This window comes from Netta rufina (assembly GCF_964035555.1).
Source record: "Netta rufina genome assembly, chromosome: 9".
Lineage (NCBI taxonomy): Eukaryota > Metazoa > Chordata > Aves > Anseriformes > Anatidae > Netta > Netta rufina.
In genome coordinates this window covers 5,489,019-5,632,848 of record NC_140132.1, presented here as the reverse complement: position 1 = coordinate 5,632,848, position 143,830 = coordinate 5,489,019, and the positions used below count along the sequence as shown (strand labels likewise).

The following is a 143,830-nucleotide window of genomic DNA, read 5'->3' as shown; positions in this document are numbered from 1 at the left end:
AGGAAGAACAGAAAACCTGAGAGGACACGGTACCGGGGACCCTGGAGGGGAGTGAAGACTCCTAGGACAAAAGAAGACTAAACAAGGAAGTCATTAATAGACCTAGACACTGGAAATTTGGCAAAACCCTTTTCCTTCTGTAGTTTTGCCAGATGAAAGATATTGGAATGGGTTTATTTTCCGTAAATAAACCCATTCTTCACCTTCTTCCACCATGGCTTTTGTTCCAAAAAGCCAATGCTTGTCCAGGCGCTGACAGCCCTGAACACGGCGCTTCTGCAAAGCTTGGGTGTCGGAGCCGGAGCAGCCCTGCGGGCATCGCGGACAGCAGGGAGCAGGTTCAGTGGCCCTGAGGAGGCTTCAGATTGAACCTCGCTGCTGACTCTGCTCTTGGCGAGCAGCGCTGCTTCCGCGGCATGGAGCTGGTGTCCTGCTCGTGGAGTGCTCGGCACCGATATGAAACACTGCGAGCCGGGAGAGCTGATCCCTGAAAGCCCTGCAGCTTGAGCCCCTAGTGCCAACCTAAGCCTCACAGGACAGTAAATTGACAGGAGAATTGGGACCCCCAGAGTCAGAAAATCGTGCGTACAGAAGTATATTTAGTGCACACAAGTATGCCTGTACTCTGCTGAAATGCAAATCTGCCTTATTGTCGTCCTAATCCCCATGCATGACACACTAATAAACAGGGTTTTTTAATTCTTACCATCTGTGGCACAGATTGCTTCCCACACTGCGGGCTTGCTTGGTTACAGTTGTGTAGGCATCGGGGAGAGAGCTGCACGCGGCAAGCGGGGTGATCCCTGGGGAGGCTTGGGAAGGCTGCAGCGTCCTCACTCCCCACGTGCACTCGCGTCAGTTGTGCAACGCCCGTGCTCGCATTTCACGTCTGTCACGCAGGGATCGGTACAAAGCCACGCTGCCATCGGAGGGGAGCCGCAGCGCTCCCAGCTGGGTCGCTGTCGGGCATTTTTCCCGATGTGTTGGCACTTTGCACCCCGCAGCCTTGCCGGCTGCCCCCCACCTGCTGAGATGAGTGGCGGAGCTCCCACGGAGAAGCCCGCAGGGTTCCAGAGGCAGGGCTGTGCCGGCAGCTCCCAGAGCTGTCCTCTCGCCTTGTCCTCCCCGTTGCACCTCACCTCTTCTCCCATCCTCCAGCACCCAGAGGTCTAACCCGGCCCTGCTGTCCGGCTCCGCAGTGGAGACGAGCCACACTAAGCTGGCCTCATGCAAAGAGCTTGCTAGTGTTAGCCCGCAGCATTAGCGATGGCTCTAGGATTGCAAAGGAGCCATAGCCAGCTTCACGAGGAGCTGGGAAGGAGCCTGCTGCAGGCACTGAGCTGCCCACCCAGGCGGCTGCCTTGCGGCAACGCGGCCGCACCGAGCGCTGCCGTGTCGGGATGGAGCTCCCCAGCTCCCCGGGGAGCCGAGGCACAGCGCAGTGCCAGAGATCCACCTAGACGAAAATCCTGGTCAGTGAGAGGTGTCCGTGTAACGTCATGGGCAAGGCTGCAAGAAAATGCAACTGCCCAAAGCTGCTTGGCCCCTGCTGTGCACCTGGGGGTAAGGAATCCACTGGGAGGGCTATGCAGGAGCAGCAGGGACCACGCTGGCTTGTACAAATGTCCCTCTGCCCAACAAAAGCTTTGGTATTTCTCAGCTCCTCATGCAAAAAAGCACTGGCATATGCTCTGAAATGCATTGCTCCAATTTGGTTTGGAGCTTCAAAAACCACCAGGCTTACATCAACCATGGAAAAATTTAATTCCACCCACTCCCCTTTCTGAATTTAGAATGATAAAGGAGCAACAGTTATGTCTGGAGTAGGGAAGCAGATATTGCACACATCTTGCTTACAAAATATCTCTGGTTTTCATGAACAAGTTTATTTTCCTCCCCCAACCATTGATGAGCACATGACAACCGTACAGAATAAAAGCTCAACTCCTTAGTTCTGCTCACATTCACTCAACATTTGCTCTAATCAATTATCTTATTTCATGCAATAAGAAAAGAATGAGATTCCTGTTATGCAGCCATAATCAGTTACAGTATGAAGCTGTGTCTGTGGAACATTTCTGATTTTGAAAACTAATCATGTGCTCTGCCATTACATTTCTCTTGTAAAACACTGGGCTTTTACCCAACTTGATACTTTATTTCCCTCCCTCAAAAACATCGGTGGCACAGTCTCATCCTTGATGCCACATCCTTATGCTGCAGAAGCCTGCCTAATTGTGCTGTAAGGAACATATTTACCCATGGAGCCAGACTTGTTTTTTTTTTTTTACTTTATTGAAACTTAAAAGCATAAGCGGATGTTCCCTGCAGAGAAAGACAGAGGAGCAGAGGGTGCTGCATGTGAAAGTGGACATCTGTAGGAGGACAGAAGTCCGGTCTTCACAGGAAAGGCTCAATATTGATCTCTAGGGCAGAGCACGGCATGGTGAGCTCAAATTTGGTGATAACATCAGGGTGTAGGACTCCAAGTTTCCCAACGCTCTGACCTTTGGCAAAGATCTCAGCACAGCGACCAGGGAAGAAAGCAGAGCCTGTAAAGAAAGCGAGAGAAAAATCAATATTTCTCTGGGCCAAGGAAGTCAATAGGCATTTACCATGGAGAACAAAGCGCTCAGTATTAAACAGTTCTCTGTGCTGAGATGCTAAGAATGGGCTCTCGCTTTCTTGCATTAACAGTTGTCATGATTGATAGCGAACAAGGAAACCGTTTGAGTTAAAAATAAAATGTGAAGCCCAAAGCGTGGGCATTTTTCGCACTCCAGTTGTTTTGACTCAGTTACTCCTGCAGAAGGAAGCAGTGCCCATAAGTCAAGTCAGAGGGATACTGAAATGAAGAACTTTTGCAGGCTTTAGGCACTGTTTAATACCTGAATGTTTCCCACCTTACTCTGTTTAAGGAAATAAAGTTTGCTGTCATCTAAGGGGTAAGTAGGCACGTCACGCTTGATTACACGTCACATAATTAGAAACAAACTACATTCCTCATCTGGAGAAGGGCTTTTAAGCAGCTTCACAGACACTGTAAAACTGGGGAACAATGACCTACTCTCCTAACAGCAGCTCCGTTTGCATTTTTTGTCCCTGTTTTATCTGATAGCCCTTCAGAAGAGCGAGCCAAACCAAGCCAGCAAGCTTCTAATCAAGCCACCTTTCACAGCAAGTGTGTCCACCTGGGAGCAGCAACAGCAAAAGCTGGCACTTCTGTGAGGACAAGGAGAGGCTCCACTGCCGTGCACCCAGAGAGCTCTGCCCCCCTTCCAGCTTTGACAAATGTTTTCTTCTAAGTTCTCTGCTAACCAGGTGTGTGGTACCCACACCAACACCTCCTGGTGGGACCGCCCAAGTGTGCAGCTACTGGCACTGCCAGAATTCAGCACAACAGCTGTAGGCAAGTGCCAGCTGCCATTTGCTCAGATTTAGTAAGATTTTTAAATGCCTTTCCCTAGAGGAAAACTGCAGAATGTGTGTTCTGAGGTGGGAAACTCTACGCAGAGGAAAAAAAAATAAATCTCCCTTCTCTTTTTGTGGTTCAGCTCCAGCACGGTTCGGGTACTGCGATGCTCCAGAAGAAATCGCATTACACTAGAAAAAACGGGCTCTGTGGCCTAAGCTGAAACACGAAGCTCGTGTATATATTTTATATATATTATTTTGTTACTTCCTTCAATTATTTTAACCCTGAAAATGAGAAGAGGGCTGGATGTCACGGAAGCCAGGCATGGCGTGGGGCCGCCAGCTAGCAGACAACACGAGGCTGCTGCAGCCCCAGCTTGCTGCTGCCCTGGTAGCAAGCTGCCTCCGCTGTGGCTTCATGGCAGTGGCCTGCAGAGAGAGAAGGCATTGCCAGGGAGCAGCACCAGCCCAGGACGTTTCCATGTGTTTACCAGGAGCTATGTAGAAAGGCCATAAAGGGCCAAATTAACCTCAAACCTCAGGATCGTTTTGATGGCGCTCTGCTCACTGGTGGCCAGGCCCAGAGATGCGATCACTGCCAGCTCCCCGGTGGGAGCAGCTCATGTAAGCTGTGTCTCCTGTAAGGTTTGCAGTTGTAACTTGCAGCTGCAGGAAGGCGAGCAGCAGCTGGGTCTCTTCGATGTCCAACAGGCTGCAAGCGTGAATTAACCTTGCGTGGGTGGGTACTTGGGTTTTGGCTGCCTCGTGAAGTGTGATAGCAGCAGTAAATGATCACAGGAACATGAAGCAAAGGCTGTTTTGAAGCATATTCTGAACCTGTACATTTTAAAGCGTCCCGCTGCAACCTTAGCTGTGAGCACAAACCAACTGCTTCCACTGGACATACAAAAGTGGGATTATTTAAGGCCTGAATCCTACTGACACGTGACTTTAGCCAAACAGACACTTTCTACTGCCAAGCTGCAGTGTTCAGAATGAGTGTTAAAATAAAACTTGACGAAACAAATTTAGAAAAGAAACAAACGCCGCACATACAGATCACTCTGCAGATTGCGGGTGAAAACACAGTCTAAAAATAAAGTACCCTTGTAGTTAGTGGTAAAGGCTTTTCTATTTGAGCATAAAGCTGGTATTGTACCACGGATGTGAGCAGCATACAGTGACATTCTTTTAGAAACTTGTGTGTAAGCTTATACTGGCACAGCAGCAAGAACTAAGCATATGTTAATAATGTTGGCATGGTACCCCCTGCAAAACTATGGGAAAAAAATGAAAAAAACCTTTGACAATACGGTTAATTAAAATACTGAGTCTAATTTGTCTGTTCTTTTGAGCTTGTGTGTAGCCTTGGGAAAGTTGCTTTATCTTCTCGCATATCTCGTCCCAAACATATCATGAGACTTCTCCATTTGGAAGCTTTAGATACTTGAATGGAGTCAAAAATAATACTGCACTGAATCAATCCATTGCAAAGCCAGCCACTGTCCCTGCATCTCTGTAACAATTAGATGTGTTTTTCCTCACTACGCTTCACCTCCAGCACCCAGCGGGCTAGGCAGAGCCACGGGCTTCTCGCAGAGCTCAGACAACGAGCCAACGAAAATGAAGGAACCTGTTAAAAGCTTCAGGACCCCATCTGTCTGCCCAACACTTGGCTCTCGCACCAGAGAAACCTGAGCTGAGGAGTAGGTTTACAGATAGTTTATGGACTCTGGTTAATAATGAAACTATTGCTGGGACAAGGGGCTGCACCATGGCATGCCTGGGAGGAGATCCCTGCCTCCAGCCTGCGTCCAACAGATGGGGGACCTGAAGCTCCCTGAGCCCAGGGATTGTCCCCCAGGTGCTGGATGAGGGAGGTGAGCTCGCAGCTGGGGCTGGGGGGCGGCCCGCGTGTCGCTGCCAGGCCACAACTTGGAGCAGATGTAAAGTTCAGGTTAAAAATATTGATGTTGAAAGGGAAGCACATAAAGATAAAACACAGAAGAAACATTAACAAATGGGAGCAGAAAGAGGGGAGAAAAGGAAACAGGTGTTTTGCAGGGAGGGGTGTGATTGGGGTGAAGGACCACCCAGGCCTAGAAAAGGAGAGCTGAGGTAGGGCAGGGCAGGTCAGCAGCTGCAGCAGGGCCTGGCCAGTCCTTGCCACAGGACAGCGACCCACAGGAGGCATCAAAATGACCATAGAACAGAGGTAAGGATGATTTTTATTGCTTTCTGTGTTTTGTTTTGTTTCTTTTTTTGTAATACCAAGGAAATAGCAGTGGTGTTTCAGGCTCCTAGCAAAGCTTGAGTTCATGTTGTGGCCTGGGCCGTTGTGCCGACTCCTGGAGTAGGGTACAAACCTGAGTGAGAGGCTGTAGGAAAGGCAGGGGCTCACACTGCTCCCACGTGTGGGGAGCCAGCACAAACTGCAGCATTGTGCTGCTTGAGCATGCCACACAGTAAGCTGAGGCCTTGCGCTCTTAAGCCCCGCTAAAGCCTTGATGGCACCAGGAACCCAGAGGGTGCCTCCTGTGAGGGGTCAGCGCAGCGACCTGCAGCTCTGAGCAGGAGCTGAATGCTGGCAGTGCCGTCTGCTGTCCTGTCTGGGTAGGGTTGTTAAGAACCAGACGGCTGTGAAAGGCAGAGGAAGGCCGAGACAGGCTCTGGCCAGCTGCTGAAGCACACCTGAAAGCACGGTCATCGGTGTGTGTGCTGCTGCAGAGCATCCAGTCTGCTCTTGTGGAGCTGCTTGCTTGTGCTACCAAGCATGCTGAGTCAAAATTCACTTAAAATTGCAATTTACTATCCCAACCACGTTAAGGACGAGCTCCTCGCTCTTTGGATACAATCCTTTCTGCTCTGCACACAAATAGTCCTTCACAAACTTCACCTTGGAACCCAGCCAGGGATGGGATTGTCCTTGCTGACAGAGCCTTACACAATGGCAGAGGAAACCAGAAGGTCTAGCAGTGGAAATCCACCTATTAATATGTCAACATTATAATTGCTGGTTGCAAGAAGGGGTGGGGTGAAACACAATATGCATTCCTAAAGGAGAGATGCCAAAGCCAGTCATGTTTTATGCTGATATCCTACACACAAGTGAAAGACAAAAGCTGCTTCTCGTGGCTGCGAGTAAGAATTGAATTTCCAATGTTCAGTGATGTAGAAGTAATGCCTTTAATTAAAGCTTCTGTAGCACGTCCTCAAAAATCTGTAATTGCCTTTCTGTATTCAGGCAACGGGGCCACTTTGATTGCTTTGGGGTAATTCTTTGGCCAGTAATCCAATAGAGCATGTAGTCTTTAGCACGTTTTCTGGCTAATTGACCCTCAAAAAGCTCCCAGTTCCCTGCACTCTTTGTTGTCAAACACCTTGCACAGTTTCTTTTCTCTGCTTTACTCTCCCTCCTTTTCAAAAAGAAATTGATTAAAGTAGTATTATAGGCCTACAGTTGCACTAAGCCTTCAAACCTACTTGTTTGCTCCTATAATTTGAAGGAACATCGGAAGCTGAAGCTTAAGAAGGTAATAGAGAGGAGCTCATGGGGCCTCTGAAGTGTTTCATCTTAATTCCCCCTGCCCTTAGTGAAAGGGCAGCTGGTGTGCCTGGCTCGCTCTGACTCACCTGCCCAAGTATTTTACCTGTGCTACATTGTATGGAATTTGGTTTTGAGGTTAGTGGTGGTTTTTCTTTCTAGGATCAGGTTCTTCGTGCTTTTGGCTAATTCCTTCTTTAGGTAGACGCATTCAAGTACAAACTCACAGTATGCCATCAGACCAGACAGTACTTTATTTTTTTTCAATAGGCAACTATCTTCTCTTGTGCGTGTGTGCAGCGCAGTCAGGTTACCAAAACCTCATGCAAAAAGCTCCCAAACTGCAGCAACCTCAAAATCACATCTTGTCATGGGACTATCTACCTTAAGCTACTTCTTAAAAATCAGAGACCTCAACTCTTGTGAGACTTCTGGAACACTGTAAGGCTATTTCTCTTTTCAGTAAGAAGCAGACTTGATAGTATTTAAGACTCATTAGAGATCAGTGATACTGTTCGGCAAATACAGACTTAGAACATAAGTCTTTGAAGTCCTGTCCTCTATTCTGATTTGTCTGAAATTTAAAATCGCAAAGAAAAAACCCTCTTGTAAATATTTCTGTGATTGGCTGCTAAATGTTAGTTACTTCTACAATGCCTGCAATAACTTCTAACTGTGAGGAGTGAGGAGTAACTGTAGTACTGCTGGAGCCTGGAGCCAGCTGTTACAGTCATGTTCAGAAAGAGCTGCACTGAAACTGGGGATGGCAGAGGTAGCAGCCTGGTCCCCTCATCTGCCTTGAGAACAGAGAGCAATGCAGACATCCAGGCTCTAACTTCATTTTTCATTCTTGCTGTGGCAGAGGATGTGTTGGGTGTTAGTGGATGTCCAGAGGCTGTCAAGAACGTAACAGGTTCAGAGCTCCTCTGAATTCTTCTGTTGTTCTCCGGATTACAGCCCTGTCAGAGCCAGTTACAATTAGGTGGGTAACAGCAGCGTGTCCCTGCCTGTCCTCATGGAAGGCAACGTGGATGGGTGCTGAGGAAAGCAGACATCCGGGGTCACTGATCCGGGTAAGAGGGTATCACACAGTCAGTGATGAAGTATCATTGTGGCTACTTACATAATATTTACAGAAAAAGTGAGTAGAAAACCTAGAAAGAATTTTATCATTCATTTATTTTTCTATAAATCAATATTTGTGTACCAAGCCCAATAAATTTGCGTTTGTGTGGCAGTTGCAAGAAATAGCACTTCTTTGCTGGACTGGAGCTGCACTGTGGAGATACCATTACATAGCTCATCTTCAGTTTTAGGCCAGTTCTGAAATCCAGCTTTATCTGAAATGTTCGTTTGTCCTGCCTAAAAGTCCCAAACCCAAGCTGGTATCATGTCACAGCTAACTTTTTGTTCTGTCCACGTTAGTATGTGGCAGTTCACATGATGCTGGTGCATCCCATGCCCTGGATCAAGCTGTGCTCCCCTCCCAGTATGACCTGACAGCACTTGCTGAGACAGACAGCAGCCACCTGACGGTATGCTTTTATGGCCACCACATCGCATGCTGTTCAGAGAACGACTTAAACTTCCACGAAATGGTGGATAATTAAGATATGAATCTCAGCGGATGCTGGAGCTGTTGGTCAGTGTTAGCGACTGAGCCTTTTTTGTAGACCAGAGCCCTCCGGTCAGAGCACATGGCTGTGCCCCTAGGAGCAGAGCTGCTTGAGCCAGCCCAGGACCAGAAGCAAGGCTGCGAATGCAATCAACGTGGCTATTTGCTTCTGGACCCAAACAAGGGCAGTCTTTGCCTAGGCTGAGTCTGCACCAGCTCAGTGTGTCTTTGCTATCTACCGACTTCTAATTTGTGCAGAACAAGTGAAGGGAGAGTCAAGTCCTCTACCAGAGGCATGAGACTCACTGATCTCAATATCCTGCATCTACACTGATGTAGAAGTTTGAGACAGAAATCTTACAAACTCACGTTTAGAGTTTTGTTGCATATCTGTGAGAAAATGTACGTCATCCTAAATCTGAAGTGCTGTCACTGCCTCTGTACTGCAGTTCGAAAATCAAACCAGAGAACTGCTGAGCTACAGCGTCACAGCAATTTCAAGACGTGCCGGCACACCACTGGGCCTCCACGTAGGGCCCTGATGAGAAGAGGTGCAGAAGTCAGCCGACGCTGTGTTGTTATCAGCCACCCTGCTTTGGGCTGATGCCGCCCTAAACACTGCTTTCGTAACCGCCAGCCAGCAGCATTTCCCCGCATCTTTATTAGAACAGATGTGTATGTGGGAAGAGGTTTTCATTGGATCATAAAAGCCCTTCACTTCAAAAACAAAACTAAATAATTAAAAAAAAAAAAAAAAAAACTGCCCCCCCAGCTCAAAGCTATGACACTGAGCATAAATAAAACCAGAATTATTTTGAAAGCCCAACATACTGCGGTGATTACTATGGCTCCAAATTTAATGAGACCCCCAGTCACAGCATTACTGGTGTAGTGAAGATGAACTCAGAGGAACACGTAGCCAGCCTCGAGCTGGAGCAGGGCGATGCTGTGCCAGGGCAGCCGGCGCTGCCCCTGCCCGCTGAGCAAGGTCTGCAATTTGCTGCTATTTCTGCTTACCGGCCTGGATGAATCATCTCTCACACAGAGGGCTTTGCAACTGCTACGCTGAAAACAGTTTCTGATGAAGAAATAGTTTTCTATTTCAAAACGTAAGGAGACGGTATTAAAAAAAAGGCCAATGACCTAATTCTGCGTTATGTAATGCAAGTTGTGCCAGACTTCAAAAATTCTTGATGCAAGGAAAATTTTTATCTTAGACTCGCTGTGATGTGTGATTAAAAAAAGATAGTTGCCTTTGGGGGCAAAAAACTAACATAGCTCTGAAAAGGCCTCCCCAGTAAAGGCACAGCAGAAGAGCAAAGATGAACTGCTAGGGAGGAGAAACCAACGGCTGGGCTCAAACACAAAGGCCAGTGTTTCAGATGGCTCTGTGAGGTGACAAACTAGCAGAAATAGAGGCTAAGCATCTTAAGAAGCACTGCTGCTGTCTGGAGCATCCCTGATCTGTCAGAACAAAAGGCAATGAGAATGAAGAATTGTAACCTTTACTGGTCAGTACTTGAAAGAAGAGGATGGTACAAGAACATCATTTGTCTCCTCGCAAGCTGACTTAACACCCTTCCCCAAAATATTTCTGTAATTTCCATGGATTTTTTTCCCTCCCACTATTGTACCACAGGAAACATAGCTCTGTGTGAGGCAATTTGAAGGTGTTTGCCACCTGAAATCATCTTCTGAATTCGAGAAACAAGTATTTTCTTTGTTCTTACTCAACATTTCATACGCGGGGAAAAAACATCTGTCAAACATGGCTTGGTAATGAAAGTTTAAAAGACAGGAGTCAAACCTCTTGTTGTCCCATGCTGTGCTAAAAGAACATACTTTTCTTCTACCCGATCATCTTTTTTTGTTTTGTTTTGGGATAAGCTTTGTGCAAACATTATAGGGTGTCATGAAGGCCCATTCAGGAACTTCCAGTAGAGGAACTGAAATGACCATAGGAATAGAAAAAATCCTTCCTCAAATTTACATTTGGTAACCTCTATTTTTTTCTCTATGATAGAGAATTATGTAACACAGAGCTGATGAAATGAGACTTATTTCCAGAACCTAACCATGGGTTTTGCCACAAACTGTTTCAGCGTTGCTTGCCAAAACTGCTTCACTGCCACTAGCAAGGCACCTCTGAGACGTCCAGTGACACAGCGTCCTGTCAGATCTTGACAGATTGCATTTATCTGTAGAAACTCCAGACACTGCAGCCTCCTGACTTGGCTAATTAAATAAAATAAGCAACTCTCTCCTGTTCTGCATCTTTGCCAGGTACCTCCTTGGGTGTTAAGTCAATTACACTCAAATTTGAAGTATCAAAGCTGGTGTGGGAAGATGCTTGATAGGACCTGGCTTACCTTTGTAGGGATTTAGTTCCTCTAAACTGGAAGTAGTGTATTTACAGGAAGGAAATAAAGAGCAGGGATAATACGTAATTAAAAGGACATTAAGTGAACAGCCACACCCAATCCATTAGATAATTTAACTGCAGCTGTTAGAACTGTAATTTTTCATATAACTAAGCTCTATTGATGCTGCAGGGAAAATTGCTCAAGAGCAAGTGTGAGAAACTAATTGGAAAGTCATAAGGTCTGGAAGTAGGAAAGCCAAGAGAACTACTGACAAACAGCTAATTTTGCAAGATGCTTTATAGTTAAGCCATTGTAACGCCCAGTGGTAGAATTCCTAAAAATCCTTGCAGAATTAGGGTAATATGTTTAAAAGTAGTAAAACGAATCAGATAAAAACAAACACAAAAAAACCTGTCCCCACCTCTTAGTCCCGTTAAAGCACGAGCTGACTGTAAGGAAAAAAAATCTAAACAGGAGCACACGTTTCCTTTATTTATCTATGAGTACACACACAATCATTGACACTCACGAAATGATGCAATGCTTGCCAAGACAGGAAACTGAAAAGCCAGGATTGCTACTGACAGCAATCAAGCTTGAATTCATTAAACTAGAACAGGTATTAATAACGCCAAGTTCAACATGGGTACTAAATCTCCGTGTGTTACAATCTCCTAATCTAAACTGATCACCAGAGAGAGATGCAGGGGCTCAATTCTGTACACGGAACTCAGAATTAGTCCTGGACTTCCCTCCTCTTGTCTCGTGAATTGAGATTAACTTTGAACAGAGATTTAGGCTGTGATTTTTTGTGTAATTATTATTATAAATGTTTATTTATGTCCTTAGTTATGGAGATAACTATTACACCTCTAATTTCACAGCTAAGCCTTATTAAATGAGAAGCTCTTGCTATGATTTACTGTGGAATTAAAATTTTCTACACTTTACCACACCTTTTGTTTAATTAAGGGCAGTAAAAAGAAAGGAATCTTTTTTCAAGACAACTGTCAATTACTAAAGCAAATGAGGCTTAGTAGGCATGTAAGTATGCATTTATTAAGCGTGCATTTATGTTGAATGCAAACTGGCTGACTTCCCAACCTTACTAAACTGCCGATTACCCTAAAAGAATGAATGGCATAAACATTAAAAAACAAACAAACACACAATATATATGTATATAAGATTTCAGCTGAAATTTATGAGCCAAAAATGTACCAAAAAAGTAGCTGATGTCATAAGCTCATGCTATTCACAGATTGTTTTCCCATGAACACTATTGTTTCATCACATATCAATAGTCAGGGAAGGCAGTGGGACGCAGGGAAGCAGTCCTGATTCACAGATTTACCACTAACATTTTCTGTGAACATGTCGAGTTGCTTTACTTTCATAAAATATGGGTATTCTCCCTTCTTAAACAATTTGTGCCTAATTCATTTACATTTGCAAGGTAAAGAGACACTCAGAAGGTACTGCAAAAATAGGGCTTCTTTCCTTAAATCAGGGACGGTCATTCAAATATTTTAAGGTGAGGGAGGGTAATTATACCTTATACCTCACACCACACCCTTGAAGACTGCGATAGAGAATCCACATGTGGATTCTCTATAGTAAATAGTAAATTAGTATTTACTATGCATAAACTCTTTTTTAGCCTAAGTAGAACTTCACTGTGGACGCAAATCCCATGAGTAATATTGCCTTTTGTGATCCCAGTCCTGATTTCTGGAAGAGAACAGTCATCTAGGACAGAGGATGACCAAAATGTGGCACAAAATGTACCTGTTTCTGCAGAAATTAAAACTTGAAATTAAGAATACCTTCCAGAATAGTTATCAGAATGCCACCAGTTTTCACTTCAAGGGAGGTGAAACCAATTAAAGTCATGTTTTTTATATATATATAAAAAAAAGACAATTCCATGACATAGGATTACCTAACATTTGTTGGCTCCTTCTATTTGTAGTTTTTTTCTTTGAAAAATGTTTTGATCTTATTTTGTTTACTTCCTAGTCATACACATTCATAGTGACCTGTACATTTTATTAATGATATGGAACTGGCTAAAATTTTGAGTTTTTTTTTATGCAAAAAAGGTATGCTCCATAATACACCGATTTGAGGAGTGATGCAGTATTTGTATTCATCCGTTTGGCTTTTCTAAAACATACCCAAAATGCTTCTAGGCCAGTAATTGTAGGGTTCAGCAAGTCTACTCTGTGTATTTTATATCAATGGGTAGCATTTCAGAGTTCTGTCTTTGAAATTTTATAGTTTTCTATATACAGTGGTAATAAGGAAAGAAATATCCCCAGTAACTCTGAGAACAGTACTGAGTACCAAATGTATACTGAAATCCCTGCAATCAGCCACTCAACACCCTCCCTTCCTCAAGGCTGCCCTAAACACTTCATTTATTACCTAGCTCAGATTACACCGAAGAGTAGTGCAAAGGCCAGGGGACCGTCACAATTTCACCCATATTTTCTAGCATCTGTACTCTTTTCCACAGGTGTTGCTATAAAGGCAAAAAGGCTCTGACCTTAAGGTCAAATCACAGGGTGCTTAGGTGTTGGTAGACAGCAGGGGCTTAAGTGACCATGATTTGCACATATGGATCAAAGAAGAATATAGCAGAGGCATTTCGTTTTTTCAAAGTGTATTTGGGAAAGAGGCAAGTATGTGCCCAATACATCTCTCTTCTGTCTATTCTTTGTTGCTTACTCAAACATTTTTCCCAGAATTGTTTTCCAGTAATCACTGGAGCCATTTTAATCAGTCACACGAGGAATAAAGCTGGACTAAAGCCCTACCTTCACACTGTGTTGCAAACTAGTCTCAAGTTTTGCTTAAGATCACATACAGAAACGTACCTGGAATCTTTCTAAATCAGAATCCGTGTTGTAGGATAAAGCCATTTCTCAGTGTATAAACATTAATTTGGCACAGGCAATAAAAAAGCATGCTCCATAAAGATGCATCTAAAAATCCATGCCATGTGTAATGGCCTGATTTAAAACCTGAAGTAACTCGTACTGCTCTCTTTCTGAATTATTTCAGTATGCTGCAGTCTCTTAAGATGTTATAGGATATCTTTCTGCCTTCCTCCTCCCCCCGACTCTGCAATTGACCTTACTCCATCATCTGCTGCTATTTTCTCTCACGCACGCTTAACTCAGAGATCGCAAAGCGAGTTGAGAACAAACAAACCCCTCTAAACTACTTTGACTTCCAGCCATCTCTGCAGTCAAGGTCTTTTAAGTTGGTGCAGTGACACTGCATTCCCTTTGGCACCAGAGTATCAGCCATCTGCATTGTTACTGAGGTTAAATTCCAATGTCAGGAGAACTGCAAGGATCTACATGCCATCCCAGGGGAATTTCTGAATCGCTAGTGAAACAGAAGGTAGTAGGCACTTTTGTCTACAGCCAAAAGCCACAAACTGCTCGTAATATATTGCATATGACAAGGCATAATCCATCTTTTACACTAAATGCATTGTGTAGTAACATCATGGGAATGCAGGGATTTTGAAAGGCTATTGCAAGTCCACAGCATCAGGAATACTAAACAGTACTAGGATCTAGAAATAACTTCTTCATTGTGTTAGGACTATTCTTTGAGATCTTTTTCCCAGTTGCTTAAGTCAGTCATACGCTATTGAAGTGCTATAATACAGAATATAAAACATTTAAGTATTTTTACTACAGCAAACTCGATATGTCTATTCAAAACAAGTTACAGAGGGGTTTTGAGAGAGGATCTGACAGTTAGGTTTGGCTGTCACTTCAATGGCAGCTGTGTACCCAGCTCCTTAAGGCTCTTCTAAATGCCCCAAATAACATTTGCTGTTACCTGCTCTGTACTTGGCAGAATTAGAACAAAACGCACAATTGTTTAAAGAGCCCTCTGGTCAACCTGAAAATCATAACGATTTTAATTAGGAAAATCTTTGAAAGTCTGCCTAAATAGTACTCAGCAAGCTATGTGGAAAAAAAATGGGAGAGGGGCAGGGAATCAATGTATTACAATCGTGTATTAAAGATGTGCCAGGAGACCCCTTGGTTGAAGTGTTATGTTCGGTGTTTCTGGCAGCACGCTGTGAAACAAGGCATCTACCAACTCTGCGTTACAGTTTTACAAATAGGCAAGCCCATCAGGCTGTCGGGGATCCTGTAAGTGCAGAAAAAGGGCACTTCTTCAAGCTGAGCCAGTTCATGTCATTACTGTACATGCATCCGTGCACCGGTGCTCAGAGAGGAGTTATAATTGCAAGCTGCCATCCCCGCAGTCTTGCTTTTCTGTAGTGTAATTATTACACTGCTATTTTAGTTAACAGAACAGATTAGCTGCTGGTGCTTGTTCCCCTGCATCAACCTCATTACTCCTTCAATAAAGCAATATGGTCAGCTTGCTTTCTTTATCTCTTGCATGCATATGCACGTACATGCACAGAAGAGTCTTTGCACTTAAGGATGTTATTTTTAATTCATGGGCAGCTTACCCTGTATGGAGAATGAAGAGGCCTGTTAAACAACTGCTTGTCTAAGCAGTCTCAAAGACAGCAAGCAGGTCTTTGAATAAAAGATGTACATCTTCACATGAATATAGAAATACAAGTTGCATATATAAGTAAAGGGTATAGATAAAGCTATAAACTAAAAGGTCAGGCGTAAGAAGCTTTCTTTTCCAGGCACTGTTACCCAAAGAGAACATAGTGGTTATCTGGCATATACATTAATTCAGTGAATTCCTACTTACCTTATCATTGGATTAATGCACTGTAAACACTCTGAAGCTTATGGCATGCACTTTACTATGAGTCTCCTCCTTTCCTTAAAAAGCTGTCAACTTGTAGTTTATATAAAGAACAGCTTGCAGAAAAACACTAAGCCAGTTTTACAACCAGTGAATGCAGTCGATGCCTTTTCATTTATACCGTGGTGTGGTAGCGTACAATAAAAATCTTTGTGCCTACTGCTGACAAGGGGAAGTTCACCTCACGTTGTAGGGGAACACCTGAGCTCACAGATATAGTGTATTCCTTACCTTCAGTTGCCTTGATCACATAGCCATTCTCCTCGCTTGTTGGTACTTCCAGAAGTTGCATGACCCTGTCCAGCAAACCATGGATAATCTCAAACCCAGGGCTCTTGTTGTAATAAACGGCACATAAATGCCTGTAGTTTCTTGCACCTACATCTGAAGAAGGAGGAAGTGATTACGTTATCCAGGAAACCTTGCCTTTTTCATCTGTTTTCTTCTGCTACTGCCTGAAGTAGCTGAAAGGAGAAATAAGAACACAAACCGGCCTCTCTGATGCACCTTTCTAAGGAAATAAGGGCATTTCTTTAGCCTACTAGCTCTCACAATCAGAAATGTGGATTTCAAGTGTCCCATGTCTCGGGCAGGAAATAGGGCTGTTAAATACAAGCATCTCTACACAATGGCAAGTACCAGGCATATAGTTAAGTGCTAAAGAAATTCAAAACAGACAAGTTTTCTTACTGAGTTTTTGCATTTTGCCTAGTGGTGTTGCTGGGAAAACTAGATATTGATAAAACTCAGTTGTAGAATAATTACCTATATAAAACAATTGGCCTAATAATGTTAACAAGGTAATCTATGGCAAGATCTAAATTCACACAGGTTTCTAAATTGCAACTGTTGTTTTTCATCATCATCTTGGACATTCCCGAAACCAAGTGACTATGTGCTACTTCCTATGAACTTGAGACTGTGATACAACTGTGTCCCACTTTGGACAGTTCCTTAATTCAAAACCCTACTTTCTCCCTACTGTAGATTTTCTTACCTTACTCATTTCATCAAAAAATATGTATTTTTACACTTTCAAATTGAATATGTAGTTGTATGTTCCTATACGTGTACCTTCAGGCTATACTGTTGCTATATATACACCATCTAGGACTACTGTGGTCTATTTAGAAGCTTTGAAGCTTTACCCTTTGCAGACTTCAGGGTTTTTAGTTTTTTTGAAATAAATGATCTAGGAACAGAGTGACAAGCTGATGGTCACAGCTGCCAATTCTGCTGTGGTGAAATTCAAAATACTGATTGATGTAGTGAATTCATTTTTTGCCTTCGGGTCTTTGACTTCTTAAAGTTGAACAGCAAGTGCGGGTTCAACAAAGTTGGTGTAACAAGGGAAAAACTTGTTCAAAGCAGGGGAGGAACTATCTACATAACTATCTTCCTCTGGAAATTGTACTGAAAATAGTTCCAAAGCATATAAAAGATACATTACGTTTCAGTTTGGAGCAGACCTGCAGTTCTGAAGGCAATCTCCTGATCATCCCCACTCATCATGCTTTGTTCCCTGTGAAGCAATCCTGCAGCACATAAACTGCAGTCCTTCAGTTGCAGTTTGGCTGGGAAAGGCGTTCCAGAAGGACACCAAAATACCTTAAAGCACTAAAGGGCATTCAGCACGTTTTCACTACAGCTAGTTCAAAAACACAGTTTGCTTTTTTACAGCATGGACTGCAAGTCATCGGCTGATCTCTTTTTGAACTGCACTACTTTGTGGTGTTGACACAGTGCAACAAGTTGCAGCCAGATTTCCATGGGTAAATGTCTTCCCATTCTAGAAAGTCCTCTGGTATGTGTGGACTTTCAGTTGTTCATATCTAGACAGACATTCTCATCTTCACCTCTTCCTCTTAGCGGTAGTTAGATATAGGGAAAAAATTGATTTACTGACAGTAATCGCTTAAAAAAAATCATAATAGAAATCCTTAACACCTCTGGCTAATTGTAACGTTTGAGAGGAAAAGGGGAATAAGAGCTTCTTCAGTAGTGAAGGAATGAAGGAGTAAAAAGAACAACTCCACCTGTCTGCAAGTTAAGGCAGGCCTGTACCACCAGACATAAAGCTGCATGAGTAGGGCTTTCAGATTTCTTTCCTGGCAATCAGCCAAAAGCAATGCACATGAAATCTAGTTTGTTACAGGGTGAATTATGTTCTTTATACACTGAAACTGTGTGTGCAGTGGACATTTATCAGGACTTTTGGTCACAAAGCAATGGAAAATATTATATATACTTACCTGATCTTGTGCTTTTCCCTCGATAAACGTGCCTAGCTATAGTTACAGACAGGACATTAGGCTAAGTGGGCTTTTGGCCTGATCCACCCCAGCCAATCTCTGAAGTGCAGTAAGCTTAAGCACAAGCAGAAACTCCAGCGTTCACTGGGTGTTCCCTGAGCTGGTAAAGCCTACCACATGAGAAGTTAGATACCTAGTAAATCTACATCTGGCTTATTTGGTCCAACTGACCATTTAGTAAGAAAAATCTATCAAAAACTAAACAGGAAAAAGTTTACCAAGTAAAAAGACAGAGAAAAAAGGTTTCAAAAGGAACGCAAAATACAGGAGCAAGAGCCTACACAAAAGCTGAAAGCACAGCCTTTTGGAGCCAAAAGTCATTTAAAACTTCTAGAGCAGCAACCTGGCAATATAGCCACAAGTTTTCTTGACAGTCACTGAAAGCTGGACTTACATGGACTGTGACAGTAATTCTGTGTTTTGTCACTTGGGAAACCTTTACTGTCATTATTATAACTTGCAGTATTAAATAATGACGGAGAATTCAATCTTGAAGTTTTATATTACAGTAGCAACACAGAAAAGTAAAGGTTGCAGAGAAAATGTCAATAAACACAACATCTGACTCCTGTTCTCGTAGCAAGCTGGCTGTTCAGTCGCATCATTATTGTGTCTCTGTTTCCTGGCTCTAATGAGATGCCAGTCAGTACTACACAGTCATGAATGGTGGATAATCTATTTTCACCTTGTGTTGTCCAATGGAAAAAGAACAAAGTGTTCTCCCCTTCCTCAAGTCTTTATTTGTTCCTAAGAAAGCAAGCTTTCTGGGCTAGATATGCAGTAGCATGATTTCACTTTTGTCCGACCATTACGCTAGCAGAACATGACAACTGTCTGAACTTCATTTCATTACTGGTCAGAGTCGCTGGTGTCTTCAGATCACTCTTCTTAAGTAAAGCATCAGAAAGAAATGTATACAACAACTCTTATATCTCATGATTTCAAGCCAACTGAGAATATCTTTGGTGAAGTAAAGGATGCATTTTGAAGCATTCCAAAAAGCCGTGTTATAGAACGTGTTCCTTTACAGCTACAACACAAGAAGTTCATTCACTGCAGACAATGGGAGAGAAAAAGTATTGGGAACTGTATGTAAAAGCTGGCCGATGTTAGAAATGCTTCAGTTCCTTATAACTCACTTAAGAGATCTCTTGTGTCATGCCATGAAGCAATTCTATTTTTCAAATTGGCCTGCCAAGTATGTCAACCTAAATTATATATATATAATTTCTGAGACTTCAAAGCACTTCCTTGAGATGCTGCTGAAAAGCAGTCCAAAGGATGGACAGCTGGTTAGGAATACGCTGTCCAAGGAGTACAGAGGAAGATAAAGCAGTGCTGTATGCTGCCCCCTTCCATGTTAGGGATGCTTCAGAAAAGTAACTTAATCTGAAAGGGGGCACCTGCTCATTTCAACTTGTATCACAGCTTCATGAAAATCCACAGCTATTTTCTGCTTGTAACTAACACTTCGAGGCAGAGCTTGGAAAAATGCTCCAAATTAGGCACCAGCTCTTCTCAAATGATGTGAATTATGTTAAAAATATGCTACCATAAGCTTGCCAGGTTCCACAAGATCGCTGATCAGAGGTGATTTTATGATGGATTCATTTCTTCCATTGTGATGAAGGTATTCTGTGTTAGGGGGAGCAGCGTAAGGTAATCATTTATCCACTGAAGCAGTATAACCATCCTACTGGAAGTGACTATTCTAGGGTTACAAGTTAACTACACAAATGCTACGTTAAGTTTTTCAAAATCATCACGTTTCCTCTTGCCTTGAGAAGAAACATTTCTGCTCAGATTTGGTTCCATTTAGTTATATTAAATCTAGCACACATTTTGCTAATTTAGTACGTCAAGACTTTCTGCCAGATATGTCTGAAGAGAAATAAGTTCTGTTCACCTTGGTAAGCGTGGGTTCTGTGTAAGTAGGCATTTTATTAAAAACCAGTGTTTAAAAGCTAGGTTCATTCACACATGAATGACTACAAGATGCCATTTCAAATACAGTTAATGTCAGTACACTTTTGACTCATACTTCTTACATTATTAATTGGAAATTCTGCATGCCAAAATCATGAAATAATAAAATTAAATTAGTCAGTCTGATGACATAAGCCTTCTGCAAGAAATCTCATTCCATATGTGAGAGAACAATCCCACATTTTTCAGCATTTGCAGTTACCAGTTATTTCTTTCTGCCCTTCCCTTTCAAACTACTTATTAGGCAAGTTTAATTTTCAAAGTTTGGGAAAAACAGTAGTTATTCTACAGACTACATTAAAACTATTTTAGATATTGTTTGCAGCCTGCAAGTTCTCAGCCCAAGAGAGGGCTGCCTGAGAGCACAGGGTACAAAGCTGCGGCCTCAGAAGTGTTCCTTACATCTGTTGCAGTGATTCCCATCAAAATGAAGTACACTACAAAATCACTCCTCACAACATTGTGAAGCAGCCATCCACATAAAGGAAAGCTTTCAAGAGCTACAATTAACACAAACAAAATAAAAGTAATCAATTTAACTTGCAAATTTTATAAAGCCAGGATAAACATGCTTCTTATTCCAAGATAAATAGCCCCACTCTTGGTTCTGAGGAATGCTAATGCTATTCTGCCATCTGTACCAAGTTTTTTGCATTTCAGCTAACTTATGCCCCCCAACAAGGAATGAACTGCAGCGCCAAAACGTTTGTATTTAACTAAAAAAAAAAAAGTTCATGTTTTCCTAAAACTGCTTGTTTAGCTTGGCAAGGCTTCCCACCCCCTTTTTTTTTAAAAAAAAAAAAAAAAAAAAAAGTAATCTACAAATTAAATTCATCACCAAAGCAATTTACTTGCCATTCTGTTTATGCCTTATATAAACCTTTGTTTTGCAGATCCCAGATACCTTAAACACAGCCACTAAAATCTGAAACCAGATAATGAAACAACAAAACCATTTCTGCTGCTGAATTTAAAATAATGTGAGCCTTTTCCACTGAGAGGCAAAACTTCATCCCAAGTTGTAACCTACTGTACAAGTACACACTCACAAGAATTGTAGCTGTGTACTCTTTTTCCCTTGGTATACCATATAAAAAGGAATTGGTAAATTTCTTTAGAAAAATGTTTATTATTTTAAAAATCTATTTTTTATTTCATTTTACTTTGGTACCTTTTTCCTGGTGAAGAAGATAATCTGAAATTTTGATACTGTACAGTGAGATCAGTGCACAGAGGCCCCATCGCACAGGAAGGCTTTCACTGAAGCTTTTGGAAAGCAATCTAGCTGCTTTTGCTGTTTCATGTAAATAATTAAGGTTACAGAGCAGTTCAAAGGCAGCCATGCTTTCTTAGCATAGTTGGATGAAAAGGAAAGATAAGGAAAATCTTTTTATGCACGAGTGGGGAAATTTTATACTGTTGGGCTTTTTGTTTATTTATACATGTTTATACAAAGACTTGCTCCGTTCCTTACCCAGTGTGCGTGCTACAGATCTGATTCTTCGTATCGGTTGTCAATATTCCAGAACACAAATTTGGGGAACAAAAACTAGCAATCCTGTTTTGAGGTGATGGAAAGGGGCTTCATGTTATGATAGACCACAGAATCGTTAAGGTTAGGTAAGATAATTGGTTGGTAAGATAACGGCACTGACACCCAAATTTTTGAGTTACAGTTGTCCAGACTAGGATCAGTCTGCAAGCCGTTTCCTGACTCAAGACATTTTGCTTTTCAACTGGCAACACTGCACTTTTTTAGAGACTGCAGCAGCTTAAGCAGGCTCTAGTACTCTAATAGCAACGTACCTTAAATATGTTCAGAGCAGGTTCTTTTTGGTGTAAAATTGCCTTGAGTTTATTCTTGTATGCACAACTGGGCTCCCTGACATGGGAAGCGGTCAGTCAGGGCTACCAGCTGGAGCAGTCCCCGTGCAGTCCCCCTGGACATGAAATCCTCCAGTAGCTGCACAGTGTGTACCCTACCACTGGCTATTGGAGTAAACAGCATTGCTAGGAAAGATACAATACAGCTAAAAAAAGTCTTGGAACTGTAACTGATTATGTCAAATCAATCCCCCTTCTGCTCCTCTGGGTGTTGTATCAGTAGATCAGTGTTGCAGACAAACCCAGTGCTGCCATCTGGGAACTTACTTGGGGTCCAGGTCATGCTGACCCTGCAGTTTTTAGTCATTCCTTCTGTTTCTTTAAAAAGTTTTTCCCAAACTTGCACAATGGTAATCTTAACTAGTCTTTCAGAAAGCTTCTGAAACTAAGCTGGGCCTACAGTCCTTTCAAAGAAGTTTAAGAGTTACGAATGCTGAGGAAGTTTTTCTTACCTTTACTAGGATCTTTCACTACAATGTCAGAAATCTCAAAGAGCTTTAAAGGCAAGGGCATCTTTCGGTTAGCAGCAATAGTTTTCAGTAGCCCAGGAAGGAGGGTAGTACGTGCCACCTGCAGGACAAACACAGATGCTGCAAGTGAGATACATTGCAAAATAGCTAACGCTACATTTCTTAATGTTTTGCCAGAAGTCAGAAGTAGTCAGGTGCAAATACTGTACTAATCTCTTACGCTTCACCATCTTTGTTTTAGAATTATTATAACTGAAAATGTACATTCTCTGTATGTTCTTTGTACTGTATAGCCTGAAAGACCATCTGCATGGGCTGTTTTTGTTCTTGGTCAGTACCTTTTATGTTTGTGGTACATTCTGTATCAAGCAGCTGTAATTACCATGCAAAATGATATATACAAACAGGTGATAATAGCCTAAACACCTTATGACAGTGGCTTCATAGGACTGTTTAGTTGTGGTAGCAAATAGAACAGAAAATACATGAAGTTACCCCAAAATTATGTTCCTTAATTAGAACATTTTTTACCGCAGCAGAATGTTTCTACCATTAGAGGAAAGACCTGGAAAGGTATCTCTGATATTCAGAGAAATCAGACTTACCAGAGGTCTTGGGAGGAAGATACCACAGTTTACTGAAACTTTAAGCCTTTCTGTAAAGTGTTTACCTTTGTATTTCTTAGGTTAGAAACAAAATATGCCTCAAAATTGTTTTCCATTTACTTTACAGATCTCACAACGTCTAGTCACTTTCCCTATAAGCTAAATCATAGAATATCCCAAGTTGGAAGGGACCCACAGAGATCGAGTCCAACTCCAGAGTCCCCAAAGGACCACCCAAAAAATCAGACCGTGTGTCTGACAGCAAAACACTTCTTGAACTAACACTGTCACTACTTGTAAGTGCTCATTTATCTCCCCTGACAAAAAGATAATTTCTCATGATTATTTCAGGTACAGATAAATACGTTTGCCTCTGTTCAGATGGATCCACTCAGGATCACCAAGGAAAAGCAGAAGGAATGTTATCATTGACAGTTAACATATTTGGATAATTATTTGAAATAAAACAAAGTATGATGATAAATAGAATAGTAAAAATCCCCCGCTTATTTGACTCTGAAGCAGATTTCAAAGATAAACAGATGCTTTCAAAATTAACCTGAGGTCCATCTTCCCAATCAAACATTCATGTATTCACACCACTGATAAATTTCAGATTCAAAAAAACCTCTCTCTCTATTATATATATATATATATATATACACACACACACACACACACACACATATATATCCAGGAAAAAAAAACTGTGATAACAGCTACTTCAAAAAAAAAAAACAAACAACAAAAACCTTCTCATTCAGAGCTCAGAAGGTAACTGCAGGTCCAATATTTCTATTTATACTTACTGGCTTTTCTAAATGCAGGTGTCAATCAATAATCTGGGTGGAATTTTCTGTAATAAGATAGCTCAATTTTGCTACATGCCATCATACCGAATATGGTATTTTACTTCACTGAAAAGCTAAGTGTTTCACACCACGTAAGTTATTTCTTAGTGAAGATATAACAGAAAATGACTGCTAGCAAGTTTAGTGCATAAATACCCACATTCTCTTTGCTGCAAGACAAAGTAGCTCTATAGCTCTGTAAGTTGTTTTCTGTGAGTTCCTTTCTTTCCTCTTTATACATAGCATCTGTGACACTGTTGCGTCCAAACTTGACCTGAATTAAGTTACTTCACCTGAAATTCTGCAGTTTTGGGGTTTGCTATGTGTACTGCTTTTGTTGTAGAGATATCCGTGCCAAGTTTATCCGCAATGTCTTCTTGAGAACACTGAGAGGAAGAGATGAATGAAAAAAAAACACAAGGTCAAATAGTTAAGACAGACATGGAGCCAATGACAAAACCTGCCATCTATAATGAGCAATGCAAGCAGAGCTCTTGTGCTGAGGCCCTCATGTACAACACCCTCTTATAATACAAACTGAGCCCCGGTCTTGAGACAAAGTAGGCAAACTGGTTTATCTACAAATGTTAATTACTAACCAAAATAAAGCTAGTTAAAAAAAGTAGTGTTTATTTAAGCTTCTGTCATAATTTGCTGTCAGAGGCTGACTTGCAGTGGAAAAAATACCTTATTCAGAAAACAGTACGGGAATGGCACTCAAGCTTTCTCCCAAAGAAAACAATCCCTTTGGGGTAACTGACAGAAAGTAAAGTACTATCTAACAACAACAACAACAAAATTCTCATAGCTCTGTTTTTGTTTTTCTGAGCTGGAACATTTTTCAAGTCCATATTCTCAAGGTGTAGTGTTAAGCTGATCAGTAAAGCAATACACATGTACTTTATCAGGCTCAGACAATGTCTGTGCACATACAGCAACAGATGCGACTGATAAGATCCACACTGCAAATTTTCAGAATTTATAGCTTTATTAATGCATTAAGAAACCAATAGCAGACTAGGCATGTAATTGAGGATTTGCCAGTATACTGCAGTCTCCCTTCGCACTGGCAGCATTCCGAGAAGTGTGTTGATAGTCTAAATGTGAGGAAAAGGAGCAGATGATGATAACATCTGAAAGAGTAGATTGTTGACTAAAAAAGAGAATCTTATATGAATGCTGACCTTAGGAGGATAAAATTGTGTTCAAGTTTACAGATGTGTATCTAAACTGCAGTATGTTACTATGATGCAACTAAGTGCATTTTGGCTAAATTTGAAGCCCCCACAGAAAGCAATGTTACTTTGTAGGAGCAATAATTTAGGGCTCAAACCAAAACTAGGATTACATTCACAGACATGTAAGCAGTGCTTGTCACAGAGCACAGGGTTACAGAATGTTGTAGCAGAACTGATGTTTGCCATAGGGACAGACCTCATGTTGCTGTTTCAGTGAAGTGTTGGTGACAGCAGACTGTGGGTTTCATTGTGCCATAGCGAAAATACAAAATGTAATGCGATAAAATAATACACTGTGTGATCTTCTGCTGTGGCAGTTCATAAAGGTTCTCTATTGTAGTGATAGAATATACTCGACGTTTTTGAGCATACTAACTATTCAGTGCTGAAACAAAAAAGGAATTTATATAGAGACGTTTGCAGTGAATTATAAAAAGTTTGACCATGTTTTACACAGCAGTTCCCCAAGATGGTACTACCACAGGTAATCTTTGTCAAATACTAGCACTGCAGGAAGTAACATCAGTTATGACTGACTTGTTTCTTAAACAAGTAACATTTAACAAGTAATAAAATATTAAAACTAAAATACATTTTTCAGGCTTCGGAGTAACTATAAATCTTGCATTTTAAGCTCCATAAAATGTGAAGGTGTTAAAATTTTATTTGATCCGTTTGGATTACCAACCTCAGTTGCAATACCTAAACTTTTCAAATGCATGCAAATGTTTTAGGAGCCTGCATCACCGTATCTTAAAATCTTTGACTACGTTATCAAAACTTCACTTATGATTCCTTAGTCTGCATTATATAGTGCCTACAGGGATTCTTAAAATAAACTCTGACTGAATAACTATATATCAACTTGGTATCTAATCCAAGGAACCATGGGCAGGCGACAATACTGGGAAGAGACAAATAGAAAGTGTGATCTCTGAACTGTAGTAATATCCACCAGAAATTACTAAATTTTGATAAATTGTTTTCCAGATTATCAAACTATGATGAGTTTCACATTGGGTGATCAAAATCCCTGAAGAGAGTTGCTGTCTTACAATTTCATACTGTCAAGTTAAACTAAAAACAGTACTTCAGCAACTATTCTTGCCTTTACACATAGAATTGCATGCCACATTAGCAGTTTCTGTCAATTAGCAGTCAATTTCTCTGACTTACAAACTCACAAAATATTACACTGTAATTCCAAAGCACTAGTAAGCAGTCACCTGCTTAAAACAGTAACAGATAATACTGGTAAATTTATACAACAGCATAGTCTCAACCATCCTCTACAGTTTTTGTGCACTGCCTTTCAAACATGCAAGTAAAAAAATGTTAAATCAATACAATCAATATACCAGGGCAAAAGTGAGTGCTTCAGTGAATCCAGCAGCCGCCAAGTCCAGTCTCAGAAGTTCTGTGAGCTTATTGAGGGGGAGCTAAAATTAAACAAAACACAGTTTTTGACTTCCATCTAAAAACACTCTTCTGTTCTTTCCCGAGGTGATTCTGCCTCTTACATTATGGTGAATTCACTAGGGAGGTACTCTGCTTGTGTGCTTAAAATTTTTTGAAAGCATCAGCCAGCTGCCTTTAGGCTTGCCTGAGGAAATGAATCTCCCAATTAGAGATTTAATATGGGCTCCCTGCTTAAACCCTGTCTTTTTTCAAGTACCAGCGACCACTGGTCTTGGACTTATTCAAATCAGTGGGGCATCTGTTTTGTATCCTATCCATGGTAAATACTTCTCAAGGCAAAGCATGTCAAAATATTTAATTCCTAGGTTCTGTTTTCCCCAAAGCCCTTCTGGCATGCACTAGTCATTTACTGACAACAGAGCGCTTATTTGAAGGGGCAATCTTACTTGATTAGCTATGGTGTACGTTTTCGGAATAGTCATCTGAATGTTGTTATAACCATAAGCTATTGCTGCATCTTCTACGATATCACATGCATGGATAATGTCCGCTCTGGTAGGAGGGATTTCAATCTCTATATTGTTCCCATTCCCTGTGACGTGTGACTTCAAACACATCCTAGTCAGCAGCTTTGCAAGGCTTGATGGAGTTTCACTGAAACAAAACAAGAGAGTAGTAATTTACTGATCTTACACTATACTTTTTAAAGTAATCAGTGTTTCTGCTATGTTGCCTTATTTCCCCAATAATCTCTAAGTGCTTTACAGACTGTACGTAAACTCAGCATTCCAACAAAACCAGCTCAGATTCTGACTCCGAGACAGTCATTTTTCTTTACTTCTTAACAGTTGTGAGAGGCCATGAAGAACCATTCCTCTTTTGTGAAAACAGCAAAGAAAGTCCTACAGAGCTGATCTAATTACCAAAGTTAACCCCAGAATTTTTTCATAGATTAAAAATCATGGTGTAAACATTTTTAAAACGATGTAATAATCGGTGTTTAAGTACCTTTTTCATGATTAATGCTTAAATAAAAGAAGCTTTTATTTGCAGTAACGCACCTGATTCCTAACTTCTTGTTAATGTGTTCAGGTTTCACCTTCTCTTTTCGGTAAGCCAGTTCCTAAAAAGAAAGGTAAAGCTTTTCAGCATATACAACCCTTGCTACCTCTAAAAGGATTCAGTTTTGACATCTTGCTAATCTAGCTTCTTCTAACTGTGATACTCAAATGTCATCCACAGAAGACAGGTGTGGAATATTACATTAAATTCAGTATTTTATGATAACATGATTCTTGAAAATAATACTACAGTACACGATGCAAAAGCTGTTCTCAGTTAAGCTAGGAGTTTGAATGCAGCATGAAATCACTGTTATTGAAACTTCTGATAATTTCAGATAAACGCAAGTAACAGGGTTTCTGAAAGTTTCCAGTCACCGGTTCATCTTAAGTCAAAGCCCTAAAGCAGTGAATGGTCATGCATGAGACTGCATGGTCTAGTACAGATCAAATGACTTTTTGGAGGAAAAGGAAGGAAAACTTGTTACCTCTGTATTGGCACAGAAATGTTTACCATTATTTAACCTAGGAAGTTTGTAATGCATCTATAGCAAGCTATTGTGTATGTATATTTAAAGTGTTTCTAAACTTCTAGATAAACAAATCCATAAAAACCTTAGCATCCAGAACTCTGAATTTTTTGCTCTATTTTATGTAGGGAAATTGCATTGCCTAGTACAGTGATTTGTTTTGCTGGATGTCACTTCTAGATTCTAGGTCTTTCCTCTGAAGACTGCAGTTACCATTGTTAGAAGAAAGAGCTAAGATATAACTAGAAAAAAGTCTCAACAACAAAAAAGTTTCTTTCTCCCTAATTAATTTGTACTTGCTTGATACGTCCAATTTTACGAACCCAACCAGATCTCTGTCTTCAGTCACTTCCAGGAAACAGGAGGGATTGCTCTCTATGCTTTTTTGTTCTCCTAAAACGACTCTGTCACTGCACAGAGATGTACCTGGCACTCCTAGTACAGGCAAACCTGCACTTGTAGTCAATATACTGCCTAATAGACCTTTATATAGTTGGAGTCTATAAAATGAAGGACTGAAAAAATCTGGTGTTAAAAGGTTATTTTAACTCATAGGCATTACAGCTTCCTGATCTGATAATAAGTTATGCTGAGGCTGATTTCAGCTGCCCACTGGTTTCAGCCTGAAGGACCTCTTTCTGCATTCCTTTTTTCCTGATACGGAACAGGTAGATTTTAAAGGTTTTAGACACAGATTGCAATCTGTGTCTAAAAGACCTTTGATTGCAATCTCTGCTTGTTTCTCAAAATGTCTGTATCACAAACTCTAAACCCACAGTAGTGGTTTCCACACGTAACTTTAAAGCCTAGCCTTCTTTCTTGAGTATCAAACTGTGAGACTATTTTTAGCTTCATCATGAATTAGTGGAGCTTCAGAACGAGTTTTCAACATAAGGGGAAACTGAGGCACTGTTCTTTTTTGTGCGGGGTTAGAGAAGACCCTGACTCACTCATTACCTCTACAGAAGAGATGATAGTATCAATAATAGCACCCCTATACTTCATGTAATTAAAGTCCTTTCCCCAAGGATAGTAAGATACCATCTCACTATGCTTACCGGATAGATGTGGGTCTTCCCATTAGGAAGAATTACTTCTACTGCTTCAACACTGTGAGAGACAGAAAAGCAGAACTAAAAATGTGTTTTTTAAATGTGGCCCAAATGTAATGGCTTTCTGACTAGATTTATACTCACGTGAATGGCTTCTCACAATATTCACTAAACATCGTGACTATAGTATCAAGAACAATTTTTGCCTACAAAATAAAAATGATAATCACATTGAAATCTGTCCTCTACTTCTACTGAAAGCAAAGTGTAATAAAAAAGGGAAAAAAATCTTACATTCTGTTCATTCTATACTATTTAGTACCTAAGAATCCAGAATCATAGCAGTCTAAAATACCAGACCAAGTATTAAGAAATGTTTTGCTTCTGCTGCAAAGATATCTACACTAAAGCTTGAAAAACAGAAATCCTTGCACTTCAAGGCTCTGAAATACTTGTATGTTTTTGTTAAAACTGTTCTGAAGATACACAGAGATCTTTATTTCCAGCTGGAATTGCATCTTCCAAAACTTTAGTTTAATTAGTTACTTTGCTAATCAAGTGAGAATGTAGAGGCTGGAGGATTGTGCATTGTTTAAGAAAATATTGTTAAATTAGCTTCACTTGCAAAACTTTTTAGTGAACAGTTGATATTTTAACACATTAGTATAATAGAACATAACCATGAGATTCAGCTCAACTTCTCAATCTACAAATACTGTTTTTGATGCCTCACAGTATAATTTTCTTCATGGAAACAGAACAGCACTATTTTGCACTATCAAAGTAAGCAGCAGAAAGAAGTATTTATTTTTTAGTTTGCTTAGAAGTGATTCCCCACTATGCAAATTTGCGTCAATAACACACCATTGTGTAGCTGGGTAAATTAAAAGCATTCTTTGCTCTTCAGCATCAACGTACACATTTTAGGGAACTATCAATGAATGCACAACCTATATTTGAGAATAGGCAATTATAACTGCTGGGCTTTCATGCTTCCGCTTTGAGTTACAGAATTTGCATATGGAAGGACTTCCATTTCATAATAATTTGCACAGCATCCCTGCTTGAAAAAGATAACTAAAAAGAAAAAAAAAGTCTTCTCCCCTTCCCTCAGCCTAAATTTGAAGTTGGAGACAAAATGATTTTTTACAGAGTATTCCATCGAAGTAAGCAGTCTTACTGAACTTTCCTCTTTTTCTAGGTCTGAAAGGCTTCAAGAAGTGCTCAAAAACAAAAATAAACCTAGTTTACTTAGATTTGCTAATATAAACTGAACACATACTGTCATCATAAAGACCTAGTAAAAACAAAGCCCCCTGAACACACAACACTGTCCACAAAGCAAGTCTAAAACTCTATTGAGGGATTTCCATGTAGCCCCACAACTTATCCTGCCCCTTTGAAATGGGGGGTCTGCTCTGTAAACACCTGTCTACTGCAGGTCTTTGTACTGGAGCACTATTACCCAAAGGGAAAACAGGGACTTTACAGTGTATCAAACGCAGAAAAGATTAACTTACCTTTGTCATATCTGTGCCTGTACATTCAACAAAAACATTTCTTGTGTTTAGGTTTATTTTTGAATGATCTCCTAAAACATGAAGAGAATAACAAATTGAGAAATGGTATTACTTATCTTGCAATGACACTGATTGCTTTTGTGATTCAGAAACCATCTTCCCCAGCTTAAAAACCACTATGTCTACTGCACCAACACTCAGAATTCTTACTAGAACAACAGCACTTTCTATTTTCAAATTATAAATCAAGAAGGGGAAAAACAGCACGCTTCCTATCAGAAAAGGCAGACCAGACTTGCTGACCTGGCTGTCCTTCTACATTGGAAGGTACACAAATCTACAGCCACTCTCTGTATCCAGTTGAAAAAACAAGCTAGCAGAACAGCAGCCATCTGCTGGTGGCAGAGTGGTTCTTCACTTCCAGAGCATCTCCCCTTTCCCGGCTTTGGCAGCACATCTGCCTTTGTAACATGCATGGGAAAGCAGCCTTGGATAGGGAAGATTGAAGTGTTTTTTTAAAAAGTGATTTACACTGATAAACATCCATAGCTGCTTCTGCAAATAACCAGGATCTTGACTGTCATCTGAGATACTCTGGCTTTTGTCTACATTAGTGGCCTAGTGCACAGGATGGGTTCCTTTTAAGCCTGGCTTTGGTTTTTGCCTGTACTTGCTGTTGTGAGGTATGCCCTGCACCACACTGCTGATGCACTCAAAACTTTGTCATTTTGAAGAAGCAAGGTAGACAATGCAGTCAGGGCCATCATCTGAAACGTCTTCCTTGCAAATTGGATTCTAAGACCCCAGTAGTCAAGTCCTTAAAAAAGTGGGGTTCTGTTAGTAAATGGCAAGTTGTGTGAGGAGGCTGAACAGAAATCTGCCTCACACTGCCTGTTAGGCATAGATGTCCAGTGCGTACCTTGAAAGAATTTCATTGCTAGTCACCAAATGGTGTGGACACATGCAGTCCTAGAATTGTTTGAGGTGGTGCCAAATAAAACCTTAGTCCTTCCCACCTTTCCTTGCCCCATTCCCTGGTGCAGATGCACCGCACAGGAGTGAAAGGGAAGCAGACGCTTAGATATACACGGGTGTTCTTGCTCCCTTTGATCCCAAACAAGTCACTCAGCTTCTGTTTTTCTGTTTCCTACCTGGGAAACTAGGTCACAGCTAGACTGACAGACAGTCAGGTACAGCAGCGAGGTGAAGACTGAGGGAGGGATGCTGTACGCCCTTTCCAGGATGCTATGCCGTACCCCTTTAGAGCTGAAATGTACTCAGCTCTTCTGGCCTCACTTTGAAGCCCAAATAACCTTTCATTTAAATACTTGTAGGTAATGGGAAAAAAAAAAAAAGGCAAATATTTACATTTCCTGATCTATCTAAAAAGAACTGTTAACCTGGAAGCTTCTCTCAAATACTCCTCTTTAAAGTACAGACAGTTTTTAAGAAATTTAGCTTAACCTTTCTGATGAAATGTAAACGATGTGCAATGTTTATACACGGAACACACTGAGGCTGGAGTAAGCCTAACGGAGAAGGATCAGATACAGTTGTTCTTAACCAGACTCTGTCACAGAATTTGAGCTGCCCTTTAAGATGATTTAGGTTAGCTGTTTAAGATTTGGATAAAGACTCTCAGGAAAAATACATCCAATGAGATTATCCCTGCAGATTTTATCAGTCACTGTAGGGAAATGGTTACTAATTTTTGACCTATATTAATCTGTAGATGTATAGATATACTGAATTATCTCTGTTAAGGGAGTAGTTTTTGCCACGTCATTAATTGGTTTCAGTAAACATGGCTCTCAAAAATCACCCCAAAGCTTCTTTTGCATTCAGAGGAAACTCATGTTTGGAAACACTGCAAAAAAAAGTTTAGACCAATTTATTTTTTTAACCCATTAAAGACTTCTTGAAGTTACCTGTGATACCAAAAGGATTCACAAGAACTGCTTCACACTGCTGCTAAATACACTGGGCTTAAGATGTAGATAAAGATCCCTGCTATAACCATTTAAAACACTACAAAGCAGACTATTGCAGTTTACCAGTAAACTAATTTTTTTTAGAATTTAGACTTTTTAGAATTATATATTTTTTTTAAACCAGTTTACAAAATAATTTCTTATTTCTTTTAGCTAAATCGTTGATGAATGAACAACATGTCTAGGTATACAAAATGCTTTTCTAACAAAGGTTCCTACCACAAGAAACCTATCCTGAGGTTATATTATAAAAATGTAGAAGGATATGAGAAAATAAGTGCAGAGGTTTGCAGTGGGACCTTTATATTGTCTTGTCTGAGAAAAGAGGAACACTAGAAACCCAAGGAAACAAAAAAATGTGGCCTTGTTTAAACTGAAAGAAATATAGAATTCCATGTGAAGTTGTAAGTGAAACAATTTGAATAGAAGAGAATAAACCATATTGCACATTAACATTTCTGTTAGACACCCTGACTCACAAAACAGCAGCAACAGCACAAACTGGTCATCAGAAATCTTACCATTGATGATTGGTGGCATGGACAGAACAACACCATTGCTGTCATATATGACAGGATAAAGTGGTTTGTTTTCAATCAGGTGTAAATAGTGCCGAAGATGGCTGTCAGTCTGGAGGAATAAAGCATAACCCTAAATTTCACATTAGCTCACTTACGAATTTTCCATTCTACCACAGTCCTCTACTGAGACATTGATGGGAATTTTTAAAGAGGGCAGGATTGGGCTTACATCTGGGTACTTCACTAGCAAAAGCTATTCACTGTCAAAAGCAGGAAAACTTGGAAATCAGAGAGCTTGTTTTTTGTTTTCTTCCAAAATGTTAGATAACTGATTTATTTAAGGATTCTCTCAAACACGCGTAACACATGCTACCCAAACAATGCCCTCGTTCACTGCAGCAGACCTGCTACTGCCAAACCCACAAGCACCCATCCTTAGTTTATCAGAACATTCCTTAGAACTGCTAAAAATGTTCACTATGATGCTTTTAATGATGAATTGCTGAATATTGACATATTTACACTTAAATTTGATTCAAAATTTGCATTTGTTCCAATGACATGGATATATGCTCTACCAAAAATAGTTTTCTTTTAGTCTGATGCCTCATTTTCTAGCTTTTTACCTTTTTTTATCTTCAGTCAGATATCTTTGGGAGTTTTTTTACCTCTGTATGTGTGCTCCAACAGAGTTCTATATTTTAATAATAGTATCATTTTCAAGTACTGATGTTTAAAGTGGCCTTCATAAATACTGTAAAACTAGACCTGTTAAAATCTTTTCCTAATGCTGACCAGGTTTCATCAGGATACTGGGCCAAGATCAGTGCTACATCTGTATAGTATGTAGCTGAGTAAATACTTTAACGTTGACACCACATAAGTTGGCCCAATTAAAATAACATTTAAAAAAATTATTTACATCCACTTTTTTGTCAGCTTTGTACAGTGAATATATTTACAGTAGAGGCACGTATATAAACCTTTTACAGTACTATGAAGAATACCACGAAAAGCAGTCTTTGTGTTGAAAAACTGGGAGGCTAACATTGAATTCACTATTTTAAGAGTTATGTTTAGACATCAAACAACGTGATATATCTTTCATGGGCAACATAATTTAAGTATTACCATGCATTTCTCTTGAGTAACCAAAATGTGGAACGTTCATTGGCTGAAGGTACAGAAGATAGCTGGGTTTTTCTTGTTAGAACAACCCTTAATGCCAGGGGTATACAAGATGCAAATTCTTGGAAACTTAGCTTCCTGCCTTTAGCACATCAGCTCTGAAAAATGACACTTACCCTGTACAGATCCATCATTTGTGGAGCTGTGTACTCCTGCGACTGGTTCAAGGGCTTGAATTTAATTTCAGAAGGTGCTTTAGCCGTATAAGTAAATGGACCAGCAATGGTGTCCAAGTCATGGGTACCTATTGCTACTAATGCTCTTCTCCTAGAGAAAGGAGGCAAATAATGACTTTACTAGTAATAGCTGGAGTTCATTTGAGATCTTGTTATGATGCTCAATATTCCCGTATGTTCATAGATCTTACTGAAAAAGCAGATGGACAATGTTGAGAAGCCTAGAAATTAATTTCAGTCTGCATGCTACTGATGAGATACAAATATTAACAACCCACACAACAGTCAAAGGCAAATCCAATAGGACTACTGCAAAAGGATTTTTCCTCAACTGTTGCAGAAAATGTAGCAGCTATTTATGCCTGTATTGAGAACAGGCAGAAACAGGGAAGGAAATGAGAAGGATCAAGAGAGCTGTTATAAAAGATCTTCCTTAGCACAAATATAAATATAATGCTTCTCCCCAACAGGCCTGTGAAATCTTAATGTGACCTAATCATACACAAACACTATATGCTACTTTACATTTAAGCACTAACCTGCAAATATTTTGGTGTAGCTTTTCTTGGAGGTCAATGAAACTGTCATAGCGTTCTTTGGTAAAAGTTATGTTACGAAGAACTGCAGCTACAGCATGAGGACGGACTTTGGCAGTCTGCAACAGATTATAAATTTCAAGTACGCAATATACAAAACTTAAACTGATGAAGTGTGCCCTTTCCTTCATAAAATCCTCTTTTATAAAGTAGTAATCAAAATGAAAAATCATGAAAATACATTAGAAATCCAAGGAAAAAAAATAACAAAACAACTCCAAGTCTGGTAGAGGCAATGAGGTTTTCAATGTACCCTGTAATAGCCCAGAAGGGAAACGCTATCCAACTACCTGAAACTTTGATTTGACCTGCTACTAGCTACTAAATTCACCCAGAAAAATGTCTGTTCCTCCCCACCCCCCTTCCCTAAAAACAAATCAAACTGAGTAGAAATGTTTAAATTTCTTTAGCTCTTGTTCTGCAAATAAGATTCCCAGTCTCACTGCTGCTATAAAATCGGTCCCAATAATCAATTTCATAGCTATCTTTCTGGTTGAGAAATGTTCAATACACCACAGTGCAGTAAACACTTTTACCTCTTCAGTGATAATCAGCTTCTGACCTTCACCTTTAGCTGGTATTATCTTTTCATACCTAGGGAGATTTATCCTAGAATAAAAATAGAAGCAAGTCTATAGCTGACAAACAGAATATTTGTAAAATGCAGGAAACTTTAGAAATGTGGCAACAACTGTATGTAGAAAACTTTGTTAGCAACTGTTCTGGTTTTAGATGTTGGGATTTGGGCACGTAGATTTTATTTACGCTGCTTAAACATTAAGTTTTCTATTGAATAGTAAACAGATAGCTAAAATAGAAAGGATGGCTTAGTGAAGATAAAGTCATAGCAGAAAAGTGAAATAAATAATTTGTATCAGTACGTATTACAGAGGAGCACAACAAAGTGCCTCTGCAGTCGTTGTTTACAGAGGATGAGTATCAGCTGGAGCAGCAGTTGAAAAAGTTGTAGAACAGATCCAAAATGTAACAAGATTCTGGTCTAGTCTCTCAGAAGTATGTAACAGGCCCTCTCCGGAGGAACAACAGGGACGCATATGGACATCTGACAAATCCAGCTGATCTATGCCTCAGACTGCCCTCTCCAGTCAAGTAGCAATGTTATTGACCAGAAATGGACGCGTATTCAAACAAGTAACAAAACACAAAAATCTCACAACTCTGTTACCTTTCTTTAAAGACCTGCAGTCCTCGGACCAACCCTTCGAGGCAAAGAAGATCATATCGATTGGCAGGAACATCAATTTTATAGAGAACACTGTCAGATGCACCCTCTGCCTTTCCTTCACCCTTTTCTTTACTTATAATGTCTTTCTCAGATGTCTGAAATTAAGCAAAAAAAATGTTTTTAACCTGAAATATCTTGACATTGACAGCACAATGATAGTGAGATAATGTAAAAGGAAAAACTATTAAGTAAAAGTTTAAAAGTATAATTTGGATTTATACAGCAAGTATACATGCCAAGTATCAAAAATAATGTAAAATCAATATCTTTCTCATATGTAAAGATCGTAATGTAACATATCAACAGAAAAAAAAAAACACTCTTAGAATTTGAATTGTTAAAACAGAGATAGAAGCACAAGTCTGCAAGCTAGCAGATCCCAGTAGAGAACTGGGACCTTATTTACAGCTACAGATCAGGAAAGATTGGTGTTATCAATTCTATTCTGAAATACAACATGACATATAGGGTTTAGATGTCTTTCGAAAAACCTAATTAAAAAAGCAGTTAATTTAATTCAAAAAGCAAAACCAGAATGAGTTCTACTGGAACAAGATTTATGTTGATACAAGCAAGAGGGTCAGCAAACTTTCACAAGCACAGAATCTAGTTCAAAACTTGAAATGTGAGTGAGTTACAACTCAGGAAACAGAATGTCCAGGGGAAACATTCTTGTGGTATTGCACACAAAAATGCATACAAAACACAGCCAATAAGATCTTGCAAATATGTTTAATATTTGCCATATTTTCCTTGTGGCCTTATTTATGCTGCTGAATTAAATGAATTATTTGTCAACAGAGATTGCCAACCTTTACAAACTGTAGCACTATGCCACATGGGGGCCTCCTGCCCCCTAAAACAGCAACTTTGGGGTCTCCTTTTCAGATTTAAACCACTTATGTCAATACGCTCTGTTACAGGAGTATTTTATACAAGACCCTAAAGGTCTGCGTTACATACTCTGGACTGTGCTACAAAGATATATGAGAAGGTTTCAGGTGGAAAAGCTCGCTGCAGTACTGCTGAGGGATCGCACAGGATAAAGGAGACACTGAAGTCCTGTCTGCATCACTTTTTCAGCACAGCCCCACGGGCACGGTTCCCTCCAGACCTTGACTCGATGTTTTCTCTGGCGCACGGTGAGGGCCTTGTCCAGCACTACACCGGGGAAGCCGGTGGCAATGTGCAGCGCAGGCTCTTACCGTGTATACCTGCTGTCATTCTGCTCCATCAGGTAACAAAACCAGGACTTACCACGTCATCGAGCTCCAGCCCAAACTCAAAGCAAAGCTCATCAAATTCTTCATCAGCTGGGGGAGGGGGAGGCAGGAAAAAAAAAAAAAAAAAAAAAGAGTGGGTTTTGGTTTACAAGCAGAGCTCGGAACCCTAAAACTAAATTTTGTGGCGTTTATTTTGATAATTTCAGATAATTTTGAAAAGGGGGGGGGGGGTGAAAACCACGTGAAGCAGTTTGTCAGCGCCCGCGCAGCAGTTTCCTTAGGACTCAGCGCGTTCCCTGAGGCGTTACTGCCGCAGTCACTGCGAGGGGCTCCGCGTGTCAGGGCCCAGCCCCGAGTGCCGGCCCGGCCTCTCACACGCGGGGACCCCCGCTCGGGGCCGGGCTCCCCCGTGAGGTGCCGGTGCCGGTGCCGGCCCCGCGCTGCCCCCCGCCCGGTGCCCGGTGCCCGCACTCACTGTAGCTGCGGCCCAGCGCCTGGAAGAGCAGCTCGCGCCGCACGCTGACGGTCGGCATGGCGGCACCCGGCCCGCCCCGCGCCTGCGCGCCCGCTCGCCTCAGCGCTGCCGCCTGCCGGGGCGCCGGGAAGGACGGGGCGGGGGTGTTGGGAATAAAGGGATGAGCTCGCTAATTGCCTCGTCTGCCTGCCTGGGGGGGCGAGGGGAGGTCTGTGTGTGTGTGTGTGTGTGTGGCGGGTTATAAACACCACGCTGGGCGCTGCCACCGTGTGAGGCTGCGAGGGCACCGCGGGGTGGCAGCGGGGCTCGGCTGAGGGGGAGCTGCGGGTGTGGGGCTGTGCCCGGAGCCGTCCCCGGAGCCGTGCCCTGAGCCCAGCCGTGCCCGGAGCCGCCTCCCCGTTCCCGTCCCCGTCCCGGTCCCCGCCCGCCGGAGCCGCGCCCGGGCCGTTGCCGTGAGGGCAGGTGGCGGCGCGGTGCTGGCGCCCGGCATGGCGCTGCGCTTCGCCCCCGTCAGCGTCCCCCTGGAGCGGAGGATCCAGACGGTCGCGGTGCTGCAGTGGATCTTCTCGTTCCTGCTGCTGGGTAACAGCCTGCCTCCCCCGCCATGCCCCAGGAGGAAGGGGACAGGAGGGGGTTTCCTTCTGTTCCCCGAGCCCCGGGCATCGGGCTGCTGCGGGGCTGCTCCTGGGCTCGGGGTCTTCTCCTGGCTGGGGGCTCTGGATGCTTTTCCTCCTCTGGGTCTCCTTCTTCCCATGGAATCCTTTAGAAATACCTTCCTGACATGCTAGTGACAGCACCTCCGCGGGCTGCCCACTGGGTTTCTGAGAGAAATTTTTAATGATCGTCACCATAAAGACTGCTACACCACTAACGCTGCTCACACTGATCCTGTCTAATAACTCCGTGTACCGTAGTTCAATAAACTTTTTGTTTAAATGGGTGGTGAGTTTGAATAAAGGTTGGCAGTGAACTGAGAGCCAGTAGTGCGACCGCTTCTGTAAACTAATGCAAAACGTACTTTAAGAAAGCTTTCCTAACAATTTTTCTTAGTAAACTCGTTCCACTGATTGTTCTTCTGTAGCGAACTTTCCTAATATCTTAACAGGCTCTTATCACTAAACATCTAATCGTAACAGCAAAGCCTACAGGTAGGTGTCGGGAACTTGCTGAAATGAGCTGCTGGAGGAGGGAAGCTGGCCCTCGGTCCCCTGGGACCAGGTCCCCGACCCTACAGGTTGGAGGGAGAGCTGTGTGGGATGCCCTGACCCGAGGGATGCGGTGACCGCCTGCCTGTGCCCTGCTGCCAGCGCTGGAACACCTGACAGAAACCTGTGCTTTAGGGTTACAAGGAGAAAAAGAGTGTGCGTATCTGCCTTGCACAGCTTGGAAATCCATTGTCATTCAGGTGCTGCTCTGATGTGCTTCAGATGACTGTTGGGTTATGTGGCCATACCCAGGTCATTTATTTATGTGGGGGAAGCACGGGGGATATGGAGCACCTTCACTGGCTTATCCCGAGCGTTTGGCTGGTTTATGTTACCTCTAAATTATATGGGATTGGACTATAAACTGTTTATGTTTGTGGCTGCCCTGTAAATAGCCCGTGGTTTTTATTCTCTGTTATTGAGTTAAATCTTGACACATCTCATTATTCCAGTCTAAATAATGCAGTGGATACGAGCGGCAGTGGAAGGAAACAATTTTTATCCTAGCATGTGTGGTGACAATGCTGCCACCTCCTTGAGGAATATGGGAAGTCCCATCTTTCTGTGCTTCCCTGGAGTGGGCAGCAGAGAATCCCCCCTTGCTGCAGTTCGGGGGGAGCAGGCAGCTGTCTGCTGCAGCTGGTGCTGCCTGGGAGGAATAAGTGTCAAGGAAAGTCAGCAAGGAGTGGGTCTCACAGCTGAATACAGTGAGTACACACAACCATGAAAAAATCTGTTGGCAAATGCCCCCACAGAGGACAAATTGATGCTAATAATAATCTGCTTTCATTTATTTTTAGAGCTTTCTGGGGTGACTTTGTCATTTTGTATGTGCATCCTTGCAGTTACAGGTCAGTCAGAATGGTCTGGTTAAAAAATTCCATGTGGATCCAGGAAAAATCAGTCGGTTGGCTTCAGTAACTGTAAGAACTGAAAAAGATGTTGGTTCCTAATGTCATGGATTGCAGTTATGTGTAGATGTCCTTTACCCTTTTGTGTCTGCTGAGCTAACAGACACGGAAAGAGTGTTTGTTTAAGCTCTTGAATTCAAAAGTGACTCTTCGGATCGTGCAGGCGATACCCAGGCACAAGTGAAATACTGTGTGAATTCATGGGGAAGGTCAAGGGGGGTTGGTGGTGTTTGGGTGGGTGTTATCATTATTTTTTCTAATGCAGCTGGAACTAGTTTATACCAAGCAAGACTTTTCTGCAGATTCAGTGATTCTTATATAAAAATCAGTCGGTAACACCAGATGATAACCAGTGATTTGTGTTACAGGTATCATGCAGTGTTTCTGTTTAGAGCAACGAATAAATAGGGTACTAGCTTAGTCCATAAAGTTGTCCATTGAGGATGCGGTGAGGTGCCACAGCTGAATAAAATAGCCTAGTAGGATGAATGATGAAGTAAGAGAACTCTAAAAATTAGTGCCTGGAAAGACAGCAGCTGAAGCAGGTAATGACATCCTTTAAATCTGGTAGGTGGCATGGGAAAACGTGGTTTGTTGTGCAGACTAAGCTGTAAAGGGGGATGTGAGTCTGTTGTAACTTTGAATCCGTGATGTGACTTGGATAGAAGACTCTGGAAATCCAGCATTGTTTTTCTCTTCCTGGCTAAGAGAGGCTTTAAAGTAGCTAAATTTAAAGTAAAAAGTACATTGTGGTGGCGTTTGCACCTTGTTCTCCCTGGCACCTTGGTTGCAATGCTGCATGGTTTTCTTAGAGCATGGAGCTGATGTTTGAGAATGCCCTCCTGCTTGTGTGGCTAAAGGCTTTGCACAGTTTGGCCAAAGTACATGCACGCGATAGCTACCTCAGACGGCAAACCTCAGCTTGCAGTTGCTTATCACCACTTGGAGAAAGCGCTGATCAGTCAGCGAGCAACTGGTTAAGTTCTGCTCCTTCGCACTGCTTACTGGCCTGCGCTACAAACACGGTACTTCTGCTTTAGAGCGTAGGCAGAACAAACCTGCCTCTGCCTCCAGAAAGCCGCATAGATGTACGGAGCATTTCATTAGATACAAAAGGAACCTCCTTAAAATTCAGGGTGTAAGTTCCCATGCTTTCCTGCGCTGTTACTGTAAGCTGCCAACACTTCCCCTCAAGCAGAAAAGACGAGTTTTTATTGTAGCAGTGGGTCTTCTGTTGGTTATCCAGGAGCATGAGTCCAGAGGCAAAAATGACCTCTAAAATACTGTAAGTGATGTCTAGCAGCTAATCTAACAATTTCCTGCACTGTGCTGCCTGAAACTGCCATGTGGAAGTGCAACAGGCTAAAATAGTTTAGGTGAAGTTCCATGAAAGAGAAAAGTGTCTCAAATGGGCTTGTTGCTTTTAAAAGAAAACTGCCAGCCTGGAGTCTGGGAAACTAAAGCTATCAAAACTGAAAAACAAGGAACACTAAAACTGCTGTTTCTTGCTGTGTTAAGCAGAAATCCAAAAAAGCTTCAGACTCGAGCATAATTTCAAGTCATAAGGGTTTCACTGCTGAAACAGCAAGTATGCGAAGTGTTGCAATTTCAGAGTACCTATTTTGGAAAAAAAAGCTGCAAGCTGCGACTTTGATAAATGCATTTTTCTGTCTAATTACTGTCAGTGGATGTTCATCGGCTTGCCTGGGACTGACAGTCCCAGGGCAGGTCTGGCGCCGTGCCGAGCTCCTGCAGCGCCTGATGCTGCACGCTGGTGTCTGCCTGTGCTGTTGTGCAGCCAAACCCCAGGCAGAAGGTCACCTGGAGAAAGGAGACCTGCAAGCCCACAAGTGCTGCTGAGACGACCAGGGGCAAGAGCAGAGGTTGCATCATTCTGATCTTCCACCCCATTCCCAAAAACAACTGTGACGGGCCATGAATGCAACAGGTGTCACTGGCGTTCAGTGTGAGATCTTTGTTTTTAAGCTTGGAAATCCTTTCCTTAAGGTTCCTGCCTGAGCACTTTTCACTAGGGTTAGTAGAACACCTGATGTCCTCCCGCTAGGAACCGGTGCAGGTTTTCTTCCTCTTGCAGAGTAAGCGAGCAGCCCTTTACCCGTGGTACAGACACAAGGTGTGCAGGCGAGCCGTGTGCCTGAGCGCTGCCAGGCTGTGCACGAGGTCACTTTGTTTCGGGAGGTGCTCAGCGCCCGGGCAGCAGCAGGTAGGTCGAGGTGCTCCTTTCATGCAGTGAGATTCGCTTACGGTGCTGCTGTGCAGGTGCTGTACCTTTTGTTGTTCACGCTCTGTGATCTGCATAAATCAAATGGCAATTGGACCGAATAAAGCTATTTTAGAGAGATGGGGGAGAGAGGGTTTTTAACCTTGTCAGCCAAGGGGACTGGGGTCTTGTTCTGAGGTGAGGAGGTGGTCGAGAAGCATGGGACCTCTTTCACGGCTTGTTTTCTCCGTCCAGCAGTGGTGGGGCTGGTCTTGTCCTTACTGGGGATCTAGGAAGTGACTGCTGCATGTGTACCCCTGTGTTTATTTGCAAAATACTTAATAATAGAAAATCAATACAGAACAGAAGCTATACTTTAGTATGCATGAAGCCACAAAATAATATGCTAAAGGCACTGGTGTATATTAATGTGCATCCGGTTTTCTAGTGATTAAACTTCTGTGCATGCAGCAGGTAGGATGAAACACTGAATTTGGCTGGAGACAACTTTGAGTTGTGGGTCCAGCTTCCCCAAAATAACAGAGGTGATGAAACACTTGCCACAGAGTGAGATATTGCTGCTGTAATGATAGGTGACTTCAGTGGTGAGAAAGCAGGTGTGCAGTGGGATGCGCTAAAGCGGGGAAAAAAAAATAAATCCTTTTCCCCAAACATGTCTTGATGTTTTGTTATCTGGTGCTGGTTTGATTTGTCAGCTGTAGCTGGCTAACTAAAGCCACTATCTCATTATTTTATTTTATTTTTTTAAACTTGCAGCACTCGGAGCCCTTCCTGGCACGCTGGCTGATATTGCTGCTTGGTTTCACGCCTCTCTGTGCTCATCTCTCCCTGACGAGCACTGCTGGCCCTCGGGCAGGGATTGGTGTGTGATCCCAGGGCATAACAGGGTACCTGCCGATGCCTGACTGGTATTTCTAGGAACGCTAGCGCTGCTGCCTGCCTCTCAGGGAGGGAATTTAGCCGTGTCTGCGGGGATGTAAGTGCAGAAAAACAGCTGTGCTGTGTCAGGCATGAGGACCACCTACTGTGGCATCCTGTATGTGAGCATAACTAGTACTGAATGCCTGAGGAGGAGTAAAAGACCTAGGAAATGTGTGGACTAACACATTATTTGGCTTGCTGTCTCAGGATATGGTAATCAGTAACTCAGGGATTTGCCATATCCAGGCCGCTCTATCTAACAGTCAGTAGTGCCTAATGCTCCGTATCTCTTGCTTATCAGTATTTATCGCTGCAAGGTCTGCTTCCTTGGGAACGGCAACCAAATTCCCGAGTAAACAAGCCCTCAAACCAGCCTCCAAACCTTGGCATCCGAGGGTTTGTATTTGTTATCGCAGTAGTGTTGAAACACAGCTCACTTGGTAGGAATGCTGAAATATCTTCGTGACTGGGACTGATACCCCGAGAAGGGACGGGTACACATTCAACACACGCTCACCTCCTTACCACCTCAGTCCTGCAGATGGCTACCAAATTCACGTGGATTTCGACAATTTTAGTTTAAATAAGTTCCCCCTTATTTTTGCTGCGGTAATATTTTTTTATCTGGGAGTCTGCCACAGGTAGAAAGAGGCAGCAAGTTCCTGTGCTTCTGGTGGAAACATGCTTGTAGGTGGAATTGTGCAGACTAGTAGCATCTAAACAGGGTGGTATTAGCGTTACATACTCCATATTTTAGGGACTTTGAGGGTAAAAGCTGCAGAGCACTACTCTGTTGTCTTTGCAGACTGCCTCCTGTTAAGTCTTCCTTGGGTGCGACTGTTGGAGTTCATTTGCTGTATGCATTACTTCATTTGAGTTTCTACCCCTTGCTTTACCATCTGTACATAGCTCAGAAAGTATTTCCAGAAGCTAAGGTTGGTGTTTTTTTTGTTTGTTCATTTTTTGTTTTTGTTTTCTCTAATGAAAGAAGCCACTAGCAGGCAGAACTAGTTTGTAATGCCAAAATCAACTTACCACTGTTACCTTGCGAGATACTAGAGAGGAAAAAATGCTCATTAGGGACTAAATCATCACTGTGCAGCTCTCTGCTTTGCCCCCAATGTTCTGTTCCTCAAGCAGCCAGCTCGGAAGCATTGCTGCTGTGAAGAGTAAGGCTGAGGAAAGCTCTGCTCTGCCCTAGGTACGTCCCTGTGCTTGTTAAGGAATATGCCATTTTTCATTTTTCCCCTGCGGCCGTAGAAGCAAGACACAAGATTTTCAGCTTGCTTTTTTCCCCTGGCATGCTTTATGTATTTGTGTGCACGTGCGCTCCAAGCCCAAAGGAGCAGCAATATTACAAATCCCATCTCTACATGTGTATTCACGGGAATGCCAGTGGCATAAAGATGTCCTGCTTATCTCACCCTTTGTGGGATGAGCTTCAAATCAGTCAGCTCTGAAAGCCTCCAACCGATTTAAGCCGTGGCAGCACGATGTGGTTCCAAAAAGCTTTGCTAAGGGCACCCGTGTGCCGTTGTTCCAGCAGGACCTGCAGCGTGGTTCAGACCTGAGCTGTCGAGCAATCCAGAGGTGTGAGCGGCTTGGTTTGGGAAGCAAATGGACTGAAGTCGCTTGTTACTCCACTGCTCTGGGGAGCCTGTAGTGTGGGTTGGATGGAGACCAGCACCCTGGCCACTGAGGATCCGCCTGCACCGGCTGGACGTGGTCTGTGACTGCTCTGAGGGCAATGGGAGGCTTTCTGCCCGTGGGTGAGCTTAGGCTTGGTGCCCAGGTGTTCGAGCATCCTTGGGCAGGACAGCTGCTGGTGCTGCCACCTAACACTGCTGGTATTAATCCAGGTTCAAGAGAAAAAATTACACTGGAAGTGCATCTCAGGAGGATACAAAGCAGTGACAAATTCCAAGTCATTTACCTTCTGCCTAGAGTTTGTTTATAAAATACGTGTAAGGTAAAGCGGCTGCCATTTATCTGCTCAATGCCTTCTCTGAAGGAGAGGACGCTGGTTTTGTGTTTATAGGCACGTTGGTTTTGAGTCACCGGTGCTCAGCTCACCTTGCTATGAGTAAATGCACTGAGATGATGAGGAGGTGCGGTGCAAGGAATTTGCTTTGCATGTCTCAGTGTGAGCGCAGTAATAATTGGGTTTTGTCCTACAGCATGCCGAGCTTCTCCCAGGAGGTGCAGGGAGCACACTGCACTCCTGCCCCTTAGGTGCACCCCGTAACGTTGGCTCTGTCCTTGCTAAAGCAAAGCAGCAAGCGTGCTGATCTCCACGTGTGTTTGCCTGCACAGCACTGAATAGTGCTATCTTGCACTTCTCGCTGCTGATTTAATTAGCTCTCTCAGCAAGGATGCTTTGATCCAAAGCCCCTTTCAGCTGTTTGGCTAGGTAACAGATACTTAAAAGCCATGGGATTCTGCACGGAGCCAAAAGTCTTCTGAAAGGAAGGCTCAGAAATACAAATGCTCACCAGCTCGTGAGAACTTGAAGCTCATTGACTTATGGCAATTACAAAACTTCTCGTGCTTATTCCAACTTAGTGCATGAACCTTGTCATCTTGTCCAGATTATCCTTGCTGCGAATTTCTGTAGTTTCAGGATTCATTTTTTTAAAGAACAGATAATGACTTTTCCTCCAAATGCTCCTGTTCCCTATTTTGAAGTGTTGCCAGCGTGGGGTACCCAGGGAGTCCTCCCTCGGGAGCTGAGGTGAGTGTCCTCCTTCACCCACGTCGCTTGTCCTCTGTTGCAGGTGTTCCCCAGAGCTCACTTGCAGTCTGGGGGAGTTTTCCACATTGACTTTGGAGGTCTGTGGGTCTCAGTGAGCCGTGGTATTCTTCTAGAGCTTTTGCTGAGGTGTTTCTTTGTGTGAGACCAGGTTTGCCTGTTTAAGCAGGAGGCAGTGGGCTTCTGTACTGACCGTACCGAAGCACAGAGTGTCCTTCAGACAGTGGTGTTCGATCCTGTTTTGACTTAGGGTTGTTCCCTTCTTTCCTTTGAGCAAATGCAATTCCGTATTCTGCTGCTTCCTGCCAGAAATGGGCATTTTCATTCATTCCTTTCCTACACAGTCTAACGGGCAGCTTTTCCTGCTTTGTCTGCTGCTCAGCTACCTCACAATGATATCTCCTGGTCTGTGCTGCAGGCACAGCTGGGCTAGGAGCAGGGATAGGCTGGGAGAAGTTCAGAAAAATGTAAGTACACACGTTGGAAGAAATACAGGAGTGTGCATAGTTAGGCTCTGATTCCAGCAGCTCAAAACCTGCTTGAGGGAATCTGCTGAGAGTTTTCAGCTCCCAAAAGTGCTGCTAGAGAAAATCTTTAATGAAGCTGATCTGAACTAGGACAACTGGTTTTTAGTGTTGGTTCATCTGCCTATTTCAAAGTTTTTGTTTCTGCCAAGGTTAACACTGTGTTAGTCAAATTATTGCCTGATGTAATTCTTCCAAGTTTTCACCCCTCTCTCCTCACTGAGGTGCCTGGCCCAACGTGTTTCACCTTTTAGGACATGCCAGGATATTGCCCTCCTGAAAGCCAGTCAAACGTGGGACATACAAAGCAGTTCTTAAAAATCTGCTGTGTAAAATGCCTCAGAATAATGCCTCTGTTCTGCGGCTCTGCCAGTGAGGACTGGGTCCTGTTTTGCTTGCTGTCCTATAAATATAGGATGCCAAAGCCCAGGCTCCCTGGAATTCAGCATCTGGAGCTGTACTCTGATCCATGACCTGATGCGTTCTGCTCACAAGAAGCCAGAGGAAGCAGGCTGGTCGGGTGTGCTGCAGGGCAGGGAGCAGCGTGCACCTAGGCACTGGCTTTACCTCACTGCTTATAGCTGCCTAATTTGCTGCAAGAGTGCAAAATCCTGCAAATCCTACAAAAGTTAATGTCTCCATAGGGAGTCTCCCTGAATTTCAGGTTTGAGCCCCAAAGTAACGCGTTCCGTGTAATAATTTTTTTCCTGTCTTTTTGAACTGTGCATAATGCACTGCCTGCACGTGGGTATTGTAGGAGGATGCTACAGTCCTCATTAACCTGTGTCTGAAAGTAGCAGGGCTTAAAACTGGTACTGTGCTCCCACAGAAATGGTGAGTTTCTGATTGCAGTGACGTGTCCAGACTGAAATGAAACCTTGTGATGTTTTGGTCTTGTCTAGCACATCTTCATCAGTCGCAGAGCACTTTCTGCAGGGAGTAGAAGTACCAGCCCTACTAGATAGGTAGAGAAATTAAGAAGCAGAAAGGGAAAGTGATTGCCCAGCAGCATTCCTATTAGAAAAGAGATCTTGTTGCAGCCCTCTCCTTTCAAACCCCTCCTCCCATCTTCTTCTTCATGGGAGCATCACGTCTTTGTTAGCTCTTGCTGCCTCCTTTTAGTCTGTCCTAGGTAATCCAGATGTTACCTCCCAAATGTCAGTGTTCACCCTCACCACGGGGAGAAGACAGCTGTGCTGGTTCTCGGCTCGTGCTTTTGTTCTATTAAAAAAGCAAGCATCATCTTAGGCTGATTCCCCCAGTTGTGCAGAGTAAGAAGTACAGGCTGAGGTGATGCATCCTTGGAGGTAAATGCCTCAGTAAAACAACATTCACATGAGGTGGAACAAGCCAACTTCAATTTGTGTACGTTTTCAGTAGCATCCCCGGTAACAATGTGAGGGCTGGGAATTCAAGACCTTAAAAAAGACAGTCGTGATTACTGCTAGTTGTGATATCTTTTTTTTTTTTTTACCTCTTTCCTTTTGCAGCACAGTTTTGCTGTGGATTCTTTGTGATCTTGATTTTGGGCAACTTCTGGTTCCTTGCTGTTCTGTACCTCGTGTGGCTCTACCTCGACTGGGAAACGCCGTGCGCTGGGGGCAGACGGTCCCAGTGGGTCAGGAGCTGGACTGTCTGGAAGTACTTCAGGGAATACTTCCCCATTCAAGTGAGTAAAAGGTTTCTCACTGAACTGTAAACATTTGAACAGAGACGGTTTGAATAGCCGTGAACAAGGACTAATGTCTAGGACTCATCTGTGGTGTGATTATAATGGTTACACCATTTAAGATCTTTTTAAAACATGGGAAACCTGAGATTTAGCATCAGAAATGGGCAGGGGAGGGGGAACAGGGGCTGGATTTCTGCTTGGACTGTTGGGACACAAGACAGTGCCTCAGCACAGTAAATGCTTCAGAGATAATTTTTGGAGATTTATCTATTTAAACTTCATTCAGCGCTAAAACAGACCAGTAAAGTGCTTGGAAGAAATAAATGAATTGTCATTGGTTCTGTATCCTGTCGACCTGCAATTTCCACGTGTTGTGTTTGAGAACCCCTGTGAAATGAATATTAAAACGTCCTCCACCATCTCTCTTTTTCAGCTTATAAAAACTTCCGATTTGAATCCCAATCACAACTACTTACTTGGCTTTCACCCTCATGGGGTCCTGGTAGCTGGAGCCTTTGGAAACTTTTGCACGGGCCCAAGTTTCAAAAATTTATTTCCTGGGCTTACTCCGTATCTGCATATTATGCCCATCTGGTTTGGCTGCCCCTTCTTCAGAGAATACATAATGAGTGCTGGTAGGTAAAATCAGAGTGTCTCAGCTGTTCTCCACATTGTAGCTTCTGCTTCAAATGTAAGGTCTTCTCCTGTACCCACAAGCTGTACCTAGAAGTTATTTCACTTCAAATGATCAGCGCTGAATTTAGAGTGCTGGCACTAACTGTTATGCGATGAACTGTTGTTGCAAAGTAATTTTGAAAGGTTTTATTAATTTTGCTAAACTGTATCATGTATCAATATTTATAATCAATCCTACTGGAAGTCTGAGTTGCTCTGTTGCATCGTATGTGGCATATGCAATGCAGGTGGGTCGGGTGCAAGGAAGAGCTTTACAGCAGGAACAGCTCACAGTAGTTGTTCTTCTTGCAAGACTGCTCAGAGAATAAGGTCTATTAATAGTTTGATTTTGTTGGGTGTTAATGATGGTTATTAAATCTGAAATGTTATGGTCAAACACCGTATTTCTACCCTTTACAACACCATCTGAGTTAAACAGATAAGGTCAAGTAATTGCTGGTCATTAGAGTATTACTGCAAAATTTTGCCTAATACTTCTAGATGTGGCAAGAAGGGGAGCAAGGGGAGCAGGAACAGGAGCTAAGGAGCCTGTGGCTGAACTGATTTCATCTGCTGACTTTCCCTGGCCCCACAGCGAAGGGGAACGGAGCCTCCAGCACCTGTTGTATATAAAAGGGTCATGTTTGTCATTGGTACTGCAGTAATAAAAGATACAAATAATAAGTAATAGAGTTTGGGGAATAGAAAAATATAAACGAATCAGGACTAGTGTTCCTCTACAGTGGTTTAATACAGGAGTTATTTTACTTAAATTCATTAAACTACAGCATTTGAGTAAGTACGGTCTGCAGGACAAGGGTAGGTTTGGGACACAGATCTAGCTTTCAGTCCTCCCTGCAACATGGACAGTGTGATTTCAGACAAACTATTTATCTGCTCCCTGCGTGGAAGCATGCCAAGGGTGCCCGGATTGATACCGGAATTGCAAATCCACGTGCACTTCAGCATACCAGAAGCGCCTTTCAGTGCAGATGTTGTTGTCAGAGTTTTTCTGAGGCTTGCAAGGTTAAGGGATTAGTAATGTTGCAAGATGACAAATTTGAACATTGCCTAGCCTGGAGGTCAGTTTACCTCTTTTTGCATCTTGACCTGTAGAAAAAAGCATTTATGTGCTAAGAAATAACTGCAGTAAAAATCATGCTAAAGAATAGTCAGCATCTGAGCTTGTTTTTCACCAGCGTGCAGCTGATAAACCAGTGTTTTATAATTTGACTCATAACCTGTATTATACCAAAGGGGATCTTTTGCTCCCTGTGTCTGAAGTCTGCCAGTTGTCCTTGGGAAGAGCAGTCACAGCATTACCCAAGCTGCTGTGCAAGGGAGAGTGGGGAGCCGTCCCCTGCCTCCACTTCAGCAAGGAGAGGAGTTGGTCCCGGGAAAGGACAGTGCCTCTCGCTTTCTCTTCCAGGGAAAATGCATGCTGAGTGGTGAACGAGCATCACTCACAGGATTCGTGTCCTGGGTCAGCTGCCTTCTTCAGAGCAGCAGTGACTGTCAAGGAGTATATGGCAAATGGAAATAGCTTTTTACTGAGTTCTCTGAACTTGCCCCGAGATCCAGCTACTTCTCTTGGTGGCCAGCTCTCAAAACCAGATCACAGTCATTGTCTTTGTTGTGACATGTTCATAATCTGTTTTGTAATGTCTGCAATAGGAAAAAAGGAGGTGAATCCTTCCCTCAGCATCCAGAAGGGCACAGTTTGATACCAGCCCTGTAAAAACAACAACACAAAAACAAACCCAAAACACTACAACAACAACAAAACAACCAACAACCAACCAACCAAAAAACACACAAAATGAAAAACAAACAAACAAACCCACAACAACCTAGATTTGATTTCTAGATTGTCATTTAGAATATATTAATTCAGCACAATATAACTAAACATGGCTTCTGGGTGAGTGGTACCAGTGTGAGCCTTTTAAATAGGACTTAGGCACGAAGTTGCTCTGGAGGGGTCGGCTGTTCCTGTTAGGAAGGACGCTTCTCAGAATAGCAAGCTCAGAGCAAGGTCTGAGTCGATGCTACAGACTCCTACATCAGTGTGCCTCTGATTAGAAGTAGTAGCATTGGCAGGAGCACCAGGAAGCTATTCTAGCCTAAAGAGATTAGCCTAAATAAATGTGAGTGACAGGTCCTGGTTACTAGAGAATAAGCTGATGCAGCCACTGGGAATCGTGCAGCGGGGCCTTTCCTGCCTCTTCGGACACTGCTGTGTCCATGGCCTGAGGCAGAGCTGCTGCTTGTAGCTTTGAGAAGAAGGGGTACAGCTTGGCACTGTAGGTCCTCATTTGAGTTAACAAGTCCTTTAGTCATTCCCTTAAACCCTCTGTGCTTTATGGCTTTTGCCTCTGCTTCAGCACAACCTGCTGCGGTTGAGCTGTGCTGTTCTCAGACATAGAAGCAGAGGCGGAGTTGAGCAGCCAGCCAGCCGAGACAAAGCTGGCTCTTCCTAAAGATCTCAAACTTCTGTGGTAGGCAAGCAGCATTTTAGCTCATTGGTGTGAAATTAAAGGGCTTAACTAAGACCTAATCTGTCGCATAGTGAGGGTGTTGAACCCAAATCTTTCAACTCAGTTGTGCTGTAACTGTTTAGAAACATCATTTAGACATCATTTAAAAATATTTTATATATTCCACTGTACTTGTAAGTGAAGCATCTGTGAGTGACTCTCAGAATGTTTGCTCCTAAAGGGATGGTTTCAGCCTCCAAGGAGAGCGTCTCATACGTGCTGAATAATGAAGGAGGTGGCCACGCGTCCATCATTGTCATCGGAGGAGCCGAGGAATCCCTGAATGCACATCCTGGAAGTTTGACTTTGAACGTCCTCAACAGGAAAGGCTTTATTAAAATGGCCTTGAAACATGGGTAGGTTTCCCATCTGGCCTGTCCCAGTAAGCACGCTTTGAATACAGAGTCTTAAATATAGTACAAATTATGTGTAGTACACTCAGAATTAGAATTTGAAAGAGCTATTTGTGTATGAACGTGCAGATATCTGATGTAAGAGCTAGTCTGTACACCTCGATCCAATCTGGGTGTCGAAAAGTCCTTTTTGTCTTTCATAATTTATGAGCAGTAGGTGGAGTTATTAGCATATCTTGGTGATCTGTTTTAGTTGTTCTATATTGCAGTAGCAAAAAGTGAGAATTGTGAAACAATATTAGTAAACCTTGGCTTTTATTGCTGACCGATGCAGACGTTGTTTTCTCTTATGTAAATTGGAGTTATAATAAGACAGAATTTTCTTACCACTCTAAGCCAAAAAAATTTAGAAAGCTAGACCCTGTTTTATTAAATCGCTGTAAAATGTATTCCAGGAAGATTTCTTTTCACCTTTATTCTGAAGACTTTTTTGATTTTGAAGATTGTTGTTTACAAAAGTATGTTTTGGGGAAATTTGTAATGAATCTCAAGAAAAACTAGCTTACTTCTTACTATCCAACATCTATCAGTATGTAACTAAGCAGAGAGAGCATTAATATCTTTTGAATGCTTTATACAGCGTGAGCTGTTGTTTATGCTGAACTACTGGAAGTATTCGAACCAATGACTTATTCCCGCTAAGCTGTCTGTTAAGCTCCCAGGATTATACATCGACATGCAAAACGATAAGAAAACAATATTAATCCTAGACAGATCTGTAACATTTTTTAAACTACTAATTAGAAGAAAAAAGGTGGGCTCTGAGAAGAGTTCTGCTTTCACAAAGGATGCTAAGGTAAATTTCTTCTAGAAACTGTCATGTGTCAGAATATTCCAAGAAGGTTTTTTCTATATATGTCACTAGGATTTTCAGAAAAGAGCTGTACCCTGGTAAAGTAACATTTTAGCGGAATTTGTACCCAGAAACATCACTAGTGTATTTAAACTGGGACTTTGATCAAAGACGCACAAAGGTACTAATCTCTGTTCAATTGCTACTAAATTCATGAGTAGTTTTTATTTATTACCATAATGTTTGGAGGATTATTTAAGTCCTTTTTTTTTTTTTTTTTTTTTTTTTTTTTTTTTTTTGAACATGTCTGATCTGTCAGTTCACAAAGGCTGGTATCTATCTCTCATCTAAACTGATTTGGATTGAGAAACTAGGTACTCCTGTGCCATTCAAGGCCTTGATTTCAAGAGCATCCCCAACACATGACAACACTCTCAGGGCACTTACAAAACACAATAATGAACACTTTGTTCTGTGTTAAGTTCAGTACTTCAAGTCATGGTTCTCCTCTTAAAGAAAGGCCTAGTGTCTGGAAATAATGCCCTACCTGACTGACTGACCTACACCTCACACATGATCATCCTAACCACTAGACTACGAGTTATTCTGGGTCTGAGCACCTTCTAGACAAACAGCCTCTGTGTGAACTGTAGGACACCTGACTTCATTTCTGTATCTCTGTTCTGGTTTTGGACTGTATGATGATAGGACATGATGAGACTCCAGCAGCTACAGCTCCTGCAGCACTGTAGGCAGACCTGAGATCCTGTGCCAAAGGCATCCAGTAGATGCTTCTGCTTTTATCATTTGTTTCTAACAGCTAACAAAATCTGAAATGAACTTCCAACTTGTGGAAATGAAAGGGCAAGGGAGGTCTGCAGCGTGAGGAGGGTGAAAAGAACACATGCTGCAAGTGTCTACGTATCTTTCTGGTGCTTGTGATCCACAGCATCAAATACCAGGAGAAGAAAGGGCAGTGCATAGACCAGGAGTCCTGTGCTCCCTGGCCCTGGCTTTTACACTGCCATTACAGAAAAGTTCTCATTCCTCATCTGGGAGCTCATCAAATTTGCTCTTAAGTATGAAAGCTGAAGTCCTCTGCACTTCTGGAAGACATTTTGGTCCAAGGTAATACAGATATCTGATATGAAGTGAAGAAATTCTAAAGATATGAAAGAAGTGATGAATCAGCTAACTTATCCTTAGTTTCACAATCAGAAGTTACTTATTTCTCTGTCACAACCTCCTACATAGTGTCTTGCAAAAGTCTTTACCATCCAGATTAGAAGAAATCTCACAGTCTTGGGGTGCTATTGCACCACCAGATTTTCCTGTTTGTCTTAACGTAGTAGTAAAAAAATGGAGTATTTACACAGCACATTATGTACCAGGCTTTCCAATATTTTCTTTACAGGTGGCTGGGTGATATGTTGTATGAGAAACCACCCCCTGAGCAGACACCATTCAGGGTCGTGAGTGGGAATGACAGCATTTGGGAATCTTCACGCTTGAGAAACTATAGAAGCAGTTGTTTTGTCCATACAGGAGAGTTTTGGTTGTCCACAGTACTTTCCAGACAGCTCTGTCCTAAATGTATCCTCCTCAGGCATTCAGAGCTTTGTGATCACTCATCTCAACAATATTATGGCAATGCTACTATTTTACAGTGTTTTCTGAAAGATAGTGTAAGCTGAATGGAATGAATGAAACTAAGGCTTCAGTAAAGCAAATAAAACCTCTCATTATCCTTCAGAGACTGCTTGGGATTGCTCTGGTAGGGTTTTCTGTTGTTGTTGTTGCTTTGTTTTTGTTTTTAAGCTTAAACTGTGTAGAATACTGTTTGATCAAGCTCAGAATTCATCTAAAACATACTGCAGTTGAGGCTTTAAATATAGTGATGCTTTTGCCTGTTGGAGGTGACTGCACTGATTCCATCTGCCTAAGTTGTTTGTTTGTCCAGGAGCTAGTCAGTGCCCTTCCTCCCAGCCAGTTCATGAACGGAATGAAAATTCATTAGGCTGTGAAGGAGCCAGAATGAGTTAATATAATTTCTGTGAGTATGATTTGACCCCTGATAAAAATAGATCAAGGCTAGTTTTCGAAGAAGTCTGGAGGAAGTAGGATTTCAGTGGGAGTTGGACAGTGGGGGAGTTTGGCATTGTACTCGTGTTTGTATGGATGTCTGTTTTTTATCATGCTTTTTGTGCTGAAATCAAGTGCCTGCATTACTCTAGTCAAAAGGCAGAGGAAGGCTAAGATCTGTTTCTGACACCACCCAGCTGGGAGCATTATAAGGTTAGCAATGAGGCTTCTTTCCTTGCCAAAGGAGAGAATACAGTGAAACAAGGGTGGACTTGCTGAAATAGTGGTGGATTTGATCATAATTATGATGCATACAATTATTCATTTGTTATTATTATGAATGATCATAAAAGGTTGTAATGGGTAGCAAACAGCTAAATACTGTCCAAATACTCAATGCTACTTGTTGTGAATGACATTTATTTATTTTTTTGAAACAAACCCAAAAACCCTACACAGCCAAAAAGCAGCTCCCTATCAAAAGAACTGAATACCTGCTACTGATACATACTAGAGCTGCTGAAGATTTCTGTGCTGGTTATTGGGAAAGTTTCCACACTGCTGATGTGAACCACAGTGCAAATGCTGGCTGGTGTGGGATCCTCACTGTTCATTGTGTTGCTTTACAGGGCTCATTTGGTCCCAGTGTTTTCCTTTGGCGAAAATGAGCTATTCAAGCAAGTTGCAAACCCCAAAGGTTCATGGCTCAGAAACGTACAGGAGAAACTGCAAAAGATAATGGGCTTTGCTTTACCATTGTTTCATGCTAGAGGAGTATTTCAATACAGTTTTGGCTTAATACCTTTCAGGCAACCTATTCACACTGTTGGTAAGTTCCTTTTGCCTTTTCTAATGCTTTTGCAAATATTTAAAAATGCATAGATGTTCTCCTAATATCTGTATAAATTTATAAATCTAAGAAATATCTGGCTACTGTGCAGCTAAAACAAGTACGTGAGGTTTAAAATAAACCTTTGCATATATATATATATTTTTATTTTATTTTATTTTTAATTCCTCTCCTCCCCCATGTCAAAGGAGGAAATCCTTTCTCCCTTTTCCCTTTCTGTCCCAGAACAAATAGTATTGTTCATTCATAGTTATTCCCAGGCTTATAGCTGCAGCAGTCCTCAAGGAAACCAAAGGAGTTGTCCAGCCCATACCAGAGGGCTGACACAGCTCTGCAGCCAGTGCTGTGGATTCTGGGTGCCACACTTATTTTGTAAGATGCCCAGCATCTTCATTTCTTAGCCCTGCAGTGAAGCAGCGGTGGGATGTTCCTGGTATTGCACAGCCACTGCAGCTGCACTCCAGGGCAAGGCTGCTGGAAGGAGCTGGTGTTGTTCTGAGCTGATGCTCACTGGGACTGGCAGGGACGGAGGCCTTCAGCTCCCTGTGGTGTTTCCTTCCGCCTCCACCCCCCCTTTTTTTTTTTTTCCTTGCTATGGAAAGATCTATGTTTAATTAAGAACACGCATGCCACGTTGACAGGCAGTTTGGAAGAGATTTTTCTTGCAACAGAACTTGTACGATCTCGTGAAATCCTTTACCTTTGGTGTCTCTGTTTCCTCATGTTTGAAAACTATTTATTACCATCTCCCTGCATTCGTGGGGGGAGTTGTGGTATGGCTCAAAGCAGGCTTGAAAGCGTTAGCTCGCCTACCGAAAGTTGCAGAGTTGTACTGACCTCCACCCAAGCCGGTTAGCTGTGTTCTTGTGGCCAGGTATCTGAGTATCCTCCTCCTGGAGCAGACACTAGCTCAGAAGCTGTTGTCCCTAAAGCAAAGAAAGACAATTCAGTAAAAGCAAGGTCCCTGAAGTCCCTGAAGTGTGCATGTTTAGGGCTTCACAAGTGAAGTAACTTTGCTTTTCCTGTGAATTATTACTGCTTTTCAGAAACAGAATCAGCTCTAGAGTATTGATTTGAGCATTTTGCTTAAAGCCGAATCCGAGGAAGATCTGTGTAATTTCTAATTCCACAAGAAATTCTCTGCTCCCGGAACAGACTTCTGCAGAAAGGCTTGGGGCGTGGTTTGATGTTTCCAGTCAGGCTCCAAGATCTTCTGCGTCTGACGTGCAGTGATTCCCCCCCCATCAAAGTCCTGCTCCAGCCAGGGCCGGGATCACACCCGTGTAGGCCCTGAGAGCTCTTGGCAGCTGAGCCTGCCGCAGGAGTATGCAGAGTGGCTCTGGCTGCACTTTCCTTCCCGTTAATCAACACCACCCAATTTGAAGTGGCAATATGTGTTGAAAGGGATTTTCAGGTGCTTTTGAAAAAGCTCCTGGAGAGTGCTTTTAACTCTCTGTTTTTCTAGAAGGAAGTTAGAAGATTTAAAGATTACTTCCTCTGCAATCTTTGTCAAGTCTATTATGCTCTCAGTGCCTCCATTTACTTCAGTGAAAGAAGAGCAGCGGTCAAAAATTGTAGTGAGTGAACAACGTGAGATTGTGGGAAGTCTCTGTCAGCAAATTGGAGTTTTTTCAACTAAAGCATTTTGTGGAGGAGGCTGCCCTCTGGACTTGTGTGGGCTTACCTCATGTTCCCTCCAGACCTGACTCCAGGTGAAGAAGCGTGATAGCAGGCTTCGCACAGTGTCTCATGTGTGGGCAATGTTCAGGTTGGAAGGATATTTGTGAGCAACTTACGGTTCAGAGACACCTCACAGGGTTTGGGGGTTTCACGTGCTACCTCTCCCTAAGCTGAGGTAGCAGATGAAATTTCTGGCGCAGGTGCAGTGATGCCCATTTTGTATAAATTGGGGAATATCTCCATTTCCCTCAGTGTTCACGTGTTTGCGAGCTTGTAGGCTTCACTCTTTTATCTGAATTTGAACAACAGAGAGGGAAAAAACAGACCCAGGGCCTAGGTTTGTGAGAGGCAGGATGAGGCCTGAGAGCAAGAGAGCTGTGCTGTGACTCTGCCAGCTTGCTGGGAGCTGGGCAGAGCCATCAAAGGGAGAGTAGTTTTACTCAGAAAGAGATGTCAACGAAGCTAATCCTGCTGTTGTGTTTGACTTCCAGTGGGAAGCCCCATCCCTGTAAAACGGAACTTGAATCCCACCACTGAAGAGATTGAACAGCTACATGCGGTATATCTACAGGAGCTACGAAAATTGTTTGAAGAACACAAAGGAAATTATGGGATCCCTGAGCATAAAACTCTTATCTTTGAGTAGTAAACCACAATCCGTCATTCTAAATCTCATGGAAAAAACTACTGTATGCTGAAAGAGTTCTTTCTTGCAATCTGTGTTTTGCAATCTGTAATTATCCTTGTGTAAGGAATAATTTTAGGAAGGGATTATTAAATAGTTTATTGATCTTTATTTTATGAAAACAAAAAAAAGCATCCTAAGGGTGCAAGCCGTGAAGCCAGTGCTGTTTTGAGTTGTCCTTTTCGGTTCATCTGTACTAGAAATGCCAGTGAGAGACTCGACACTGATGTTCTTACTACCATGGTACTTCACCATAGCTTGAGCAGAGGAAATTGCCCCAGCATGAGAGCAAGAGCAGGAAAAGCGTATATACCACAGAGGTCTGTCATTAGACATTGGGACTGTAACCAACATGTATCAAACACAAGTTGTCTTCTTAATGTCAAAAAAAAACCCCTGCTGCCCTTCCAAACCAAGTTGTGTATTTTCAGTAGATGGCTATTACGAGCCATTTGCATGTGAAATCATGAATAAATGAGTTTTCTGCCTTGAACAGGATATCAGCAAAAGCAGTTTGTCCAACCAATGGAGCAGACCAAACGCTGTTTGCAGGAAGAACAGAGTGTTGAGTTACTCTGTGCACATATGTGCTGGGTGGGGGTAAGCACTGAATAATGCGACTTTTTTCAACAGCTGTCCAGTTTGTAAGATGAATCAGCTTTGTTCAGTAGTTTTAGTCTCAGAGAAGATGGCAGGCACAGGACGGAAGTACACCAACGAAGCTAGTGTGGGAATCATGTGAATTTCACCTCTTACGCAAATGAAAAGTTGTCATATGCCAAGCACTTCCACACAAGGAAGGGGAGCCCAATTTGTTCAGTCTAGTTCTGAAATTTCACCAAGGAAAGTGTACTTGATTTATATCTTCTTCCTCACTGATAGATGTGGGGAAATACGTGGAAAGCAGTGCCTTGGAGTGACAGCCATAATTGCCAAAGCAGTGGGAGGACAGCTGTAGGGTGCGGCAGGTTAAGAGGATGTTTGGTGTGCAAACCAGCTGCCTAGATGTGAGAGGTTTATCTGAAATGTGGATATCCATCTAAGAGAAGAAGAAAAAATATCTTAGCCAAACTCTTTTTCAATTAAAGTGCCTCGGTTTCTGAGATGATTTGTAAAGAGAATTATAGTATAAATATAAATATATATATTTAAATGAAATTCTTGTATTTGTAAATGCTTTTCATCTGTGTGTGGACTTTGCAGACCTGGTTTTACTGAAGTGTTTGGTTTGCTCTAAGCAGTTTTTGCTCATTGGGCAACATGGGGCATCTGCAGCGGGGTCGGCTCAGCACAGGGGTGCTCTGGGAATGGTGGTGCTGGCACCATAAGCACAGCTACATTGGACACATCTGATTCTCCTCAGGAGAAACGCAGTTGGAATTTTGGGAAAAGTTAAAACTTTGTAAAGAAAAGATCATAGCAAAATGAAGGTCTTCAAGGAAAAGGGTCAAAGTATTTTTACTCCTGAAGAGTGGATTCCTTATGAACCAAAGCCCCAAAGCTGTGTAGATACTTGCCAGACAGACCAGATGTGTGTTGGGCTGGAGTTCCAGAAACCCTCCAGCAGCAGATTGATTTCCTTAGGAGGGCCGATATATACCTTCTGGTATATAGCAGTCATTCAGAGATGACCAGCCAGTGAATCCTGCTCTCACTTTCTTCAGGACTATGGATGTCTCTCTGGGAGCCAGGATGAGAGCTGGAATTCTTGCTGTTGCCTTCCCAATGCTTTTGGTGCCTGATGATCACTGTGGTGTAGACGTATCACTTCTTCCTGCCTTGTTCCTCTCTCCCTGGGATAAGATCTCTGAAGAGCTGCGTGTGCAGACAAAATAAAGAATATTGGCTAAACAGGGGAGTTACGAGCAGAGCTTGAGAAGAGGAAGCACTATGAGTGTGAATGTTTAACGTGAACTTAAGATCAGGGCTGTTTCAGCTCTTGGAAGGGCGTATGTCTAGGGAAGTCAAATGTGGCAGGTCTGATACCTGGGAAGAGGCCTCCAGCATCCTGAGTGCTGTAGTGATGAGCCCTAAATAATCACTGACCCATTTTGGCTTAGCCAGCTATGTGAAATTTCCTTTGGTTTTGTTTTTTGCTGTCTGTCCTGGTGAGGAGTGCTGATACAGTCATGAAAGAAGAATTTGGAGTCTGTGTCAGGCTTCCGTCCTAAATCATCTGCTCTAGTGAGATATTTCCTCTCATTTTCAACCTGCTCTTTTCCTAATACCTTAATGATATAGGAGCTCAGGATGTAAATTTGAAAGCATTAGCATTGGGGTGAGGATGGGAAGTGATTGTAATAAAATCAATTTAGCTAAAAATTCTAAGGAATATAAAGATACTGATTTGGGGGCAATACCTGGTCCAGAGGGTACCCTGCAAATAGGCTTACTTCTGAATTCCATGAGAAAATTATCTGTGGGCTCTGAATATCATTCATAACTGGCATAGTTAGAACAAGTAGGGATTGTGTTGCTGTGACTACTAGTATTTGTTATGCTTTGTAACACAGGAAGATGGAGGAAAAAAGAAGTCTTTGAGCAATATGAGTATTTTTTCTTCTCTGTAACTACTGCATATTGCCTGTGATGGTCCTTACAAACTACCTTTTTTTAAATTTTCTACATGTTTAGGCCGATTTTAAAATACAGTATCAATCTCTAATAGGCATGCTGTCTTCTAAAATAATTTGGATTTTACAAATCCAAATAGTATTTGGATTTGTAAAACAGCCCTGTTTGAACACCAGATTGCTTCAGAGCAACCTGGAAACTGTAGATCTGTTGTGATTCCCACGCTTACTGTGACTTGCACTGTGGTGTGTTACTCTTAGTGCCTTTTAATGAGATGGGTAATCCCAGGGAAGCTAGTCATCTATTAAAAAGATAGATGCTTTGCATGTTTACCATTGAAATACTGTTTCTCTGATGTGCTCAAGCTGGCAATGCCTGCCTGTTGCCTTGTGAGTGAACATCTCTACCAAATTTGATTCACAAAAAGTCTTTAAGCAGCAGTCCTTAAGATTTTTTACTTCCTGAACTACAAAGCATATTTTACACTCTTTGTAACTCTTCATGACACCAGAAAAATATGAATGTCAGTTGTATCAATGATAGATGTGGCAAGATGGTGCGAGATAATAAAAGTTTATACCAAAGAATGCTTGTGTGGACTGGAATTCAAATATTTGTCACTACTATTTGATACAGGATTTGCACGTCATCCGTCGGACACTGGGAGCCTGACTGAACTCAAGAGGTCATATTAGAGGAGCTGTAAGGCAGTGCTTAAATAAGTGGTCAGTGAAACTGGATGGATTGCTTGCTGCAGTCTTCTGAGCAGTCACCTGAAGCCAGGTTCCTGCTGATGGTCCGAAAGAGCTTGAGGAAGAAGGGATCCATGGCAGGGGAAAGGCTGTGAGCTGCAGCTATCCACAGCCAGAAATAGTGCCAGGGAGATGCAACAGGCAAGCTAGAGCACAGGAGGGTGGGTGACTCCCCTGAAGAACTGGGGATAGAGCTTTTAGAGTTGAATTCAACTGAGTTTAAGCGTAAGTTTGAATTTTAGGTTAAACTTGTATTGAAGAGTCAAGCTCTTAGTATCAGAACCCCAGAAAGAACAAACCCTGTAGAGGCTCCACTTAACTCGAGAAATTGGGGAACTAGATAGCCACTTGAAGTAAAATAAATAAATAAAATTAAAAACAACAACAAAAACAGCATTTTTCTATCAAGAAGAAGAAAAACAACCACCTTAAAACTGATGCCTTTTAGTTTTTATGTTAAAAACAAACAAACAAAAAACCAAAAACAATGCTTATACTAACAGCTCCACTGGCAAGTATAAATTCCTAAGCCTGAGAAAGGCTGAGAATGTTTTGTTACTGCTTTAATACTTCCTTTATGGAAGGATCCCACTTTGCATCTCTGTATACCATAAAGGGAATAAAGAATAAAAAGCAGTGGCCTTGGATTGCTTTGAAGTAGTCTCATTACACCTGTGTGTAATTGGGAGGTATGTCACAGTTTATCAATGCATCAACATCACATTTTAGTTTTGTTGAAATACTAAAAAGAAGCAAGTTATACCCAGAAAGCAAGAAAGAGAGAAAAAGGAGGAATGGAGTGTGACTGAATTTTCTTGCTTTCTAAAGTGCTTCAGAGACGCAAATGCCGATCACAGCTGCTTGTAATGGGTAAATAACGTTACCTCCATATTGAAGTAGTTGACTCTGAAGGGAATTTGGTGGCTGAAGGACATAGACAGCTTTTCAGCTGATATTTCTTACGGTTGTATCAATTCTGTGTCTGCTGAGTTGCTGGAGCGCTGCCTGCAGTGCAGATCCAGCAGCCCCTTGTCTTTTCTCAGTTCTACGGACAGAACATGGCTGTAGAAAAAGAAGATAGGAAGAAGGAGGAAATTTACTTAAATATGAATGTGCTGGATATCAATCTAAAAAAGTAAATAAAAGAAGATCCATATCCTTTTTGGTTTCCCTCCATATTGTAAAGGTATGTTTCACAAACAGAGAAAGCTTGTGAAGAGGCCTTGAGCGGCGCAAAAAGGAAGAGGTGTTCCATTGACGTGTGCTGGGATCCAGAAATACTTGTTACCTTTGTATACTCAGTTTCTCTGACAGCGAACCCGTTTTACAATGCTTTACGTGTTTCTAAGATTTGTGATGTTTCTCTGAATTACTTTCCTGCAAAATACAATGAGAAACCTTCTACCAAACGTTCCCCCTAACCTCCTTAGTGCCTTCCTGCCCAGCAAAGGCCTGCCTAAAGCAGCGAGTGCAGCCCAAACAAGCAGCCCCGTGCCTGCTGCACCGTTGTGGTTCTTGCAGCAGATGAGAGCTGCAAGCTGGGGATGCTCGTGCCTGTTGGCCCTGGGAGCCCTGGGGAGCTGTTTGCCAGAGGGGCAGGCAATGAGAGGCCCTGGGAAAGCACCTGGCAGCCGATTTGGGGGCAGCTTTGTGAGGGGCTGTTGTTTTATTAAGGTGCCTTCATAGCCCTCGCTGGGACAGGCTGAGGTTGGAGGGGCAGAGGAGAGAAACAGGAGCTGCCTCCTCCACCTTCTGCCTGGCTTTCCCTCATCCTGGTGCCATTTCTGTGTTTTTTTTTTTTTTTTTTTCTTTTCTTTGCCAGCTCTTGTGTTGCCACCTGAAGGGTGCTGAGGGCTCGGTGGGGCAGGGTGGCCGGACACCGCCACTGCCACAGGGGGTGCGTGGCGCGTCCCTCACCCTGCCCGCCCTGCTGGCCGTGTCCCCCAGCTGCTCGCCGAGCCTCCTCCGTCGCTGTGGCATTTACAGGCGGTGCTGTGCCTGGCCGGTGCCACATTTCCACGTTTTATATATGAACCAGACCCCTGTCCGCCATACAGGCGGCGAAGGAAGGCGCAGCTGCAGCCGCTGAGGCGGGACCCGGGGCCATGGCGCCTCACGCCCGGCGGCCATCTCAGCCCCGGCCCCTTCGCGTCCCCTCAGCACCGGGCCGGCGGTGCCATGGCCGCCCCGGGGGGCTGGGGCCGGGGCCGGGGGCTCGGGCTCGGTGTCTCGGGCTCGGTGTCTCCCCTGCCACCGCCAGGTGCCGCCGCTGTGCCGCGGCCGGGTGTGCGGCGTGTCCTCATGCGCAGCAAGCCTCTGAGGCAGGCGATTTGGCAGCACGGTTTTGGTTTTGGTCCGGTCCCCAGAGTCATAAATAAGTGCTGAGAACAGCCGGTCCTCGGTAGCAAGGGCTATTCGTTATCATCTTATGAGAGGCTGTTCTTTATTATCTCTCCCTGGATATCAAGGTTGAGGCACGTGCTCCTTTCTGAAACTGGATGTAGCTGTGACTAGGCGGTGCTCCCTAGCCTGGGGAGGTGGGATGAGAGGGACAGCAGAGGAGGAGAGCTTGTCCTGCTGCCCCTTGGGGAACCTGGGGGCTGAATCCCTACAAAGCTCGAGCTTGCTGGGGTTAATGCATCCACTCCTTGCCTCCTGATGCTTGGGGCTGCGTGGTTGTGCTCCTGTGCCCAGGAGTTGCCACTGCTGCTTTGATGCATCCATTGCCTGCTGCTGTCTCATCTTCTTCCACCTGATTTCCTCCTGGCTCAGTGTTTTGTCTGACATTTTTCTCCATTTAAATGACTTAGTGGCTTTGCATTCCTCCTCCCGAGTTCTTAAGGCTGGGAGGAGGAGGGAAGGCAAAGAAGAGAGAGCTGGCAAGACTGTTGCTACTTCAGGTGCTATCTGAAATATCTCCTCACTTCGTGATCTTCAGAGAAAAGGAGAAAAGACCCTGTGGAAAAAATATTTAGTATTCTCAAACGCAGATTGGGAACTTGGTTATGTTTTATAGCATTATGTGTTGTTCATTGTGTTCATCCTTTTGATGAACAACACCCAAAGCCTCTCTCCCAAACCCCACTCTGCTGTCCTGCACTTGCCGTGTTGTCTCTGCGGGATGCTTTTGTCTCCCTCTTTTGCAACTTTCTGTTCCAGCACTCTGTGAAGTGAGTGGCTTGGCTAATGATCGACCAAAATGTTTGCTTTCATTCCCTGACATTTGTTCTATTTCATGCAAAGTCAGAGGTAATCCCCTCTTTGAATACACCCTGTCCTTGGGGAACCAGCAAAAATTAGTGTTTTTAGTACTCGTGCTGCTGCAGATCCTGCCACAGTGTCTGAGACATCACCACTGTGCTGCCTGCCCATCTCCGATGGACGTCATCCCTCCCTTAGCAGAGCTGGTAGGACAAGGTGCACGTCCACATCTCAGCCTGGCATCTTGCTTCAAGCCTTCATTGAAACTCAGGGCAGCAGAAACTGGCAGGGGTGCGAGGATGGGGCAGCTATGGACAGGGAGGGCCCTGGCTCCAGCATCTTGTGGCAGCTCACCCATGTGGCCCCCTGCCCCAGGACATCGCTGCAGAGGGGGTGCTGACAGGCAGATGCTATGGGAACGTGTTTCAGCATGACCTTCCCGCTTAAGGCAAACTTTTGTCCCCCCTTAGGCATTGGGGTTAGCAGGCAAAGCATGCTTGTTTTCGTTAAAAATTTACAGACATTTGTTCATCTTTGAAACTCATGTCTTTCTTGCTTGAAAAAATCTCATTTTCAGAACACAAAAGACAGATTTCCAATGTTTAAAAAAAAAAAAAGGATTTATGTTTAATTATCCTTTTTTATATTAGCAACAATGATTGAGTTTTACTGCATCTATACCTAAATCACAAGAATTAAGAAATGCTTTTAATAAGTTTACTATCCTGTGCCTTGACTCACAGCCAGTGGTGAAGGCCTTATCACATATCAATGAATTCTGTCAGTATTAACTCCGTCAAACCAAGTTTTATCAGCTATGAACCAGAGATAAAGGCTGTAATTTGACCATAAAAAATCTGATGAGGTGGAAAATATTTGTTTAACTCTCGTATAATATGCTGGTTGAGGAAGCGTGTGTTATTACTGTAGCTTAGTTAACAGTGGTGGCGTACGAAATGCGTTTTGGTAACCACTTACAAATCAGGATAACTGGTATTATTTACTCCTCCAGAACAGGAAAAGCATTATTGGAAATCCTGAAGTATGGCATGCCATTAATTCATGAAGTTATGCATCTGAAGACATAGTATTCACGCTCTTTTGAGGAATAAGCAGGTGCTATGTAAACACACTTTGACGCCAAAGGGCATTTTATCTGAGTAATGATTGTAAATTAAGCCAATTAGATTTGACTCAAGTTGTGAGAAGCTGAGGTTCCCAATCAGCCCCTTGCCGCTCCACCATCTCCTTCCCTTGTGGATGGTTTCCTGTTCAGGTCAGACTGCCTGTTGCTATTCATTTTGATACAAAAACATGTCTTAGATTTTCTAGTTTGATAGGCAAATATTGAGGAGTGTCTTGAAGAAAGGACAGCCTTCGTGGGGCTGTCTCTGAGACCTTTTTTAGAAGATTTTCATCCCGTCATTCAAAAGCGGGGCATGGAATCAAAGCTGTAACCAAGTGCACTTTTTACCTGGAAAGGAGGGGTCCAATACCTTCTTCAAACCTGCTTGTCATATCTAACTCTTGTGTCTGCTTCCTACATACTGATAGTACCCAGGGAACAGCGTGAGAGGTTTCTACTCCCAGCGCTGATCAGCATTTCCTAACTCCAGGGTAGGCAACTCTGGGGCTCTGGAAGACGGTGTGAATGACAGCGGGACAGTCTGTTACATCAACTGCTCTTGGAGCAGTAGTTGACAGTGCTAATCTGCATTATGTGGGATTAAACAGGCACAGTAATTAACTTGCATAAGCGCTTTAGCAACTTTTGGCCTTTGAATTGCAGCATGTCCTGTATGTGGTGGTGTGGAGCACCTGTAGCGTCCAGACAGCACGGAGGGAAGCTGTGGAGAAGGAAATGCAGCTGAAATTGCAGGTGCTAACAACAGAGAAAGGGAGAGAGAGAGAAAAAGTGCTACGCAGCCAAGGCCAAATATTCACAGTCATTGTATCAGGAATTAATGTGTGCAGAATGATTTACAGGTGTACTGAAAAGGCATTATGGACGCTGTGTCCACAGTGCTCATCACATCCAAAAAATTAGGCAAGAGATGTCTCCATTTCCAATCCTAGCTTAAGTGTTATTTCCTGGTGAAAAGTGAAGTTGTACATAGGAATTGATCTGTCAGTTTTACAGGGTTTACTCATCACAAACCGTAACTTCAATTCTTTGTGTTATGCTTGAGAGATTCAGTTTAAATGAGCCGAAGCAATTCCTAATCTGAACTAAAACGCTAACACAGACATGCCAGAACTTTCCCCCAGCCTCTGTCCTCGGGTTCTGGATTCAGTGACCAGGCACCAGCACCTTCACAGCATCTATGCTGAGAAGCACTACAGAAATAAACCCAAAGCAATGTGTCTGGTGTGTAGCAACTCTTCTGATGCAGCTAATTCAGATCTGCTTTGAATCAAGCAGCAGGAAGGCCGAACTGCAGTTGACTGTAGCATTTTCTCTTTCTTTGAAAACATACAGTGCAGGGGAAAAGGTCTTGAAGTCAGCAGGAAAACCTGAGAAGGCTGAATTTCCCTGGTGTGTAGCGTGGTATCCTGGGTCTTACGCATCAAGCTTGTTTCAGTTTTACGTGAGGCAGAAGTTAAGAGTCACTAACAGGTCATCTGAGATTCGTAGGGCTTGAGGAAAAAGTGCTGATCCAGTCTGCCTTGAAGACAACGTGGGCTTTTTGTTTGTTTGGCTTTCAGACTTGGGGTCCTCTTGCAAGCCGTGCAGGAATCTGTTCTCAAGACCTCTTTGCCTTGCAGGAAGTGTTGCTTTAGGAGACTGCCCTTTTCAGAGCAAAGCATTTAGGTTTTCTCATCACCCAGACAGTCCCATATAACTCCAGATGTTTAGAAACTGTTGGGAAAATGCTTGCTGCTGAAGAGAACAGAAAGCTTAGGTATGACAGACTGCAGCCCCGTGGCACAATCCGTGTGGGAGCGCAGAACTTCAGAGTCCTGATTCAGTCCTAAAAACTGGTTAAAAGTTATTTTGGACAGTGGCTAATCAGCTCAGGAGGATACCATTTATAGGTACCGAGGGTGTAACAGTGTCTCTCGTGTTTGAAAACAATTTCAAGGGGGAAACTGGGCCTTCTGCTGCCTTCTGGGTCTTTTAACCAAGCAAGTAGTCCTGAGCACTGGTCTCGGACTCGGGAGCAGGTTGGTGTGCAGGAAATGGACTCCCAAAGGAGTTATGGGGCTGATCATTTTGTAACAGACAAATGAGCGTTCATGAATGGATTGCCCTGGGATTCAGCCTGGGCCCTCATCCTCTGGGCCTTGGTTTACCTCTGGCCGCTACGTTGTCGCTGCTCCCCAGGCTGCTCCTGCTGGCAGTGTAGCTGGATGCCAAAGCTCACAGGCTTGCTTCCTGCTCCTCCTGTAGCACCTGCAAATCCCCCTCCTAATAACCAGTCTCTGCAGGCTGGCGTAAAAAGCAGATGAGAATAAGTTATCTTCGCGGCCTGATCCTAGTGAACTCTTGACTTCCCTGTCTCTCACAATCCAGTGCGGAAAGCCTGACCCTCTCTGCAAGCTGACTAGCCCTGCCAGGGAGCCTTGAGAAGCTCATCTCCCTTTGAAGAAAACCACTCATGGGTGTGAAAAGCTCTGATCCTTATCTAAATCTGGATATGCTGTCAGAATGACGTGGAGGAGGTAAAACCAGTAAGTGATAATCACCGACTGCAGTACTCTTTTTGAGGTATTGCTGTTTACCTGCATAGAAAAGGCAGCCCCTAGAGTCCTGCAGACAGTAATTTTTGTTTTGAAAGCTGGTTTGATCTTTCAGGTAAGAGATGGGAAAACGAAGCAAACAGGTTTCTTACAGTTAGTAAAAAGCAAAGCATGTAAGTAAATGGTCCCCACTTGAAGGCACAAAACCAAAAGTATGAATGTAACAACATAAAATGACTTTGAAGTTGAACTAATTATTTTATTAACTAGAATCCTAAAAACCACATCTTGTTTCTACAAGAATCTCTTCAATGGATTTTGTGTGTTGATAGGCTGGCACTCTGAACCTTTGGGGAAAAGGTTATGTGCATGGAAATCCCCAGTTTTAAAAATGTTTCTTGCACTATTTGTCTATTGTCCACAGTGGCAGCTGAATACTAGTGTTGACGTGCTTAATATTTATAAGGCATTGTTGTCAGTTGTGCTATTATTATATGTGATGTGTCCTTTTCAGTATTTGAAGGATATTCTTCCAATATCACCTGACTCTATTCTATGTTTGCTGTGTAGGATTTCACAGCGCAAGGTGGTAAGAGCTGAAGAAAATAAATAAGAGCCTGACACTGAAAGGCGTAAGAGCCTTTCCATTTAAGAGTGCTAATTTCCATTTAAAATTGCTAAAAACCACATTGCACTTCATGCAGAGCGGCATCCAAAATTCTGATTCTGCTTCCAACGAAGGCCGTAACCCGGTGCTCTCAGCACACCTCCTGACAATTCCAGCTCCGTGCCGAGACTGGGATGCGGCTCCCAGGTGAGACTGCTGCGTGGTGTTTTCAGCTTCCTCTGCCGTTCCTGTCCAGCTCGATGGGCAGCTCCTCACCCCATCTGCGCAGCAGGGGGGCTGCTCTGCCCCGTGCTGGTTGAGCAGCAGTCAGGCACGGCCACCCCGCCTTGATCTATCTCCGAGGGCATCTGGGTTGTGCTGGCCGTGGCGGTGTCCCAGCGCCTCCCCTCGCTGCAGGCACCCGCTGCTTGCGCTCGCTGGGTGCAGCCAGCAGGCAAAACCAGCCGTCACTGGGGGTGCAGGTGGATAGCTGTGGTTTTAATCGCTTGAATTAAAACAAGGAAAATGGAAGGGAACACCCAAGCATCCCGTCATCGTTAGAGGGCTCCAGCGTTACCACCTGCTGCCGAACACACCAGGCGTGCTTGCTCTCCAGCGCTCAGTGCAAAGAGGGGAGTTTGATTCCTTCTCCCTTTCAGGCTGTAGCCTTGATTGTAAGTGAAAACTGCACGCTTCGCTGCTAGCCAGGGCTGTAACCCAGCTGCCAGAACTCGTTAAGAGAGCGCCAGCCAGCCCTGTGTGCAGTTTAATCTTTCCTCTGATCAGGAGCGGTACAGAGGGACGTTTTTAATGCACCAGGGCTGACTTCTGATCTAATGCCAATGCTGCTATGGTTTTCTTGTCATTATTACTTTGGATAACTTTCAATTATGTTTCCAACTGAAAAAGAGCTTTCATCTGTGCGCTCACTGGGACTACATTTTAATTGCCCAGCTATTGAAAAAAGTGGTATTGTTAAACCATCGGCCTGAGCTCAGGTAAAACGTGATTTCTCAGCACAGTTACCTAGATGTCCCTTTTAAGAATTTATCACCATTCAAAATAAAAAGAATCAGAACATAATGTTCAGGCCCTCTTCATGTTTGAAGGGGGCTGTGCAGCCACCCCCTAAGTTTTGGTGAGGGGCTTGCAGCAAAGGAGCTGCCATGGATGGGAGAAGTCAAATGTTAATTTGTATGTAAACAAGCACGTCTGTGTGCATGTATGTATAAAATGGGAGAATTTCTGCATCTACCTTCCATTCCTAATAACTCTAATAAGCTTTCTTAGTTCTCTCCTAAGGTACTTCAAGTCCAGCTCAATGCTGTATAAGGCAATTTGAGGGTTGCCGTTGTTCTGCTCTATCCCAGATCAAAGTCAAAAAATTACTGAAGGAAAGGGTTTCATGTTTTAAAGATGAAGTAGTTCCATCAGCATTCTCCTTGTTGGCCTTAGGTTTGTTCCACCTTTTCATATGAAGGGCGTCCTTGGAATCTTTAAAATATTTTCCTTAGTGCAGCAATATTGAAAAATTAAGTGAAATCTTTCAAAATGTACACAATTCACCTTGATTTCTTTTCTGGTTGGATTCTTCTAAAGTTTCCTGATTCAGCATCAATTTCAAGCAAATCTTGGCAACTAAGGAAACAAGCACAACGAGCAAAAGAAGTTTGGACTGGAGTTTTCCATTTTAAACTTGAAACATGCAAAGCTGGAACCTAATTTCCTGGCTGAAGCCTACATGCAGATGAATGTGGTGACCCAATACCGTGATTCCAGCTGCTTCCAGATCATTCCCCTTCAATAAAAACAAGTGAATGAGGATTGGAAAGAATTAATTCAACGATGCTAAATCACAATCTTAATTACATGCAATCCAGTGTAGTGAGGGGCTGTGACTATGGGCTCCTGGCATTCTCACTGCTCACTTGTTGCTCATGCCTCTTGGACTGTATTGGAGTGTATTTTGTGTATTTCTTCCACTGAATCATTTCAGAAGTCTGGCTGAGAGGCTGTGCGCAAAGAAGGGCTTGCCCTGAGGAGGAGATGCTCCGTGGAGCCGCAGCCTGAGACGTGAGCCTGTAAAGCTGAAAGGAAGCCGAGGAGCTCCACCATGGGCACAAGGAAGACACCAGTGTCACACCTGGAGCTGCGCTCGCCTCAACTCCAGAGGTATTTGGATGCCGGGTGAAGTCCTCACCCGGCTGGTGTTACACGAAACATTCTGGCTTCTGAGGATAGAGGATTTACCCTCACCGTTTTAATTCAGCAATGAGAAAAGGGGGGCTCGCCTTCTTGCCTTGGGACTGACCTTCCCCACCCAGCGGTGCCTGCTGGGGGCTGCGTTTCAGCGCTTGCTGCTCGTCCCAGCAGGAGCTGTCCCGGGCCGGGTCTGGCAAAAGCAACCACGCTGGGGGCTGGGGGTTGGTTGTTAGCAAGAGCAATATTTATGTCTTCTTGTTTTCATACTTTTCTTTCTTTTTAAATGGTAATCCTGCTCAATAGGTGACCTAGTGATTTATTTATTTATTAAAAAACTTCATAGGAAAAACAAAAACATAGCTGTGTTTTTGTTTTGTTATCCTCCTTGCAAGCCTCCTGATGTTTCCAAGGCCTTGACTGCGGCGGGCTTTTAGCCTGTGCGTGGAATATAGCAGCACAAGTGCCTGTAGGTGTGCTGCCACTACGTGTATGCTGACCAGCGCAGCAAGACCTGCCTGAAAACGCAGGGTACTGACTGCGAGGAGGGACAGGAGTGGGCACAGGCACAAGGGGAGGTGGGAAGAAGCCCGGGGTGCTTTCTGTTGCTGTGCCTGTTTGTTCTTGCTTAGGGGACGAGCTCAAGAGAAGGCAAATGAATACCAGCAGGAGCAAGGTGTTGCCAGGCAGAAGAAATGGCGCTGAGTCACACGTGTGCCCTAGGCAAGGATGTCAGGAATTAAGAGGCAGGGCAGTGTGTGCAGTGAGCACTGCTGTGCCTCAGTGTCTGGCATGCAGCTACGCAAACAGGCACGCGGCTGCGTCACCCGCCGAGGTATTTGCTCGCATACCTCCGGCCAGGCTGCCAGTTCTTTAATTAAACAGGAGCCAGCACCTAGCGAAGCCAGGGGGGGGTTGGCTCAAGTGAGAGGGATGTAATTCTTCTTTTTAGCTAACGTGTATTGCATCTAATTGAACCTGCTGCAGGGGAGAAAGGCTGATCTTAAGCCGATAATTCCGTGTTTAGATGTGATTTAAAATAACTGGCTTAGGGGAGCAGCAGTGCCTCCACTGATCCCAGTGAGAAGCATTCTCCTGCCAATGCTGGTTGCAGATCATGGCGAGCAGGGAATTACCGCTCTGAATGACATCAAAGGCCAATTATCCCATCCTTTCAGTCACCCATTGAAGGACTGAATGAAAACCAACAGCAAGAGCTGGGCTGAGCCAACACGAGCTGGGGAACTGGAACTGGTCTGTTACTCTTCTGCACACAAGCGCTCTGCCACCCAAGTAGGGGAGGGTTCAGGCAGCAGAGCTGAGGGCAGAGAATGCAGCCCCTGAAACGTGGTCATTAAACCTGTTACGAAGAGGGGCTATTAGTGCAATTAGTGCCAATGCGATGGGGTGCGGATGCATCAACTTCCAATTGTTTTAAAAATGTATCTGGCTTTCTGTGGGTAAACACAGGTTTGTCGGTTCAGGACATCCACAGGTGTTCTTACTGTCACATTTGGAAATCTTAGCTCCTGGTGGAAAAATAAAAGCACGGAGGGGAAGGTGTTACTTGCAAGGCAGGGAAGAACCCTCACGCTGTAAGCATTCCTGATGGTGTGAACGTATCTCCGTGCACCCAAGAGGTATTAATCTGCAGCCTTGTTAGTCATCGTCATGCGCCTAGCCATAACCATGTTGCCACTTACGTGGCAGCAGAAGTATGCATGTTGTTTTTCAAGTATGAAAAGGCCTTTTCCTTGTGGTTGCAGCCTCCTATGCTAATTTGCTAGCCTGTAAATGTTGGTGCTGGTCTAGTGGGACTGTTGTAAGATCAAGGGCTGCGTTGCCCCTGCCACAACGAGCAATGAAGTCAAAGAAGAAAAAGGGCAAAGGTGAGGGAGAGCAGGGGTTACAGCAGCTGAGTCGGAGCATTTGAGTTACGTGCTGGGAGCAGCCAGGTACAGATGGAGTCATTTGTGAGGACTACAGTTACTGCAGGGAGGGAGAAATATGGCAGGAGGTGAAGCAGAATTTTCAGAGGACACAAAAAGCACAGTCAAACGGGGTGGTTACCTGTTTGCTGGCCTCTCCTTCCTTGGCACCAGTTTTGTTGTGTTCTTTTAAGAGAGCTATTCTTGAAATATAACACCTCCTTCCTGAAATGCCAGTTGCAGTTCTGCCGGCTGTGTTTTCAGGAGGGCACAGCTGTGCTGCTTCACAGCTGGCATTTCAAGTGGGAATTATTTTGCACTTACGTTAGTCAATTCCCATGATATCATAGCATATAGATACTTGCTAAATCAAGGACTGGGTTCTGTAGGTGATAAGTATTTCTTGAAAGCCACTTTGTAAGCCTACAATTAAAAAAATATATATAAAATTACTTGCACCACAAAAATCTAAAAAAAAAAAAAAAAAAAAGCAGTAAACCTAACATTGCATCCTTTACATTCTGGATTCTGAGCCTGTCAAAATTTCAAACTTTGTTTATTTAAGCACTGAAGTCTTACTTGCTGGTTTTTATTTATTTGCTTATTTATTTTTATGAAGACTAAGTGCTTTGGCAGCATTGCTTTTTGGCACAATGAGAGATCGTTTGGTGCCTTAGAATTAGGAACATGGCTACTTAGTATTCCTCCAGGCAAGAGATAATTACTGAATGTAATATAGAACTACTGAGTAAGGGTGGTGGGGTGTAATCTGTTCCACGCTGCACGATTCTTCCTAAATTTGCAGAATAGCCCTAATCAACTTCTAAAATCAGGCTGCAAGCTGGATTTTCTTTTGCTTAAAAAATAACTGCTCTTTTCATGGCGTAATTGCTGAGCTGTTGATTGTTACCTTCAGTGCTGTGTACTGAGAAGGAGCTGGAGTAATAAAAAAAGTCTCAAGGGGCTCGTGTATTGCTGTTGCAAACTGCTAAAGGTAGAAATAAAGAGGGATCAGTTAAGCACGTTGGTTTTTTGTTTTCTTCTTTGAAAAAGTCACAGAAAATTTACATTTCTATAAAATCTGGTATCCCTTTTACAATACAAATAAGGAGATACGTGTTTAATGCTTTTTAAGCTAGGTTTCTTAATAGCTATTAGTTCTCGGTGGTTTGTATCAAGCTTTCACTGGCTCAGCAGGAACAAAGCAAATGGCACCTAATGACAGTTCTGCTGGCTGATCATATCCCAGAGGCATCCAGATTTCACACGCAGATTAGATATTCCACAACACGCTTTGGGTAACTATGTTAATTATTCACTATTACATTTACATCATTGCTAATTACAGTATCACCAGAGTAGTATTGTTGTCTGTTACGGACTCAAAATTGAAAAAATGGTGCTCTAATTTATTTGTAGAAGACAGTGTGCTAAAAAGCCCTATAGTTTGCAGACGTACCTAACAAGTCCACACAGTACAAAGCTAATCACTTTTATTACTTTAAAATAAAAGAAAAAATAGAATTTCAAGTGTACGATGACTGTTTATCAGGTCCAGGATTTTACATCTGTGCATATTTTTAAGGAATTAATAAAACTTTTACCTGGGCCTCCAGAATACACAGTTCATTTCTACTTGTTTGCTTAAGTGGTAGTTATTGCCCCCACCCAGTGAGTAGCATTGCCTTGCTACCAGCAAAATAATGCTGTTGACTGTGTTAGCGTCCTATTCTGGAAGAAAATGGAGCTGACTCAGTCGATGCGATTGAGCTTGGTAATCTCTCTCTGAATGTCTTCCAGGAGCAGAACAGGTTGTGTGAGAACATGACCTGGGTGAGCTGTGTGAATTAGGATGATTTGAAATTCCAGGCTTTTGTCTCAACTAGAGAAACGGATGAGACAAAGCGCCCTTAAAAACAACCCAGATAACCTAAATGCAGCACAGATATAATTTTAAAATATTACAGTGAGTCGGTGATGACTACTAGCTGAAGTATGTTCATTTTTTCCCAGGTTGTCGTAGGCATGAAAGCTTACTATATTAAAAACACGCTTTCTTTGCTTATAGGAGGTCTCTGAATACCTGTGCTATCTGTCACGCTGTTGGATGACAGCAGGCTGCAGAGGAATGCAATGGTCCTTGTCTGCACTGCATGCCGAGCATATTGCATTCTTTCTGTGCTTAATTGGCCACCAAAGACAAGTCTAAAATGTATTTTGTGAGTTATTTATAGTTTGAGAGGATAAAGTCATGTTTGTTGTCGTCTTGCCAAAGGTAACACATATTTGGATTGAGGTTAGAATTTCTTGGCATGGGTTGTCTCCAGCAAGGGCCAGCATGCAGTAGTTAGCAAGAAATGCTGCTCGTGTTTAAGGTGGATTGCTCCTTTATGACTTAAGATTTCTTTGAGTTACGATGTTCTCCTGAAAATGTAATAAATCTTTGGTCTTCTAAGGGAAAGATTTTGGGGAACAAATGCTTAAAAATATTCACTGCGCATACAAAGTGTTTGTTGTTTCTATTTTTTCTTTTTCATACGTATTCACGTATATTCAACTTTCATTTCTTGGAAATGCTCTTGTCTTGGAAATATCAGTAGAGGTAAGAGGTACATAGTGCAGTATTTTGAAGAACACACCTATGACCCATTAGCTGACCAAGCAAACGTTTTCTAGGGATGTGGGTCATGCGGATGTCCTCATTTATCTGCTGTTAAGAAAACGTGCTTGTAGTCTTCCTCATGCATGAACTGTCTGCCTTAATCTTAATCCTTCTAATCCTTAGACCTTTCCTGTGTCAGGTGAGGATGAATTCTCTGTATGCTCTCAGATATTACTGACCTATTTTCCCTAAACCCAAACCACCCTATATTTGAGCTCAGTGTTGTATCACTGTAATCATCAAAAAGACCACGTTGTCTTCCATTTCTTATGCCTTCTTGGATTCTTCAGAAGAATGCCAAGATGTAGGATTAGTATTGTACTTTCATTATTGCACCCTGCAGAATAAATTCTTGAATATGACTTTTCTCTTAAACCCTCCTGTTCTTAGTCTCTGAATATTTGCTTTCTATTCTCTGATATTTTCTTATATATATTCTAATTTTACTTGTTGCCATAAGTTCTCAGTTCAATATTTACAGCTTTTAAATATATTTTTGCTATATAGAATAGAATATTAATATGTAAGTGTATCACTGTTTTAGAATTTATTTTGCTTTTTTAAAGCTGCTGATCCCTTTCTCTGCTACTGCTGTGAGAAATCCTTAAAATGTATTGAATGTTGTAATTACTTTTTATTAGGCACAGAAAATCTACCTGCTAGCCAAGTTCTATTTTATTGTCTGCTGTCTCTGATGCCAGATTTTCAATCACTAGGCAATCACTGTGAAGCAAAGGGGTACATCCATCAGTCAAACCTTAACTGAATCTCCTGCCATTACTGAAGAGTAAACTGAAGAGCGAAGGTGGCCTTAAGCAGCATGTTGAATTATTTGTCTGAGGCAATCAGTAGGGAACACTGTAAACGTAGAATCGAGCAGATGTGACATTCTGCTTGGCACTGCCCAGAAGAACCTGTGGACATGCAAGTCCCTGAATAATCACAGTTTTTATACATGTGCAACTGTCATAAATCTGTCATAAATTAGGTTTTATGGAAAGAGTTAACTTTTTTTTTTTTTTTTTTCCTCCCATCCATTAACAACATGTTTAAGGTTGCCTCCTCTGCTGCTCTGTAGCTCCAGGCTCCAAAACAGAAGCTTAATGTGCAAAGAGCAGTTTGTCTTACCTAAACACAGCAAACTATTGCCGTGCAAGCCTCAAGCAGCAGCGAGTGGAGCACTGCGGAGCACAGCCTGCAGGACAGCACGGGTCTGCTGCAGGCCTAACTTTGTGAAGGACTGGCTACCTGAGCTTAGTGAAATCAGTGTGATAGTTCAGTTCCCTTGGCTCTGGCAGGGGGAAGGTAGCTGCTCCCTCCTGTACACAGCGTGCTGAAAGCCATTCCTCTGAAGCTTCACAGTTTTACTGAAGCGTTGCTGCACTTCGCTGCAGAGGACATCCAGGCATGTTCCATGAACTGATTTTTCACGCACTAAATTTCATGGGTATTAGAATGATTGATTTGTCATGCCAAAGTGAAATCAGATGCAGGTGTTAGGATTCAAGCAACTCCAGATTCGAAATCAATTTCAAAGATGAGTACATAATGCCGTTTGAATAACCTGACCCTGAATGTATTGATCAACAGCACTTTGGTGTCCGTGAGTCACAAAACACTTGATTTTTACACACCAGTCCAGAGACTTACTGCAATGGCTTTCTTTTTTGAAAGAAACTTTTGTTTCGTGCACATCACAAAAGAGACAGAACAACTGCCTGTTTTTTACAGAAGTCGACTTTGTTTTTCCAGGAATGACTTCTCTATAATTAAATTATTCTGGTGAACCTGCAGCGCATGAATCCATTGCTTGAATGATTCCACAGCTTGCTTTATAGTTTAGGCAGAACTCTAAATCCTTTTAGCCCTACTTTTATAATTCTCTATTAATTTCCAGGATAACCAAGTTCACCAGAGAGTACTGTTATACTTAGTCACAACTTTGTGTCTGAAATTTGCTCTGCTCCAAAGCAACTTTACTTATCTTCAGCTAATAGGACAGATAAAGAAACAGTATTCATTCATCCTCCCTTTGCTTTTCATGTTTGATTTTTTTGGCGTTGGTTATGATTCTCAGGTTTACACGTTTGAAGTGATGCTATACAAATACAGTAGGGTAGCAATGACTAATTTCATGAAAATTTTATGCAGACGTAGACCCTTGCGACAGAAGAACATTGCAAATGTCTGTGGAGGAGTTACATCAGGGATTTGGTTTGCACAGAAGACATGAGAATTGGGGGATGTTTTCCCCAAACACATCCAGGCACATTCAGGCTCCTAAGTCAGTAACAGTGTTTCCCAAGTTTAGTTAAGTTCCCAATGTTTCCCAAACTGCCAAGTACTCAGCAGTTTACCTCAAATGATTTTCTCAAATAACTCCAAACATTTGACTTGCACAAGAGCCTGAATTTAACTTTCTCTTTCGGAAACTCTTGACCATGTTTGTTTCATCGTCAAAGTCTCAGACTGGAAAATGTTTCTGTTTTAGGAACACGTTGCACGGTAGTTGACTAAACAAACCCTTGTAAAGAAAAGCCAAACCTCAGAGGCCGGTGCAGCTTTCACTTGCTGCAGTGGGAAGGCAGGCATTGTTTGAGCCACTCGCTGTCCATTACAAACAGCTCATAACTACCGACTCCATCTGCAATACTGCTTCTTTGCCGTGTTTGTTTGCTCAAAACTGTCGAAGAAAGCAAGTCTGGCTTGGGAATTGGCCTTTTTCCTGCTTCCTTCTCAAATCTCAGGTGAGCACAGGGTGATCTGGACAAATCTGGGGAGTCTGACGATGGTGCTCTGAAAGCCAAGATCTCCCAGCAGGGTCCCACCAGGGCGGCTCGGCCCCTGCTGGGCGCTGAGCACACAGGCTGCTTGTGCTGCCAACAGCACTGCGACCTGAAATATGAGGTGGATTAAATACTGAGCACAAAGCTGCAACAGGCATTGGCACGCCAGGTTGTGGCATGCCCGGCAAACCAGTGCCCGTGGAGTGAAGTTTGAGTGTGTGGTGAGGTGCCAGCCGGCAGGCACGTTGGAGCTCAGACAGAGCAGGGGCTCAGACCATGTCTGGGTGTTTCTTTGGTCTATTTGATGATTAAATTGTATTGTAAAGCCCTGGTCCTTCAGGACATCGCTGTCTTTGGAGCCCGTAAGGATCACCTTTTATCTGCAGGCTGGAGTCACTGTTCATTGTGAGACGCTTCTGATTCCTCTTGGCTGCCTTTGACGCTGTCAGCTCAGCTGTAAAGTTTCATTGGCCTAGAAAGTGACAGGAGGCTTTTGAGCAAGGAAGTTCAAGAGCAGAAATAAAATCTATTTTTAATCCTGCCCCTGGTTTTGTGTGGGCAACGCAATTTCTCATGGCATGGAAGGTCCAGAGCATGGTGGTGTTACAGAGCGCGCCTTGCAGGTTGGTTTACAGATTTGCGTGCCTCCCCCAGCTGGAAACTTCAGGTTTTCGGGGGGTTATCAGACTATTAATACTGAAATGGCACGCTGATTTATTGCAATAGGTTAGCAATATGTTTGGCGTTAGAAAATACAAGAGAAGCATTTAAAGAAGTACACAAGCATTTACAAAGCGGAACTGTGTCAAGTGATGATGAATTTTACACTCTACCCATGATCACCTTATTATTAATGTCATCAATCTCTCTCTGTGAGAAGTGGCGGTGCATATTAGCTCTGGGCATGACCATATTACCAATTGGTCTACTGAATAATTAATCATTTGGGGGATGTTGCCAGAGTTTGCTGCTTTCCAATTTCAGCTTAGCAACTTACTCATTTGTTCCTTTATTTGGAAACAAAAAGCTTCACGGATAAAAATGAGTCAAATGTACTGATACGTAAGTGGAGACTGTTCAGCACAGAAACCTCATGCTGCTTTCTCTAGGAGAAAAATAAATCCGTCTTTTAAAACAACACCCCCAAATTAGTAGTTGTGGGAATTGATCACTTCAGGAACAGAAGCAGCTTCTGCTGCCAGAACCTGCAGCCCAGCTGGTTTCCCTGCCCCCTGCACTATTGGTTCAGCCTTCTCCGTGTTTTAAGAGGGCATTTGGAACGCCACTACCAGGCTATCTTTAGAAACAGAGCATTGCAATGCCAATTTGATTGTTTAATTAAGAAATGCAAGGTGTGTGTGCCCTTTTGCTGGATGGGTTATTGTTTGTAGCCAAAACAAAGTAAGTTCTAAGCAAGCAGTTTGAAAACTTCATCTCTTTAATGAAAATCATCTCTTTAGTTAACATCTTCTCTTTAGTTAAAATCCATTTAATTTGAGTAATACTATTTTCATTTGTAATGCTCAATAACTTATTGAGTCATGGAGAAAGCTTGCTAATTATAGAGTCATTTATTTTTCACACGTCTGAAGGCATACAAAAGAAATACATTCTATCCAGACGAAGAGACTTGTCCTACCCAAGTCCTTTAATTGTCTCTGTTATTTCACATAAGAAGTCAATTTGGTTTTAGTTTAACCATATGCACCTTCTTGAAGTTCTCAATTTTGTTTGTGTCCCTCCAGGGATTTTTAGCTAAAAGCTTTCACATCTGTTATATCCGTGGCACTGTTGTTTCCCCCTCTGGCTTCTTCCTGAGTATCAGTACGCAGCAGTATGCTCATCAAAGATTAATGCCAGCCTTCCACACACATCTACCCATCCAGAGACTCTCCTCTTTCAGTGCAGCTCTTACTTTTGTTTTTATTAATTCCCACTGGATATTAGTTTGAATTGGCCGTATTTAACAAGATAACATTGCTTCTCTGTTCTCTTTCCTGATGAGTCAGTTGACTGCATTTCCTAATCAGTATTTTCTTAAGCTCACTTGCAAGCTCCCCTGCTAGTTACTACTTGCTATTCCTTCTCTGTTGTTGATCAAAACATACGGCAGCGTTCCTTTTCCCTTCACTGGACGCCTGAAACTTTTTAAAGTGAGAACAGTTAATGAGTGTTTCTTACTGGAAACTGAAAAAAAAATAAATAAATCAAGTGTTTGTGAATATATTAATGCAATTTGTAGGAGCCATGTATGTTTTCCCAGAAACTCCTTTACTGCCTGAATGTGAGAGAAACTCCTTTGCTGCCTAGGGTGACACAAGAACTTCTTTATTGCCTTTAATTGTGCTGCTGTGCCTTTTTATTTAAAATATAAACTAGCTAATATTTTAACTTGTCAGTTCTTATCATCGTGCATAGTTTGTATAGGAAAGCTTGCAACCTCCCACAGTCTCTAACACATGCACCTTATACAGGAAAAGCGTTCCAGTGTAAAACACACATTAATTACACTGCTATCCTCCACACCTTCCAAAGCCCAACTCTGTACCAAACTGTGTTCAAGCAGAATAATATGGTACAGTCCCTGAAATCAGGTAAAACTTTGCCTATGCTAGATCGGGAGTCTATAAAGAGGTTCAAAAGAATACTGAATATATGTAGAAATCTGTTTAAATCAGTATGTTGTCATGTGTTTGTGCATGTTTAAAACTTAGGTGTCTCTAGCTCTGGAGTTGCTTAATCAGCATGGACTGCAGGTGATCTTTCACCTCTGATGAGGAAGCACAGGGAATGGCAGGAGCCAGGCTGTCTAACCTGGAGCACTGCCTCCAGCAGCTGCAAGCACTGAACAGGACAGAGGAAAGTGTAAGAGATGTCACTGTAGATTAATGGGATTGGACACAATCGAGCCTTTTAAATCAGAACTCCTTAGAAACTGGTTTGATCATTAATGAATGAAAACTTCAAAACCTGTCAAGATTTCCTAGTTTGTTCGAGGCATTTTTGTTGTTATTTGAATGGCTTACTCCCGTCTAAATTGTCTGAAGATACGGAGTGCACTGGACAGCTTTTGGGGACATAAAAAATGCTGTGTTCTGAATGCCTGACGTATAGTCCTGCCCATAGGGCATCCGGGTGGGGTTAGGCCACTGATATTTCTAGAGCAATGAAAGTACTTTGGTTGCTTTGGTTTTGTAGCAAGCTCATCCGATACAGGCATGGAGCGACTGTTTGGATAACGTAGCTGTTATCTCACTGAGTACTTTGATAGGATTCAGATCTAGCAGTTTAATGAAGGGTCGTGTTTAATTTCAAGCTGTGTTTTCTATGCCTTTCTCAAAGCGGGACTTTTGCCTAGGTATTGTGGTGTTTGGGCACTGGTGATTACTCAGGAATTCAGTGAGATGAGCTCTGCCCCATGCCACTATCCAGTGTTACATTGCCCATCTTCTTTTCTGTAAAAGAGCTTTCCTTGTTTTATCCTGAAAATTCTTTGCCTTGATTGGAATGTGAAAGTTTACATGAGCCAAAAGTAGGACTCCTTTCATATTGAGATGTCATATTTATTAAGTTTACTTTGTCTCTATTGATGTAAGTGAATCCTTTGGCAGAAAGCCATCTGAATTCTCTCCTGTTGCAGAAATGCCCACATGTTCCATCTTTGAAAAAGGAGGTTCTTCTCCTGCCAAGTGTACTTATCTTTTTCGTTGTTGTTTTTGTTTTTTTTTTTTTCTTCCCCAATGGGTGTGAAACTGTTTTAAATACGACCACTCTGTGCTCCTACCCATCCTTCAGCTAGCATCTTTTTTGGCTGGGCAGTTCACCACTTCTGTGTCTCCAGTGTCTCCTGTGGGTAACGTGTTCTGCTTTTCAGAGCTGGTCTTCTCCTGTGTTCCCCTTCTAAATACTTGGAAGAAATTTTTCTAGTAACCGAGGTGACTTCAGCTGCTCTTTGGGTGAGAAGTACGTACCCTGTTAGTTACCTTTTAGGAAGAGTCAGCACATTTCTGCCACTCAAGGGCTCCACATGCAACCAGAGATGTAAGGCGTGTTTTTTCCTCTGAAACGTGTGGTGTTTGTGAAGGGAAGGGAGGAGGGACTTGGTGGGACATATGCTGTGTGCTGCTGTCCATTGCAGTGTATGAATGTGTCTCCCTGCCGGGTGAGCTGCAGGTGAGGCTGGGCTCAGCTCTTGCCCTTATCGCTGAAACATGCTTTTTGTGGTCCTTGTGCTGCTCAGGGCTGGGGGCCATGTGAGAGAACCCGAGCTGTACATATGGGGAGAACAAACCCAACCCTTCCGACAGCGGAGGCCGCCACCAGGGCTGGTACAACCCCCAGCCTGCTTTAATTACATCTTCTGGGCTTGGGAACGCTTTTTCCATCTGTTACTTTAATTTTGTTCATCTCGGGCAGGTGCTCAGCGCCTGTCCGTAACACCTTACGCCAGTGGCTTTGTCTTACGCTAAACAAAAACCTTTAATTTCGAAGGAACCCTCGGAGGACCTGAAGGAGCCAACACTGACAGCACCCTTTCGGCTACTTTTAAGCAGGAGCCCGGAGCCCCCCACCCAAAACGCCCCTCAGGGGCTCCCTTCGTGCCCCCCCTCCTCCCGCCCTGCCGCCCCCTCCCCTCAGCGCCTCATGCCGGCGGGAACGCGCCGCGCAGGCGCAGTGGCGCCGCCCCGCCCCTTCCCTCCCCTCCCCGCGCCGCGGCTGACCTGTAGTAACCCCAGCGCCGCCCCGCCCCGCAGCCCGGCCCCGCGCGCCACCGGGCGGCAGCCAATGGGGAGGCTCCGTGCCGCATACGGAATGAGCGCGCCCGGCGGCCGGGGCGCGGGGGCGCGCTGCGGGGCGGCGGCGGCGGCGCGGTGAGTGCGGGGCGGGCGGCGGGGCCGGGCCGGGCTGGGCTCTGCCAGCGTGGCCGCGGCTCGGCCGTGCCGAGGGAGCGGCCCCGGGCAGGGGCAGGGGGCGGCCGGGAGGGTAGAGGGGGATTTTGGGGCTGCGGGGGTTTGGGGCTGCGCTTGGCGGTGCGCGTAACTCGCTGCGAAGAGCCCCAGGAGGAGCTCGGCGTGTGCGCGGTGGGGGTGGGTGGGTGGGTGAGGAGGGGGGGAGGTGAAATGCGGGGTGTTTGCGGCGCGTAGCGATGGGACGGCAAAAAAAAAAAGGAAAAAAAAAAAAAAAAAGGAAAAAAAAGTATTTTTATTGTATGGCTTTCCTGGCCTGTGAAACGGTCTCGCTGGCACCGAGCGTGGAGTCCGCGTGTTGACACGCGTTCACTCTGCAGCTCCGGGGGTGTCGGCGGGGCTGCGGGGCCGCGGCTCGTGGACGGAGAGCACAGCCGGGGGCAGGCGGCCCGCAGGCACTGCGGGGGTCCCCGAGCCACATCGCGGCCCCGTGGGGCCAGCAGTGGTGGCCGGGCACGGTGGGGGCGCTGGGAGCTTCGTCCTGCCCATGGGGTGCAGCCCGGCTGGGGCCATGGGCAACCCTGCGGGAGCCTCGTCGGGTTTCCTGGGCTCTGAAGCCACGGGAGGTGCGGGCAGGGTGGCAGCCCTCGGGGTCGGGGGATCTGTGGTGGAAGGGCTCACCCCGTTGGGTTTCCCGGTGGTGGCTGGGCTCTGTGCCTTGCTGTGCTTGGTGTCGGCTGGCTGGCGAGCTTGAGCGGGTCTGGGGGATCTGCTGGTATCTGAGGCACCACAACCTCACCCTGTGCGGGTCCAGTCCCCGTTAGCCAGCTGCTCACTGATGGGCACTGTCCCTCCGAGAGCAGCAGACCTACCAAATAAATCTGCGTTAAAGCAGCCCGCACGAGCCGCAGCGAGCTGTCACCTGGCTCTGAAGGCTGCGCTGGCTCCAGGCATCCCCTTCTGCCCAAAGTTACTGCGAACAGAATAAACCCTCAGCCTCACCAGAACAAAGCCGGGAGCAGGCACTGGAGGGCTGACATCGTGTGCCTTTTGGGGCAGGGGGAGGCCTGCCGGGGCTCTGCCCGAGCGCTGCCCCCGTGCTGAGCGTGTGCCGATGAGCTGAGCTGCCAGGACAGCGGCCTCAGCCCTGGTTCCTCTTCCCTGCGGTGGTGCTGGGCGCTTCCCGTCTCCTTCCTCCGTCTGGAGGGTCCGAATTGCACAAAACCGCTTGAGAGGAGCGTGGCGGGATGAGCACGCTGCTGTGGGTAACTCCTCGACTTGCGACACGTATACAGCCATGATGCCCTGAGGAGTAACTTCTCAAATCAAGGGGTCTGGCTCAGCCTGAATCCTAAAAGAAAATAAAACAAAAAAAACCCATAATGGTCCTCACTGGAAAGCCAGTAGTCTTTGATGGAGCACCTTCCTGCCCGGTGGGAAGCTCTGCGCGTGCACACATGTAGGGCTGGGCTAGGGCTTTTATTCCTCCTTTCAGCAGACCAGCGAATAATTTGGGCCGTAATCATATTAAAGACCAAGTTTTTATCAAAGAGTCGTCAAGACATCTGAAACAAAGCAACACGTGTGGCTTAGGACAAAATGTGAGGGCTGCGGAGAAATAAAGCATCCGTGTTCAGGGAGATCCAGATAAGGAATGAATTTCCAGGAGGGACCGCAAAGAATTAAATCCTGAATTGTTTGGAAGAGTGACTCAAGCCCCCCTTTCCCAGTCAGTGGAGAAATGGAGGTGTTTTCGGAGAGCAATTCAGAGAATTTACGTAAGATGCTGAATGGGGAGCTGCCTGAAAGCCAGCTAATGAGAAATGGGAGGCAGAAGGATTTGTGTGGAATTTAGGCCATCTGAATATGGCCCTAAGATGCGACTTAGTACCACTAAGTAAGGTGTATTAACACTAAGAAGACTTGGCTTCGATTTCCATCCATTTCGTGTGCGGCAGGTTACCGAGCAAATTCTCCCTGTGGCCCCGTGTTAATGTCAACGAGATGGGCACCGAGCGGCCCCCCCTGCTCAGCAGCTCCTTGGCCACGTCCAGAGCGCTGCTGCCCCCGGGATGAGGTGTGTGTTGGTACATTGGGGTGGTGGAGGGGTGCGGGGCCCTCTGCGGCGTGAGGAGGGGCGGCAGGACCCGGCCCCGCTGAGCCTGGAGGTGAGGGGGGCCTGCTGGTACCCGCGGGGAGGTTTTGGGGAGAGCAGAACCAGGCTCTTCTCAGCATTAAGTGATGGGAGGCTTCTGCCCGCGGGGGCATCCTTGTGGAAGTTTCTGAGCCAGCTTATTTAGGGCTTCGTGCAGGCTGGCAGTGCAGGTTTGCTTATCGTACACGGAGGAACAGAGCAAGCACTCCAGGCTATCTTAAGAAGCTCTCAAACGGCAAAGTTGTATTTGTTTAATTTTGCAGTTGGAGTTGAAAGAACTGCTCTTCGTCCTGAGGTCCTGATCTACATCGTGGTTTGCACTGCAGTAAGGCCTGGAGGGCTCTTGAGGGTTTCAGTACTCTGCTTTGGGGAACCCTGTGGGATCTAACAACTTCGAGGCTGTTGAAGGAAACCACCTGGACAGGCCATATCTGTCATACCTCCCGAGTGACTGTTACTAAGTCCAGAACTACAGGCGAAACAGAAATCGAGATCTCTGAAGAAAGCTCAAGTCTCGTTCTGCATTAGCTTCTAAATCAGTTAGGGAAAAAATGATCAAAATTCAAAACTGTTTTGCAGCACTGTTCATTGGTCCTTGGGAAGGAAGGGATCACCCTCACACGTGTCCTCTTGTTCCCTAAGCGAAGCTGTAGCTCGCGGGAAGTCCAAGTACTGCCTGGGTGTCTGTAATCCCACAGGAGGCGGCAATTTGTCAGCACGTGTGTGTGGGGAAGTCATGTTTCAGTGTTTGGGAGTGTTGTTTATTACAAAGACATGCTGTTAATTACAGCATCGCATGCGGGACAGACTGACTTGGCAGTTTTATCAGTTTCCTAAAAAGCAGGAAAGATAGCAAGGTTTGTCAAAAGTTACTGAATTGCAGATTTTCACTGTTTATAGTCAAAAGCAGCAGTAACAAACTGCAAGCGTTTTCCCATTTCACTTGAAAACTGGAAACTGAGTATTTTGTTTGTTCTGGGCACGGTGTAAGTACCATGCTTCCCCTGAATGCTTCTATCTAATAGGTGAAACCAGGGTAAGACCTGGAAGGGGAAAAGAGAGAATAAAGAGTAGAGGCGACTTGATGGAGATGAATATAATATAGCAGTAGCAACAGCTCTTCTGCACCCTTAAAGGAAAAAGTTTTCTGCCTTCCTGCTCCCCAGAACAGGGAGTAGAACTTGCTGTGTTTTGTTCATGTTGGGTGTTGAGAGACCTGCAAGAAACGGTGGTGTCCAGAGGGAGGTTTTGCTTGGCTTCTTTGCTTCTTGAGCAGACTTGAGAGCAGTTAGCACAGCATCATGCGTCTGAGTGCATGATGGCATAAGGCTTGTTGGAGCAAACATATGGTGTGATTTCTACGAGCCCTGGTTTTAAGAATATATTCTGTGAAGCGGCGCCGCATGGTCTGCAGTTGTTTCACCAAGCTGTTCCTAAAATCAAAATTTATGGGCTCAGAGAACCTACAAAAAAGTTGGAAAGTGGAGCATGCATGGTGAGTTCTTAAAAGCTAGATGTGTGTAATTCATATTTGGTAAAGAAGAAGTCTGTAATCTGTTTTTTCAGTATATTGGTGCACGAGAGAGGCAGAAGGGAACAGGGAGAAGCTGAAGGCTGTGAGGGCTTTGCGGGAGGGTTTAGGTGGTTATACTCCCAGATGTACAATGCACCTGCTGCTTTTGTCTCCAGATTGTGTCAGGATTTGTATGGTGAGTGCTGAGGAGGAGACGGTATGGCAGCAGGCGTGAAGGAGGCAGAAGTCCCCGCAGTGCCGGGGCAGGGAGCTTGGCTGCGAGTTACGTCTGTTCTGCAGCCCCAAGTTCACAAGCTGCTTGGGAAGCTCTGTCGCCAGGGCTTGTTGTTTATTTCTAGCTTCATCTTTGATTGTTCTGATGAAGTATTGCTCCATTGTGTTGTTTTAGGGATGCTGCAACTAGAGAAATAATTTTCCTAATGGGCAGCTTTGAGATATCTAAAAATGTTTTGCAGTGGTGATAACTGTAGGTTTGCTTTTTTTTTTCTTTGTAGAGAACGATGCTTATGGAGATTTTTTTCTAGTTCTCTTACAGTCTGCATAAATAGCTTAACCTGATAACGTCGAAGACTTTTGCAAACAGCACAAATCTGCTTCCCAACCAAGTGCAGCAGCGTTGTGACCCAGGCTTTGAGCCTCCTGGCCACGGAGGTGTTGCCTGACCAAGGCTGGTAGTGGGAGGTGGAAGGTGGCCGCAGGCCTTTTGGTCAGGAGCTAAAGCAGACAGTCAGAGAGGCACTTGTGGCAGCTTCTATTTTCAAAAATCTGTTGCTTACCAATTAAAAAAAAAAAATTTTTTTTCAAAAAGGAAAAAAATTCTGCCCACATCCTGCGTTGTGCAGTCACAGGTCAGGTTCCTGAAAGGAGAGATCTTTCCAGCTGGACGTCATCTTCTGTGCATGTGCCTGTGATAAGAGTTTGACACTTGAATTTGTATATATTTTAATTACATAATTAGCTTTATCTTTCACGATTCTTTTGGGGATTTTTTTTTTTTTTAGTGAAAGATGTAATTATGTCTGTGTTTGAAGTGTATTTTAGCTGCTTCATGAGCCCCAAACTTTATTTCTGTTCTTATATTCTAGAAATGTTTAATAGTTTGTTCTGGACTTCCAATTGTCAACTTCTGTTGATCTAGTTTGACCATCTGCATAACGTAGGCAAAATGATTTTGGCTGAGCATATTCACAAAGTTCCTACAAGTGCTGTTGGTACACTGGCACTTTTCTTCTTAACAAGGTCAATGTTCTTGTTTTAAAAATAGTGGTGAAGACTCCGCACAGCCAGGTACTAGAGTATTTTGGTCTTGTTTGTGTAACCAGAGTCTGAGGGTGTGTTTGTTTTTCCCTGAATAGAAAAACAGGATTCCTTTCTGCCAAAAACTGTTTACCTACATAGCATTTGTATACCAATTCTGAACTAATGACTTAAATTATCTCCTATGAGCAGGTAATTACCTCCTGCTCCTCTTTATCCCCTCCAGTCCACATCACTGGGTGCTAGATGTTACCCTTGTTTTCAGCACCTGGGTTTTTAAGTTTTGCTTTTAAGAGTGACACATGAGGAGCTGGAGCTGAGGATCACACTCTTCATGTTCCTTTGTCTGGAATAAGACTCCCGATAGTGTAATGAGTCCCTGTTGTGCATTTGTTTCATGTTGAGGAATTGTCAAGCACGTTCATCCCGGATCCTGCCTGGCTTTGCTTACAAAAAAGCAAGAGGGGATTATAAAAAGTGAGGAAATGATATTCGCTGTGATGCAGCCAAGAAGGGTTGTCCTGATGTCCTCTTAGTTCTAGGGTTAGAAAATAGGATGGTATCTCAAACGAGATGCCATCGCTGAAATGCGTCTGCAGCCTCCTGGTGTCTCGTAAGCCATGGCTTGGTTGAGTTTTAGCCTCTTGGAAATCTGGAGTTAAATAAGCCAAGTAATTTTTGAAGATGAGGTTATTAGGGGAGAAGTGTTTTCTGTACATTGCAGCACGACTGGAGTATATGTTCAAATAAGATCCTGAAGTATTTCTCCAGAAACACAGCTTGGGAGCCAATCTGTAAGCGTGTTCTGGAGATGGGATTTCACAGATAGAAACGTGAGCAGTCTAGTAAACAGAAGGCTGGTGTTGGGACTTTTTTGACTTTTATAACTTGGGATAGAAGTCTGCAAAAAGTGTGCTTCAACTTTTCACGTTCACAGAATTTAGGATGAGTGAATTTCATTTTTGCCCTTTCTGTTCATGCTCAGAGAAAGCTCCATGGCTTATGCTCTGCATTTATACACTCTGTTATGGATGCTGCTTCTGGTACACCTTGCCTGGCCCTTGCGGAGAGGCTCCCTTCATGAGGCATCGAGTCCCCACAGAGTCTTGTGCAAGTGTTGTCCTGCGGCTGTCATTTTCCAAATGACAGCTCAAAAACGTGCCGTTTGCCTGTCTGCCTAGTGGCTCACGGCTCTGTGTTGAGAGGGACTGCTACAAAATGTAGTCTGGAACCTGAAGGTGAGAAGGTGGTGGACCCCTCTGGGGACCTGGGCCTCCCAGCGAGGCCTGCCGGCCGGGGAGAGGGGTTCCTCCTGCCCGGGAGATGCAGACACCGCAGTGGGGGGAAGGAAAGCAGCTGTTGGTGGGAACAAATCCATTACATATTTTGGTAGCAAGTCCTTGTAGATGAATGGACCCCATGGTGTTACAAACAAGAAAATCCAGCAAGCAATCGGAGCCTTCCTGAGGAGAGGAAGTATATGGAAAAGTCAACAGCTCAGCCTTTTGAATGAAGTGGTGAAACGTGCCCCTTTATCAGTTGGATGGCTTTAATCATGCTGAGGATATCCTTATTGCTTTCAAGCGTGCTGTGGAATTCCTCTTGAAAGTGTTGTTCCACTGGCTGATATTTTTATTGTGAGGAGCTCCTTTAAAGGCTTGGAGTAAATCCTTCACTTTTTTTCAGAAACCTGTAATGTCAATTTGGTGTCTCTATATTGCTTTGTTGCTTGAATTAAGGGTATTCATCTACTGCTTGTTCTCTGAAGAGCTTCTGCGTTAAGGTTATCCCTAACAGAAGCCCATCAAAGAAAAGAAGTGTTAGAGAGAGAGAAAAATCTAACATAAATACATGTTCTTACCAGATTTTGGAGCTGGCCACTGATATTTTTTAAAAGGAATATAGGATAATGGGTAATAATTTTTACTGTCGCACTATAGTAAAATAATTAATCTAAAAGTAAGTGAAAATGTTTTTGTGCATGCTAAAAATGGCTAAAAATTTCTGGTGTTGTTAGGTTAGATTTTTGTTCTGATCTGACAAATATGACTAGAATGCAGCATGCAGCCAGATTTTATATACAGCAACAGAACTTCTGTTTCTATTTTAATGTTTTAAATAACCGAGCCTGTTTCATACCTTGAGGTTTCAGATTTCCCATAAATAAGAGGACTGATCTGAGGCTGTATTTTGTAGTAGCAAATGGCACATCACACCATTCTGGTTGTTCCTTCCATTCGGAAGAAATGCAGTCTGCCTCCCAGTGGAAGTACTTAGGGCGATTGTTTTAAGTGACTGCAAAATGATGGAAATTTGGAGAATGATAAATCAGCAGTGATAACTGACTGGCTACTTCTCCAGTAGCCAAAGGTTGGGGATAATAATTAAGCTTCCATTTTATTTGTAGACAGAATTTTTCCTTACTATATGTGTAGTGATATTGGTGTCCTTGTTTAATTGTTCTTCCATGTATAATTCATAGTGTTTTAAAAATCTAATAGTGGACTTGGGAAATGGGAATTTGTGTCTCTTCCTGGCAGCTAACGTGCAGATATCAAAGTTACTTTGAGATCTTCAGCAGTAGTAAGGTTCATTGCCCATTAAATTTTTCTTTGACACAGAAGTGAAAGCATTAGCTTTGTGTGGCATTAAATACATCTCTTAAATGCTGTATTAACTGCTTATGAGAAGGGATAAAACCAATATACTGACAATGTCTGATGAATTAAAAGTGTCTGAAATAAGACACTTTTTTCCTATGAAGCAATACTATGTAGTGGGAGGAAAACAAGACAAGGATGTAGTTGCAGCACTGGTTGTGTCCCTGGGCTAGCCATTACTTGGTTGAATGGCTTTGATTAACTGTGTTTATTCCTCTGCTTTTTTCTCTGTGCTAGGGGTAGCAGTGTTGGCAACTTTCTGGGAAGTACTTTTGTGTTTGCTGACAACAGTTGCTACCTGTTTTTAATTTCTCTTCTTAGTAGAAGATATATATGTCAATCCATGAAATCCTTGGCTTTAAAATGTTCCGAATAGGACCATTCCTAAGATACACAACTGCAGTGTAGTTGTTTTTATCAGCTGATTTTAATATCTTCAAAGGTTATTAATGCCTCTTAGCTAACAGTAGCTTTAGGAGTGCCTGTTCAAGTATTGCTCCCGAATTACCTTTTTCTGCAGTATTAATTTTCTGGTGACTTAGGTTCCTGCAGTGTCTCACCCTAGGCTCCAGTAAGCGTCAAAGTTGACAGAAAGGAAAATCCACCCTTCTGCATTGACGGGAAGGTTTAAAATTGGATCAGCAAGCTAATCTGACTCCTTCCTGGCCACACAGGCGCTAGTGTGTCGGTACAATGGGGGCAGAGAGCTGGATTTTGCAAACAAACGATCTGTTTTCATTAGCGGCCCAGCGTTAAATCTGCTTGAGCCGCATCAAAACCCTCCCCTCATGAGCAACCCCGGCTGCCCCGGCGGCCTGTTGGATGCTTTTCCTGGGAGCTGCTTCATCCCAGGCCATGGCTGGTGTGTCTGCGGCCACTGTTTGGGCCCAAATGAGTCCTAACTCCTGCCTGTGCTGCCAGCACGCCTTCCTGGGGGTGTCTAGGTGGCTTGGGGAATCTGCTTGTGTTTGTAGGGTGTTTAATCTGGGGAAGAGGAGGCTCAGGGGAGACCTCATGGGGAGCTCTCTACAGTTACCTAAAAGGAAGCTGTGGGGAGCTGGGGGTCGGCCTCTTCTCACAGGTAGCTAGTGATAGGACTAGAGGCAATGGCCTCAAGTTGTGTCAATGAGGTTTATGTTGGAAATGAGGAGACGTTTCTGCTCAGAAAGAGCAGTCGGGCACAGGGACGGGTTGCCCAGGGGGGTGGTGGAGTCACCGTCCTTGGGGGTGCTCAAGGGAAGGTTGGACCTGGTGTTTAGGGACATGGGTTAGTGGGTGACATTGGTGGTAGGGTAATGGTTGGACCGGATGATCTTGGAGGGCTTTTCCAACCCTCATGGTTCAATGAAAGGCCTTGGGCTTGGCAAGCCCTGTGGGGCCAGGTGGGGCTGCTCAGGAAGGGGCAGGAGTGCGGGGTCCCAGCTCTTCCCTTCCACCCTGCTCTGGGGCTCTCAGGGATTTCCATCCTCTCCGTTTCCTCTTAAGAAATACGCAAAAACACTCTTGCTGGAGCTGCGAGGAACATCTGTTTCAGATATCACTGTCTGAAACTCATCTTGTGGAATGGATATTGGTGTATGTTACAATTTTTTCTCCTGCCAACATTCATTACCTCAGGATACATCTCGCTTCATATCGAAGGGAATTTCCTGGTGAAACAGAGGCTGCTAGCTACTTCTGCGTATTTCATTTTCTTCTGTACAGACGAGTACATTAATATTTATAAATGAGTAATGGTAATTTCTTTTAGAGATCTTTGTAAAAATAAAAAGTGCACTTGCTGAATGCTAGCAACGAAATGTTTAAAGTCCAGATGGAAACTAGCAGAGGTTAACTTCTAATGCAGCTTAAGTGCTGTATTATGTGCTTTGTTACATTGTCGTGAGCTAGTTTTTTAACCAGGGTGTCAGACAATACATGCAGATGCTCCGATATTTCGTCCAGTAAAGCCAAACCCTGTCGCAAACCCTTTTTTATCGTTTCTGTGAATGTTAACAAATCAGTTCCTGTCTGTGAGATTCACTGATGTGAGAAATTTTGCGTGTGCTCCTGTGACATGAAAACATAGACTGAAGTGTTCATGAGTGGGGATGTTGGAGCCCTGGGGTGTGAGTTTGGTCATGGGAGATGGCTTAAGTTTGGTCATGGGAACTTGCAGGAGTTGGGTGGGAGCACCTTGGGAGCTCACCTCAAGGACCAACATTTCTGGGAGCCGGTTTGCTGGACGGACAAGATTATCTGCTTAAGAAATGAATAGCTTTGTAAATAATAAGTAATGGGAAGTGTTTACATTTGCTGTGTATTTAAATGTGAATTGCTGGCACAGGTTTTTAAGTGTGACTTGTTTCCACAAGGGGTGTTAAATAATAAAGCCTTGATGTATAGTAGAGCAAAGTCAATGCGTGTGATGATTACCGTTTTATGTAACCTTCCAGGAATATTTATTACTAATGCTGAAATGTATTTTATGCAAGGATAGGTATATTTTTTTTCCACCCAGAATGGTGGAATCAGCATTACAGTGAGAGACACCAGAGAGCTGGAGTTTGTCAGGGAGACAAGTGGCACAGGCTGCCAAATCTGATGGGTGTTGTAGCAGATTTTAACTTGGATATAGCTGAGATTTACTTATTTATTTATTACAAAAGCCCAGTGAAAGAGCAGAGGATGTGTTTTGCAATTGCCATGTTTAATTGGGATTTTCCATTTTTAGATTTTGCAGTTGCCTGTGACAGCACCTGTTGAGTAAACTGAGACGGGAGCACCTTGTATCAGCTGTTGTACCAGTACCTGCCACAATGAGAAGTTGCATAAGGTTTTCTTTTCTTGTTACTTTGTGATTTTATTGTAGTGTAATTACTGTAAGCAGGTCAATTAGTAAACACATTCCTGTAAGGATTTTATCTTTCATTTAACAAAAGTTTGCTTCTAAAACTAAAGGGTGTAACAGTATTAGTGTAAGAAGTATATCAGGCCAAATCACTGATTATGCATTAAGCAGGATCAGTCGTGAGCACTGCCGGTTTACTGCCCCAGACCCTTCAATGAGTGTGCAGGTTGCCTTTTCTCCTCGCTGTTGGGGAAAAAAAACACAACAACAACAGGAGAAAAACAAAGCAAAGCATGGCCTTACTCTGCTCTTTGGTGACGGCTTTGTGCAGTAGAATTACATAAAACCAGAACAGCTGTTCTGTGCAGAAACATTTGCATCAACACCTTTTCTGTAAAAGTGCTTTTGCATAAATTAGCAGCTCTTTCCTGCAGGATTTAATCAGCCAGTCTTTCTTGCATCACTGGTCAGGGCTTGAAAACCGATTCCTCAAACCGCCCAACACTGTTGCATGGAACCAGAATACATGCATGTTATTTAAGAACCTCAATGTTTACAGCTACTCTGCAGAGCGGACCACTAACTTCAAGATGTTTTCACGTGCATCGTGTATTTTTATTTGTCAGTGACTAAATGGGAGTTAACCAAGAACAAAACTCAGGTATTATAAAGGCAGTGGGCTTTGTTGCAATGAAATAAACTAGCCAATACTCTACTAAAACTATTTAGGATTCCATTCTTCTCTGCCTTCTATTCCCTGCCCCCGAATGTTGGGTTTACTTATCCTCCCTCTCTTTATGATCAGAAATATGTGTATTAATAGATTGACTGCAAGTTGTAACTTCAAGGATATCTTCAAACAAATCTTAGAATATTATAAAGATAGGAAAATTGAGTCTTACTTGGCCCATAAAGCAAGAAACCATATTTGCAAAAGATACTCCCTATCTTAAAAAAAAAAAAAAAAAGTATTTGAAGTGGAAAAATTCTTTTTTGTAAGGGTTAATTTTTAAAATAATCTGTTTGAAATAAGTTACTTGTAATAGCCTCAACTTAACAAAGGAGAAGCTGCAATAATTAGCAACTTAGGGCAATGAAGGTTTATCAGGATTGAGTTCTAGAGCTGGTTTCTGTGCTGTATGCTTGATTTTTCTGAACCAGAGCGACATTCCCAAGTAGTTCGTCTTCACCTGCCCTGTTGGAGCATTCCTTAGACCTTTGGTTGCAGTGCAGCCATTATGAAATAACAGGTTAGCACAATTTATGTCTTGCAATTTAAAGAACTAATTTCCAAGTTTGTTTGTTGTGCAAGGCTCCAGTTAAGTCAGAGGAGAGATCTTAAGATCAAACCTTGGTGTATTTGTTTATTTTTTCCCCAGAAAGAGTGGAGAAGTTACCTTTCTCATTCTGAGGCAGGAATAAAGCTGTTGGAAGGTGTGCAAAATGAAATGGAAAGCTGTTATTCTAGAAGGTCTCGGTGCTTCCCTGAAAGTTATGAAACCTACTGGGAATGTTTTTGGGACAGGCCTGTTTATTTGTCAGGGAATTTTTTTGAAGAATTGTCCAAACGGTATTAAGTCAGTTGTTCTCGTCTTTTCTTGTCACGGTGGTTAAACTCTTTTTCTACTTCGTAGACACAAAGAACTTCTCCAGCTTTATAAGGAGAAAAGAAAAAACACGTCTTCTCTTCCTTTCCCTGAGCTGGGCCAGTCAAGTTTATAGTACAATGCATACCTTTACGTAAAACAGGTGAACGTTTGGTGGACTCTGGATCCTGCTTTAAAACATCACATTCTGTGCTGCCATCAACAGCAACATAATTTTTCTGGACTGCAGTAGCTTATTGGCTGGCACATGATTATTTCCATTAAGTATCCTTCAGTGACAGCCTAAGAACATAAGTCTCTTCAAACGATTACTGAATTTACCCTTTAGCCTACTTAAGTGTTTTGTTTATGTCATCACTTGTTTTGCCTTTGATCTGAAAATTAAAATGTATGCATTGTTCCATTTTTGGTTTTAAATCCCTTTGCCCTGCTGCTGCTTGATCCCTTAAGTCTCTGCTATGAAGAGCTCCCATGTTTTGTTTAAGTATATATCGTCTGGGGGCCGTACTGCCTACAGTCAGGAAGTGTTAGTGATGAGGTTACAGTAGCTTGTTAGGGAAGAAGTTGATACTGAAGTATTTTTGCTGGCTTTCTAAGAAATTAATTTAGAGAAAGGTAGAATTAATCCCATCCTACGAATGGAGAATATTGGATTGATTCCTTTAAAAAAGGACCTATACATCTAAGATTCGTAATGAAGCAAGTTTTCTTTCCATTACTGTGGAAGAATAATCTGTAAGCATTATTTTTTTTTTAGCATTTTTTTTAGCATTTTCAAACTCAGTGAATGTTGTAAGACATCACCAAAAATGAAACAGTATTGGCATTGTATTTTATGAATGAAAACTTCATTTAGGGAAAAAAAAAAAAAAAAAAACACTCAAATTTGTGCATCTTACATATATATCAGTATTAGTCTTTTGATTTATATTATTACTCTTAACGTAGTTCTGTCAATACCTTTGAACGGTTAACTAAATGAAATGTATTTATAGTCAGACTGTTTATGTTGCTTTTATGTGTAAAACAATGATTTTTGTAACTGGTAGCTCATTCACTGTTGCAGAAATTCATCTTCAGCCATTAAGACAATTGCCCCTGATTTCCCATAATGATTTTAATTATTTTTTTTGATTTTGTGGATCTTTTGTTTAGATAATTTCTTTCCTCCACAGTAGAACACAATAGGAAGTTGAATCGTGTTTGTTAGATGTGGTAAATGATACTAAAAAAAAAAAAAAAAAAAAAAAGGAAAAGTGGTACTGGGATTGTTAAGGACACTAGAAAAAGTTCCACAATCTCTTTATACTGTGGTTGCTAGGATTTGGGGGAAATTTTTAAAGCCTTTCTCCAGAATTTATGAACTATTATTTAATTTATTATCATGTTTGTTTATGTTTCAAAAAAAAAAAAAAAAAGTGTTGCAAGTCTCTAGGAATAGAAGATTCTTAGGTAGGTGTCCCAGTCTGTATGATGCTTGGAAAGCATTTGAACATACTTAGTGAGTAGGGTTCCCATTTTTAGAATAGTAGCATTATTTTTTTTTTATTTTTTAGGGCTTGTATGGAGGTTGATTGTTTCCAGTTGAAGGACATGCAGATCACTAGGTAGAACAGGCATAGAGGACTTCTGGTGTGATTGGAGAGAATCTTTTGAATATGTGAATGGTCTATATTTATCTCAAAATGTTATGTGTAATTTAACTAAAACCCCAAGTCCCGACTTCCTTAACAATTCTGTATTTGTGTTGTACAGTATCAAAAGAATAATACTAATCAGTACTGCAGTCTGTTAGATGGGAATGGAAATGTTTCCTCATGTATCAGTGCCTTGTGACGTTTGTGTTAAGGATTAAGACTTTTAGCCTAATTTCTGCATTAAAAAGGCCTACTTCTGAAGTAGATTGTAATAACATGTCTGAAAATACCCCCTTTTTCCCCAGTGTACATAGAGTTTACTGATTATTTTTTTTATTTTTTTTTCTCTCAGGTCTTTTTGGATCCCTGTCTGATTGATCCATGTTGTCAGACTCTCCCTTGTAACCTTCAGAGGCTGCCAAAATGAAGTTGAAGCATAACATCAACCCCATTCTTCTGCAGTTTATAAACTTTATAATCTTGGTGTACTCAGTTGTAACGTACATTCCATGGTACATATTTTCAGGATCAAGGCAGGCTATAGCAAAAGCCAAGCAGGTGAAAGCTAAACCTGTGAATAACAAACCTGGGGGTGCGTACAGGTCTGTTAACAGTCTACATTGCCTAGCTTCAGTTTTATATCCTGGGTGTGACACACTCGACAAAGTTTTTAAGTATGCTAAAACAAAATTTAAGGACAAAAAGCTCTTGGGAACACGTGAAATCCTGAAAGAGGAAGATGAAATCCAACCGTCAGGAAAGGTTTTTAAAAAGGTAAGTTTTTGCTGTCTGTCTTCAAGATCTTTTTTCAAAGTGTTTGCTTTCTGCTGCAACAGTTCTAGCCCAGCGAAGCAAATTGTGTGAAAAAAGAAAGTTTGTCTTCTTAGATTATGTAGTTGTGGAAAGAATTAAGTTGTCTAATTCCCATAAAAGAAATCTAAAACTTCTTTTTGCATTCTTGGGTAGATATCCTTTGTTAGAGTTTCAGCCAAAAAAAAAAGCACAAAGAGTTTCAGCCAAAAAAAAAAAGCACAAATGTGTTTATTTAAAAAAAAAAAAAAAAAAAAAAAAGCAGATGACTTAAGAGGCTTTAAAGTTTTTATTTTAGGTGAATAAAAAAGGTTTCCCTTTGTATTATTCTGAACTATGTTAGATATAATAGAGAAAATTAGTAGATGCTTTATACTCAGGTGTGCCTTTTCAGTGAACTTAATTATAAATTAAGGATTAACAGGTTTACCCAGCTACTCCTCTGCTAATCTGTAATCATAGTGTGGGGAGGGAGATGCAATTTCAGTATAAAACTTCGTTTGGAGGGAATGAGGTTTTTGTAGCCTTTTTAGTTCAAGCCTGTGTTGTTGGTTGCTGATTCATGTTTGTTCAGAGGCATTTAAAAATGTAGTTTTGCCTCAAGAAGCGAGTCAAGGTACCCTAAAGAGGATATACATATATGCGCAAATAAGTGTTCAAGTTCTTTGTTTCTGTATTAGAAGTTAACTACATGCACTTAAGACAATTCTTGGTTAAGATCAGTTTTCCTATAGAAGAAAAAAAATCTTTATATAATAAAATTATATTGTTTAAAGAATCCTTTAATTCTGATATAGGAGCTTAATGCTTAAAGTCGAATTTGGTTTATGTGTCAGTGCCTGGCAAAATTATGTTAAAATCTTTACAGAAGCTTTGTTAGTGAAGCTTCCTCTCGGACATTAGAGTTAATTTTAACTGAGGTAAGTGCTGTTTAACCTACAATCTGTTTTGATGCATGTTTTCTTACTTCATTGTCCTGTAAAGAAACAGAAAGAAGTTCATGTTGTGCAAACTGGGCTTTGAGCACAGATCAGAATTTTGGCTGCGGATGATCTGTGCTCTGTTCTTCAAATATAATTAGTAGCATAAGACTTAAGAACTTAGGAGTTTTAGCCTTTCCCATTATGCAAGCAATTAATTCCGAATAGTGGAAAGTTGAAGAATGTTGATGTTGACCTACTTAAATTACTTGGTTTTAGGCTCAGAAATTACTTAAGCTAGGTAATTCTATCTAAGCTTGACACAGCAGTTCATTCTGGTCGGTTACCATGCTTGCCCTAGCAGTACTCTGTTCCAGGTTGTGGCATTATCACGTAACTTTACTTTTTTATTTTATTTTTCCATTAGGAATACAGTGTTTCTTAATATCTCGTAGCATGTTTTAGCAAGTGAGTAAACGTGAAAATTTCACAAGGTGCCTTTGTTTCTGAATGGTAGGGTTCTCTTCCTTTGAATTTTGTCTTCCATACCGTATATCTTTGTTATTGCTTGCTTCCCTTTAGTGAAGGCAAAGACTAAGGTTTATTTGGTGCAAGTTTTTGAAAAGGTACATGACAGTTCTTAATTCTTATGTGTAATGCGTATAATTGGTATATATTATAGGAGTTGCAAAACTTGTTATTTTTTTCCATTCCAGAAATCGAATGGAGTGGTGGGAATGATTGATACATTTTTCTGAGGTCTTCTGCAAGTCAGTGGCAGATCTCAATGCAAATTGTGGATCTGTGTACTGAATTGCATAATCTGTTAGAAGGTGTCTTTCTGATGTGCAAATTGCACGGAGTTAGATTAGCCTAATTAATGAGAAATTATTTGGGTAAATAAATATCCCCTGAAAGCGAGCTTCTGATTCTTAGAAGAACTGAGTGTATTCACACTTAATAACTCGCGCTAGCAAAATTATTTAAAGCTAGATATTTAACATCTTTAAGATCACGTACTACTGTAATATCTTCTGAGAGCAATGGTATCTGTGATAATCCGTAATTTCTTCAATTTTTGTGATACTGTTTGTAAGAGTTACTCCTTTTTACTGGCCAAAAAATCAGAAATTCATAGACATTAAAAACAACCAAAACATATTCTTCTGCTTGCTTTTGCATTCTATAAATTTTCCTATGTAGTCAATGTTCCTGTTTCCTTCTATGGTGTCCTTTAATACAAAGATTTGACAGCATACCTAATAAAAATTTCATAAAAAATGTTTTAATGTTGGGATGAAATAACCTACTATCAATTTCATAAAGTATGTATTCAAGTCAGGATAAAATCCTTGAGTTAAGATGTAAGAACTTGAGGAAGAAGTGCAGAGTTTATAAGTTTTTAAACTTTATTTGGTGCCCATAAGGTGCACTTTATTCTGCTGGTTGATTATTTTGTATAACCCTAGCTATAGGTTTCGTTGTCATGTGCTTGATATCATATATGCTGGTATGTGGATTTTGTTGGCTTGTAGATTTCTGCTCTATTTTCATAATTTTCTGGAGGTGTCTTTTTTTTTTTCATTTGTTTACTTTTGTTTGTTGCTTTAAAAAAAAAAAAAAAGATAAAGAATTGGTAATCAAGAGCAGCATTAGTGGAAGCATAGTGAACAAGACACAACTTTGAAAAGATGACATGATTTTGGTAGGGGAAAGGGATGCTTCTAAAACCTGTCAGGCTCTTTTGAACCAGTAAGCATGTGAGCAGGAGTGGTCCAGCTGAGGTGGTGTACTTTGATGGCCACAAAATGCTTGCAAAGAACGTCATCAAAGAGGCTAAAGAGCCTGCTGTTTCATAGCCTTGTCCTGGTCTGCTAAGTGCAAACAGAGGCAGGAAATGAAGCATGCAGGTAGTTATCTGGTGGTTATGGGGGCAGGGGTTTCATAATGTGAACTTTGTGCTCTCTAACACTGCCATAAAACAATCTGGAAAGAGGGAGATGAGCAGCAAGGTAGCAACCTGTTCCTTGTAAGAAATGATGCTCAGGTTAGCTGGTACTGAAACCTGCTGTGGGGCTGCAAGAAGGATCTTGCCATGACAAGTCGTTGAGCAGTACAAGGGTAGTTGATGATGATGAAAAACATAGGGTGCTCTTATGTAAGTAATACCTTAGGGTGTTTTTTTCCCCCCAGAAGTGTTGAGTAACAATCCATGTTTTCATGTAAAATAAGGCCAAAAGTAGACATTTCAAACACCCTCTTTTGCATTTTTAATACGTTTTTCTACCATGAAGTATATTTAACTCATGATCAGTGGTTTTCAAGTTGTAGCTGAGATTCTTTGCACCTTATAAGCTACTTTTCAGAAGATTGTGGGTGGTGACTGAGGTCGGGTAGCTTTGTGGCTCTCCGTGCACCTGCTGTTTCTTTGAGATCGTTTTATGCCACTGTCACACTAAGGATGTGAATACAGTTGCCCTAAATCCCAGGTTAAAAAAAAAAAAGTTAATCAAGTAGCAAATATTTATTCTTTAAAAGCTTGACAGCTTTCCAAATATTAACACAGTACTGATATTTAATAATATTGTCCAGTGCACCGAAGTACATAATTTAAATATTTTAATAACTTGCAGTTAAGTGTATTTAAAAACTGAATGCACTAGAGGGCAGCATTTTTCTATTAATATGCTATTTCTAAGAAAACATTCAGATATCTGTTGCTTCTGATTTAATGCTTGGTTTTATATGTCTGTTTAATTGGTTACGAATAATTTTGGCTGCTTGGGCCCTTCTCCTGCAAACTCTTGGACCGTTATGTTCCTTACATGTGTAAGTAGTTACCAAGCAGGAAGAAGTTCCGAAAGCTGTAAAATAAAGCATGTGTGTGGACACTCAAAAGATGATGGTGCTTACCATCAGTCTTAATGGCTGTTTACAGTACAAACTGTACAGGGAAAAAATATTTGTGAAAAGCTGCTGAGGGAAGGGCCAAGGAGAGAGATGCATTTGGAGACCAGGACTCAAACATAAGGGTGAGAGAAACCAAAACCTGCTCTATGTTCCCCAAAGGAAGCGTACAGGGATGCCCAGAAGAAGGAGGCATATGGGCAGAGGCAGTATATGAATACGTTATAGGGAGGGTATAGAGGACATGAAAATTTCAATACATGGAAAGCAGCAGCAAAGGTAGACGTCAACATAGCCTGATTGGAAGAGGCCATACATCAGTGGTCTTCGGAAATGTGGCTTCCAGTGTGTTAGGCCCTGCCCTGTCTGTGGGTTGTTCAACATCTTAGGAAGGGAAAGCAGCAGTGAGGCCTTCTGATACCATTCTGAAGTAGCGTAAGGTGGTGGAAACTGAGTTTTCCCAAGAATTTGCAAGTGTGTCAAAAATACTGAGTCTGGGGGAAGAACACCCCAACCTGAAATTAGAATTTGGAGTGACTGACGTTTTAATGGACTGGAAAATGTGCAGTATTTTATTTGGAAAGATGAAAATATTTCCACACCAGAACTACCGTAGTGTGTCAACCAGATGAAGTCTTAGGTCCTCCCTGGCATCCTACCAGCCGGTACCCAGGCACTGCCCGTGGTGTTGCGTGTGACCAGGTGGCATCACTGCTGTGGTTCTCTGCCAGGTACAGCAGAGGAATTGGCAGTCATCTTAAGGTTTTGGGCTCTTGAACAGCCTGCTTGCTGCTGAAGCAAACTCTGTAAATAAGACAGGAAATCCTGAGCAGATAATTTGTGTGAGATGTGCTTATTTTTTGTGGAATCGCTGAGTGTTGCTGTTGATGGCAAATACTGCTTTCCTGTTTTGATAAATGATATTTTCTAATGAAAACACTTGTGAAATTTCTAAGCATCTTCTTCTGTGTCTATCCTGAGTTAAGAAAGCATTGCCTTGCTGAATGTGTACGTTAACGAACAGTATGCAACAAGGCTGTAGGGAGTACAACGCAGTTCTTCAGAGGTTAACATCAGCCATTATCGTGACGAAGTGTTTTGATAAAAGAATTCTATTACAATTTATTTTTCTGTTCTATTAAAATTTGAAAGAGATTTTCAAATCCATTTTGTTAGGAAGTTTGGAAATACAGCCTTAGAGATGTCAGAAAAGTTAGATTTTATAGCCTACAACATCAAAATTTAGTTAAATTTGAAGAATTAAGTCTGGAAAACAGAATGGGGTGATGAGGGAGACATTTTCTTTTTTTTTTTTTTTTAATCTTTTTTTTGTTAATGCATTGTAGTGAAAGTAAAGGTCTGAAATAATTGGCCAATGAAAATATGTTCCAAAACTGTCAGGGTGCTTGTATAACTAGCCAGGTAAGGTATAATCATTTAGACTCTGAATTTTCAGTGCAAAACATTTGGTAGTGCATCTGTATGTGAAAATTTCTAGGATATCCTCAGAATAACCTGTTGCTCTTTGAGAAAATGGTACCACAAAGTGCAAGTGTATGCACAGAAACCTGTTAGGTAGTGAACTGTAAATTAAGATTCAATTTTCCTGTGCAGCAGCTTTCCCATGATGAAGAAAAATGAGATTGCTTAACTTTTTCCACATGGCTTTTCAGTGCTGATATTTGCCAGTAATTTCCTGTCCAGTCTGCTGTCCCACTTTTGTTTTAGCAGTAAAAAAAAATGGCAAGGAGATTACTCTTCCCCCGACATTAGTTTCAGAACAAACAAAGGGAAGAGAATTTCACAATTTCTGACCGAGAACCCATTGATAGTGCTTTCTGAATTACAGTTTTCTTGGTGTTTTTCGTCAGATTAACACCTAAGTATCATATCTGCGTAGGACACAGTGGGAATGGTGTGTTCTCCTGTTGTGAGAACAGCCACAGAGGTGGTAACGTGCGCAGAGATGTCACAGTATTTGTGTTGGAGCTTCCACAGCCCCTGTAATCTTGGGGAAGAACATCATTCATTACATTGAATGAAGTGGTATTATAATTCAAACAGTTTTTACTTCAAACATCTGTGGTTTATTCATGTGGCTAAAGATGAAGTAGGGCATATGCTAAGGCTTTTTGTTTTCTAAATTGAATTTATTGTCCTTATTAGGTCATCCTTGGCAAGTACACCTGGCTTTCGTATGAAGATGTATACGTTAAAGCTGTTAATTTTGGAAATGGCTTAGCAGTGTTGGGTCAGCAACCAAAGACCAACATTGCTATCTTCTGTGAGACTAGAGCTGAGTGGATGATTGCAGCACAAGCCTGCTTCATGTGCAACTACCAGCGTAAGTATGAGGCTTTCCTAGGATTTTAATGTCTTCTAACCTAACAGTGCAATCTGAAAATAAACCTTTTTCTTCACTTTACACACTAATAAAAGTTTATATGATGTTTATATAGAACACTTAAAAATTAAAAACAAACCCACAAAACCGCATGAGGTAGAAACTGTGTACTTGGTAGTTGCTTTACTAAATGGGGGAACCTGTATGTGTTTGCTGCTGGAGTATGGTTTCAGTAAATACATAGTGCTCAATGAATTTCTGAGAGAGGTTTGTTTTCTTCTAATCTCAAATCAGTACAGATTCCCAAGTTCCTAAAGACAAACAAACAAAAATCGCACATGAATGCGTTGACTCAATTTAAGGAGTTGACGTCAAACCTTCATCTGTGCCTAAGTTTTATTTTAACTGGACATTTTGTCAGTTCTTCAATTTTGATTTTAGTTAATCACATTAAAAAGTGAAAAGGAATGAGTATGTCATGAACTTACTTTAGAGAGCTCTTTCTGATTAAAATCTGCTTAGTAACTCATCTACCGAGCTGTAAGACACTCCTTAATTCATGCCTTAAGCAGAGACTGATACTTTTTTTTTTTTTTTTTCATTTTGCCATCTCTTCTTTCTGCCTCTTGGCTTTCTCATAGCCCATTTTGTCATTTACCGAATTCTAATATTACTTGAATGCTAATCTGAGACTTTGTTTGAGAATGGCCCTGAGTCCTACTTGCTACTTCAGAAACTGCTGTCCTATGTTTAGTTTTGGTGAGCTATTTAAAGTCAGTCTCACTCTCATTGATAGTATCTGGTTTAATCGTACAGTAACTGGATCCTTAGCCCTGGCAGTGGTCTGAGACTCAGCTCTCTGAGCTGGATGACGCCCCTTATTTTCTCACGCAGTGACTGTAAGAGAGATGTCTTCTGGGCTCTTCTGTCTGGTGACGGTCTAACTTCTGGTTACCGATCCTTTAGTCCTCTGGGATTTCATTGCTGACACCACTACGAGTGGGGCAGTGCAGATTCAGTTCAAGGAGAAGGTGCTTTCCTGGCAGTTTGGTGCTGGCTGTGTACACGGGCTGGTTGCAGGCTGTGTTGGGGGGGCCTTCTGAAGGGCAGCAGACCAGGCTGGAGCTGTCCTCACACAGCTTCGCTTCGCAGCGCCACACAGAGACAGATGTGAGGCCAGGCTGCTCCCCTCTCCTCATAAAGGGGCCACGAGGTGTTGGAGATGAATCCCAGCCAAGGCAGAAAGCCTGCTGTGTGCCCTATCTTAGCCTGAGCATAGGCACAAGGATGTGTGCAGGAGCTCTAGGCCTAAGTGTCTTGCGAAGAAACCCATCAAGTGCTGATCTCGGCTTGGTATAGGCGTTATTTTCTGATGTCCATTTCCTTGCTGTGCCTTAATATGCCACCCACATAACTGCAGGCCTGTGGTGGGGGCATTCTCCAGGAAGCATCCCTTATTTTCACAAAGGACACCCTAAAAGCTGCTGTTCTTTGTGGGCTTTGACCTCTCCTATCCCATACCATGTTTAATCCTCTTTATTAAGAACCAGGTCAGAAAAGCCAGATGTGCAGAAATTTGTGGTTTACCACTGACCTACACCGAAGATGTGTATCATGCAGATTTTGGAAGTAAGCCTAGCAGAATTGTATCTAAAATGATCCCTCTCTGCTCTAACCATTTGCTTGATAAGCCATAGAGTTATGACTATAAAGCAGTTTTCACGCAGTTCTGAATGGTTATTTTGTGTATTCCCTTATGCTGTATTATCCCCTCAGCTTTAAGGGTCAGGTTATTTACAGGATAAGCTACTGTAGCCCATACCTTTTCCACATCTGCCTCTTTGCCTTTCATGATGAGATGACTGTCTCTCTGGGCAAGGGGGAAGAGTGCATGTTTTATACTGTGACTTCAGCAAGGTCTTTGGTAGGGTCTCCCATAGCATCTGCTCAGTTAACTAGTGAGATAAAGACTGGCTGAGTACATGATACAATGGATGGAAAATTCCTTGGGCCGTTAGCTGGAAAGCCTGTGATCAGCAGCACAGAGTTAGCTGCCAGCCTTTTGGGATTGATGGTGAGACCACTGTTGTTTAATGCCTTTACTGAGGAGGTACCTTGCTGGCTGGAGAAGTGGGCTGACAGGAACTTTGTAAAGTTCAACACAGGCAGCTACAAATTCCTGCACCTGTACGAAAATAACAGCATGCACCAGTACAGGCTGGGACAAAGCTGGGAGGAGAGCAGCTTGCAGAAAAGGACCTACAGGTCCCTGGGAACAGTGAGTTAAACACGAGCACGTTGTGAGTTGTTGCAGTGAAGGCCATCGGCATCCTGGGCAGTGGTAGCACAAGGGCAGCAAGTAGGTTCAGGGAAATGATCCTTCCCTTCTGTTTGAACACTGCTGAGACCAGATCCACAGTGCCGTGTCCAGTTTGGGGCTTCCCTGTAGAAGAAGGACAGTGATGTGCTGGAATGAGTCCAGTGGAGGGCTGCTGGGGTGATGAAGGGGTTGGAAAACATGACGTATGAGGAGAGGCTGAGGGAAAGGGTCTGCTCAGCGTTAAGACAAGTGAGTTGAGATCTCAGTGCTGACTAAATAAATCTATGTAATGGGAACATGCAGGGGGCGAAGCCAGACTCTGCTCAAAGGTGTGTCCTGAGAAGACAGGAGGCAACAGACGTGAGTTAAAACACAGAAATGTTTGATTAGATAATAGGGAAAACTTGTTCCCTGTGAGGGTGCTTAAATACCAGAACAGGAGCCGAGCAGCATTGTGAAATCTCCATCCCTGGAGAAGCTCAAAACTGGAGTGGATACAGGCCTGAGCACCTCTTTTGAGCAAGTGGTTGGACTGTGTGATCTTCCCAGGCGCCCTCCTACCTACATTCAATATTTTTGATCCTCTCTTCATTGAATGACTGCTGCTAATTTTCCTTCCAGAGCAGAGATTTATCTGCACAGGCTGTTCTCAAATGTGTTGCTTTGTAACTACACTTCTAGTACACTGTGTCAGTTCCCTTTTAGCACTTTTGGGATATTAGATTCTCAGTGACTGTCCTGGGAATAAAATAAAAAGGCTTGCATCAGTTATTCTAACATTGGAAGTGAAGTAAGTTTATGAATACTAGGAACATTTCATAATTTTGGGGGAAAAAAATAAGATAGTGAGTGGCTGGATGTCATGTGTGTAGAATAGTATGCATATGCTTTTGGTTTTGTTGTGCTAATGTTTTAAATTCCCGTGTTGAGATGTGCGTCAGCACACTGTCTGCTGTCTGACGTGGTGTTTAGCATGTGAGCTGTATGTCATCTTATGTGGAGTTGTGACTTCTGTGTTGGCAGGTGATAACATTACCCTGCAGCATTCATGCAGTCGTTTTGCTGAATGAATGGTAAAACTCAGCTTTTGTTGAAGTAGTCGTGTGGCAAGGCATTGCGAAATTGCCTGTATTAACATTTTTTAGTTTTCAGATATCGCAACAGCTAACTGCAACTGCCCTGGTAGTGTTGTGACACTTGCTGAATATGAAATGTTTTAAACCTGGTGGTACGTGCACAGAATTCTTGCTAACAGAACAGGTTCACATGCTTTGTACCTGGTGCTGGTGAGAGTGTCTTTTGTATTTGAGAGTTAAAATGGAGAAAGTAATTCTTATGTTGTGTGTTACTCACACAGAAAAAGTGGTTTGATGATGAGAAATACTCTATGTTCTTGTTTGTTGTTTTTGCATCATTTGAAGCTATGTAAGTCTTGCATTTGCCAGAGGTAGAACGGGATTGTTAGCTGAAAAACAGGGAAAAACAGAAAAAAGAAAATATCTGTAGCAGAAATTGAAATTTGTTTTGAATTTAAGACTTGCTTTTACTATTGCATATGTAAAGATATGCACGAAAGATAATCCCTTAGGGGTTTGGTATATCTTCAAGACAAAAAGGAAGGGAGGGCTAATGCCTAAACAATTTTCAGATGTGCTGGAAAAAAATTTAGGTGCCATTATGGAGAAGTGAGAGTTTCACAGGTCAGTCACTGCTCAGTTTCTTCCTCTCCGTGACATCATTCGTGGACAGACACCATTTTATAAATGGTTTATCTGTCTATTTCTTTCCTCTATTGCACAACTCAAGGTTGTTTTTGATGTATTTATTTTGTTGATGAGTAATTAACTACATAAATGGTTAGTTTGGAGATTCTACTTTTTCTTTAGAAGCAGTGTGGCGTTTCGGTTGTGCTTGTTGGCTTGGCGAAACTGAATTTCTGCTAGATGTTTATATAGCAGGGGTCACCGAAGTAAGTAGGGAGAGCTCGTGGGAACTAGTAGAGGCACTCTTCTGGACTTTGCTCCCACCAAATTAAAGAAAACACAGTGCATGTGCGTTTGCCCTGCAACAGTTCTGAACTGTGATAGACTGTTTAAGGAGGAAAAAATAAGTAGAGGTCAGCGATTTACTTCTCTGTGTAAGAAATGTCTGCTTCTGAGTTCTTCTTGACTCTGCTAAACTGAGTTACTAACCCCATGGATTTCAAATCCTCAGGATACAGTGGAGTTTGATCTGCTGCTGCAGTGCAGCCCTAATTTGTAACAGGGTGTCTTGTTCTAGTAAATATTGCTGTGTTGAAGTTTTTGGCTAAATTTAGTTAAATTCAGATACTTAATGTGATAGGACCTCCAGCACTGATGTTGTGATTCTCAGTAATTGTGATATCAGATCTTTCACATTTTTCAGGAGGTGAGCTGTAGTACGGTGCTATTCCCCTATTTAGCATTTTGCTTGGAAAACAGGAAATCACTTTTTTTTTTTTTTTTTTTTTTTTTTTTGAGAGAGAGTAATATCTCTTTTCCTTTCTGAGCTGCCTTTCTTTCCCCCCCGGCCTCTGCCTTTCTTTTCTCATGCAGATTCCATAAAAATGTCAGGAGATGGAATCTGGTTTTAAAATCGTTAATCTGAAATAACTGTGGTTTAACACTACCACTAATGAGCTGCCCTTAAATACCAGAAATGTCGCTTTTCTAATAGTCCATCTCCTCAATATTTTCTTACCTTACTGTTCTGTATTCTCATGGTGTCAGTTCAATGCTGTGGTTGTGGTGATTAAACCTTAATTTTGTTGTTTTAAATAGATGGGAGAGTATGATAGTCACGGATTTATTGCCAAGTAAGGGAACTAATCTGCTGGTAAGACGTGCAACAATAGTCTAATAATTTCTTCTTAGCACTCTGTTGTACGAGGCTAGTGACAAGAGTATAGGAATTCTGAAAAGTCAAATTAATACTGTTTCTTGCCTGTGTACAAAAGGACTATAAAAGTGTATTTATGAAATTGAGAACAGATGTGTACTTTTAAAATGGTAAAAACCATGAAGATGAGAGAGTAGATCTAGAAGAGAATTACAAAGGGTAATGTGGTTATATACTACAAACTAGAGCATGAAAAGTAGCAAACAGTCACGCATACAATATTTGGTTTTTGTTCCCCCTGTGAATAACTGAAAATTATGCTGTATTTAAATCCTCATAATGTGTATTTTTAAAGTACAAGACTACACCACCTTCCTATTAGTTGACAAATAGTTTTACTGTTTTGCCTAACTTAGAACAGGTTAATGTCAGCCCTTTGGTATAAAGCTGTACGTGACAGTGTAAAACAAAGATTCACCTTTTCTTTTTCTTTGTTTCAGTTGTTACTCTGTACGCTACTCTAGGAGGCGCAGCGATAGTACATGGGCTCAACGAAACGGAGGTGACCACCATCATTACTAGTAAAGAACTGATGCAAACAAAATTGAAGGTCAGAAAACTTATTGTTATTTGTGTGCCTTTCTCCAGGGTATCTCATCACTGGTAAAAGGCCTGGTAGCTGTATGGAACAGTGATTTATTGCCTTTCTGTAGTGCAGACAGTTCTTACAGAACATGAATTTTGTATCTATCTTCATATACAGAAAAAGTCAGCTTTGGGATTTAAGCTCCCAAATGACTTCTGAGAACACAATGAGCTATTCGCACTGCTGAAGATCTGTAATCCTGCCTGGAACAACACCTTCACCAGGAAATTCTGTGGTTTCTGGGTGGATTTAGTGCTTGTAAAATCAACAGTTTGAAGGAAATACAAAGAACAGAAAAACGTATAAACTATATATGAATAGCTAAAAGTGATCATACTCCTTGGATGTTTTCCCAGGAGAGAATGGCCCTTAAATCTAAAGATGAATGCTCAGAAAGTCAGAACTCTTTTCTAGTGCAGAGAAAGCTTAACAAACATTAGTATAGTCCAAAAAAAAAAATCCTCCCCAAATGTATTTTGTATTTAATAGAATATTTTCTGTTAAATAAATCCCAGCAACATGGTAGGAGTAATTAAGGGTTTTAATTTCATGCCTTAACCACTTGTGATTCTGGGCAATTGGGAGACTGCAGAAACTTGGATGCCTTGCTTCGAACTCCAAAGTGCTGTAAATGACCAGTGAAGTTCCTTAACTGCTTTCATAAGGAGAACTTCTCAGACCCAGTTGCTCTTTTCTCCAGAGGTTTAGGTCTTTAAGAGTATGATTGAGTTAGTGTCAGCTGCTGATTATTGTGTATTAATTGTTCCATGGTTAACTGTCCAGGGCATCCACAGTCCTGCAGCACTTACAGTTCTTACAATTTATGTAACTTTCCCCTGTGTTGTCACTGCCAGTCCAAGAGGTGTCTGAAACAAGTGATGTGTGGTAACTTTGTGGTGGTCTGTTCATTTGGCAAAGCTGGGAGTGCAGGATGCCCACTGGTTTCCAAGACCTTACTGACCCAGATAGAATACAGAGATGGAAAAACAAACCTGCATGAGGCTGGTCGTAGTGTGTTTTGGAGGAACTAGACCTTTCACATAGAGGAGCTGTTTAATTAAAAGCTCTGCAATATCGATGCATGTTGAGAGGGAATTTTGCAAGCCTTATTTTTTTCTCTCAAGTTACTAGAGCATATGTACTGCATGCTGAAAGAAGTGGGCATTGTAAGAGAATGAACTGTATCTGCTAGAGATGATAACATCTTTTTTCTCTGCAACTTTGATAAGTGTCTTAAAACTTGGGTTTTGTTTGAAATACTTAACTACTGCTTACGTAATCATTTTATGTTTATTTGCGTGCTGTTGGTTATTTTAAACAGCATAGTAAACAAGGAATAACCAAAGTATTGTTATGATCTTGGTGTCGACAGCTGCCCAGCACCTTTTCCTCTCAGTATTCTATGAGTGGAAAGTCAGTTATCTCTTCTGATCTTCATAGTCTTATTTGCAGGCTTTTCTTGAAATCAGACCCAGATTAGTAAATGGATGGAAAATAATTTGGACTTCTAAGCGGAAAGTTCAATTAATCCTACATATCTAAATGTGGAAAGTTTCAAGCTTTGCAGCTGTTTGAGCTAGATAGGTTTATCCTCTGATACTGTAAATGTTCAAATATTTTGTCTTTTTTAATGTGTGTAATAGATAAACTTCTTTTTTTCTTGTTGGCACAAATTTCATGATTGATGTCTGAATTTCCACAGGAAATTGTTTCTCAAGTTCCACTGCTGCGACATATTATTACAGTGGATGGCAAACCAACAACATGGTCAGAGTTTCCCAAGGGTGTCATTGTTCACACCATGGCTTCCGTGCAAGCCATGGGTGCCAAGGCAGATACTGGTAGGTTATCTTTTCTTTCCATTTGGATCATGTAAATTATTGTCCTACTCTGACCCTGTTGAGTAAATTTGGGAAGATTGCACGTCAGAAAATTATGCAGTGGATAAAATGCTTTTAATAAAAACCATCTTCTCCACAAGCAAGTGTCATGTATGTCAAAGAATAATTTTTAGCATATCTATTTAGACCAGGATAGAAATCTAGCATGCATTCTTATGAATGATGAATTAAAAACAAGTTATTTGGAATACACAGAAGAAATACTTCTGCATTTATAAAAAGCAAAAGGCATCAGTAATACGATACTGTTAAATCCGCAAATAACAAAATGTAAAATAGCTATTTAAACCGGATAGAACTTGGTCACAGCTATTGTAAGTCTAATAGTCTCAATCTACTATGTAATTTTCTTGAAATTTATTTCCAAACGATGTAACATTCTTAGAATTAGAAATAAAGAATTTCAGAAGGTGTTTTAACTAACTTGTCATAACAAAGTCTTTTACTCTTAGCACTGAAGGGCTGCTAAATCTAGTATCTTAAGGTTTCATTATATTCAATAGTTGCTTTTGTTCTTGTTCTTTGTGATTTCAGTCTTCTAATCATTGAAGGCACGTGAATGTTGCAATGAATTTTGTTTTAGGAGTGGGCTGGGAGTTTAATCTGCCTGCTGTTGAAGTTTAGGGGAATAGCAATTGTGCTGCCAACATGATAACCTCTCAATTTTTTTTAAAAAAGATTGCTTTCCCTTTTTGATGTACCGATTTTGTTTACTATTAAAATTGTTTAAGAAGGCATTGAATCATAGAATCAACACCAATAGAATAAATTATGGCTACAACTCATTAGCTCCTTGAGGCTTTTTAATGCATTTGCTGGGTAACAAGGTGTCTAATCCTTCTTCTTCCGGTCTTTCAAGCATTGCATACAATAAAGGAACGTTACCTCTGTTGAGTTAACCACTCATAAATTATGGAATACTACAAGAAATTTTTTATGGTCAAGCATGTTCTGCTTGTTACATTAAATCAATGAGGTTCTTGTTAAGTTGTTTCCTCTCTGCCGGTCATTGCACAGGATGAACAGGGTTCAGTGAGTGGGAAATATGCTTTCACTGTTCTCATTCAGTGTGTGCTTTGCCACATGTATTGTACATTATGTAGTTTTTCCTCTGAGTACACGCAATTGTTTTCATATTTTCTTGCTTTCGGTGCAAGTATTTAAAAATGCTTTAATCCTGTTAAAGCTATTGAACTTGAATATTTATAGAAATTGGAGGTCATGTTGGCCCAGCAGAGCCTTGCTGTGAGTGCTTTGATGAGGCAGCATGTGACTTCTGTGCTGCAAGTGCATGACAAAGTAGCTTTGCAAATACAGATTTGCCTTGTGCCAGCTTGGAACCACTGCAGCATAGCTTCATAAGCATATGGAGCTCTGGCGTTTTGAAGAAGTTGAGTATCTGCCCATTTTTCTGTCTTCGGCAGGAATATAGGAAACGTAACAGGAACCAAGTTGTTTCCTAGGCTAGGGCAATCGCTGGAAGTATTGCTCAGCTCACACAAAGAAGTCCCTGCTCTTTTTGAAGGCACTTAAGCTTGCCCGCAGACTTTTCAAATGAAAGTAAAATGTAATGTCAATAGTCATGTTATATTAGAACAATTGCTATAATATGTTAGTGTGTAAGATCTCCCAATCTGATAGGCTTTCCGCATGTCATATATTCTGTTTTTAATGACAATTACAGGGAACAAACAGCAGGCCAGGCCTGTACCCTCAGATATTGCAGTGATCATGTACACAAGTGGATCCACAGGAATTCCCAAAGGAGTTATGATCTCCCATTGCAACATAATTGCTGGTATAACTGGAATGGCTGAAAGGATCCCAAATCTGGGGTACGTACCAACAATTACTTAACAAAAATAAAGAAGTTGGGTAGCTGCATATAATTTTAGATGAACTATTGTGAAAAATATTAACAGTTTTATGTTGCTTTGTCTTTGACGCATCACACTGTGCACTGATGTCTGAGCATCTTCCAGTACTGCATTAAATGACATGATTGCTCCATGTGCTGTCTCTCTCATCTTCTGTATGTGGGCAAGACCGGGACACAAAAGCCTGTGAGGCCGCCTTGCAGTAGAGTGGTTGAAAGCTACCTTAAGCAGTACTTCCTTTGGTTAGTGTTAAATTCTGTGGTTTTTTTCTGTTTGGTGCAGTTTTTAATCTTGTCCACAGAGCTGCCTTTGCAACCATAACACACGGTTAATTGTCTTGGGATGAGAAAACATCACACTTCATTCATGCCATAAACCTACAGTATGTAATAAAAGAGCTTTGAAACAAAGTCCATCGTATTTGAAATCCATTCATAAGCTCAAATGCATTCTTCCACTTTTCTAGTTCTTCAGTAAGCTTTGTATAAATTTAGCTTAGTGACTCTAATGGTGTGGTATAAGCCTATTTCTTAAAAATTTTTTACAGGGAAAAAGACATCTATATTGGCTATTTGCCTCTTGCCCATGTTCTGGAACTGAGTGCTGAGCTCGTGTGTCTGTCTCATGGATGCCGCATCGGTTACTCTTCACCACAGACATTAGCTGACCAGGTACAGTGTTGATATAAGCCCATGTATTAGAAAATTACTTGTGTCAGACCTTATTTGGGGGTGTGTGTGTGTGTGTGTGTGTGTGTATATATATATATGTATGTATATATATATACGGTGTGTTTGTTTGATATTGCAATACATTTCCATTTCTACAACTTGTGAAACAGAGTATCAGTTATTTGTTTAAATTAGAATTCAAATAACAATGATTGGAAGATGTGTTATGTTGTTTCTTATGTCAAAAGTCTTGAATATGTCTGCTAGTAAACTTGTTCTTCATTTTAGTCCTCTAAAATAAAGAAAGGAAGCAAAGGTGATGTTACTACACTTAAACCAACACTAATGGCAGCTGTTCCTGTAAGTAACTAAAGAATGTTATAACCGGTTAAAAATAAAACTCATCATTCAAATTTTATCAGTAAAATAAATGCAATGATCATTTAAAATATTTTTAAGCTGGCTTAAAATAATATATTTGGTACTTATTTATATGTTGAAGATAAACATACATCACGTGAGTGTCAAACTTGGAAGAAATTTAATTAGGATTTAAATAGGATAGAGGATTAGACTGGCACTTCAGTAATCTGTTCATCATAATAAAAAGTGTATGTGGTTATGTACATACATGCTGTGTATTTATATGTTTATGATATGTACTCTCTTCCTGATCGCTGTTTTTAAATCACATGTATGCAAAAAGATATAAACCTTATGGAATAATATGTACATGATGTGAAAACAGTCACAATGTAATAAAAACAGTCCTTGACACAGGCTTCTCTTTACCTTATTAGACCTTATCTGGGAAGAGAAAATAGGTTTCCACCTTGTAATATGTTAAAGATCGTGTTTGCCTGTTTAGCAAGCAATGTGCTGGCTTTCACACTAATTTTTGAAGTGAGCATCCGGTGGTAGTGAAGAGAAATGGACTCATACCCGTGTAATACTTCATTGAACAAGGATAGTTAGCAGTAGGGAGCTTGGGGTTGAATAGTGCTTCTGCTCAGATTTCTGCTTTCCTCCTTTATATGAGCATCTTGCTATTTTTTAGTAATGGAAGCGAATGCAACTGGGAGTGGTCGGTCATCTGACCTACATTAGGTTTTCTAGATTGTTTCCTTTTTATTGTACTGAATTTAAGATTTCTCTTGCTTTGAGTTGAAGTTTTTCTTTTTATAACCAGGAAATTATGGATCGGATCTACAAAAATGTCATGAATAAAGTGAATGAAATGACAAGTTTCCAGCGGAATCTATTTATATTGGCCTACAATTACAAAATGGAGCAGATTTCCAAAGGTTACACTACCCCGCTTTGCGATAGGTAATTTCAACTTTTTTCTTAATGGTATCAGAAAATACTTATCAAAATCTTACTACACGACCAGTATCTAATTTTTATGCTTTTCTTTGTTTTAACGTTCATCCTTGGAATAAAACATGAACAGGCCTGTAATGAATTGTAAATTGAAACTACAAATCTGTAGTTTGTGAGATGGCTTTAAATATTTACTGATATAATTTAAAAGACTTATGTAACTTGAAGCTGATTTACATTCATTGCATTATGTTCATCAGGGCTTTAGTGATGAGTTTACACAGTTCTTGGGTAAGATAGGAAAGCTATAGATATTTGCAGTCTTTACATTTTCACAGAAGTCAGACTAAAGGGTAATTACAAAATCTATAGTTCATGTAAAATAGTTTTGAAGAAAAAATCACAACTTTACCATCTTACTAAGACTATGCTTTCAAAATATTTAATCCATCTTCAAGTCAGAATGTAGAAATAATTTTTTGAAATGTTGTTTTTTATGGAAAATCTTTAAATGTGCTCCTGCAAGGTTTTCTGAAGTTTATATGAAGATGGATGAAACTTAAAGCTTAAATACAAGATCAGGTGCTCTTTTGTTTTTAAGCAACAAATTCATATTCTCATCTTTGTATTTTAGCCTTATTTTCCGGAAAGTACGAATGCTGCTAGGTGGAAAAATTCGCATCCTGCTTTGTGGAGGAGCTCCACTCTCTGCAGCAACCCAGCGATTTATGAACATTTGTTTCTGTTGCCCTGTAGGACAGGGGTATGGACTAACTGAATCAGCTGGAGCTGGAACCATCACTGAAGGTTGGTGTAGCTGCATCCTTGCTGAGTGCTCTGTGGGGATAATCTTTGACAGTCCCTTCATTTGGTTTCTGCCTTAAAACATAATTAGGAAATGCTGTTAATCAAAAAATTTATGAAACAGTAGGAGTACTAGGTTTCACTTGTTGTGCTAAAGCTCATGGGGTACATATAAAATCAATGTTCTCATTTGTAATTGAGAAACTATTAAGAGCGTGAATGAGATCTTGGCAGTATTGTGCTTACTAGTTGAACTGAATAAAGCATTAATTTTGGTGAGCATATTGAGACGTTAGGAAAAAAAAAAAAAAAAAAAAGAATAAATACAAAAACCTGTGCTGAATTTTAGCTTTATATAACATGGAACTTCATGGTTACAGTTGCTTTTTAATCCTAAAATTCCACTCGTATTCAGTGGCAAAAACAGAGCTGCTGGTTTTTGTCAGTGGTGCGATACAGCTAGGAGTCATATGAAAAATATCTGATGTTCATTGCGATTATGCTAGATTGTAGAACATGTATCGTTCCTTAGTCATCCGCAGACTATTGGGATGTGGCTTTTATTCCAGGAGGTCTTTGGTAACGGCTTCTTCAGTAGTTTTGGAGGCGGAAAAAAAATCACTCTAGTAATTTGAGAAGGTGCCTGGATGCAGAAGCACTGGGGATTGAAACCAGGAAAGTGAATCAAAATGCTGAATCTCTGAATTGCTATGAAATACTGTTGCTTATTTCAAAGTCGAGCAAGCACTATTAAAAGTTGTGCTGTTTCTACAGTGTGATCCATGTGGACACAGAGTCAGAGCTGTGTTGATGTGGCTGGAGCTATCTGTAAATATAGCCATCTACTCTAGTGCAGAATGAGGAATTTATCTGTATTACACTGATACATCCACTGGTATTTTTGGAAGTTCTATTGTGTACATTAACGTTAAACTTCAGAAATAAGTAGTTAATTTTCACTAAATGAAGTGCATGATGACAAAGATTTTTCTTGTCAGTTTTGGTAATTTTTTTTTTTTTTTTGAAAAATGCTTTTTTTTTTTTTTAATTTTAGTTTGGGATTACACTACAGGAAGAGTGGGAGCACCTTTGGTCTGCTGTGAAATCAAATTAATGAACTGGGAAGAAGGTAAGAATTTATATGATTAAATTATAGTGCGTTTGCAAGACATATGGCTAGTTTTATGTAGGGTTTTGCTTAGTAGTACTAATTAGAAGACTGTTTCTTGCCTTTTTATTTTTTTAAATCCTACTTTTACCTATATACATTTGAGCCTATATACATTTGATCTTGGAGGGGGAAAAAGTAAAATAAATGCCTCTGATTTTTATATGTAAACGTATCTAGACAGAAGCTATCAACACATCAATAGTGTTTTGATTAGGTTATATTATGGCTTTTTTTGCCAATACTTTTTTGTTTATTTCAGTCACTTTAAATGCCTATTGTTTAAGTGTATACAGCATTGCACCTTTTTCAAGTTTGGAGTAGTAGTCTTGCAGGAGAGGTTGTAAGTCTTGTATGATGCATCTTGGAGTTGGTTTCAGTAGACTTTAACTGAAATCTATGCACAATACCTTCTGTTGTCATTAAGAAATTTTTTAATAGACTTCATAATATTAATAAAATAAGACTGACATATGGAAAGGTAGCTTAATGGATGCTGTATAAAATACAATTAATAAAATGTGAAGTGTGTTTAGACTATTTCTTCTAAGGTAGGCTTTTATGTATTGCAGAGTAGAACCACATAATACTTGAGGGAGTTCTGGGCTAATATGAGACCTTAGATTTTGGTAGTTTTTCTTTCTAAAATACAAGATGAATTTTTTTTTTTTTTGAGCCTGTGTGAAGCTTATAAAGCATGTTACTCCTGACAAAAATAAATAAATAAAAAATGCATAGGTGTGGCATCTGCCCTCCACATGCTTGTGAATTTCATTGTTTGCAAACACATATCTTAAGCAGCTGCTTATATGCTGAAAAGAAATGGAACCAGCTCTTCTCTTACTTTATTATTCAGGCAGTATTTTCAAGTGGTGACTAAGTGTTTTTTCAAGTGATGGCTAAGGGCTTATTATTTTTTTTGTATTTAAATAGTAACAGTGATAGGAATTCTTGCTTTGGAATGTATTTTTAATTCCTTCTAACTTAAGAAAAACTATTTTCAGGTGGATATTACAACACTGATAAACCATATCCTAGAGGTGAGATTCTTATTGGGGGTCAAAATGTGACTGTGGGCTACTATAAAAATGAAGGACGAACCAAAAAGGATTTCACTATTGATGAGAATGGGCAGAGGTGGCTTCATACTGGAGACATTGGAGAGTTTCATCAAGATGGATGTCTAAAAATAATTGGTGAGTTCACAGATTCAGGTAAACACATAAAAACAGATTATTTTCAGGGCTGCTAAATACTGTAGTTAACAAAAAAAAAATAAAATCTACATATCTTGCTATGCAGTCCAAAATCCTATGATTTATCCTAAGAAAATTCTTATCTTAACATATAAACATAATCATGTGCTCTTTAAAGCTATTTTTTAAACATTTGATTCCTTTCAAAACGGTCTGAACATTGACTCCAGTCTGCTAGCGAGTAGTAACTAGTTAAATGTAGGCTAACTTGAGCTAGAAAAGTGGTCTTAGATTTAATAACTTTGTAAGTGTGAAGTTTGATAGAGTGAAAGGGCTCTTGTAATGTGTTCTCAGGAATTATTATTTTTTTTTAAATCTTACCGTTTTTTACAATACAAGTATTCCTTCATCATAAAGTAACTAAGGGAAGAATATTCTAAGGTAAAGATGTTACTCATAAGACTGTGATAGTCTCCTAATGCTTTGACATCAGTAGGCACAAAAATAGGTGCTTTATAGACTGCCAAGTGTCTCTCTTGAAGTCAGTGGACGATTCAGTATGCTCTTTAATTCTGAAAACTAAGCTTACTTGTTTTATTAAATGAGTAAAATCTTAGGTCCCATTGCAGCTGCCTTTCCCTGGTCAAACAGGTAAAATCCAAAAAAACGACTTCGCGTGTTTGAACACTTACACGGGCATATAGCAAAGGAGAGGTATTCCTGGCTGCTGTCACAGCTGAGTGGTACAGTGCTATAGTCACCTTGACTTTGTGTCTACATACAATAAGCTCAAGTAATTTGGGCTGAATTTTCAGTTTCAATCGTTGTGTTTCAAATAACAGATGGACAGTTGCACTTCAAATATGGATTTAGCCTAGGAATAAATAGCAAAATGTCACCAAATGCTGCATCTGCTGCCTCAGGCATCTGGACCAGACAGCACAAAACGCGTGCTTCTAGCCAAACTCTGTTTTTTACATAACCCTAGTTGTCTTCTGTTCACTTGCTAGTGCTACAATATAGGAGATACTGTTTAAAGGCAGGAAATGCATAGAATTGAAGTGCGGCTCGTGTTTAAGCGAAGGACAGGTTGATGAGATTGAAGTCTGGAAATCTGCTATTAACTGTTTCTGGTACATTTACCAAACATGAGTCAACATTCCTTTTGACATTTAAACATTTCAGAAAAGTATAAATTCAATGCCTAAACCTTTGTGTTGCATAATTAACATTTATTTTTCTTTTCTCGATAGATCGTAAAAAAGACCTTGTAAAACTTCAGGCAGGAGAATACGTCTCTCTTGGCAAAGTAGAAGCAGCTCTAAAGAATCTTCCACTGGTAGATAATATTTGTGCATATGCAAGCAGGTAAGAGGCAGCTGATGTTTTGATGTTGCTATATTCTTTGCCTATCCTGCTGAAGTCACATGCAAAATGTTTTTTCTTCAAAGTATGGATTTTTTTAACTCATTGGAAAAGGATTTTATTTAATATACAAAGGAATAGCTTTCTTTATCAAAACTAAACATCTGAACTATATCCACTGTTTCTTGGAAATGCCAAGAATGAGTCTTTCACTCCCTTTTTCCCAACCTGAAAAGCAGCTGAGCTTTGAAGGCTAACTGCATTCATAACAGACATCACTCAAGCACTTTAGAGATGTTACCTATAGAAGCCCTAGTGGACCTTGCTCCTCGCTGTATTCAGCTGTGAGCTGTTCTTCAGAGGAAGGAGGGGATTGAAAACAAAACCCCAACAACTCAGAAGCTGCTTTGTGTCCATGCAGAACACCAGCAGAAGCCTTGAAACTGGAGAGAAAACACAGTAAATCCTATGCAGAACCACAACTGATAAAAAGTGATGAAACATCCTTTCTGTTTCCTAAGTGTACTACCAAGTTAGGCATATAAGGGCTCAAGCATGTCTGAAGTTTCTATTTGTAGAATTTCCGATCTGTACAGAATATAGACTTAAACGTACAAATATTCTTCAGATGCTTTTGGTTTCCTTTTGTCATTTTGAAGTTTGGAAGGTCATTCTGGAGCATCTGAGTGATCAGAAATATTCTATTCAGTATAATATACATTCAAAATAAGTCCCACTTAACTTTGAAGGAAGCCAGAACAAACACACCAGAGAATTGCTCACTAGTAATAGTAAATTAACTTTCGGTTTATTCACCTGGTTCTTTGTGTTTTTCTTAACTAACAGTATTCATCACAACTTTAGTTTTGACAGTTTCATAAAAATAGGTTAAGACATATTGAACATACTGCTGCTGAGAAGCTTTCATGGTATTAGGCTTTTATTATGGTTTTCACCTAATGAGCAAGTCTCTCATATTTGCTTACTCTGCCTGAGGTTACATGCATGTTCTGAACACTCCCTGTAATCAATGGAGAAAGAAGCCCCTACAGATGCTGATTGCTGCCATGCTATGATTGAAATACATTCTAGAACTGTACTGTCAAATTTTTTGTTAATTTTGCCAGGTCAACGTAGCATTTACAGTGTACTAGAATACTTAAAGGACCTGTAAATTTCAGTAATTCTACTATCAATTCTTATACAGTTGATACCTTTATATACTATAATTCAAATACAATGAAGTTTTAAAATTACTAAGACTGGAATATCTGAAATATCTAACTGGAATATCTTCTGTGGTCAGTCTGTAGCATAACTTCAGTAGGGGAGCCATCCATTTTACTGAGCAATCTTGCAAAAAAAAAAAATATATATATATATATATTGCTTTTCCTAATAATAGCTTCTTAACTGATGCACTTTTTATTGTGTCATAAGATCATTGTCGCAAAAGCATACTGTTATTTTTTGTGTGCTTTTGTTCAGCATAATTTAGAGAGAGAATTTGGCACTAGAAGAGCTGTATAGGAGTGTAGGTAGAGTAAACAAGAGAGTTCAACTTTAACAGATCAGCTTTCTAGATATACTTGTTCTTTAATGGTGTTACGTTTGCCTTTAACATTTATGAAAGTTTTGAGATTTTATTTTTTTTAAATATTACAGTGTTTGTACAGTCAACTCCATATATTTGGAATATATACCTGACTGGAGTTTGAAAAAATAAAATGTTAGTTACCTCTACTAGTTGCAAAGTTATTTGTGAATTACCAAGATAAGGAATTTGTGGCCAAATCTGGTTACATGTTGCTGCAAACATTTTTTTTCTTTACATCTCACAAGTTTCTACCGTGTTTGGTATGCTGACTGTAAAGAAATGAATTGGGACAGGAGAGCTGATCAACCTTCCATTAGAAATTAGGACAGATAGCATGTTCAGTGAATCTCAAGCATCATATCAAGAAACAGAGTAGTTCAGTCACCTGAGGAATAGGCAAACTTGGTGAAAAAATGAGTTCTCAGCAGGAGGCTCTGGGATACAAGGACCAGACTTTACAGAATTGGTGGTACAGACGTGCAGTACCACTGCAGATATCTTCTGGGGAAGTCTGAGGGCTGTATTCAAATAGGATCTTAAGTACAGAAAGGTAGGAAAGATGTCTAGTGTAGGAGAGACTTTGGCAAAAATCTCTTTTATAAAATGAAAAAAATAAAGTGAAGAACTACAGAGAGGCTGTGAGCTCCAAGTGGCTTTTTCCAGGAAAAAAAAAAAAAAGTATTTGGATGAACTCATTTGTCCATAGGAATTTTCAGATGAACTGAAAGTTTGAGGCTTACCCAGCCAAGTGATTACTTCTGTTTGCTGCTTTTCCCTGGAGATGCTGAAGTATTGCTGAACATGGCCTTAAACGTGTCAGAAGAGCATAGGAGCCAGGGATGGAAGTGCCAGAGTCCTCTGTGTTCTGCATAGAGGTTAGTCAGGAACAGCCATGCCTGAGGTAAATACATGGCTGCAGAGTAAGCGATGGAAAGACATCCTAGGCAGAAGTATCCAAACACAAGAAGGGAGCAGGATCTGGATGTGTTTGGATATACAATATACACACATTACAGAGCAGATGCCAAGTGGAGTCACAAAGGGTTTGGTGCAGCATATGGGAGAGAGGCAAAGACAGAAGGGGAGATGTAAGTAGTAAGTGATACTGAGGCGAATGTGAAGTCTTTCTGTAAATATATTAGAAAACTAAGATGGGTTTGGAGCCAGCCAACAGACAGAGCTTGTCAGCAGGTGATGCCAGAGGAGCCTACGTTTGTGATGGACTTTAATGCAGTCTTCACAACTGCTGTCACATGTAATTCATATCAGTGACAAAAGAAAAAAAAAAACAGCTTATATTGACCAAAAGGGTTTTTAGAATTAGTATGTTAAAATTATCTTACAGTCCTTGAAAGATAAACTAAAGTAATCTCCATACCAGGGGTATGGTTCGGTATGTTTTGCGTGAACTGTCTGTGTGGTGGAAGAGAGAGCTGAAATGACTTTATAAGTCTGTAGATGGGTAAGGTAGGTACAGTGGAGGACAGAATTAGAATTCAGAGTGAGATACTCTGTATCATGGAGATACTGCTTAAAAAAAGTCAGTTTAAGGGAGAGGATATGTAAATTGTACACCTAAATGTACAGGATAAAGAACCACCAGATGGTAGCAGTTGAGTAGGAACTGATACGGGTCTGCAAGTGCTGTGCTGTTTTACGCAGATAAATTGGATAATATGGCGTAATCAGATGCACAATGATCTTTTTTCTCTAATAAACATTAAAGGGTTTCGGTTCCATACACAACGCTTCAGAAAAGGTGAACCTCTTGAAAAGAGTCCCAGAGGAAACGGAAACATCTGGTCCCAGCTCTGTGAGGCATGACTTGCAAGGAAGGCGCATTACTTAAAATCCTAAAGAAAATTAAGAAAGGCAGGAAGACTAGAAAGCTAAGAAGGGGGAAAAATTAGTAACAGTATGTGAAAGAATACCTAGCTTCTGTGGAAAGGAGAAGAACATCTGAGTGCTGGCTGTATGGCAATACAACTGATGTAAACTGCAGAAAGGAAAAGCCAGGATAGCCATGAGAAACAGCTTTCCAATGGTGAGAGCAGTGATGTGTTTGTAATGCTCAAGAATGGGTTAAACATCTTTTAGATGGGGCTGATCTTGCTTCAAAGCAGGTGAATGAATTAGATCTACTTTACTCCATCTCAAAAACCTTGGTTACTCATTTCAGGGCAGATTGTGCTTCAAATCTGTGTGTTCCTAATACTTAGAGGTCACAGCTTCATCCATTCCAGGTATATCAGAAGTAGGCAAAGAGTGCCAGCAGTGGCGTGAGCGTATGGGGACAATCACTTGAAAGAGAAAGAGAAGTCACTTCCCTTACAGACGCAGGCGTTCTTTGAGATGTGTTGTGCATATGCTTATTCCACAACCTGCTCTCCAACCCCTCTTCACTGCAGTCCTCTACTCCTCTACAGTAACTGGATTCTGCAGTTGAGAGGAAACTGAGGTAGGGAAGCCGCACTCCAGTCTTCATACCGGGATGCAAAACATGAGGAGAGGCAGGGCACATTGACATCGTGTGGGTACTGCTTCCCCAAAGCCTTGAGCATGAGGCACAGTGGAATATGCATATAGACAGCACACCTTGAAGCAATCCAGTTGCTGTAAGGTAAGTAGCTTCTCTTTCTACTTATTTTGAAGCAGGCAAAGGTAATTTGTGTGCTACTTCAGAAAGATTACCAGGTGAACAAAAATCAGCTCTTAAGAGTAACAACTGTATGAACTGTACCCCCCCTCAACATGAAACGTTGTTTATAAAGAGTTGTTAACGTTACAAAATTCATACTAAAATACATGTACTTCTCAGTTTCCATTCTTATGTCATTGGATTTGTTGTGCCAAATCAAAAGGAGCTTGTAGAACTGGCTCGAAAGAAAGGATTTAAAGGAACCTGGGAAGAGATCTGTAACAGTCCTGAGATGGAGAAGGAGGTACTGAAGGTGCTAGCGGAGGCTGCCATGGCAGGTGAGTAGCTGGGTGGTAAATATTAGCCTTGTGGACAGTGATGTCTGTGAAATAGATAAGCATATGCCCTAAAAGTACGTCCTAGTGCATGTGTATTTTACTATGTTGCATGAGAACATAAATGAATAGAAGTTCTCATACAAAACCCCACAACAGCAACAACAAAAAGAAGAAATGTGGGTAGGTCACAGAATGGGGTCAGTTCTTTTGGTTGGTGTAGTCTTGTAACTTCTGTCTCTTACTGTGGCCAATACCTGAGGAAAGAATGTAAGTACTGGGCAAATACATCAAGCATAGCTCTGTTCCCTCTCTATGTGTGTCTGATGCTGCTCAGGATTTCCTGTAGTATCTTCTCGATACGTCTGTGGTGGGTATCGGGCAGCCTTACATGCTACATACCTCTGGGTAAGTGATTGGGGAAAAAAGCCCACAGTGAAGTGGGCTCTCCTAGCCTCCAGTGATTTGTCTGAGGGATTTCCTAAACAGAAAGCAGAGTCCTGGTAGCTAATGGCTTTCAGTAGGCTTCTCTTCATTAACTCCTCAGCCCTATTTTAAAGTTACGTCCGTATCTGTGCTATCTCATGGCAGAGTTGCACAGCTCAGCTATATTAAAGGTGAAGAAATGCCTTTTGTGTATTTTAGCCCAGCCATCTGCTAGTTTAATTTGATTCGGCTGAGCTCTTGGCTTGGAAGAGCCAGCGAACGGTCACAAACGCAGTCAGGGCTTTTCTCTGTCTATTATACTTCCCCTCAGCTGTATCTTTTTCATGCTAATTGGCTGTGGTCTATTTAGCTATTCTGGAGCTGAATTATTCAGTGACACTGTGATGCTTTTTCTTACGTAATAATTCTGCCTTGTTTTTTTTTGCACTTGCCTATTACCAAGAACTGAGCTTTTTACAAATAGCTGTCAGTTACAATGACAGAATGTTTCTTAAAATGGTCACGGAGTTTAAATTTGTTTTTCATCTGCATTCTCTTTTATATCTTTCTGCAATGAGTGTTTTCTGCTGTTTTGTTTTGCAGTCACACAGTATCGTGATGTCCTTCTGCAGCTCTTTGCAATTTGCCTTTATCTTTTCTATCCTCGACAACTTCATACCTCCAACAGTCTTTGTCCTGTTAATCTTCACCTCTCCTCCATATTGCTTGTGAATATTTTAAACCTCTGAGTAATATATCTGCAGAGTTCTGTTACTGGAACATCATCTTACAAAGAATGCAGTCTCAGTGCTGCAACAGGGCTTTTTTCTTGCCCTGTGTCTCTGATAGATTTTCATTCAAGGCATAGAACGTACAGGCAAAATCTTTCTAAGCAGCTGCTGTGGTGGAGCTCATGTACAACATCCCCTTATTTTTCTTTGTTGTGCAACACTAAGTATTTTAAAGAGAATTGTATTGTTGCAAATAGATTGGTAAAATCAATGAAATTGAATATTTGATCTAATCCTGAGGCATTTCTACATATATTGTGTCGATTTATATTTTTGTCTTTCCCTTTAGTATCAGGCTTTAAAGTAAGCACTGAGGCTTTTCTGAAGTTAGGGAGCAGCAGAGATACTCAAACATTGGGGGTTATTTCAGTGTTTCTGGGGAACTGGAGAATAATCAGTGCTAGATCCTGTAACTCTGCTTGTGACCACGCTGGGGTTTTTAGAGCCTGACCATGGGGAATTTGTGGAGCAGTTCTTCAGTCATATCATATGCTTTTGTGGGTGAGAATATGGTGGTGTTTTTTTTTTGTTGTTTTTTTTTTTTTTTTTGGTTAATTGTAGAGAAATGGTTATGTTTACATTTTGCATTAGAAATGGTTGTGTGATTTATTTTTATTTTTGCAGCCAATCTGGAGAAGTTTGAAATCCCAGTAAAAATCCGCTTGAGCCCTGATCCTTGGACACCTGAGACTGGCCTAGTGACAGACGCGTTCAAACTAAAACGCAAAGAGCTTACGGCGTACTATCAACAGGACATTGATCGAATGTATGGAAAAAATGTAAAATAATTCTTTTTTCTGCACCACTTTGCTACGGTGAGCTTGGATCAAATAGGAAATACTTGAATTGCCTGTCTCAGCACTTGAGATCAACACACAAAACCACCATTCCTCATTTGCAGCATAAACTGCTATTTCTGATAACATCACCCTGATGACTGGCAAGTTTAGTAAAATGTTACGGCAGCAAACTTGTGTCTGTCTCCTTTTTTTTCCCAGTTTTCTCTGCTACCTTGTCAGTCTGTGGATTTTCCTGACTCTTTTTGGGAAACCATGATTCTGAAGCCTCAAGTTTTTAAACATTTATAAATCCTGTATAATGTTTTATTTGTATCTTTAACATTTGGATGTATATAGAGAGAACTTGGCTATATAAGAAATGGTAATACTGGGGGCCTTTTTTACCTAATTATTTAAAGATAAGGAGGTATTCATGTTGTGACATTATGTAAATTAAAAATGCTTATAATGAGATCACTGTTGAACAGGGGACCAGGTTCTTTGCTGCTGTGCTATTTTTCTGTGTAAATCTGAGGGAGAAAATGTTTGACACTATAGCTTGTGTAATACACCTTTAACACGTGCCTAATGGTTACTTTTATTTTTACCTGTAAATGAGAAGATGGTCATGGCACAGCTCTGTATAAAGGCGGGTACTCCTGCAGGTGTTAGCTAAATCTCTGTTAATACAAAAGATGATATTAACACAGCAGGAATTACACCTAAGAATCTCCCAAGTACAGAAACTCCTTTTTGAACTAGCGCATGACCATTCCATCCAGTAGCTGAATTGTGTAGAGCTAGTAAGAATTCAGAGTTAATTTCACTTAGCGCTTTGTAACTTGGACTTTTTAGCAGAGGGACTGTAACAAATTCTGTTCTGTGATCTTGTTAGATTTGGGCGACGCACTGGGTTTGCTCTTCTGTTGTTTGTGAAACTCTGATAAGACCCCTCTTCTGTGCTAGCTGCAACCCAATCTTACTGGGGGGGATTTTTAAAGTCATAATGACAGTTACGTCCTCAGCTCACACAGTGCCTAGCTGCCCTTTGTGCCATTAAAAATCTCCCTTCTCATTTTGTGTTTTTATTTAGCGTTTCTGTTTTACTTTAAAAAAAAAAAAAAAAACAACAAAAACTAACATTTGAAGTATTTGTCAGCCAGAGTCGTGTTTGTTACTTGTTTGATCATTACACCCAACTTCTTACTCTGGGAAGGTCACAATTCTGTTTTACTGCAGATACGTGAATATTGTTTGAAGAGTTATAGGGGATCTTTCTGTCTTAATTGAGAATGTTTTAGATTTGTTTCAGATGTGAATTTTATTTTCAAAATACTTCTAGAAAGAATATTTTAGTCAGGGTTACATGAGAATGTGATAAAGCATACATCTATCAACTTTGTGATGGGGCAAATATTAAAACAGTTCGGTAATAGTTAATTCTCATGTTTATCATCTTTACTTAAAGGTCTTGATGCTTACTACTGCTTTGTGGTAGCATACAGCAATTCTGAACAGCACAAGCTTTATCTGGCAGAGGGAGTTCCTGCTGCTAGCATTTGTGAAGCTTTGATGTAGCAATTGTGGAAAACGTTTGATTTGCAAATTCTTACTGAAAAGCATTCTGAAATACATTATTTAAAGTAACACTTTCCGTTGGTTATAGAAAAGAGTTTCATAGCAGTTCAGTGTTACTAAGTAGTTACTCCAGTTCTGGTAAAATGATGAGGCTTGTGCTGTATTTCATGTTATGTCGTCATCATGGATTTCCTCTGCTGCTGTCTATGAAAAATTGTTACATTTGGTAAATTCTGGTGTAACAGGTCAAATGGAAATACAGTTACATGTATAATTTATTTTTGTATTTAGAGCATTAATGCCTTCAGCTGGAAATGTTGGAAAAGGAAGCATCAGAATGTGGAAATTGCCAGGTCTGTAGGGAAGCGTCACATCGTGTATTAGGTTCTAATACGGATCTGTGCTCCATCAGCAGGTTCTTGAATTGTTTGCACTCAGCGCAGGATGGATGTTGATCAAACGGTTTTTGTTTCAGTGAAAACTAATAGATTGCTGAGGTACTGTGTATGTCACTTGGTGCATTGTGCAGTGGATTTAAGAAAAAACAAATCTGCCTTCGGCAAATACAGAAGGAATTAGAAAGTAGTATTTCATTCTGCTAAGGGTCTAAATGCACTTTTGAGTAAATAGTAAATGAAACTCAAATGGTTTGGAAATAGTTTTTTGTTGTTTGCTTGTTTTTGTTTTTTCTAATCCAATCTCAAGATTGGGTTGCAGTCTAACAGTGCATTTGATCTTTCAGTCCATTTTATATTTAAAATTGATGTCAATGTATGCAGTTCCTTAGACATCAGATTTGATGTGAACCTTTATTTCTTCTACAGAATGTGAAAATAAAGCGGTTCATTCATTTTAGCTTCAGCGTAGAAGATTAGAAAGACTTTTTAAAATACTTGTGTGGGCTTAAAATCTTTGTGATGAGCGTGTTTTCCTTTCAAGTTAGAACGAAACAGGGAATTGAATACTTCTATGTTCTGCATTCCTCCAGGTCCCACTGAGGCCACCTGTCCTGTGGGTGTCCGTGCTTCTCAGAGTTATCTGGCCAGGGCTGTGGTGGGATTGGACTGTAAGTCACAGCTGATTTTCAGGTGCTGGGCTTCCTTGCTCCTGCAGTCTTAGTCCTGTAGCCTACTGTGGCAGACAAAATCCCCAGCAGGCCCCACGTTCTTACCCTGTGCTCTTACATTGCAGAGCACAGAGGCAGCTTCAGGGGAACTGGAAATCCTGGTGGTACCAGCATAGACCCACTACTCACCAGCCAGCGGTTTGCCTGGTCATCTTTCCTTTTTCTCGTTGTTTTTGTCTTCCCATGCCCAGTGTAACAAGAACAAGGTCAAAGCCACCTGGTGGAACGTGTTGCACGTGTCCCCTTGCACATGTAGACAGCTGTAGAGTAATTCTGAGAAGTGCATGGTTAGAAGTAGCGGTCTCCATCACACGGGGGATTTTGTAGTGAGAAGAGCTGTAACTTTCGAACAATCTTTTTGAGCTCAAAATAAGAACAAGGGTTATATACCTCATCCGAGGGACCCCCAAAGGGGGTGGGGGGGATTTCTACTAAAGCTTTTGTAAATATAGGACTTGCAGGATTCTGAATTGGGAACTGTAACTACTTTTCCTGTTGTGAAAATTTATGTAGTATAAAAACACATTTCATTGTAACGACCAACCAAGAAATTCCAAGGATGCTGTGAATTCCAAGGATCTGCTTTGAATTCCTACAGTTACTTAAAAAAAAAATAAATGTTTCAGGCCTTTAGACTAAATTCAATCTAGGTGTCATAAATGTTCTTTGCAGAGAATAGTATTTGTGGGGTAAGTTGGAGAATTAAAAAATTACGTATCAGAAAAAGACCTTGCAAATTAACTGCTGATCACACACAGCTTGCCACTGAGCTGTGGTCCTTGTAGCTTAGCAGTAAAATATTTTGCTGGAATGAAAGCAAAGAACAATGTGCAACTGGAGCTGAGAACATAATGCCTATCCTCATGCTGCTGGTCCTTTAGATAGGATGTGGAAAATGTTGTGGGATTGAAACCATACGTAATAACATCCTGTAAAGCTTGTAAATTCATGCAGAGATTGCTCTAGGACATCCGACTCCTTTGCAATTACCTTTTTCCTGCTAGAATTCACAAGCTTTTATTCTGTACTAAAACCACGTCTAGGCCATGCAACGCAGCATTTTTCATTTCTTTAATGTGGTGCATTAACTACTTCAGGCTTTCTATCAGTGTGTGTCCATCTGTTTCCTTACCGGTGAGAGGAACAATCGTCAACCTGCATACACCTTGGGCCAGGCGGAGAAATGAATGGAATGACCAGTTGTATATTACTGTAATTGGTTATTTAATGTAAACTCATTTTCAGTGTGATCTTGGTTGTTACTATGACCTGCCTGAACATTGTATATCCTAATTGAGTTATATTGTATGAATTATTTATTTGTAATTGGATATCGTGTTTCAAAAATAAAATTAATTTCACAAATTAGGCCCCATATGTCCATTTTTTTTTTTTAAAGTGGTGTCTCATTTTTATCAGGCTGAGCCTAGATAACGTACAGCTGTAAATGAGTGAATTGACTAACAAATTAGTTGGGAATGTGGCTGTTTGGGAATGGATCAAAATGTTGTGTTACGAAGGAGGTCTGTTGGGTGGTGATGTCCTGTGTTTTGCTTCTTGCCTCCCAGTGCTGGTACTCCTGTTTAATACCCCGACAGTTGTCGGTGTTAATAGCCACGCTCCTGTGCTTTGCAGGTGGTGAATATTCAGCTCGACTGCTTGCCCGTTAGTACTGTACACACATTGTTGATTTATTTATCTTGATGTTGTTGATAACCTTATGTATCTGCACAAGGTAACAGCACACCCTTTATGTGTAGGGCTTGCCAACTCGCGTGTAAAGAAAATGACCTGCCACTTGTGCTTTCTGAGCACCAGCCATGGTAATACCTCATGTGAAGCTGTAAGGTACTGGTAGCTCTTACTGTGCTGGTGCATAGCTTACAGCTGCTGCTAGATTTTTAAGTTTGTGGGCTGAAGGGTCAGGTCCCAAAGTGATGCTAGTGCTCGCAATTGGACTTCTTGAGATCTTGGGCAGTTAGACTGTGATCACAAGCTCACAAACTGTTGATGAGATTTTTTTTTTCTTCTGTTTTTTACTTACAGGTTCCTTAGATGTACAAGGTCCTGGTGCTGGCTGAATGTGAAGCCTTTCCTGCTGAATAGATCTTTATCCCTTTAGTCAGCCATGAGAATCTCCAGTTTCCTTCTGGTTTTAAGCAATATTCAAAGTAGTTTTTTTTTGTTTGTTTGTTTTTTGTTTTTTTTTCCCTTCAAAGGACTGACTTTTTTTTTATTTAAAAATCATTTAAGATAATGTGACTTGATTGATTATCCCCCCCCCCCCCCCTTCCCCTGGGCACCTATAGCTGCTAAAATGATTTTAGGAGGCTCTTTAATAACATACACAGTTCTAAACTCTTATAGTAGGCAATTTATTATAGCAAATAATTTCAGCAAGGATAAATACGTAACTATGTTAGGAGTTTTACTTCTCAGGAAAAAAAAAATAATTCTGTTAAGGAACCCATTGAGAAAGTATAGATTCAAAATACCGAATACAATAAAATTATAGCTAAAGTATCCTGAAGTTCTGAGTTGCTATTGTTGTCCACACCAGAAAAGTCTAGGGGAGGTAGCAGGGAAGGGGAATACCAACATGGTTGAAAAACTGAATCAACGGTCCTGATGTGTGAATGCAATAGAATCCTCTTTGAACGCTTAGAAATACTTCTGTATATGTTATTCCTGTGCGTATTCATTTTCTGTTTGGGGCATAAAAGTTAACCCAAGAACACCACCGGGGCTCTGTGCATAACTGTGGCCGTGCTGGTGTAGCATGGCCTCTGAACAGCCGAGGCATCACCTCGCTGCATGCAGCTGGGCATCTGGTGGTGCTCACCAGGTGGATGAGGTCTTCCTGCTGCCCGAGTTACAGGGTCTCCTGTGGCCAAGAGCAGATGAAAGGCAAATGGTGTGGGAAATTGCCACTGCGTTTTCCCTTATCTCACACGCAAAGTGGATTTGCCTGCACTCTGCAAGCTAGGGGAGCAGATGATGTGTGCGCCTTTGCTTTGTGCTGGGGGATTAATTAGTAGAAATATTTCTTGCCTAGGAGAAAAGGGCTGAGTAGTTCTCATATGCCTTCTGGGGTACAAAGGAGAATTGGGAAAATGTCAAATGCTACCAGGAAAATACCTCTTGCCTTTGGATAGTTCAAATGACATCAGGCTGGGACAGCTGCGAGCACCCCCATGCCTGTGCCTGCGGCGGTGGCACCCCAGCACTGCGCTGCTTCGGGCACGTGGCCACAGGTGAGAAGTGGCTGGCAGAAGAGAAAGCACCGTTTCCCTATGAGTATAGGTAGGCTGTGTTTGCTGTGACTGTATGTACCTTCAGGAGTGACACAGCCACCTACAATGAAATATTTAATGCAAGGAACACTAAAAACAAAACAAAAAACTCACAGCCTTTATTTTTAACTTTGGGGTTATGCAGTGCTGCCAAGCACAAGAGCAGGAAAATAGCCACGTGCCATGTTTCAATCTCTAGCCCATGAATATAGTCTCCAAATATAAACTCAACTGAATGAATTAAAATAGCTCTACCCTTTAAAAAAAAAAAAAAAAAAAAAGTGGAAAAACAAAACAAAATGACACAAGATATGGACAACCATTTAGGGTGCAAAAAGACACAATGAATAGAAAGGAACAGGGATAAAAGAAAAAAATCTTTTTTTTTTTTTTCCCAAACGTTTCTGATACAATCTTTCATTCTCACTTTATTTGAACAACCTGCGTTAGTTTTTCTCTATAACATTTTCTATTAGCAGTGGGTGGTAAGGGTTGGTAATTGTTTCCAGGTAATTGAGGTACAACTTTACTAATGTAAATGGTTTTGATGGAAAAATTTGTAGTTTTCCTTCAACACGTGATGGCAGTGACTGTTTTGCACAGGCCTGGCAGATACTGTCTTTAATACCTCTGGAACAGAAAAGTCTTGGTGTGGATCCTTACAGATATCCTTACAGATATCCTTACAGATATCCTTACAGATATGCAGAGTTCCTGCTACTGAAGGCACCTAGAGAGGGTGGAGGAAAAAGTGGCATCATCCTGAAGTATGAAAATACCAGTAACAAAAAAGAGTGGCTATTGTATCCAGCAACCATACAACTCACTCTGTCCCAATCTGGGAGAAAATTCTGGATGGTTACCTAGTTAACACAGACATTGTTTTAAGATTTCCCTTAGTGGCACTGATAGATACGGTTCAGTCTTTTCTAAATTAGATTTGTATCAGATTTTGCTGCCAAGACACTATTTCATTACCATTCCCAGTACCGTATGTATCTGTTGTAGGCTATAAAACTTAATTGTGTAATGCATTAGAGTTAAGAATGACTGCGAGAGAGTCATCCGGCATATTTTCCATTATTTGTTGTAGTCAGAAGGTATGCTGTGGATGCCTTACAGGCTGTAAGGAAGCTAATTGTTAAAGATTAAGAACTTTCTGTCTGATCAGTTCACTGCTCTGGAATCTCACCCACGTTTACTGGCAGCACTACTGCCAGTGTTCTTGGAAATGAAATGTTTTTGCTCGATTTGTTGCAAGCCACGACTTAGTCTGTTCATGCTGAAGTTGTGTAACAAAGCTATCGGGAAGGCTGAGCGCCGATGGGAAGGCCAGCGAGCAACCTGGCCTGTTCAGCGGCCGCCTCCTTGTTCTTCCCCCACTGGCCAAAGTTGTGCAAGAGTCATACGACAATAGAAAAAGGTCAGTTTTCATAAGTGATTTCCACATCAAAAGGGACTGATTGAATTTGGGATGTATCGTGACTCCACTAGGATATCTGCTTGTGCATACACACACCCAGAGACATCCAAGCTCACGCCGTGCAGGTCTGGAAGGGGGGCAGGTACTAACTGCATTTAGGGCCAGAAGTTTTGTGTCTCTGCGTGGTGCAAACCAGCGTGGGGCTGCTGGGGCACGGGGGTTGAGAGGCCACCCGTGGCCTGCCCGTTCCTCCTCTGCTCTGCATCTCGCGGGTTTGAGCTGGGTTTGTTCAAATTTAATTATCCTTCTAATGACAATTATGGCATTTCTACTGAGTATGCAGGCAAGTTCCTGTGCCTTTGCGTGCTCTCCAGTTGCCCAGATCTGCTTGTTGTGTATTTTCTTGGTTTTATCCATGGCCCATGGATAATGTTTGGCAATAGTTTTCCCAATGTTTTCATAAATAGATGTGATTCAGGACTTTCTCTGGGATTTTTCCCAGTGTTGCATAGGGATACTTACTTTTAAATTTCCCCAGGCTGCTTTCCTTTGATGTATTTTTTGCAAAATTTCTTTTGCAGAAAGCAATGGCTTTCTGGTTGCAGGATCCAGGCAGGTGGCTGCTGCTGCAGCAAATCTGTTGCAGTCGCTGTTCCCTGCTCAAACTCCCACTGCACTTTGCTGTGGAATATGCAAGTAGGGGTACAGCAAGCAGAGGGCAGTCTTTATCACTTTATCACTTTGTCTGCTGAAGTTGGGCAATGAGCAGAAATCCTGAGCGGCAGGCTGTGAAGGGACAGCACTGCTCCTGCTGTGCAGAGGTGCTCCCGGCTCCCCAGCACTTGCCTCCAGCCCTGCAGTTCCTGGACCATCCCCCCAGCACACCATACAGCTGGATTTAATTCTTCAGTTTAATTAAGCTCAGCCTGCCTTGTGCTTTTACAGCCTTCTACATGGGGTGTGTGATGAGCAGTGCTGGCATTGTCGCTCCTTTGAGCCCGTGGACACCCTCTGTGCCACCTCCTTCCTTGTCACCTTGCCATTGCACTTGTGATGGCCGGTGCAGAGGGCAGCGAGTCAATCCTCCTCCATCGGGCACATGCACGGGGAAGCAAGAATTGCTGAGATATGCCCGATGAGCTGCTGCTATCACCTCTTCACAAAGATCTTCCTTCTTTGACTACCTCTACTAGAGAATGTATACACCTTCCATGCCTATGCTAATGGTATATGCAGGGAAATGCTACGGTACAAGCTTCTGGTCCTGTGGTCAGGACATGGAGTTGGTTGGAATAGCTGTAGCGTGACAGGCTCCATCACAAGAGTGATGTGGGCAAATTGGAGTACGTCAGGCAGGCAAAAAACTTTAGATGATGAAATTGCAGCAAGTATTCAGTGTGCAGGGGTGATTCGGCCCCTGACTGAGCTTTGCCAGGGCTCACACACAGGCTTTGTGCTGCTCAAAGCTGCTGCGGGGAGCTGCAGGGCTGGGGACCCGGCTGGCTTGGTGGGGCAAAGACCCACGAGCAGAATCGTGGTGGGATAACTTGGTGGTCCTGCCCCAGGCAGCTGTTGGGAGCTCTCACAGCCCTGGCACCGCTGCCTGCCCTTGCCTCATGTCTGTGCCACAGCTCCCTGGCCCTGGGACGTACTGGGGCTGGGTGTCCCCCACCGCCACCCGGACCCCTGTCACCTGCCTGTCCCCAGCCCCACGCACATCCCAGCCACCATGCTCCTACCGAAAACACCTCGGTGCAGGGGATGGGTCCTGCTGCTCTGGAGCAGGGACACAGCTGGTGCCCCTGCGGCTCCGGGGACCCGCACCTGCCTGCGCCAGCTGGGATTTTCCTTCCCTTTTGTAGCTTTGGATGTTTGGAGCAGCTTTTAAAGCCCAAGCCAATCTGGGGTAATTGAAAACTGCACTCCTACAATTTCAATCATTCATATTCTAATTATTTCCATCCGCCTTGATTTGTTTATTTACTTTTTCTGGAAAGCTCTAGTAGTGCTTAGAACAGCTTTATAGTGCTGGAAGCTCCTAGCCCCCTGCGATTTGTGGATTGCCGTGCGGACGAGGCGCAGCAAAGGCTCAGCGAGCCTCTGGAGAGCCCCGGCTGACACCGCCGAACGTTTCCTTTCCCAGCTCCGGCTGAGGTTGCGGAGCGCTCCTGGGCTTTGAATTTTTGTGTAATTAAGACTTATCTTGAAGTGCTTGGCTGCTTCTCTCCCATGCTCTTATTTTTGCTTTTGCGTCTGGCCGCGTCTCCAGGTTCCACGTCGTATTCCCCGTGCGCTTCAGGTCCGACCCGAGGTTTTGATGACAACCCCACTGAGACGCCAGCGCTGAGCAAACTCTTCAGATGATCTCGTTTTAGGAAATCTGGCCACACACTTCAGCTTCTCCGTCACTGAGCAGACCGGCCGCACGCGGTGACGCTGATCTCTGGGCTGGGAGCACGGGGCTGCCGCGTGCTTTCCCATAAGAAGTGCCACAGTGCTCATCACCACATGCAGCCAGCTGCTGAGCAAGGACTTGAGCCAGAGCCCATTAAGGCAAAGGGGACTTTGTCTCCTGACATCAGGAGACTTCGGATGGAGCTCCGTAAGGGCCCTTTATGCATAAACAATGACTTTATTCAGTGAAGGACGCTGTTTTGGCTTGTAATCCTTAGAAGAGACTTCAGAAAATTATACCCAGCTTCCCCTGTTAAATGTTCCCACTTGGATTTTCATTGCAGTCTCATTTAAGAAACCCATAATTATTATTGTTACTGTCTTGTTTGCCCTATTTTTTTAATGTGATTATTTTTTTGCCTTTGTTGCCAAGACCTTTGCCATAGTTTTCAGAGAAAAAAAAAATCTCTGGAGAGCGCAAACACTTGTAGAATCTCTGTCTCTGATTAATTACTCACAATTTATGTCTTTTGAAATTAGGAAGCACATGTGGAGTGAAGTGCAACTGACCTGTACTAACCGAGGAGTCAGAACTCTTTTCAATGTTTTCCACAAATTTAGCAAGTGCTGGCCTACAGTGGTGCTGCTCAGCACCCTGCTTCTCCTCAGCTCCCTCTGGACGTGGGTTCCGTGGTCCTTGTGGATCCCTTCCAACTCAGGATGTTCTGTGACTCCATGAAAAGGTAGACCAAGGGTAGAAGATGCTCCAAGTTCAGTGGCCATCACAGCACTTCCTCTTGGCAGTGCCAGAGCCTCCATATCCCTCCTTTGCTTTATTCAAGCTCTTCCTTCATATTTTACTTTTTCCTCCTGCCCTTCAGTATGATATTATGGGTTCTCTCTGCCCTGGCATGGAGCTGCTCGGCCACATTCCTGTGCAGCTGTCCATGGGTCCCTGCAGGGAGAGCTGTCTGCTGCAGCCCACAGTTCCCACACAGCTTCCTCTCCTAAGGACACACGTTGAGCCACCAGGTATAATTAAGCAATGATAGGCTGTCTGTTATTTACTAAATAAAAATATTTTTCTGCATTCATGTGAAAGAAGCATAACTATGCCACACTGCTCAAGTGGCTGAGGATATGGGGAACAGATGGGGTGAGAAACTGCAGAGGAAAACATCTAGGAGTAATTAGAGCAGTCCTTTAAGGAATCTAATTGTACAAGGCCTCTTTCCACATCAGCTCTTCTGGATGAATTCTCTTCCCCCCTCTCTTTATTTGTGGGCCCATTTTGTTCCAGTGCTGGCTCCCAGAGCCTACTTGGAGAGCTGTGCAACGGGGTCAGACATTGCTCCTGGCAGTGGTTCCACACCCCCTGCCCTGCGAGTGCTGCCCACCTCCACCGACAGGGTTCCTGGTGCGCGTGCGGTACTCACCGGCTTAGGGCATGCATCTTGTGCGGCCTGTGCAGCTCCTCTGGCAGCTGGTCACTGCTTCAGCAGTGCAGGGAATCAATAACGCAGTCCATCCGAGGCTAGGATAGTTAACTTGTGCTTTTTTTATTTCCTAGGTTAATAAACTGAAGTGTTGGTAATTTCAAAGCATGCCACCTCTACCGATTTCTTCCACTGGACTGTGTGATGATCTTAAAAGGGAGTTGTATGGCCATCCAAAGGCACAATCTGGGCGTGTTCATACCCTGAAAACAAAGTTTAAGAAAATATGGATGACGGTAAGTATGATGGATGGCAACAAGTATTTATACAATTTAAATACCATCTAAGCAATACTTAACATGTCATTCAGGGATAATTTTCATGCTGCTTTCCTCACAGCTCGGCCTGTTCCAGCCTTGGCTGTGCGAGCAGAGGTGTGTGCATGGGTAGCACAGTCCTGCGGTGTCCGTGCGTGGGGCTGACACAGGTTGGCAGCCCTGAGGAGCTGCTGGTGGTGATGCACGGGCTCAGTTCAATTTGCTCCTGTGCACCACACTCGGTGTTTATCTTCTGGTTGGCTTGTTCTGTGTGTGTGTGTGTGTGCGCGCGCGTGTGTGTGTGTGTGTGTGCACAGGGGAAGTATTTTAAATATATGTTTAAGGTTTCTTGTGTGTGCACAGCCAGCCATTGCACAGCAGAAGTGCTGCTCCCCCCTCGACATGTGCCTCTTCTTCCAGCTGAATAACCTATCGTAAGAGCTTTAGAGCTCCTGGTACTGTGAGTGCTGCAGTCTGACATATTTACCCTTAGCTCGTCTTGGATGCTAGTGAAGCTGGGCTGCAGACACTTGCAGAGCCGAGGCACAGGATGCATTTCCAGCCCTACTGGTGAGCTCATAGATTTCTACTCTTGTTGTTGACACGCTCAATCAGTATTTGCATTTCTTCTTCTGAGGATCTGTTTGCTAATGTCACTTTGGGGTAGGGCTTTTGCAAATGATCTGTTCATTTACTAATACATAAGCACACACTGCTTAGGATCCTGAACAACTATTCTGTGTCTTGAGGCTGAGGAGGGCTTATACATACGCGAATGGGCTTTGTATTCCACAGCAGTGTAAAGCTTCTGTAGCTTTAATGTTCCAATACCTGCAAGCTGCTCGTGAGGCAGAGCCTCCAGGGCTTGGCCATTGTCTGAGAAAAGCTGGGCTAATTTCTTCTGATAAGATGTTTGTAAGAAATTCCCTTCCAGATAATCATCTGTGGTTTGCTTTTTCAAGGTTTCTTCTATCTCAGCCACCTGATATTTTTGCTCTTTCTTTGAACTACAGGAGCATTTCTGCCTGTAAAGGGGAAAAACAAATTTATGGGGCTAACAAGTTGTGACGAGTGTTTGTAATTTGCCAGTGAATCAGTTATAATTGCAGTCGTGTGCAACAGGTGACTTGGTGAACAACAACGACGTCCATTTTCCCATTAATTTGAGAAGCCTGAAGGTCAAAGAGCAGTGGTTCTGACATGAATCCCTTTTGCTTTGGATGTAGGGAGGCTTCACACCTCTTCCATTTTGTGTGTGATACTGCTTTCGTCGATATAAATTCTTTTTAAAAAAACGTAACGGAGCACTGCTTTGAAGGCTACATCAGGTTACCTGAGGGTGAGGATAGCCTTGTTGGGCCTCCGTTCTCTGGTCCCGCATCCTGTTGGCCTTGGTGCACATCTCCACCATGCTGCCAAACCAAGGGTGAGCTCGTGCCCTGCCTGCAGCCTGAGCGGTGCCGGGCCTGGGCAGGCCGCACCGCACAGCTGAGGGTGAGGCTGGCCAGGACGTTTCTGTTCCTCCACACCAAGCCGTGTATGGAGCCCGGCTGCCCAGGGTGAGCCATTTCTGTGCTCCCCGTGAGCCTTGGTCAAAGCACCCCCGCTCAGCGCAGCCGGGGAAGGTGGCTGAGAAATGCAGGGCTCTGCTGCGGGTCCCTGGGGAGCCAGGCGCGGGTGTGAGTGGGGACAGACCTGTTGCTCCTCGAGGGAGAGCGGGGTGGAAACTCGTGGTCGTGTCCGCATTGCTCACGCGAACTCCAAGCACTCACAACTCACATTCCCGGACGATTAGGGTTAAGGAAGTAAGGGCTTTGGGGTTGCATTTTTTGGTTATCCGGGACTCCCAGAGCCATAGGCTGAACTCTGAGTGCAGAGCAAGCCGCTTCTCTCCTCTGCCTGGTTCTCTCAGCAGCCTGACTCCTTCTGGAGCCCTCTGGAAAGCAGCCAGCAGACAGTCATTAGCCACAGCTAACGGGGAAGTGGGAATGGTGCCCTGACAGTGTCTGAGCAGCACAAGGAGCAGGAGTATCGCCACAGCACCCTGCTCCTCCTGAAATGGCTGAGGCCGGCAGCGCGGCTCCTGCTTGGTAGTGCTGGTGCAGCCCAGCACAGCCCCAGCCACGGACGGGTCTCTGGGGGCTTGGATGGCACTTGGCTTGTTGCTTGGTGCCCTGTGCATCACAACTGCCCCCCGATAAGCCCTTTGTCTCTAGAAAAGCAGTGATAGGTAGTTAATATGGATGCAAGAGGTTCTCATTTGGTTTTCACTTGTAATTAGTGCATATGATTTGTTTTCTTTTTACTGTTATAAAAACGCAAATCTATTCTAGTTGTCCTTACTTTGGTTTGTTAACAAGATCTTTCATTTTGCTGTTCATTTTTTAAAGACAGATGAACCCCCCCCCCCAGTTTAACGATGCTAGCGGATGCTACCAAAGCGGCACTTCTCTGCCTGTAAGAGACCACGGTTGGTTCCCTGATTAATTAAAATGCTGTCCAGCATTCAGAGCGCGTTACCTGCCCAGCGCGGCATCCTGCTTGCCTCGGTGCCATGGCAATGTCATTTCCGCAGCAGCCTTTGCTGCCGAGCCTCGCTTGTAGCCACGGCAACATTCATGGACGGGTGACACCACGCCAGGATGGGTGACACCGTGCCGGGCAGCCTGGGGACAGGGTGGCTGCTCCCGCAGCAACTGCTGCTTTTCGGGCTCCGTTGCAGTCCAGCACATGGCTTTTTCCATGTGCTACTGAACCTACTTGCTTTAAAATTGACCAGTTCTGAAATGAAGGGCTGAGTCAGATAACGGAAATGAAATGAAAGCCCTAATAAATTAGGGGGAAAAGCCTCGGTTCACTGTACTAACAAGACTTCTGGAAATTTAATTTAGTTAATTTGGCTCAGGAAAGCAGATGATTATTGAGAGGAGCTGGGCAATTTATTTGATGTTTCTGAGAGCTGGATAACTGAGTCAATGCTTCTATCTTATTTTATTTTTTTCCCTTTTGAGATTCATCATACCCTGAAACCATTCATTAGAAAAAAAATACCCCAAAACTACACGGGTATCTCGGTATTTTGGCAATGACCTAGGCTTCCCCCAGGGGACTTTTCATCTGTGAGGAGGCTCTACTACCTGTAGGAAGTATTGCAGACAGAAAGTGGGCTGTGAGTGAGATGGAGGGAACAACAGGGCTATACCAGAAACTGGCAGTAGCAGTAGACCCTGAGACTTGGAGGTGCTACAGCAACATCTGCAGTGAGACAGATGACAGATTTGTAGTCAGACAGTCGTGTTGTTTTGGAGTGCTATGTAGAGCTGATCGATCATCATGCCTATAGACATCAATGGGATATGATGTTATTAGGCTGGCAACTTGCAGAGCTAGTAGGGTTGGTAGGAATTTTATCTACGAAGGGATTTAGGTATTAAGCCTAAAGGGCAGAATATGATTCACCTTATAAAACAAACAAACAAACCCAGCAACTTCAGTGGAAATGACCCCTGGGAGGATTTGCCGTATCTAACGGAAATGAGAAGTTCACAGGCTAAGCCTGTGCTTCTTGACCGCCTGTAATATAGCAGATATTTTCTGTCCTTAGAAATGGAGCTCAGTGGGAGCTGGAGAGAGAGCACTCCTGGGGCCATGGGCTTCCTACAGGGGCTCAGCATCCCGTGATACGCAGTCTGCTGAGTGCCACAGGGACGGGGCTCCTGGTTGTGAATGATTTTGCAGTTGCTTTTTATCCTTCTCATAGTTGAAAGATAAGAGTTTTGTTTTATTCTGGTCTGGTTCTTTGCAACCGTGTCCCACAGGAGAGGAGAATAAGGTTTTTCTCCCCTCACTGCCTCCAGCCTGCATCCCTGCACAGCTCATCATCCAGTGCCTCAGTGACCGTATGCTTTCTGCTCTTTTGTTCTCTTTTGCATGCTCTTCCCAGAGAGCTAGATTGGTATTTAAAAGAAGACTTTATGATAGACCAAAACTTTGATGGGAATTTGGGCTTATCTTGTTAATTCTTGGGTTTTGGAAAATAACAAAGGGCCATTTTTATTTGAGATGCATTGGTTGGTTCAGCAGAAAATCAAAAAGCTTAATCACCAAGGCTCCTTAATCCCAGAAAGCTGATGTTTTTCTTGTTTTCTTCTTTCCTCGCTTATGCTGGTAGCTAGTCCTAATGCCAAGATATGTCCACAGCAACTAAATCTGCAGACATTTTTTTCATTTGAAGCTGTTGCTTACAAACAATTGATTTAGGTTGCATGTTCTCTATGTCTGGGCTCCAGTCCCAGTACGATGTACCAGGCAGCAAGGACTGGAACCTTCCAGATAGATATACCCATTTCTGCTCAAGAATGAGCAACCATTTAAAGAATTTTTTTTCTAAAGGCCTGGCCAAAACATGTCCCATCCTTTGGGAGAGACAGGAGAGAGCAAGACGTGGGCGCTCCAGCTGGAAGCATTCCTGGAATGTGCCTTGCGCCAGCGCCGCCACTGCCGGCGGGGGCAAGGAGTGGGGCTGGCCCCCCAGGGACATGCGGCAACCAAAGTTTATCATTTGGGACCAGGAGGAAGCCTTTTCTGGCAGTTTTCTCATAGAGGGCAATATTTAGAGAGCGCTCAGAGCTTTGCTAGGCTGCCCCAGCTGAATGCGCTTGGCAGATGCTTGGTGCTGTTCTGGGGCTCGGAGGACGCGAGGTGTCTCGCTCACGGCAGAGCCAACCCCATCCCACAGCAGCTTCACTGTGATCCGATGTGGCACAGTAAGTATGCTGATGAGCAGAAATGCCACAGAAAAGCTACAGGGGACATGGGAAAGCAATGCGAATGTGTGGTGCTGAGGAACATATCTGCATGTGGCTGGGTATTTATTGTCTTATGGTGTTATTTAGACTGTCCTTAAAATCTTTCCCACATCCCTTCCCCCTTACAACTACAGGCAAGCAGGTGGTTTTTAGAGGGCTTTGAAGAAGCAACTTTGGTGGGCTGGTTTGTGAAGGACGTCAGTGTTGAAAATGGGATAACGTGGGAGAAATCAAAGGAGAGGGACCAGAGGTGCAGATGCAGAAGGTGGCGAGAAGCAGGAGTAGCTGTGACCCCACCACGTACCTACAGACTGCATGAGTGCTGGTTTTCAAAGCAGTGGCATCTAGTTTGCAATTTCAGTTGATGGTTGAAGGACTTGGGATGAGAATGGGCTGTGTCCCCTTGCCTGTACAATGCACGGAGCCTGAGGGTGAGCCCATGGGGCAGAAGGAGCCTGCAAAGTAGATGGCTTGTGCGCATCCCCAACTGTGGGGGAGGCTGGCAGGGAACGTGGGGGCTGAGTGAGCACATGATGGGCAAGACAAGCAACATGGCCTTTTCCCTCTCTGTATTCATCTGGGAATGGGTAGCAGCATATCAAAAAGTCGTTGTCATTCAGGATCCTTGCTGCAAACAGACCCCTTGTCTGCAGTGCAACAGCAAAAGGAACAAAGCCCGCTGTGCTGCGCCCTTCTGCTGCACGCTGCTGCTGCTTCCCAGGCTGAGCAACCACTGCATACCATGAACTGGGTTTACT

At 42.3% G+C, this 143,830-nt stretch overlaps 3 protein-coding genes across 3 annotated transcripts; 2 read left to right on the top strand and 1 right to left on the bottom strand.

Moving 5' to 3' along the window:
* Positions 1–2,153: 2,153 nt before the first annotated feature.
* On the bottom strand, positions 2,154–38,179 carry FARSB (phenylalanyl-tRNA synthetase subunit beta). The gene is made up of 17 exons (XM_084292356.1): positions 38,105–38,179; positions 37,664–37,719; positions 36,347–36,501; positions 35,697–35,769; positions 35,104–35,219; positions 34,505–34,655; positions 33,201–33,309; positions 30,689–30,759; positions 29,313–29,374; positions 29,175–29,226; positions 27,587–27,648; positions 26,972–27,179; positions 26,465–26,545; positions 24,162–24,254; positions 22,395–22,512; positions 15,992–16,144; positions 2,154–2,552 (listed from the first exon to the last, which is right to left on the bottom strand). The coding sequence occupies exons 1-17, from the start codon at positions 38,160–38,162 to the stop codon at positions 2,401–2,403; spliced, it is 1,770 nt and encodes a 589-aa protein (XP_084148482.1). The 5' UTR covers positions 38,163–38,179; the 3' UTR covers positions 2,154–2,400.
* Positions 38,180–38,592: 413 nt separating this feature from the next.
* On the top strand, positions 38,593–58,004 carry MOGAT1 (monoacylglycerol O-acyltransferase 1; the record flags this gene model as incomplete). The annotated part of the gene is made up of 6 exons (XM_084291623.1): positions 38,593–38,686; positions 48,147–48,325; positions 48,762–48,963; positions 51,722–51,896; positions 55,458–55,657; positions 57,850–58,004. The coding sequence occupies 6 exons, from the start codon at positions 38,593–38,595 to the stop codon at positions 58,002–58,004; spliced, it is 1,005 nt and encodes a 334-aa protein (XP_084147749.1).
* Positions 58,005–93,659: 35,655 nt separating this feature from the next.
* Positions 93,660–130,695, top strand: ACSL3 (acyl-CoA synthetase long chain family member 3). Its single transcript, XM_084291829.1, has 15 exons — positions 93,660–93,761; positions 97,373–97,794; positions 103,824–104,001; positions 109,681–109,790; positions 111,529–111,667; positions 113,412–113,562; positions 114,152–114,275; positions 114,564–114,635; positions 115,465–115,604; positions 116,233–116,405; positions 117,457–117,531; positions 118,575–118,766; positions 120,020–120,134; positions 124,547–124,704; positions 126,543–130,695. The coding sequence occupies exons 2-15, from the start codon at positions 97,444–97,446 to the stop codon at positions 126,704–126,706; spliced, it is 2,142 nt and encodes a 713-aa protein (XP_084147955.1). The 5' UTR covers positions 93,660–93,761; positions 97,373–97,443; the 3' UTR covers positions 126,707–130,695.
* Positions 130,696–143,830: the final 13,135 nt, after the last annotated feature.

Excerpts from the sequence above, each read along its gene's own strand:
- FARSB (XM_084292356.1), bottom strand. The coding sequence starts at position 38,162 with ATGCCGACCGTCAGCGTGCGGCGCGAGCTGCTCTTCCAGGCGCTGGGC. Across the intron at positions 37,720-38,104 it reads GGCGCTGGGCCGCAGCTACA|CTGATGAAGAATTTGATGAG; the intron begins GTGAGTGCGGGC and ends CCCCTCCCCCAG. Across the intron at positions 34,656-35,103 it reads CTACACCAAAATATTTGCAG|GAGAAGAGCATTAGTAGCAA; the intron begins GTTAGTGCTTAA and ends TCCTTTCTCTAG.
- ACSL3 (XM_084291829.1), top strand. The coding sequence starts at position 97,444 with ATGAAGTTGAAGCATAACATCAACCCCATTCTTCTGCAGTTTATAAAC. Across the intron at positions 118,767-120,019 it reads TGGATGTCTAAAAATAATTG|ATCGTAAAAAAGACCTTGTA; the intron begins GTGAGTTCACAG and ends TTTTCTCGATAG. Across the intron at positions 120,135-124,546 it reads ATTTGTGCATATGCAAGCAG|TTTCCATTCTTATGTCATTG; the intron begins GTAAGAGGCAGC and ends TGTACTTCTCAG.